This window comes from Micrasema longulum, unplaced genomic scaffold (assembly GCF_059751315.1).
Source record: "Micrasema longulum isolate JH-2025_06_02 unplaced genomic scaffold, ASM5975131v1 h1tg001299l, whole genome shotgun sequence".
Taxonomy (NCBI): domain Eukaryota; kingdom Metazoa; phylum Arthropoda; class Insecta; order Trichoptera; family Brachycentridae; genus Micrasema; species Micrasema longulum.
Genome location: NW_028278486.1, coordinates 966 through 145144, shown reverse-complemented (window position 1 = coordinate 145144; position 144179 = coordinate 966). Strand labels below are relative to the sequence as shown.

At 33.6% G+C, this 144179-nt stretch overlaps 4 protein-coding genes across 12 annotated transcripts; 1 reads left to right on the top strand and 3 right to left on the bottom strand.

Moving 5' to 3' along the window:
• Positions 1-33376: 33376 nt before the first annotated feature.
• On the bottom strand, positions 33377-42398 carry Yif1 (Yip1d-interacting factor 1). Its single transcript, XM_088234910.1, has 6 exons — positions 42284-42398; positions 41908-42105; positions 38173-38444; positions 37028-37151; positions 34442-34704; positions 33377-33819 (listed from the first exon to the last, which is right to left on the bottom strand). Exons 1-6 carry the CDS (start codon positions 42366-42368, stop codon positions 33619-33621), a joined length of 1143 nt encoding a protein of 380 aa, XP_088091036.1. The 5' UTR covers positions 42369-42398; the 3' UTR covers positions 33377-33618.
• Positions 42399-48971: 6573 nt separating this feature from the next.
• LOC148276004 (transmembrane protein 179) lies at positions 48972-55579 on the top strand. Its single transcript, XM_088234911.1, has 5 exons — positions 48972-49269; positions 50316-50459; positions 51558-51719; positions 52692-52776; positions 55066-55579. Exons 1-5 carry the CDS (start codon positions 49160-49162, stop codon positions 55243-55245), a joined length of 681 nt encoding a protein of 226 aa, XP_088091037.1. The 5' UTR covers positions 48972-49159; the 3' UTR covers positions 55246-55579.
• A 10060-nt stretch (positions 55580-65639) lies between these two features.
• On the bottom strand, positions 65640-70780 carry LOC148276003 (uncharacterized). The gene is made up of 2 exons (XM_088234922.1): positions 67993-70780; positions 65640-65698 (listed from the first exon to the last, which is right to left on the bottom strand). Exons 1-2 carry the CDS (start codon positions 70643-70645, stop codon positions 65682-65684), a joined length of 2670 nt encoding a protein of 889 aa, XP_088091048.1. The 5' UTR covers positions 70646-70780; the 3' UTR covers positions 65640-65681.
• A 1962-nt stretch (positions 70781-72742) lies between these two features.
• LOC148276002 (uncharacterized) lies at positions 72743-109260 on the bottom strand. 9 transcript variants are annotated; one of them, XM_088234914.1, is made up of 7 exons: positions 109025-109260; positions 108801-108944; positions 108516-108646; positions 106868-107020; positions 104968-105014; positions 83491-83628; positions 72743-75126 (listed from the first exon to the last, which is right to left on the bottom strand). In XM_088234914.1, the coding sequence occupies exons 2-7, from the start codon at positions 108877-108879 to the stop codon at positions 72849-72851; spliced, it is 2826 nt and encodes a 941-aa protein (XP_088091040.1). In that variant the 5' UTR covers positions 108880-108944; positions 109025-109260; the 3' UTR covers positions 72743-72848. The 9 variants fall into 9 exon arrangements, with proteins under 9 accessions (XP_088091040.1, XP_088091041.1, XP_088091039.1 ...); XM_088234915.1 differs by lacking the exon at positions 83491-83628 and having other exon boundaries at positions 72744-75126; XM_088234913.1 differs by lacking the exons at positions 72743-75126; positions 83491-83628 and adding an exon at positions 85807-88510.
• Between the last annotated feature and the right edge of the window lie 34919 nt (positions 109261-144179).

Below are 144179 nucleotides of genomic sequence, written 5' to 3'. Positions count from 1 at the left end.
ATCGCGAATACGATAAACAACCAAGGTAAGAAATTGTTATCACGTCGATAGTTATTTGTGATAAGGCTACAGACGACGGTAAAAATCCACGCGGCACGATAAAAATAACATAGGAATTGATATTTATTATTAATAATGATAATAAATCTTTACTAACCATAATATATAATGTAATAAATACAAAAATAAAATAAATGTATACATGCTTTATTCACATTTTATTTATTTAGTGGCAGGCTAACGCCCTAACAATATATAAGAAATAATGCTAATCCAACTTAATTTTACCGCGCCGTGTGGATTTGGAGGATAGGCGTGAAGCTATTTTATTTTCGTGATTTTTCCGGAATAACACGACAACTAAGGAAAGAGTAATAGTAACCGCTTTCTTTCATGTTTTATAATATTTCGAATATAATATGCTGAATTCTGTGTTATTTACAAGGGTAACAGGATGTGTCTACGTTTGGTTGGGGATTGCATAATTTACGAGCCAGAAATTATTTCAATATCATACACACTCAAAAAAGGAAATATTTTACCAATTGGGTAGATGTTGGGCTAAAACGCGCTGTTCCTTCTTTACTATCTTTATTTGTCTTTTACTTAATTGACTTTAGAGAAATAATATTTTTTAAATTTAAAGAAAAACGGGAAAATCTGAAAGTTCACAAAATAAATGAATAAGTTTATAGAAAAAAATGCCTTGTACTTCTCGAGTGCAATTAATCTTTAAATTCGTGAAAACAATGCAAATGAGCAGCAATGCGGGTCTAAATAAAAAAAACAGAGAGATTTCAACAGTAAAAAAATGGAAGCCCCAGCAGTTGCAGTTTGAAATAAATATTTAAGTTTTATTTTACGTTAGTGTTAAGGAACTAAATAAAAATAGTGTTACGTCAAATTTGACATTTAAAAACCTCTTTCATAATTAAAAGACGAATTTTTAACAACAACAAACAATCACGATGTTTCCCCGTAGGTATACGCAGAGAGGATGAACGCCACACCACTCTGACATTGCATACAGACCTCGCTTTTTCTACCTTCATACATCTTTACTATCCACACACGCCGATTATTCTGACAAATGACATGTCCATCTTCAAGTATTTGTTTGATTTGGTCAAGCCATATCTGTCTAAGTCTTCATGACGTTGAAATTTTCAATTTACAGGAAATAGTACAGTGCGTTTGAACGTTTAATAACCCTATGCTACCTGTAGTGACAGAGCGTTTTTAAATAAAATATTACGGTGAGTCTTACTAACACAAACGAAATTACTCGGTTCATCGACAGGCACTAACACATTAACGTGGGGTTATTTAACGTTCGAACGCACTGTACCCATTGGTTAACAGTAAAAATAAGATACGAATGAATTGAAATATGATTCGAATAGTCGCTAGTAGTAATAGTAGCTAGAGAAATCTTACACATTTCTAACACCTCGTTCCGTAGGAGCATTTTCTCAAGGAGAGATGTAATAAAATATATTCGGTGAAGTGAAAAGAAAAACGTGTTTTCGTATTGGCCAATAAGGCACGCACACGCGAAGCCACTGAAGGTATTTGAACAAGGAGTTAAATAAATAAATAAATATACGACTATACGGCTAGTTGAGACTTGAGACAGTTTTATTTCATTCACACGGTACTCTAGGGCTTCTAGGCACATTCGAGCGAGGAGAATAAGTTTTTAGAATTTCTGTAGAAGAATACAAAAAAACATTTTCCTTGAAGTCTAAAAGAATTGTTTCCACTATCTTCCATTTTAATTTGTCAAAAAAAAACACAGAATGGCTCGTTGTCTCCTACGATTCGAATGTCACGATAAAAAGCTCCAAACGAAGTATTTATTCAACTTGGTAATCTTCATTTAATGAGCCTGCCTTAAAATTTACTATATTTAGGCTTAAGTTTGCGGCCTTTATTTTATATTTAGCGTGATTCTTAAGAGCAAAGCCAAAGTGATTACCTATTTATGTTCGATGATTTATTGATGCCTCAGTGATTACACCAATAAATGTTTGTTTTGAATAAGATAATAAATCTGTAAAACGAGCAATAAAATTTTAAGCGTTTAACTAAAACTAAAATAGTTCGCTTAAATTGTAAATCAAACATTAGACTATCGCGATTATCAATTTTAAAAAAATAATAATGTAAAAGGAAAGATATTTTACACTTTCGATAGGCAAAACAAAATTATATAATGATAGTATTTGTGATTTGAATATGCGTTTGTTTTCAATCGAAATTGTTCAAACGGGAAGAAGTGCGAGGAATATGCAGCGAGAATGAGCACTTAAAATTCCGTTTTCACTGAAAAACATAATATCTGCAAGGCTATATGTAGTACTACGTGTCTCGATTCATCACCGGAGACTGGAATAGCATTAAAAAGTGAAATGAATCAAGATCGTGGATATAAAAACTCGCTTCGCCTTGAACCAGTGTACCCGGTTCACAGCTCACAGCACACATTGGGAATGCGGTATCAGATAGTCGAGTACGGAGAATGCGGTATGCGACTAGTAAGTTAGATGGCCGATTCACTAACGATTTTCGGATGCTGCTACGGGTAGGATTTGTCCGCAGTGCGCCCGTCGCGCCGCCCGCCACGACGTAGAATGAGATTTACATACCGTCCGACACAATCGTAAGTACGATCTGGATCGAGGTAACTTTTCTAAATTTATGCAATACGTTTACCACAAAACAATAAAAAAAAAACTAGTTCTTTCTTAACAATATAAATGTTTTTAACCTATGGCACATTTAAGTTAAATTTATTTTCCAATCTATCGAGTCTTTACCTAGTCGACAATCATTTTTAATTCACTTTAAAATATCACGGAAATATTATCCATAAATATCTTGGAATTCTTTGGGATAGATCATCCGGCTTTTCGAAGATTTCTTCGCGACTAAAACAGTAAATAAAGTTGGATTGGCACGGTTTAGCTCGAAGTTTTATGTATTTTGTTTTTATGAATATATTTATACCGTTATTGTATTGCCCTTGTTTGTATTTGCTACACAGTTTTATGTTATTTTTGTTCATTTTCTGGTATTCATGTTTCTTCATGTAACTGTTCTAATTGGCATGGGCCGTATATATAATAAATAAAATAAATAACGGGTGGATGTATTGCGACTGTTTGTTTTACAGTTTCTGTAATAATCATGTTTATGATCATGTCAGATTATTTGACCCATAAATAGTATCCACGTACAAAAGCGTCTGGGTCATTTTGACCCTTATATATTATGTAGTATGTACGTTGGTCAAATGGAAACTCGTCAAAGTAAACAAATTCAACAGTGGCTTGCTAAATGAAATAGTGATGAGTGATGAGAAATACGGAGTTCATTCGTTAAAACTTGAGAGTGCAGAGAAAATTTTTACGTTTTTCAATTACAAGCTATCTATTTCTATTGAATCTTTAAACTATGAATTCTTAATGAATACACTTGATTTGGAAAGTTTATCCAGAAGACGGAAACTGGGTGATTTAATGTTTCTCTTTAAGATAATAAACGGCATGTTGGACTCTCCTGACTTGCTAAATATGATTCAATTCCGAATACCTGTTAGGACTACTAGACATGATGTGCCATTTCATATAGATATTGCTGCTACAAATTATGCTATTGATTCACCTATTCCAAGATCACACAGTCTAGCGAACCAGATCAGTTGTATTGACATTTTTCACATTAGCCAAATGAAGTTTAAACTTGCTATTAAAGAAATAGTTTAGGATTCTAACTGCTGTTTAAGTATTTATGTTTATTTGTAAAAAGAGAAAAAGAAATGTATAAATAAATACACGTCAAAAATATTTATAAACGTAAGACCAGATATTTGTTTTTTATGGTTTTTTAATTTTAAATTGGTTCTTATTAATTTTTAATATTTATTTTTTTAAAAGGTTTATTATTTTGTTTCTTTTTATATTTTATTTTTAAAGCGGTTGAGAACCCCTAATCAGGAGACGGTTAGTATTATACCTAGGGCATTCAATATATGTACATTGCAACAATACCAACAAATCAATGATTTATGATTTTTGCTATTTCGAATATACCGCGTTATCTTTATTTTTATTATTTAAAAATTATTATTTTTTTACTTAAGTATGTTAAGTATTAAAATCGCAAAGTTATTATATAGAACAATGTATAAAACAACTGTGTAATATGTATAGATATATATTGTTATTATATTTAGATAAAATGAAAAAAATGTGTCGGTAGGAGTGGTTTTTTGCACTAATATATCGCATAATAAATGATCGTCGGTTTTTTTTTGTTTTATGTATATATTATTTAACGATTACTGTTTTTCCTGTTCATTAACTATTTTATTTCAGAATACAAGAAAATTTAAATTTAAAAAAATGTATGTAATCAGCAGTATGGTACGACCATGTCAGATTTAACGTCGTTCACAGTATTTTATAATGTTCTCATCTAATTGTACACTTTATTAGTATTCTTTCCTATCGTAAAATGAACAATATTTTAAATGAGGCTGGAATTTTGTGTATACTTCTACTTTACTAACAAATTGACCCATACATAGCGAAGACGTAATATTTTTGGATAGTAATTAAGGGATAAACATGTTTGATTCCAAATACATTAAGATATACAAAAAAACACACGTTGCTCTATCAAACGAATACGAAAAATAAAAACATAAAAATTGGCCAAATTTGGCTTGAGATTTGACTTGTTTAAGATTTAATCCATAAAAAATATATATTTTATTGCTGTCGTTCATTCTAAGTCTCGCAGCTTTAGGGTGTTGGATACTAAAATAATGTGATAAACTTCATATATTTAACGACTTCATCTAAATAACTTCAACAACGCCAGAACAAAAATAATTTCCAATTTCGTTGCCGTGATAATTTAACGTCTTTTAGATTCAGACGATACATCCTCTCCTTACAATATAATATACATGAAGATTTATTTTCGATCAAACGATATGCGAAGATAAAGAGTTGATTCTAGTAAACATACTCGGAAAGTGGGAAATAATTCGTGCCCATTATGTAGCATTGTAGCTTGGGAAGAGGTACTTTGGTAAATAGTGAAGCTGCCACGAATCCATATTTCCTTGCAATTGATACAATATGTCAAGTGGTTTTTTGTTAACTGCCTTCTTTATATAATAAGAATTTATATTTGTTTCATATTATTCTTTTGTATTGCAAGTACGACCACACCCAGACCAATTGTGAAAAAAATCTTACTTGGATTTTTTTCTTGCAACTGGCGGGAATCGAACCCGCGACGCCAGTTTCACAGTTAGCCGTCTAACCGACTGCGCCGCGGCGCCTGTTGAAATCCCAGATACCTAAGTTTAGTCTAAATTTGAAATTGCGTAATCTGCCGGTCTAAAAGTAATTCTATTTTAGTTACATAAAACTTTTAAGTATATTTTTTAAACAGAAATATCTTTAAAAAATATTGCTTTCATCCAATTGATGTGTTTTTATTTTTTTATTATTGCGCGATTAAAAAAAACATTCGTTTTAAAATGGTAAAATCGTATGATTTCCTCATTTTGCGTGCGTTTTACCAGACTACAGCCTTAAGTAACACGATCCTTTAATCTTTAAGGAGAATATTTTCACCTCCGCATTCTTCTCGAGTTGTTGAGCTTTTTGAATTTAGAATGAAAAATGTTTTGTTTTTTTACAAAAAAATCTCATTCATACGTATTATTTTGGCGTGATTCCTACATAATTTAAATAAATATTTAAAATACAAGATTCAGTATTAATTTAAAATAATAATAATTGGCTCTTCCGTAAAATTGCTACATGTCGCTTGGTAACTTTTTCCTTTCCAGCGTAGATATTTTATTTATTTCGAATACAAACAGATGTACAGGTTAAATTATTTTTTTTTTTAAAAACATATAAAATGTATACATAGTAGGGCCTGCCATCCAATTATATGTATTCACTAAATAATACTGTAATAAAGCGAAGACGGCTTAAAGTTTAAACTATAAAAATAATAAATATACTATGTATTAAAATAAGATAAATATGGACAAAACAAGGAGATAGTGGAAAGGAAAAGAAGGAAATTGATAAGGAGTGGTAAAGGATGATTGAAGGAAAGTAAGAGTGGAAAAATGCATTTGATTTAATGATTTAATGAATTGTGAATGAAGAGCATAAATCAAGCCCATTAATTCTCTTCGGTACATATTGTATGGAGTGTTAAATATATCAATATGTTTTTGATATTCATTTTAAGTTAGCGAGCTTTAATGGTTCATTAGGGGCCGAATTTAGATTCTTTCGGCCTTTTCAGTGAATTTCTATAAAGAAATTGTTTTAAAATTAGCAAGTACTTTAAACAGTTGAATAAAATAATAATTATGAACGAATTCGCAAAGGTAATTATTATGCCATCAGTGCCAGCAGTGGGAAGTGGGAAGGGAGGGTCCTAGTTCTCAGTTCCCAGTTCCCAGTGAGCCGGAGGAGGGCAACAACACAGAGCACTTTCGTGAGGACGGTCAGGTTTCTAGGAGGATATCTAGTAGCTGGTTAGAGTTATTTTAAGCTTAAACAATCAAGATATCGTTTTTCAATGCATTTATATTTTTTAAATTCAAACCCTAGAGTAGGTTTGCAAAACATAATTTAAATACCCGATTAAATTAATTTGATGAATTTTTGTTTCGAGTAAAAATAATAAATCCTTTCGTGTTTACAAAAACGCTTTTTAAAATTAATTATGATAAAAATATTGTCGACGTCTTTATTCCGGATAATAAACATAAAATCGCTTATTATTTGGATAAACAAAAGAAAAATAAAGATCTGCGTAAGTACAAAACGAGTATTTTTTGCTTTGATCATTTAGTTTTATTTTTGGTGCTCATTTTTAAATTTGGAAGAAACCGGACAGAACTTAGGTCAACTCGTAAAATTATGTTTAACCAGCCTCACTGCCGGTACAACTTGATGCACCTATACAAAAATTCATTATTTACGAATTTTACCTTTGAATATATAATTTGTTTTCTCAGGAGAAAACTGACAGTAGAAATTTTACGACAGCTTTGATGGTTCGGGCTATCCTTGCTCTCCAAACAGAACAACAATGTATCCGATGTACACTTTGAAGCTCGAGACAGCAATCGAGGCTAAAGGAATAAATATATCCCGCCACTCTAAATTGGGGAAAATGCTCGTTTTTTTTTAAACGAGTAATTTAAATTCTAGGACAAGTGTCCAGAACTGCAGCATTGTTTTCATATTTACAATATTTTCTCTAAAGCACCGAGGACTAATTAAAGAGATTCAAAGGGACATTTCGTCGTGTTCGTAGAACAACGACGTATGTGCGAAAAATACGACACTGACTTCCTTTTATATTTGATCTTGAAAAGTTTATATAGAAGCTTTTTATTCCAGGTTTGAAAAACAAATATGTATAACTAACCCAAGTATCATATGATATACTTTTGCACTTATCAAGTTGTTAAAGCTGAAGAAAATGACATGCGTCGTTGTTCGACGATCATGACGATTCAAAATAAAAGAACTAAGCGCAAAAAATTTTTTTTTATTTATTTTCCATCTTATAAATATTATTTAATATCAATCTCCCTTCCGCATCCATTAGAGCCTAGGGACTGCATTGGTAAACCAAATGCAGCGTATTTTGATTATTTGTTATATGAATTTTGTTTGTTATATGTTCTGGTTTCTGAGTTGGCCCTTAATGTACCTGACTACCGCACCCGTCACACGAATCTATCTCTTTTCCATGTATCTACAGTTCGCACCAACTATGCACAGAACACTCCTCTGATTCGCTTGACGCGTAATTATAATGTATTTTTCAATAACATAGACATATCTAACTGCAGTAAACTCACTTTTAAAACCAAAATTAAAAAACTATTATATGAAAAAAAAAAATATCAAACACTCATATCAAACACACACTCACCCTGTCCATAAACCTACCCTCACACCCATATACAATCACACACATATTCACATACCTACCAAAACCACATTCCACTTTTTTACACACGCATCCTCACACAAAAAAAACTCGCACACATGCACTATTATGAATAAATATCTAACTGAAGTAGATTTTTATAATTGTATTTATGTGGAAAACTGATTTGGCTTTATTTTATGTTTTTTTTACAATGTTGTGTATATTTTTTTGTATTGCTGTTGTTTTTCTGAATAAATAAAAAATAAAATTTAAAAAATGAAAGTAAGGCGATAAGTCTTAAGCTTTGGGAGCCAGTTCAGGAACAATGAATTTTGTATGTAAATACGCGAGATAAAAGTGTTTTCTACGGCCGCGAGAGCGGTTCAGAATAGCACCGCAGGATTGGATAAAAGTACCTAGCCTTTATGTAAAAATGATCGAGAAACGCGGCAGATTGTTTTTATCAAAGCAACAGTACTTTATTGACCGTAAGAAATTTACGGCATGCTAGTAAGCTTTTGTTTGAGCATCTCTGCACATCCCGGTAAATTTTATCACGAGAAAAAAGTTAATAAAGTATTAAGGTAACTTGGGTCCGTCAAAACGGTTTTCAGTTTATTCCGAATTCCCCAACAAGAAAAAAGCATTTGTGAGGTTTATTGGATGATTTTGTGAAATGGCTGATTTTTTTGGTACCAAAGAGACTAAGTTCCAAGTAAAAATAAATCAGTGTAAAAATAACTCAAAGAAAACAAGGCGAAGATTAGTAAATTTACTGAAATTCAAAACTTTACGGTTTGCACACATTCCTGAAACATCGCGATTAGAATATGTTGCACAAAATTATTTATTTACGGACTTTTTCAGCCCATTCAACAATGGTAAACATTTCCTTATAATACATACACGTACAACTGAAATAAAATACAACTAAAGAAAATTGAAGCTGGGACAAAAAATTAAAATTATTAGGAAGTTCAGTGTATTTTTTACATTTTTTAATTTGTAAAATATGTACTATTAAACTAAGCCAAAAAAATATTTTTAGTTTTATATTTCGTATTATCAGCGTTATGATTTTTTAAAGCTTTGTATTTCTGAAATAACTCCGCGCGTGACGTCAGAGGTTCGTATCTGTCAGTTCTCCCGATTGGTTCGTTTAAGGTTAGCAAACCGAATATCTTTCACAGCTCTCATATAATTGGTTGGTTTATATGAACCAGTGACGTCGTTCAAAGTAGTGTGATTTTACAAAAATGTTTTATGTTATTTTTTTCGTACATTTTCAAGTAACTTTACTATACAATTTAATGCTCTAATTTTTACCGCGCGCAAGAAAACATTTTTTGTATCCAATTTCCCGTAGGGCTGAAGTTCTTCATTACTACCCATTAAGACAAGATCTGGTCAATCGTTTTCGTATTTTCATATCCAGGTAACATAATTAAAGCTTAAAACTGCTTTAAAGAAAATATAAAATATGATATTTGATATGTGATGTTATTTTATTGAATTTTTATTTAAACTATTGTGTTATTATATATAATATCCCCTCATACCAGCACTTTTGCTAATTGGGAATATTTCGTACTAATAAAATATGTAATAAAATGTAATATGTAATATATGTAAAATAATCGGTTTCTCGGAAAAATTACATATCGTATAAAATACAAAAGGAAAGTGGTATTTTTCTTCTTCTTTTCCCTGGCAATGATTATTCCCACATGGTGACGGAGTCTGTCTTTTTAGATTTTCACTTTGCTCTGTCATGTGCGTCTTTCGGACAGTCTCTCATATTATTTATGGTCGTCTTTAAATGTATTTAAATAAATATATATATATATTAGAGTTCTTGCGATTTATCAAACTATTGACATTTTCAAACGGCCTTAAATAATCGTGCTAAAAATGGGAAACAGATTGTAGACCGGGATTCAAACCACAGACATCTGATTCGGATCGGGTCGAATTGCAGCGTCCATCATCGTCATCAACATCAACCCTGATGATGGATGCTAATGCGATCCGAACGTCCGAAAAGAGAACAAACGCCAAACGCCGGGCCGTGAAAATCTAAGAAAATTAATCGGATTCGGAACACGAGATGCCCGTCTTAAATATTCATTTTTTAACTTGTACAAAATACCTATAATCCCAGAACTACAGTTGTCATGAGGTCCTACTTTTGTATTAATGTGGCGATCAGTGAGGTATATTTCAATTCGTGGGTGAATGCTTTTCGTAAAGAATAAGGTAGCTGTAAAAAAGCGTACAGATTTGTCGTTTCATTCGTAAATACACCCCAATTTATGGAATAAGTACATAGATAGTTGTTTATATTTTTAAGTAGGTATATGAATAACGCTGAGTTTGTATCTTTCTAACGTGAATGATTGCACGCGTATCGAGATTTTCTGTATATATATATATTATATCTTACTACATATCTTAGATGTAGCTAGTACAGAAAATAGGCGACTATTTATAATACGCCAGTGGTGACAATATTGTTTGTCATTTTTCTTTTCGGTCAGCGCAAGTTTACTCATACAAGTATGTACATAATACATAAATCTACATTCGTAAACGCTGACTATGATTTCGACCTCATGGATGTAAGCATAATGTCAGCGTCTAAACCACTGCATTAGGGGCGGACCAGAAAATACCCGCATAATGTGGAAAGGCCGCAAAGTGAAAAGGTTCGCGATGTCTGCTCTAGGGTGAGGGGGGCAACCCGCAGTACGGGGCTGCGGGGACGGGAGTGCCATTGTCAGCTATTTGGGTCAGATACTCCGCGCTAGGGGTGGCCAAACTTGAACACAAATAAATACTAATCTACTGTTTGCTCAGGACTTGAGCGGGCCCGGAATTATATTAAGGTCTTCTGTAAAGCGAGGATTTACTCTATCGCACTACAGCTCGGTTCCCTTCGTTGTTGTAAAGGCGACAAAACGGGTACAGAAAAAAATCATGTTGATAAAAAACATCGTTATCACTTCTCACAATATTTAAGCAAGCAAGCATTAGCAGGTAAAGTACAGTATTATCAACTATATATTTTACCTAAAAAAAGTTGTTCAAGTTGTTTTTTTTAAAGCACAATTTACATAAAAAAAGGAGGTTACCATAAATGGGATCCCATATAGGTTAAACGGGCATAACTGCCCTTTCCTAGGATCTTTACTTTACACAATTTAATGTCAATTTTAGATCATTTTACCCTACCATATTGAATCGGGTTGTGGTCCCGTTTCTAGTGTTGCGAACTCAAGGATCAGAGGTCCGAGGTTCAAACCCACTCTACCCCAATTTGATTAGCATTTTCAAATATATTTACAACTGCTGAAAACGGACATTAAATTGATATATGTGGGTTAATGATAAGAACGCAAATATGTATTTAATAAAACAAATTATAACGCTTTTTATTAAAACGATTAACTACACAATTAATTAGATTTTGAATTCTGTATCAGCACATTAATAGCAGAATAGATCCAGCAACGATGATAATTTTATTGGTCAGTAAAAATCTATTTAAACTTAATTTGACGAACGATCTATTGAATAAACAAATACCCACATATTGGAGAACTCGACCCTTTGTTGACGAAAGTAGAAAAATCGTGGAACAATACCTATCTATTGTACCAATATAGTATTGTTGGCCTGCGAATCAGTTGCCAAGTATACTAACAAAATATTGGGACCTGTCCAAAATATTATTTACCAACCTCGCATTATCATTAATGCGAGGTGCAGATTTAACACAAGTAAAATATTTTTTACATTAACAACTCGAATAATGTAAAATACAATACATCAATGTTTTTCTTAGAAAATGTGAATATATTTATGTACTATGTCGTTTTCCTCACAATCACTTCAATGTTAAAGGTGATTTCCATAAGATTTAATCATTATGTTCTGTTGTTTACGAAGAGTTGAAGGCACAATCATTACAATGAACTTGAGTTGGTCGTTAAAGAACTTCTAAAACGGTTTCTACAACAATAAAATATTTTTTAAAAACAAACAGTAAACGTCATTATCGCGGTTTTTATTGCATATTTACAAAAGCAATTTAGTAAGCATAAAGAAAACATTAACGTTAGTAACGATATTTAAACGGTTAAATAATAATATTACTGTATGACTAGTAGCGTACTCGGTTGATAAGCACTGATATATCCGTACGAGAAAACGTAATGAAAAAAGCCTATCATGTTAAAATGTTTTATGAATGGAAATGTTCCCGTGCAAGCATTGCATCGAATCGTCCTGACCGAGTTTGCAGCTATTGTTGCGAGAGTAGAGTATTTGGTGTATTCATAGGCACTATCAACACATCGCGCATCGCATCGTGTCATGTCTCGTGTCAGAAGATGCAACGGAACCCAGAACTACAAAACCCGTTTAACTTTAACTGGGGGATTTAAAAAAAGGAAACACCGCTGCACCACCGCCGGCTGCGGTCCAATTTATTCGAATTCAACAAACGGCACTTCGCGTCAAGCCGCAGTTTTCCGAATTTGGGTTAGTTGTAACCGGCTGATAGACAGAAGGAAAATATCCTCCGTGACTGTAGTTTGGGGTTTAATTTATATCAACGAGCGAGGGCTTAGCGTGTCGGATTTTAATGTGTCATGCAGAAATGATAGCACTTTAGCAGTGACACGAGCAGGACATTGTACGCGTGCGCGAGGCGCAGAAGGCGGGAAAATGCAGTAAGAAATTAAGGGCAAGTCACTAACGACGAATTTCCGCAAAGCCGAAAGATAAAACGATCTTACATTGGCATTGGGGCGTTATATCGTTAATCATAAATACTCTCAAATGGAAATTTGCGAATTCGTTTGACGATGACATTAACGGATAGATTGATAATAATTAGATTTCTATTTGAATCTTAAAAACATATAAATAAAACAAATTGAATTACGCAATGAATGATAAAATGTTTTTCTGAAATCAAATGAAAAAAAAACTTTTTAAAACGTACTTACAAATTTACATTTAAATTAGCATGTAACGGTTTCCTACGAGTTTACTTTTAAATTATTTAAAAATCCCTACTTCGATAACGGAAATTTATAGTAACATTTTTTTGATTTGCAGTTTAGAAGAAAGGAAAAGGAAGATTTTCAAAACGAGGAAGTTCAGTGTTTTCTTTATATTTTAATATTTGTTAATATGCTATTAAACTAAGCCAAAAACTTTTATATATCGTATTATCAGCGCTACGATTTTTTAAAGTTTTGTATTTCTGAAATAACTCCGAAAATGACGTCAGAGATTCTCTTCCGCTTATTCTCGATCAGTTCTGCCCATCGGTCCATTCACGAAAAGCAAACCGGAAATCTTCTTTAACTCTCTCATCATTGGTTGATTAATATGAAACAGTGACGGCCTTTAAAGTAATTCGTTTTTTATTATTTTTTTCGTAAATTTTCAGGAAACTTTGCTGTACAGTTTAATGCTCCAATTTTTACCGCGCGCAACAAAACATTTATTGTATCATATTTCCTGTAGGGCTGAAGTCCCTCATTGGCCGCTGATCAGTAATATTATTAAATAAATAATTCGTTTTATAGAAAATAATATTTTACTACCTTGCATTATTTACTTTGATATATATTTTTTAATTTTTATTTATGTATTACACAGTTTTAAAATGTACAGAGTTTATTTGTTTCAGGTCCCGACGAGCTAGGAAATTCCTGTGTTTAGGAAGATTAGTGTGCAAATGTCACCGTACATAGTAATATGTATGTGGAGAAGAGTGTCTTATGTTTTCACAATATCAATGAACGTATGCGTATCGATTATCGATGTTCAAGTATTAGTACCGATGCCAGACTAAATATAAATAATAGGATTATACCGAGGCGAGGAGCGAGGGTAACATGGCCTACCCCAAACGAGTATTTTGAGACGGAATCTAAATAACGGTCATCGGAAAATTGGCGGCTTTCCTAGTTCTAGTCCTAAACAGCTCGACCGCTCCGAGAGCGACCAGGTAGGTGGATATAAAAAGCCGCGATACTATTAATAGAGTGGAGAGATATTACGGAATAAAGCGTTATTGGTTATTACGCGGGAGTTGTCGATGCGATGCATTCCTAGATCTAAATATAAATCGGAGCGGTGTTTTCTGTTCGGAGTTTGCACACAAGCGCGCATCGCGTCGCCGCTGCCGGAGGAATGGGAGTACGGAGTGCGGATTGTGACAGTGGGCTTATTGTGTTTGTTTGTCGATGAATTCATTAGAGCGCCGGCTATGGAGACTTTATAGAGGAGAGGAGAGGAGAGTAGAGTAGCTGGTTATTACATTACTGGAGAAGGAAGTCGTCGCGCGTCGTGACAGCGCGACTTCCCATACAATAGTAGTACCGAGTACCGAGAGGATAATGCAGGCAACGTAGCGGTCGCGAGCGCGGTATCTATTTTACTATCTCTACCTATTACCTATACAATACACTCGGAGGTAACATAATAATGCGCTTCCGACGAGATGCCACTCATATTTGCGGAATCGATTCATTCGAGCGACACTGGCTTATCACAATTTAGAGGGAAAATTTTAATTAAATGAAAACACTGGGGAACGGTTTCCTCGGTTTTTACTTTAATGAAATACTAAACAGCAAAAGGGAATTCGATTATCTTTTATAAATACGTAATGAATTAACGTTAGCAATAAAAACTGCTAAAAGTACTTATGTTAATGAAAATAGTAGGTTTCTGAACACTGACGAAATTCTGAAAGGATCAGAAATATCCTGAAAGAACCTCCCGAAAACAGAGTCCTCAAAAAAGCTCTCCTCGAAAAGAATCATTCCGCAAAATCCTGAAGGATCTCAAAACTTAGGAATACTATAAAATGTTATTTTTACATAAATAGTAAAAATAAAATGTACAGTATACCGTTAATGTTGTAGCAAAGTAGCGCATATCTATCATTTTGTGGATAATAAAAACTACACGCAAACCTTAAAATGGGAACGAATATATATATATTTCAATAAATAATACATGATTTTTTAATATTCGATGGCAATATATGAATTTATTTTATGCCAATATTGTTCCCAGAAACGAGACAACTAGTTTAATTGTATTTTTTTAATAACGAGCTTCGCCAAAATAAATAAATAAATACATAATAATGGGACGCGGTCGCCGAGCAATAATTACGAATGGATGTTATAATAGCGTGTGCCTACCGAGTACCGAGTACTGAGTGAGCCACAGTCGCAATGGTGTTTATCACTGTATGATATGTAACATAATAACGAAAACAAATGGACGATAAACAAATACAAGCTGTTAATAAAAAAGATTTTTTGATTTATTGGCCTAATCTCGGTCAAATTCAAAACCACTAAAAGACATCTTGCTGAAAATAACAAGATGGCCAATGAACTTGTTACTTCACTTGACACGGGCAACGAATGTTTTTGATTTGAGTGTGCTATTTTAATAACACGATGATAATATTATGACGCGTCCAACGAAAGAAATGTAAAATTCTCGTTTCGAAGTTGAAAACAGTTCACGAAATGCTGACGAAAGTATTCAATTGGGTACTGATAAACTGATTATGCAAATTTGACTCAACTTCACTTTATGTAGCATAGCTTGATTAGATAATCAGGTTTATATTATGAAATAGGAGGCATTGTGGAGTACTTTTAACCATCAGCAAATTGCTAAACCGAACGATATTAGTTACCAGTTTCTGTATATTTTCATTTATTTTAAATCTTCAAGTACAAAGAATGAGTACTTTAGCGAACTTATTGGTAAAAGCAACATCTTCCAATCAACCAAAAACAATAATTGATCAAAACTTGTGCTAAAAAAAACACATAAAAAAACCTAATAATTAAAAATATCGGCTGTTTTTTAGTGGGCAAATAAAGCTTGCACATCTAAACTTAATAAATACATTATGTTATACCTCTGTTTTATGCTTATTTATAACTGTGCACAAACAATAAACAATACATACGACATAAGACAAATATTTACAATTTGTTACGTTTCGATATTGTTTTTTTTTTTTTTTTAATAGTATTAAATCATACAAATTTTTTGTACTACCGGGCCTCTTTTACACTTTTTTATCGACAATTTTATTTTTCACAACATCTACAAATACGTTAAAAACGGACAAGCTTAATTTAATTCTCACAATATTATCTACTAATTACCATTAATATACCTTGAGGTTATTACAATTTTATTAATTCAGTTAGAGTTCTCCTATGTTTATCTAAATCTAAAGTATCGTTAAAGATATCAATAGACGTTCATATGGTAAAAAGTTTTTTTTTTAAATAAATATTAACAACTGATTTAACAACTTGCTGTAAATAAATCAGTTATTTATGTCAAAGTTAAAAACAATGTGCAAAAAAATATATAATAATTACGTATGCATTAGAAACCGACGTTTCCTCATATACATCTAATACATAGTTGTGTACGAAAATAAGCAAAGCAAAAAGCAGAAATTAAATTGTGTTTTTAGAATCAAGTACAAAGTACACAGAACACAGTAAGGACTGTATATTATTTATGTTTGAAAATAGGATTAGTATAATGTTAGTTAACATTAGGGTACCAACTTCATAACACTTTCAACTAGGCCAAAATATACCTACCGAATCATTTGCGTTCGGTCTAAAAGAAAATTTTTTCTTTCGAATAATGAAAAATAATATTATAAAGAAAGTGTGACAACACTTGATATTCATTTTCAATTGTATATAAAAATAAAGAAGTCTAAAATTAAGTGTTTGGTTTGCGATAGAGAAAATATTACAACAAGGTGGACTTATTTAATTTATAGACCATCAAAAATATTCACCCAACTAATTATAACTCTAAATATATTACAGTAGTTATTTAAAAAAATTCCTTCTTGCATTAGCGATTTGCGGTGACAAGAAAAAAAGAAAATTTTGTTTTACGATCCATTGTCGTGCATACTAACGCGGGAATTAAAATAATAATTATCATCGTATACCTACGTATTTGTTTATTTGCAGCCAGCAAAAATGCGATCTATCGCTGTAGTGAATTTTCCGTGATAAATTAGTACCTACACCAATATTAATACATAATTAGTAAACACGTAACACAGTGCTGTTGCCCTTGTACATTACGGTGAATATAATGATTATAGTAAAATATTGGACTTAGAACTTGTGTCTCGATAAATGTAAATCAAATCAAATTGTCAGTAAATTGTAATATTTGTTGTACATGTATCCAGATGCATTGTAGAAAACAGCTTTGTGCGTGAAATAGCTACTCTCAGGTTTAAAAAAATCGAGTGAAGATTAGTCGGCCAAGTAGTGTACTGGTAAGCGCATTTGTCAGTCGTGCCTGTGGTTACCCTACCGATATGACACCATACACATACAACTTGCATCTATTTTGGTACGGGTTTACCTACATCGATAGATGCAACAAAAAACTAACTTTGGAAAATATAGATAGTACATTGTAATGTACTATAAGAGATAATAGATAAATATTTTTCTAATATATATACATTGCATATTATATTATTTTGTGCTAAGTCAACGTTTTTTTTTAAAATGCTAAATAAAGATATTATTATGCCTAATCATATGTACAAATAGATGTGACATAATATACAGGATGTTCTTTAAACCCTGTCACATCCGAAACCACAATGATCAGTATGGGCAAGAAGACATATTAGCATATTCAAAAAAATATTTAGAACCAAGAATTTTGTTTTAAATAAAATATTTAAAAAAACAAATGGTTGCATACTTCTGCAGGGGAGAAGTGAGGGGAGCGCGGCGCAGTATCAGACTCCCCCCTCCTCGTTTCTACCCTGCAGAAGTAAGCAACCATTTGCTTTATTTGATAATTATTTTTTTTAAATTTTATTCGTTCTAAAAAAATAATTTTATGTGCCAATATGTCTTCTTGCTTATACTGATCATCGTGGTTTCGGATGTGGCAGGGTTTAATAAACACCCTGTATATATAAATACAACATGAAAAAGTGTGTACGAATAGATTAGCATGTATGAGCATACTGTATCAATTACAATAAAAAATATTTTAAATATTTAAAAAAACTAATTTTGTTGAACTTTTTAGCTGTTCCGCGTCTCTAAATGACTATTCATGCTTCCAACCGAATACCGGTTGTTTTTCAACTGAAGTTTTTCATGGTTTATGCTTCTCCTCCAATGTACCGCTTGTTTTTTATGGTAAAACAGCTCGAGAAATTAATTTTGTCGTTTAACAATAAAAATATTCCCGATAGAATTTTACATTTTCCGGGATAAAAAGTAGCTTGTGTTGATTGCACGTCCTCCAACTATCACTATTCAAAATTAATACAAAAGAATACTCGTTTTCAAAAGTCAAACATTATTTTTTCTTCAAAGTTAATTTTTTGTTCCCGTGAAAATAATGAGTTAGGTATTATGAAACTTTTGTGCCCTGCACGCAAAATGTGAATAAAAAACACATCAAATAATTCCTTTGTCGGGGGAGGGAAATATGTTTACGATGTTTCATCGTGGGACATCATTTACGGTGCATAGCATCGCTTTAGTTTTTTACATTTAATAATTTGGCTAACGTTTGATTATTTCCTATTGAAATATTTAAAAAAAAAAGAAAACACGGAAAAATAATTTTTAATGTTTCGCTTTCTTTAAATCTTTTTTGTTTTTATCTTGAACGTTCAAATTTATTTCTTTACATTTTTTGCATCTGTTAAATTTCAATACGAACTATGATGTGCTTTATCTTTTTTTCCGAATGATTTATATTTTGTATTGGTTATAAGGCTGGTTGGACGTTGCACTGCCCACCCAATGAAGCTGAAATAAAATTTATTATTATTACAACTCAACCAACAGGGGTAAAAAAAACTGGGGATGGCCCCATTTCGCACGTATAGCCACGGCAGAATTAGGGTGGATTGACATTTATTATATTATATTGCATATATTTAGCAACTACTCTCAGGTGAAAATTTTGCAAAGGGAAATCGAGTGTAGATTAGTCGGCCTCATAGTGTACTGGATATTGCGTTTGCCTGTCATTAAATAAATAAAAATAATTATAATACAATGAATGTAATTCCACCCTATGTTATTTTATCGTGTCGCATGTCGTGTGGATTTTCGTCATGGTGTGAAATGGGCCGATGGGTGTAGTGCAGGCGTGCTACCACAAAGAGGTAACCTTTTCTGTGATAATAAAACACTTAAAACAATTAGATTAAAATAACTTCTATATATAGATTTTGTTTAAAGATATTTTAAAAACATGTAGGTACTGGTGGTAAATTATTAATTACAGGTAGAAGAAAATTTTATTGTGTTTATCAAATACCTAACAAGTAGATATCTTATCTATGATAAATAAAATCAATGAGATTTTAATTGATGTTGATATGTAATTTTATAAAATATTTTTAAACATCACCAAAAAAACTATTATATAGTACAATAACTAAGCTCTGGTAAAAAAAAAAACAAGTTGGGTTTCAGGCTACAAGTAAACTAATTGACTCGATTACTCGCTGTACCAAGCATGAATTTTAATATATTTATTATAAATGAAATTATAAAAGTATGGTATATATTACAACAGAGATGGACAGGATCTTTGACAAGGGAATCTTTTTCCGTTCTCAAAGATCTTCTGTCTCTGTTGGAATATATTACAATCTCGATAATTCCCTAGGGGGTGGACTTCAGTGCCTGTCTACAAACATTTAGGCGTTTTTATTTGTAGTATTAGCTATAGGATAAACGTAGAAGTAAAATTTGGTTTACTATGTATTAAGGAGCATGTATCAAAACTATATTTAAATACTTATTCATCAGACCGCTCTTCGCAACATATCCTCTTAATAAGAAATGGTAGTGGTGATAATGCATATTTTTTATACTTATTGCATAATCAATAGATAAACAATGATCGTATAAATAATAAGGAACTTCAGCCCATGGGAAATTGGATACAAAAAAAAATATTTTTTACACGCGGTAAAAATTAGAGCATTAAATTATACGACAGTTTCTTGAAAATCCACGAAAATTATTTTTTGAAATATTTTAATAAAAAAATACTATTTTGAACGACGTCACTGGTTTTTATGAATCAACCAATGATAAGAGGGTTGTGAAAGATATCCGGTTTACGGTAAGACCGAGAAGAAACAGAAGAGATTTTGAGACGTCACACGCGGAGTAATTTCAGAAATACAAAACTTTAAAAAATCATGGGGGCTGATAATACGATACAAAAAAATATATAAAACAATTGGCTTAGTTTAATAGTCTATTAACAAATGAATATATTTTTTTTAAACCACTGAACTTCCTCAATCTTTATAAATCTACGATGACAGTGAAAAATTGTCGAACTGATAATATTATTTTGGACTAGCCAACAGAGCTCTCAATTGTCGAGAAGAAACGAAGTTTAAACCTTACAAGCCACTTGGCGTATTAATTCCACCTAAGTATGTTTTGTCAGAGAAAAATCGGCCTTCGGGAAATCGATATTCGCGAAGGACGGAACAAGTGTGTCAAGACATTGTGCATATATTATGTATAGGGAAACATGTAAGATCGGGATGACCTCTTTACCTCTCACGTCACGAGTTCCCAGACATAGGCATTTTCACGGGAAATAAATCGCTTATTCATACTTTCTTTTGCCGAAAAGCCGTTTATTCAACGGTGTTAGGAAACGCAGAGTTTTAATCCAAACGATAGACAGCGATAAATTGAACCTTTTACGAAAAGTTTTGCGCTTGCGGCCCCCAGATACGGGACCAAGAAAATTGCTCCAATTCCCAACATTCGCGAATTTATTAACAAGTGTCAATACACACAAAAGGGGTGAAATCAGTTTAAATTTTTAAAAAAACTAAACAGACCGAATAATTTATGAGAAAGGAACATAGAACTCAAGGCATAACCATGGCTAAAATTAATATTATTTTTATATTAAAGAAATAAAACTTCCGTAATACTGTATTTGCATTGAAATATCAAAGCACATAGACATGCCCTGAGCCCTGAAAAATTATGGCACTTAACTAATGCCCAACGCGTATTTAGTCGTTCTCCGACCGCAAGCCAGGCGTGACGTTTAAAATCGAAACCAAAATGCCCGTTAGTGTCATGAAAGCGTGTACAAACCTTTCGGATAAACACCGTAAAACGGATTGGGTAACTTTTAATTGGTAAATATTTGTTCATGATCAATTAAACAAAGCTTTAAACAATTAACATTCAAATATAAATATTATTTATTTATTTATTTTGCACTTTATATAAATATACAATATATATTTTTGCACCCTTTACATTATTTTTATTTAACTTTTTTCTTTTCTTATTCTTTAAATTTATCTTGTTTCTATTAACTTTATTTTTATAACTGTATATAAGTAAATGTATTTTTATTTTATTTGCAACTTCTAAGTGTCAAACAATTGTTAATTGATTTTATTTTGATACCGATAATGTACTTAATCAATATCTGACACCACTGTGGAAAATTTTTATTGACTGTTTTCACAATTTTCGTTCATATGTATTCTTATTTTCTGTATACAATATATGTAAAAACTGTTGTTTTTTTCCCAAATAAAAATAAATAAATATTGAATCTTACAATTTTATACAAAAATTAAAAACAAAGATTAACAAAATAAAAATATTTTTTAAAAATAACACTATACTATATATTATATTTTGTAAACGTCAAACTACGCCTAGCGGCCTAATTGAGAAGTTCTTCTTAGTTACAGGGGTGCACTGATACGTTTTTAAAATACAATAAGCGTGAGTTAATATTTTTTTTGCATTCCCCAAAATCCAGTGAAAAGAAATAAATGGGTAGAAATTGATGTACCAATGCGATGTCCTATGCGCCATTAGGTGCAGATAAGGGAATGATGATGGTCAATGAATTAAGAACATAGATATACCTGCAATGCTATTCTGAACCACTCTCGCAGCCGTAGAAAACGCTTTTATCTCGCGTATCTTGTATGTAAATACGCGAGACAAAAGTGTTTTCTATGGCCGCGAGAGCGTTTGGAATATCACCTCTAATCAACTAGTATTAGTTAATATATTGTTTTATAGGGCTCAACTTAAATCAGTAAGTAAGTAACACAGCTATGAAAAAAAACGCTGAATTCATATAACACAAATGTAATTTACAAAGAAATGTTAATTGCATTCCTCGGCGACTTATTCGATTTATGGGAATGATAAAGCTATAATTGTCATTGTTTCGTCTTTCCCTCGGAATATAAGAGAAGGGGTATAGAACTGGGAAAAGCAAACGTTGTTTTTAATTTTTTTTTTTATTGTGAAAAAAATAGCGATTGTTTTTTTTTAATAAGTAAAGATCTTCCCCGGGCTTTTTCGTACACCATTTTTAAAAAAAAACGAAAACCGATTTGGCGTTTTTGTTTCAAATACGTGGTGGCTTCAAGAGGTACATCCAAGGTCGTATTTGATGGGAAAATCAGAAAATGGATATATTGAGAGTGGAAAGGTGACGAAATATTTCACAACTTCAATGCGCACATACGTATGAACGTAAGTTTAGATAATAAAGAGTGCACGATCTTTACTTTCTGATGATGGTCATCACGATTACTAGGCATTACTAATTCCATTATATGATTACACATAAAGTCGCCCGTGATGGAAAGCAATTTCGTTCCCGAATGGATGTGTCTGTGACAGCGCCCGGCGTGCCAGATTTACGTCCTCCCGTCGAATTTGCGGCGCTTATTTATTTTTTCAAAAGTAACGCCGTCATATCGATCTAGAATTAACATTGGCTCAGGTCAGATGTGCCATTAAATACCCCATTATGTTCGGCCGCTCCGAAAGGGGGTTAGATTTCATGGAACGGTGTTAACGAATTTTCCTATCTTTCGCCAAATCTTGAAGTACGAGTATTGTAGATTGGTATTTGTACATAATACGGTAAGGTCGGCCGCTGACACAACTATTCGTGACCTCGTAATGTCGGGAATTTAATTTACTATATCGCTGTCCTAATTTTATAGCCTCCAGCGTAACTTCTCGCGAGTGCCATTCGACCACCACGTCCTGCCGGTAGTAACGGCTAATGAAAATTGAAGGACCGTCGTTGAACCTCCTCCTCCCCCCCGCGCCTGGTGTCGGGGGCGAGGGCGGCAGATACGCACTATTTTAAATTTTAATAAACCGGACGACGATTTTGGACTTTTCCTTTCTTTCCTGCGGGGTATCAGTTCGTCCCGGGAGGGGAGGCAGGGGGATGACGTCACTCGGCTCCTCCCCGCCCCCGCCGGGGGATCACGTGGCGCCGACACTGCCACAGTTCGGCGCCGGGCGCGGGCGGGGCCGGGGACCGTGTATCGCCGGCCGCCCATCCCCGGCTGCCGCCCTCCGCTACCCGGATCCCCGAACAATGGTTACTTATGTAATATGTAGGTATGCCTATATTCCTCAATGACTTATTTTCTGACGGATGCTACACTTTTATGGGATCCGCAATATCATTATTATCGGCCAGAAAAACTCAACTCAAAAACATCTTGAAATTGGGGACAAAAAATACATATTACATATTGGAATATTTCAACCAATTGTACGTGCCCAGAATCAGGTATTATCAAATAAATGCAATATGCATATAAATCGAGACGTTTTATAACGGACGGATAGATTATAATGACGAGAAAACTGCGATTTATCATTCAAAGGAACAATGAAAATAAAAGCATCAATTTCAAAAGTTTGGTTAATTTAATGGCCAAAAAATAGTAAAATAATAAATTAAATATAGTAAACATTATATTTTTATAAATAAACAATATATAAAATGCGGTTTATTTTGATAATTATATACATACCAGAAATACCCCGTTATCAAATAAGCACTAAAGGTCAACGTGTTATCAAATTTATTTAGAACATTTATTATGAAATTCGCATACGGTCCCAGTATAGTAGAAGCCCAGTAGTGCCCAGTAGTGCCCAGTAGTGTCCAGTAGTATCCAGTAAAACTTATCACACTAGCATCTGTATCGCAAATGTTGCATTATTTACGAACCTAATGATTGCAAAATTGTATTAAAATAACCGGTAAAATAAATAATGTGTAGGTAAACATAAATAATTGGTGTACATAATGATCCGATAACAGATGCGGACTGGATAGTAAATATAATTATGTTGTTGCCACGTATTTCATTATTCTCATGACAAAATAATCAGTTGATTTATCTTTGCCATGATAGATTAATGATTCATATGGATGAATTTTTTAATATCTAGTGACAAGGCTGCGTATAAAAATACATAGTTAATTAGGTATGCAATAAAACAATGGAGATAAAAAATAAACAAGGTTTAACGGATTTTAACAAAAAATTTACTCCTCGATGTCACCATTTCAAAAAATATATGAGTAAATAATATTTTAAAATATATATTTTTTAAAACATATATTTTTAGGTAGAAAATTATAACTCAATCACTTTATTTTAAAATGTTACGATACCAAGCTGAAATTCTAATGAAAATCAATAAAAAGTAACTAAATTGAACAAAAACAATAACAGTTGATATTTTTTAAATTTAATAGCTTTATAGCTACTTGAAAACTTTATTTCTTTATCATTATGATTCCATTATGAGAATATGATGGATTTTTTTTACGATTTAGCACTAGAAATATTTCAGTGCAAAATCACATTTTAAAATATAGACAATACTTAAATTAAAATTTAAGATTCTGTAATATATCTTTGTAAATATAAATAATAAATAAGATTCGTAGAAAGTATTTTTAAGTATTTTTAAGTTTATAACATTTAATTTGGTGAAAATACTAATTTTTCTTAGTAGTAGTTCTACTAATTCGTGGTAACAGTCAAAGCCACAATGTTTCTTAAAAATAAGTTTCATCGTTGGCATACATTGTATATTTCGAATCACAATTGACGCGGGTACAAAGAACATAGGTTTTTTTTGTTGATAAAACCTTATAATTTCTTAAATTATAATTAATACAAATAAGTTTGTTTTTATGTTTGAAAAATAAAATCAACATAATATCATAGCGATTGTGCTCCGACTCGACTCGGATTTCTCGAAAAAGTACAAAGGCATAAGTCGTTTTTGATTGTGATTCCATAAGTTGTCTACTATTATAATTTACGGTTCTTCTACGTGTAGTTATATATAATTTTAGGAATCGCATAAATATGCATATTTTTTAAATAATTAAAAAAATACTAAGTAATTAAGAAAGTCTGATCAAAAGCGGCTTTTTACATTTTAAACTTTTTAATCTTTATATTTGGTTTAAATCTTAATCATTTGTCATCTCAAAATGCTCCAACGTCAATCTCCATAGAGGCTATACTCATAGACTTGATATAATATAACGCCTAGGCATAATAGTAGAATGCGGATGGAAATACATCCCAAATTGTACCACTGTAATAAGGTTGATATTCCTATCCGTATTCTACTACTTCATAAGTAAGGCCTATAGATAAATAGCAACTTTTGAAGCATTCTGAAAATCGGGAATGGGTAAGATTTAAAAGATTCTAAACAAATTTTTAAAAACATAATTGTAAATAGCCACTTTTGAACACACTCCTCAAATATGGATTTCCTTTCTATTAAAATTTTTAGAATCGATTTCTGGTCAGGCCATTACGATAAATTAATGTTTACATTTTTACAATAAAACGTTCCGATTTAGTGGAGGCCTTTAATCCGACCTGCTCACCTCTGTATAGTAATTTAAGTACACTACGCATCATTTAGATCAGAAGAAGCTTACTTTACTAACTTGGGTTAGAAATTTTAAAGGTTCAAAGAAAAAACATCGTGATTATAAGAAAAATATGTTTACGAGTACGCTTTTTTGTAAAATAAAACAAGTGGAGATGAAATTTATTATACCAACAATTTTGGGTATAAATATCAAAATTTAGTAAATGAGGTCTAGAATTGCAAGCGTCCATGCGCTCAGTAGCTGCAAGACTTATTGTAATCTAACTTCTATTTTTATAAATTTGTTTTTTATTTATTTTTTTTAAATATCACTAAAACTCTAAACTTCATTGTCAAATAAAAAATGTAAATAGGGGCTAGATTTCTTATTGTCTATGCGCTCTGTAGCTGCAAGACGTGCTGTAATCTAGCTCCTATATATCATAATTGGAGACGAGGAACAAGAATCCCAACCGTCCATGTGCTCTGTAGCTGCAAGACGTGGTGGGATATTTATTTATTGTACAGCGCCCTTGAGGAAATTTTCACAAAAACGGCGCTTTATAAATTATCCAAATATATATATATATGTATATCCAAACTACCAAAACAGGATTTTATCAAGATTGAGACATCAAAAAAATAAAAATAAAATATGGAAGTCTAGGCATTTACAAAGCTTAAGACCTGTAATTTGCTGCCTCATAATTTTGCTTGCAAAGAACAAATTTGTGTATTCCTTATTTTTTTCCCTTTAGACGTTCAAGCAATGACAGAATGGTGAATATATATGTGCATAAAGTGATCACTTGGCTTGGATCAATGGCAGTTATAGGCCCCCCGTATTCTACGATTTTCAGAGTTCTAGGACTGGCATCTGAAGCGCGGAAACTTATCTCGCCTTCGAGTAAGAAATAGCCGAGAAACGCTGCAATTTGTGTACCAATTGCAGTACCCTATACACAATTGAACGCGAGTTAGAAGAATAACAATTTAATTTAATAATTTACGTCATTCCCTTTACGCATCTAATGGTGCATTGGGAACTGTACGGTACACCGGCCGCAGCGAATCTAGATATTTTTGCCAGTCCAGGGACTATGAAATATTCTAGTGTAAAAACGGACTTTTAAACTAATATTTCATGTCAACCATAGCAGGAATCGAACCCGAGACCTCTTGCAGGGTAGACAAACGAGCTGACCATTCGACCACATCAACAATTTCGAACATTGTAAGCGACGGTTGAATGGTTTGATAATTAAATTACACTTTATCGTATTGCTTATAATATCAAGCAGATGGATTTCGTAATTTTGCTGCAATCGTAGTTCGATTGCCAAGCGATGAATTTAATTAACTCCATAAAACATGAAGATTTGTTGGATATTGACGTCAACGTTATTGTTATTTTTAACTGTAGAACAATTTGTCCGCTCGTTTGCCCACCATGCAAGAGTCTCCTCGGGTTTGATTCCCGACATGGTTGACACGAAATATTTATTTGAAAATGTGTTTTTACACTGGAACATTTAACATTCCACGGGACTGGCACCTGAAGAGTAACACTAATCTCATCTCCGTATAATAAAAATCATCAAGATGCGCCGCGGTTGGTGCACCGATGCAGTGCCCTATGTACCATTCGATGTGGAAAGGCAAATATGAAGATGAGATATCACACTTAGAAAAGGTTGCCACTTTTTCGACTTTCATAAAACAGCTTGGAGTTGAACAATATTATAACATAATATAAAGTAGTTCTAGATTTTAAAAACATATTCTCAAATCATTCATGAATAAATTTAAACTAATTTTAAATTGTAAAAGCTAATAGGTACATAATAATTTAAACATAAGTAATAAAACTCAATGGTTTATTGTGTTGTTTTCTAAGTCTAGAGTGAAGTAAGAAATCTCGAGATAAGTTAGCTATCGCTATCGCGAACTACAAAAAGGTGTTACTAACAAAAAATAGGTATTGGAAAAACATTATTTATCACTTTTCTAATGTTTGAAAATATACCAAATATTGAGTAAATAATGTGAACTGTTTATTATTATTAACACCATAATGCAATAAAATAACAATTTAAAAAAAAAAACAATGAGAAACGGAAAAAACTATTTTACATATCTAACGCGAATCATATACGATTCTTATAGTGAAAGAATACTGTTTTTTTATGCTTAAAAAAATATTTACAGACAATTTTCAAATATAATTTATTAGACAAATAAATCAAGGCACTATAGATTTCATAAATAAATATTTGGAAAATGGACAAGTAAATTCCATTTTCAAGTTACTAAGACGAATCTTATAAGATATTATCAATGTTTTTACATTCGAAGATCAAACAAAAAAACATAAACGAAATAACTAATAAGATAGGTAAGTACTGTTTTATTATATCTTTTTTCAATAATAATTCAAATACACTATCAAAATAACAATAAACCATTAATGGAGAAAATAAATTTTAAATTGTAAGTTCAAGTTTATTGATAGACGCATAATATTATAAGCATACTAACTAACGTATGTCCGTATTTATGAAGGTCAGGTTGCTCATTTACTTAATTATTAATAATAATATTAACAGTACCAAATAATAACAGGTATGCAGTAACTCACAATAATCCGGAATATGCTTTCTGTAACCATTTTCCACGGGTAAGGCTGTCACCAAATCATTCACCATAAAATAATCACCTCTGTTGTTTAACATTTGAGAATATTTTACTCAACACTCATAAAATATTTAAAATTTAATCACTGTTCTAAAGTAAAATTTTCTAAAACACTGGTCAGAAATTCGGCTTTCTTTTGTCTGATGCACGCACTTAATTCCGAAATAAAGGTATTTCGTAGGCAAAAATTAAAATTGTATTTAAGATAATCAATATGATACTATAGCACTCACGAGCGCGAATTGGACTGAAGAAAATTTTCACGCAGCTTTTCGATTTATTTTGACAGCGACAATTGACAGAAATGATTTATGTATAACGAATAAAATAATCACGACTAAATTAATGTTATTTTATGGGAAAACACTCTTTCCGAAAGGAACCTGCCAGCGTACAAAAGGCTTCATTCGAAATGTATTCGTCACCAGCTGGGAGTAGTGACGTATGGAAATTTGTAAACAGAAATTTGCAATATAGTTTTAAGGAAATGATAATGATAAGAGATATTATATATAAAAATATCTGCCACTTAAAGACGAATAATTTCTATTCAAAACATCGCAATGACTCCGTTTTATATCGTGTATACACTGCGAAACATATAAATACAAAATATGCACGGTCAAATCTCATGGTGGTCGAAGACGTAATGACATAGAGACGGATTTTGTAATATCAAAACAACGCATTTTGTTAAACTTTTTGAATGACTTAATTATATAAATACCTGAACTGAAGTGTGACCGTTTGATATCCCCATTTTCTGTGTCTCCATCGAGGGGACGCTTTCGGGAATCGGCAATTTCTGGACTAGGGCACGTATCCATTCCTGAGTCAGCCGCCATGTTGGATCAGGGTACAAAATCTGCTAGTAAAACCGAAGCAACCTGAACATAGCTAGATATCGGAATTGCGCATGATCACGAATGTTACGCTTACTATTTCCTAGGTGTCTTTCCGTTTCAGGATTTGATTTATTTTGATATTTTAGCGCGACACACTATATTTAACTAATTATTTATTGGTATTTCATATTGCGTTGCTTTTTTATTGTATATATAATACAAAATTATTTTTATTGTGGACAACCAATAAAACATTTTTAGTTCGGCAATCTGATCCTTTATTCTATGTAATATCGTGCATTGAGTGATAAATCCAGATATAGGTCAGTATGTCATGCACTCTTTTGGCAAGAATGCATTCTAAATTTTGTTTGCCAACATTACATTTAATGTATTTATGCAATCTTTTGACATTATGACATGTGCCTTTGTGGTTAGAAGTTAAATTATGTTTTGTAATTACTTAAACAATAGTTTTTTTTGTTGATAATTAATGTTTATAATATTTAAATAAAATTAAATACTGTATCATTACAACTGCTGTCCATCTTTAATCCGACATAACCATTCAAATCAATATGAATAGGGATAACCTTATTCCAAAAAAAGTATTTTAAAAACGTATTCATTAAACTCATCGCTGGTCACAAAAATAATTTGTTATCCATGACTTGATTTCATGAAATTATATTCTTAGTAAATAGAGAGGATAGTAAATAAAAACTGATCAAAAAAATATTTTATTGAAAGGAAACACATAGGGGAGTCAGTTTTTAGGAGTGATAATTATTTATGTTTTATAAACAAATATTCCTAAGGTCGTCGGAAAAATAATATACACATAATATTCAACCAATAATCTGACATCTTTATGTCATATTTTTAACATCAAAAACATTTTTTACTTTGTGGTCAATACATTGTTTTTAAATTTTTACAAACCACATTTATGTCCGAAGTTACCTTGGATCCTATCTATGTATAACTAACAAATTTAGTGACAAGTGCCCATGTTGTATTTATCACACAGTAAACATATTGTTTAATGCACTTTCTATGTTAATAACACCACTGAACCCATGATAAATTTACTGTAAATAATTTCAACGTTAGTAATCTTGCTGGGAATATTTCACAATGATTTCTGAAATTGTTTATGATGGCCAACAGCTCAGTTCATACATAGTTATTTACATTTTAACTTCCTTGGATTAGTTTCTAACCAATCCATAATAATATAAACTATTGGATGAATTTTATGTGATGTCTTAATTTATATGAATTACTTTACCTGTTTATTTAATACGTAGGATTGTGATGTTGATGATTTTGCGATAAATATAAGAGACTGGGTTCGACTATTCATCAGAAAATCATTTATATTTGTTAAACTAAATGTTGCTTACCTCTGTGTATGATTAGTTTCTACCAAATGGCATATGGAGAGTAAGTTATTTAAGAAAAACTCTTACAGATTAAGGATGAAAGAAATGTGATAAAGTTTGATCTTTATTAATGAAATTATGTTTTGATGTGTAATTAACTGACAATCGAATACAAATTGTACAGAAAGTATTAAAGTTAAATAAATCTTGTTTTTTTGCGCTCAGTGAAAAAAAAGTTTGTGATTTTCTTTACATAATATTGATGTACAGGCCAAATATGAATTCATTAAAAAAAACAGCTAAATACATAAAAAAAAACAGTGCCTAATAACCTACAATAGGTTCAGCTGGCTCAAAGAACCAGACGCTTGCAAGGGAGCCTGTAATTATTTAGAAACATTTATATTCCGTGACGGGACGCTAAACCCTGTAAGCACCAGCAATTATTATAAAGTTAGCATAAATACAGTATTTATGACAAAGCGTAGATTGGCTCGCAGACTGACAAAGTGACAGAGGGTTTTAGTACAACAAACACAATCATACACATTTAGAGAACTATGAACTTATGTGCGCTGGTTAAACCGGATTGTGGTCCTGCATTAGTGTCACAAAGTCAGTTTAGAGTCTAAGGTTCTAACCCCGCTCGCCCGTCAGATGGGAAAATGATGAAGCTATAGATGCATTGTTTTGCTGCAATACGGCTCAAAATATTCTACTCTCCGAGATCTATCATATGGTATTTTAGCTTTTTTTTACAAGGCTTCCTAAGCCCATTGGCAACTTGGAGTAACTATAGAAAAGTTCTGATTTAAATTCCAGAAAACATATTAAAGGCTTTTATATTAGTTCGCGCTTTTTTGAGGTGCATCGTTTTGCCATCAGACTGGCGCGCTCTACGACAACTTGATTGGCATTTTTTAGCCTGGATATTTGACTTTTGGAAAATACCCACAAAACTTAAATACTTTGATATTTTTTATATTTAGGTAGATAATAAGAACACAATTTTTTATTGAATACATTTTAAAACTCAAAGTCACAAAAATTTTGCAATACAAATAGTTTATTTAAAAATATTACAATTCAATTATAGTACAACAATGTAATGCAAAAATAATAATCTATTTCCTCAACTCTTATTTCACAGAGTAATGCTTTATATATAAAAACACTAAAATACACAAATGACACGTTAGTTTGTTATAAAATGAGGGTAAATTGAATGTAATTATAGGTTATATGTAATATGGGAAATAATTCTACGCAGATCATGGTTTGACTTTATATTAGTAACATTTCTTTTTTATTGAAAAATTAAAATAGTAAACTCCCTAACTGTTAAGTTAAAATCGCGTTCCACGAGTATTAACCATATTCTTTAAGCCGTTATTTTTGCCGCCATTTGTTAGAATATAATGGAAACATTCCTGCATTAATACACAAAACTTATCTTCTTCGATAAGACATCTGTCATTCTAAAAGAAAATAGTAAGTATTAAATGCAGAAAAATGCAATGGAGTGCGGCTTTAATGCAAAAACAATCAGCAAAATAATTGGCAATAATAATTATGTACACTTAAATATAAGTTAAATGGACTTGATAATGATACTACATTTCATAGGGATTGTAAAACAACCGGATGTGCGAAAAATGCAACATTGACTTTCTTTTATATTTGATTGTGAAAAAGTTATATAAAGGCTTTTTTCCAGGTTTGAAAAAAAATCAATATATATAACAAATCCAAGTATCAAATTGCATAATTTTGTACTTATCAAGTTGTGTAAAGAGTAAAAAAAATATTTAAAATCGCTTTCATGTATAATTGAAGAAAATCACATGGGTCATTGTTCTACAATCATGACGATATGTGTTTAACTATCTGATTTTTCACTTCAGATCATTACTAGTAAAACTGCATTTTAAAATATGTTACTGTGGACCAGTACCTTAAGCATAAAGTGTATTATTTTATCTCAACAAAGTCAAAGGTGAGGAAAACCAGGGCCCCGATTACAATGGTAAGTAAAGAGAGTTACCGTCGATTGTCTATAAAGTAAAATCTATTTTTTTTAAACAAAAATGTAAATGTTTATATAAAAACATGTATCTTTGTCAGTAACATATAATTGAGAATGTTTTAAATAAATAAAAAATACACACATTTTATGATGGAAAATCAGATTTCACTTTATAGATAATTGAAGATAACTCTTAACTTCCAATTGTAATCGGTGCCCCGCACCTTATGCACCAATAGAAGCGGATAAGGAAAAGGAATGATAATATTAGTAGAAAGTATATCGACTGTGTTTAGGTCAAAGGAATAAATTAAACCACAACTCTGGAAAAAGCGATTTCACTATTTGAAATGTGTTTTAAACCAATTATATATGTCTCATACACATTTGAAATAATGAAACTGATTTTTCAGAATCGTGGTTTGCCTTTGCCTTTGACCTAATCATGGCCGATATATTCCATGAGAAACACTGATATTCTAGTATGTTTTACGTTTACGTTTCTAAGATTTTATTTTAAAAATACAAATAAAAACACTTTTCAATGTTGACTAATAACAGTGTAGAGAAGAGCATCGCTAAATATTAAAATAAATGTTTTAGAATATGCAATGAAGTATTTATTATAAAAAGTCAAATTATATATAACAAGTACTACAGTAAACATCTCATGGCAGATTAAATTTAGTATACTTGGAGTCAAATTTAAAGTGGTAATTCATCAAAATTAATTCTTCCACATGCTTGATAAGGTAATAATAATGACTTACAGTTGAAGTTCAACTTACAAATGTTATTTTGGTAGACCTTTATTTAAAAATAATTATAGATATTATGTATTATAATGTCGAGGGAACAATGTTAAGTGGCAGCAGATGGTAGGTTAGCCACCACGAGAGAAGGGGTTGCATGGTCGCCACAAATAATAGGAAATAAACTCTTCTTTTTGACCCGCTGCTACTTCTAGAATGTGTGTACGCATCCTGCGGATAGCCCTGGTTGGTAGGCTCTATCAGAACTTGAACTTTTAATGTTCTCACCTAAAACAAAATTAAGGAAGGTAAAAAATAATATAAGAAATTAATTTACATTTCATTCAAAGGTAGATTTAATTAGGATCGTAATTTTAAAACTCTCAAAATCAGTGACTGAACATCAGTTAATATTTGTTTATTTACTGTTTGCTTTAACAGGTGCCTAGATATTTGTAAAAAAAGTTAATGAAATTACATGAGGAATTTGGAAAAATTATATTCTTAAGATACACAAAAAGGGTTAGATTGCTATTTGAGAATTATAAAAAAATTGGTTGATATTCTAAAATTAATTAAGCACTTGAATTTTAAAAATCCATTATTATCCGTGCCCAGGCAGATGAAGAATACTGTTCTGTGTGTAAAGTAAAAGTCCTGTATTGAATTCCTGGCAGGGTGGACGTCAAATATTGATTTTAAAGGTTGATTAAACTTCAATATTTCATTGTTCTCAGACTGGCACCTGAAGCGTAGGACTGATCACCTCACCTTCATGTAACAGATTATTGAAATATGCTGCATTTGGCTCACCAATGCAATGCCCTATGCACCACTGGGTGCGGAAAGGGAAATGATGATTTTTAAAACAATATAATATTATTGCATTTCCTAATCCAAAATTACTTACCAAGAAAAATGCAAGTGATATGCTGCAGTAAATAAGGCACGAGTAATATCCGACTTTCTGGAACACTATACTAGTAAGAATGGCTGCTATTATAATGGTGTATTTGTATCCAGAAAATGAAAGTAGATCCAGTGTACTGAGATTTGTCTGGATATTGGTAATATATAGTGTTGCTAAGTACAAAAATATTTCAAATATACTGTAAGCCAGAGCACTTGATGCCTGAATGCCTATCTGTTCGGGGGAGAATCGGTGCTGCATACCTGAAATAAATGCAGTTAGTTTACTTTCATTTATATAACATAAGAATAATTTTACCTTAAAACAATTAGTATTCAAATATAAATATATATTTTTTTAATTGTCAAACTATGCCTAGCAGCACGATTGCGAACCTTAGTAACTATGAGTACGTTTTCGTGTCACTGCTTTTTTAAACTATTTTACTCTATAGAGGCGCATCTGTGTATCAATATGTTTTATTTATTTATTTATTGACACTTTATATACATACACAATAAATATACATATAAGGGCGGGCATATTGCCTTAAGGCAATTTCTTCCTACCTACCCAAACCGTTCAGTTTGAGAAAATTATAAATACATGGACATATTGAATCTTACAATTTTATACAAAAATTAAAAGCAAAGATTAACAAAAATAAATATATGTATAAAAAAAAAAAATAACACTTTACTATGAAGAGAGGAGAGGGGATGGGAAGGAAAGAAGAAGGATAAAGGAACAATTGTCAATGATGAAAACTCAAAGTTTCAATCTTAAAGGCACATAGATAAATTTTACAGTGACACGAAAACGTACTCATAGTTCTAAGTATATTTATATGTTTATTTATACCAGGGCTGCATTCAACGATCATGCATATGCTACCAGAAATTGGAGGATACTCATTTTTGATACATAAAAAAGCTTGTATTTTAATGTTAACAATCAACATTCGTTTTTGGTGGATCCCAATCAGATTCTTACCTTAAATTCACTATAATTTCAAATAATTGATTTCTTTTCATTGGATTTAAAGGAATGGAAAAATAATATGAACTCATGTTTATTATATTTTTAAAATGTATTCCTATCAGTGCCTCACTGTAACTAAGAAGAGCTTCGCAATTGCGCTGCTAGGCACAGTTTGACGTTTACAAAAAATAATATTTATATTTGAATACTAATAGTTTTAAGCTTTTTTAACCCAATCCCAACGGGTACTATCTTTAGACAGTCTGAAAAATCGAGCCCCGTGTACATGGCAACTGTCTTTATACATTTTCGACATTACATGCTGATACTTCGATAAGTGCACGATAGATGGCCAAAAAGTTTGTATAGAAATATTCCCTGAACATTGGCTGATGAGTGACATCTCTGAATAACTCCTAGTATTATATTTGTTTACATTATAAAAGATTTTAATTGAAGCGGGAGAAAAAATGACTGAAAAGTTTTTAAATTCCCGCTTGGCAGTGACCTCGTGCCGTATCTCGAGTGTCATATAACCTTATATCTATGGAACTGTGTGTTGATCAAGTTGGTACCTTCTGTTATTTTTGTACTCATAAGACATAACAATTTTATTTATAATAATGACTTTAAATAATAACTACTATATTAATTACGAGTACATTAAAAGTTTCATTTTGATTAGTTCATGTTTTGTTTTTTTTCTTTTAAATATACTTACATAATTTAAAAAGTAATAATCATAATATCTCAATATGTCAAACCGATGTTAAAGTAATGAGTAGATTTGAGAGAGACAGATTTTTAAGTAAGTGAGAAAAAATCCTTTTGTGTTAAAGGCGATATTTAAAATATTGTTGTTTCTATATGTACCACAAAAAAATCAGTTATAACCCGACGATAAACTTACTTTTATTATTTTATATGTAAGAGCTTAAAATCATAAGGATAAGTATTTTTATTTTAATAATAAAAATAACATGAATATGAATCTCTTTATGATTTCACTCCCCCCACATCTTGAAATTTGAATGGATGTTAAAAAAATACATGTATAAAATTTTAGGACATAATATTGGACAAATTTTGAACAAATAATAAGTTTGTTCGTTGAGTTGTGTTATAAACAAATGCATTGAAGACTTTAAGAACGTAAACATTAGTAATTGTGCTTAAGTGTATCGCGCAGTGTTTCATCAACACATTCATAAACACGAGTGAGTACCTATAGCATGATGATAGCGCTTTGTTCACAAATCTGTTGGAACACTTTTATATTAATGTTTATTGATGTAATTCCTTAGTGGACCCATAAAAACTTATTTGATTATTGAAGTTCAAGTACTTGGGGAGATAATTAAACGATAAATTATACGTCCATTTGTATAATTATACGTCTATACGTCTGTATGAATGTCTAGACGATTTTTAAATCTTGTTGATATTTTTCTAACAAATCCATTGAATTTTTTTTTCCAATCCATAATTTATTACATTTTCAAATAAAACATAAATATTTCGAAATCATATATTTATTAGATTGTTTTTCCTTTATAGTGAAACAGTTAAGAAAGAAAAAATACCATGGGTGTGAATTTAACTTACCTAATACAAATCCAGCTAAGACAACATAAGTAACATAAGCCATTGTAGGTATATATAAATCAGGAGCATTTGGTTCTAGTCTCGGTTGTAATGGAGTTTCCCGGTCATATTTAATGCTCCAATCCTGAATAACATAAAACAATAGTTTAAAAATAAAAAACAAAATAAAACAATGAAAATTAATTTTCTCCTACAAAATAACATTCGATTTAGTGCAGTGTCTTATCGGAAGTTCATTGTAATTTTCTGAAATATTTTTTTCAATTTAAGAAAAGGTGACACTTTAATCCACTCAGTTTGTTTGACCAATAACCAGTTTTGTGACTCTCACAACATTGACAGACTGGTGTAGTTTTTAAGAAGTTTTAACTAAATATAGGTTGTAAAATTTAAAGTAATGAAAGTAAGGAAAAATGTCATGTGGGACCGTTTTACAATAGATAGATGTTGTCTGTGGAATGCAGTATCTTGTGAAAAGTGAGAGATACATTAGCAACTAAAACTTGTGCTTCTGTTGCATGTATGTAAGGTAGGCTCTTATTTTATATTTATTTATTTATAAATTTATTGGATATATGAATATGAATTGTCCTCTGGTTGGGTTAGTCTCTGTCTAACATGGCTCAACCTGTTTTAAGGTGGAGATTTTTGTGAAAGACCATTATTAAGAAAACTAAAACTATTTATTAATAATTATTATTTTAGAACAGCATTTTGAGCGTGTCTAAATGTTTATAGACAAGTACAAGTAAAGATTGATAGATTTGGAAGGGTTCAATGTCTTGTAGGACACCTGCTGGAACAACGCAAATTTAAGCCATGCAGCTTGATTAAGCTTATACCAAATCCCAATTATATACAAGTGTGAAGGCCCTACAAGTAATGATATGAATATTTAACATATATTTCAACAGAGATAGAGAGTTTATTGAGAGGTTATACAGCGTGTCAAGTTTATTTATTTATAAATACATAATTATTTCTTGTAACATATAGATAAGTCACGTTTGGCAAAAATGTAAACAAAAAGAATCAGAAATTTTGAGCAAGAATGTTGCATCTCATCAAATAAAACGAGACTTTCACACTCCCCTCTCGAAGAGTTCCCTATCTTTGTTGAAATATTTATCTTATTTTGCACTTACTTTATTTGTGTATGGGAAGAATATGAGGAGCAGCTTATTCAGAACATACTTTGTGTCCACGGCGAAATAGTATTTGAGTCGCGAAACCGTGACGTACTTCTCCAACTCGCGGTGGACCATGTCCTTGCCCTGGGTGGCCAACTGCTGGCCATACTGCATGGCCATGTCTTGCACCACAGGCTGCTGAAGCATACTGCCTAAGTGAGCGGCTGCCGGTGGGAATCCACCCATGAGAGGGGGGGAGAAGCTCTCAGGAGGGTAGCCCTGGAAGTCTAAATCCAGGTATTAGTATTGATAATAAGTAATAGGTAAAAAAATTTAAAAAAAATTTTTTGTTTGTTTGGCATGATTTATACATAACTAATAAGAAATATAAAAAAATGTGTTTTTTATTATTTATATTCATAGTCGGAAAAAACTATGTTATAAAGATCTTTTTCTTATATCTTACTATTGATTTGTACTGAAAAAATCCGGCCTTTTATGCGCTATGCCATTCAAAGCCTCCTCAATTTATCTTCTTCAGCCTAGGTAGGTTTGAACAAAATTTGAACTTGCGTAAAAAGATCTAAATGTTCAATAAGTGTGCTTTTTAAAACTTTAAATTGATTTAAAACTGTTGATCAAGCCCCGTGGCTAGCATTTGTTATAAAAATAATATTTGAAATGCTCATTATATACACAATATTTTATAACATATAAATATTGTTCAAACCTTCCACCCAATTGTTTCGAAAGCATTAAACCTGTGCGTCATATCTACACTTAGTTATTGTTATTTCATAAAAAATATTGTTTTCGGGATTGAAATTTTTTTTAGGGCTCATTGCTATACAGGATGGCCAGAGAAGTGACGTCCAAAGGTAAAATGTAGGTGCCTTATATTGAGGGGTATCCATGAATGTTCCACGATTTTCCGTGGAAGGTTTTTTGGGGATTTTTTTTACGCACTTTCTTTCATAAATTCCTAAGGATAATTATGAAAGAAAGCGCGAAAAACTAACAAAGAATAACTGAGATAAAATGGTGACACGAGAAGCAGTAAACACAAGGTGAGAACGACTGAGGAATTGTCCACCTCAGTATCTTTGAAGGCTAATTTCAGCGAATGATAGCCTACTAAGTACTACTGCCTTTTTGCTTACGACGGCAGTAAACATCATTGTTCTTATAACACCCTCTTTTTATTCAATTTTTTTTACATAGTATTGCGCGGAACATATCCACGGTGCAAAACGGGAGTCAGGTGTAACAACTGTTTAAATATCATATTTTCTGAAAAAAAAAATCCTTATCTATTACTAAGGATCAAACAACCATATTATATAAGAAGAGATATACAGTCGAACTTCGTTATTAAGAGGAGGGTGGAACCGACTGAATTTGCGCGTTATAAGCATTACTTGTTAAACCCGAGAAAGGTTTTTTTTTAATCCAATCACCATTGCATATTGTCACTAAGTAAACAAATAAATATATGTATAGTTCATACAGATAATAATAAAAAATAGCCTATAAGGGAAAATTATAATAAATGCTTACAAACATACTACTTTCTAAATTTAAAACGCAGATAAATGAACATTCTTATTTTTCCACAATATTTACACTATGGATTAGAAGATTTTTTTACACACCTCAAGATTTATTGCGCTACATCATATTTCAAAATAATTGTCACTTTTTCACGAATTGAAAGACACTTCCTCTTGTTTGTAGACATGTTTATAATTCAAGGGTTAGCTTTTAACTGTTCTGACATCACCCACTCATATTGTTTTAAAACATTTTAAAAACTAAAAAGTGTTGGGAAAACCCCCGAAATAAGGTCATTCGTAAACTACAAGAGAAGTTGTAAATTGCAATATGGTGCCGAGCCGGTACTTACAGGGTTCAGGCCTCCGTGGTGTAGTGGTCAAAACGCTTGACTCACGCACGGAAGGTTTCGGGTTCGATTCCCGATGAGAACACAAAATTTTTTTATGTATTTTTTCTCAAGCCTGGGTGTTCTGTGATGTAATTCACCACTGTAATTGGGCCTCCTGGCCTGTTGTGGTGCAAAATAAATATTTTTAAAAAAGGCTTGGATTTTTTCACGCAATTTCCATCATGTATGTGATATTTTTTCAATTTTGACGGTGAAACACTAATTAGGTACTTAGACACTTACATAGCGCCGTAAACGTTATCCGATCCCAATGCCCAGCGGCATCGGTCCTAAGTTAGCCGCTTGTTTTTATTTCTCAGGTTTAAAGAGTTTTTGCTCAACTGTTAACAATATTTTTGTTCGGTATGTCCAAGAAGTAGCTCGTTATAAAAGGGAATAAATGTATGGAGAAAACCATAAACTAAAATGTCGATGAATGTTTCCTCGTTACATCTGAGATCTCGCTATTTACGTAATCCTTATAACCAAGTTCGACTATATTTCAATATTATTTACATTTAGTAAGAAGAAAAAAATGTACACAAGTTCCTATGTACACTACTGCATATATATAAATTAAACGAGTTTACAATGACATGAATTTTGTAAATTCAACAAACAAAAACTGACTTCAATAAGAGGTAGTTTAAAATCTAGTTAATTATTATCAATTACCAATTACATACTTAAATATTTTGCACGACTATTTGCTACCAGCAAATAAACAATCTAACTCATATACACTAGTAAATCACAATCTAACTACACCATCGTTTTCTCCTCAGAAGTATTATTTATATATATATACGCCCAATAGGCATTTTTGAGGACATATTTATACATAGAAAACTATTAATTAAGAACGTAGAAAGACACAATGGTATATAATAATAGACTTGGTGGGAGTGGAAGTGGGAGAGAGGTGTTTATAATTGAATTTGATTCAGTGATCGTATGAAAGAATACAACTGGTTATAAAAGAAATCAAGACTGGTATGTTTGTCGGCAGACCTAAGAATTCTGGGCATAGGGGAATGAAAACCATAGATAGTTCTATGGTTATCAGTATGAAAGAGTAAGTTTTGTCTGAGGTTTCTAGTTGGGATATTTAATTTTATTGAGCTCAGTAGTTCAGGCGCATCAAAGAGTGAGTTGAGAATTTTGAATAGAACTAGAAGGTCGGATTTATTTTGACAGTCTTATTATACGTATATTGGTCTCTGGATAAGCCCAACCTCCAGCCTATCTTTCTTAAAAATTTATGTTGAACTGATTCAATACTTTTGATGTGAACATCATATAGATAACAGAGGAATACTCTGGGTGCGGGCGAACTATGGAACAGAAGAGTTTGAAGGGTATTGATATTTTTGAAGTCAGTTGTGCTTCTGTTTATAAATCCAAGGAGTTTTGAGGATTTATTAATAACATGTTCAATATGAATTGTAAAAGAATGTTTAGTGTCAAGTATAATACCTAAATCTCGTATACTAGACACAGATGATAATATTTCATCGTTTAGTGAGTAGTCGTAAATGATTGGATTTTCCAGACAAAAAATTTCATAACCTTGCACATACTTAAGTTGAAATGTAGATTATTGGATGAGCACCGAGTGCTAAAAGACAATTTATCAGATTGTAATAGTGAACAAACGGAAAGGTTTTCAATCTGTTTGAGAATCTAAGTGTCGTCAGCAAATAGCCACAAAGGCACAAAGGACAATAATATTTTTTTAACATTTGAATACAACAGAAAGTCAACAAAATTCCAATGCACTCTAATGATGGTGAGGGTGTTACGCTTACTAGAATTCGGCATCGGTGAGTTGAACCCATAGCTTGGCTGCTCAAAACCACTGCCGTCAAAACCCTGCGGTGTACTTTGACTCATCGGAGCGGCAAAAGACGAATCGAAAGATGAAGCCTGCGGATAAGGTCCCGCTGTAGGCGCCATACCCATAGCTGCCACATCGCTTACTCGCTTTACTTTACGTCCGATCCCAGCTAAAAACAATAAATGACAATAAAACCGCACTTACGCTATATAAACGACATATTTAAGTTAGGACACCACACTCAACAATATTTTTTTTATAGCATTAGGATTATAAAACAAAATAATAAATTATTTAGTATTTCAAGTGTCTCAAATATTTTATTTAATTACGATTATTTAACTTACACATCACCAGCGAATTATTTAATTTGACTTTGACATTAATCGAAGTTTTTGTTTTTAAATACAATGGCAATACCAGTAATACCATACATCATGCGCCATAAGGAAATAAAAAAAGAGACCAAAATGTAACTTTAAGTAGGTACCCTTAAATTCGGAAGTTGTATAAATAGCTTTTAAATTTTATTTAATAAATCTGATTTCCTGTTTAGCGTTTTAGAGTATTATTTATAATAAAATCAAAAAATAATACTATTTTATTGTTTTAGGTAACATGTAAAAACTCTCCAGACTTTATTTTTTCTATATACTATTCGTCGGATATAGCCTCCCATAAGTTTTAGCTTTTAGTCCAAAACTCGTTTCGACTTGGTGGAAGCCATATGAATCGTTTAAAAAGCTTAACCCCTATCAACATTTGCGCAATTGTTTTAAATTTTGCGTATTTAAAAAAAACACAAAGTATCATTCTGGTTGGTTATGAATAGGAGTTATTAAGGGTTAGCTGGGATGAAGTTATCTGGGTTTGGATTTAAAGATGACAGAGGTTTCTTTCCTTATTCAAATATTAGCACTTTTTCATATTTGTAATTTTTTTTTTAACAAGTTTATGTTTATTCAGTTGGTCAGGTGTCAATTTATATATTTATACATTACGTCAAGAAAACTGTATGTTCTATTAGAATTTTTATTCGAATCAAAAATATTTTAAATCACGAAAAATCGGGTAAATTCTACCAATTTTTTTTTTTTTAACAATCGGCATTTTTTATAACACAACAGCAGCCCACCCTCTCTCCCCGCCATTCCGCACCGCATTTTAACTGTTTCTGATATCACCCCCCACGGAAACAAAAAAACTGACCTGCAATATGACACTGTTTATAAGGAGCTGTTTCTCAAATAACAGTTTTTGGCAGTGTAACTCATCACAATTACTGTTTTATAAACATCATCATTCGATTTCTGCCCCTAATGGAGCATAGGGAACTGTGTTGATATACCAACCGGGTATCTTGATCATTTTTGTTGCACAAGGGAAATATGAACAGTCTTACACTCTAGGTGCCAGTCCAAGGACTATGAAATCAATACTGTAGTGTAAAAACATCCCTTTAAATAAATATTTCATGTCAACCACATGGAGTCGAACCCGAGACCTCATGCATACGGGGCAAACACACTGGCTATTTGTACATACCTACGCTTTTCAAATCCCAGAAAATTGATGTAAACTTATTTTCAGAGAACCATTCACCAACAAATCGTTTTGTTTATGGTAAAATGATACATATATTTATTTTTAACATTTTACGAAAATGAATTAAATAATAAGTAAAAATAACCATTCACTTTTTCAGGAAAGGCAAAAGAAATTGGGCTTTCAATATGTTAGCTAGTAATATCAAGCAGTGCGGGTGTAATGGGGGGGCGCTCCGCTGGTATTCCGAACGCAATTATAGCGCATTTTTATGTACTAAATACGCGTTATAGCGCACTGTAAACACGTTCGAAATACTGGCCCAGGTGCCCACACCAAGGGGTGACACCGTCCATAGTGCAGCTCAGAAAAAATAAATACTCGCACAACCACGAGCACGCGCGACAAGCGGGGTGAACTCGGGGGGCGAGCGAATTCTTCATTCACTTTTCCAATATAAGACAAAAATATGTTTATTTTTAAAGCGCGATCGTACGTTATTGTCGTATGTTTACACGCAGGAAATTGTAAATATAGCTAATAATGTAAACATGTTCTTCGTTTACGTTTTTGAAACCATTAAATATATCAAGATCTACTTAAACTTTTACATTAAAAAACTTAAACTGTCAGGTCAGCCAAACGTCGCGCCGACCATTTAATATTCCATACAGTTTTCACTTCATACGGGACAGTTTGCAAACTGCACAAGAAACTGTACAGTTTTCTTCCCGTATAAAAAGCGCATTAGACTTGTAGATGTGTCACAATCTCTATGTTTGTGTATATATATTTTGATTATTTTTTTCATACATTTTCAAGAATCTTTGCCATACAATTTAATGCTCTAATTTTTACTGCACGCAAGAAAATATTTTTTGTATCCAATTCCCGTAGGGCTGAAGTTCCTCATTGAGTGGCTGATTTAACTATTCGGCAGCTACAAATATAGATTAGATTTCTGTTTCAGATTTAAAAAGTGGTAGATTTATGAAACCCATTATGGACAAATTTTGAAAAAAAGGAATTCAGGGTATTATTTATTAATATTTAGAAAAACCTACTAAATAGTATATAAAAAAACAATTGAAAAGAAGTAACAAAACCCGTTCAGGAAGAACTTTGAAAATAATAATGTTTTGTGATTTTCTAAAAAAGTAGAAAAAGTATCCAGCTTAGTTAGCACAAGAGTTGCAAAATGATTGTCCCTATGTAGCGGAAATAAGAGAAAAATACATTTTTGATTGTGTTGGTGTGAGATTGATATATGGGATACGAACAAGCTTACGAAACAAAGGCATGATATGGTAAGCGGTTTTGGCGGGTTTTGTAACTCAAAGATTGCATTAAATTATTGTGTCTTTTTAGCAGGATAGTTTGTTACATAAAAGACTTGGTCAAACATTAATAGATTAACTTCTTTAGCCCTTTTGAGGTCAATATTTATTTTAGAATGAAACACAAGAAAACATAAATGTTATTATAAATTAGTATCAAAAGCCTGATCATCATTTCTTCCTAGTATTAAAGATGGCACTGCACTCTCTAGTAATTCTTCTCGGTATTCATTAGTGAAATCCTCTGGTGTAAAATGGTCTTCACAAACTCTGTACATTTGCATCTCATTAAGGGTCTTATTGAGATATTTTAAACGCCCGAGGCTTTCGATCCATTCCTTACACTTCTCTTGATTTGGAGGAAATCCAAAGAAATTCTTTTTCTGCTCGATGGCTTCCCAATCACTCCCATCTCGGTAGTAGGCGTTAGAACATTCCATAGCGGAACACAATATTCCATACTTGGTCTGGGGTAACAGTTGATTAGGGCGTTCATCGTGCGATAAAACAAATGTAGGATTCTGTTGAGGTATTCTTTGGACAAAAAGCTGTACCAATGTACTGAAGCTGAGATCGGCTGAGCATTTCTTAAAAAAATCTTTCATTTGTTGCTTCATTTCAGCAGCATACACTAGATCTTCGCTCGTCATCTTTCTGCCCAAAATGTTAACAAGCACATCAGGATTTCTTATGTTGGTCGAGGTGTCGAACTCTTCGTCACTTTCTTCGTCAGACTCGTCAAAAAATTCCTCTTGCAAGTTGATTACTGTTTGGTTTTCACCAGTATTTTCCTCGTCGTCTTTGCTGTAGGCCTCGAGATGGAACTCATTTTCTACGGCGGTCATGTCACTTATATCCTCCTTCGCCGGGCCGTCGACAGATTCTATACGAATTTCAGAATTCTCATCCTCTGCATTGGTCATCTCATGATCCCAGTTCCCATCTTCTATTATAATATGAGTTTCAGCTTCTTCACCCACAGCCAAATCAGCATTAGAGGTATTAGAGGTGTCGGTCATGTTTTATTATTCAATTTTTAGTAACGTTCTCAATTAAAGTAGTAACATTCGCCCGTAACAACCTACAAAACCTCAATTGCGCATCCTCAAATTGAATGATCGAACAATTGAAATGACATATTGTTATTTAACCGCCTAACACAAATTAATGCGCTTTTATTTTTACAAATTTGACATTTGACGCGATTGGACGTTCGACAGCGGATTCGGAGGTTTGTTTATTCCATAGATTATTTCACAATTACTTGTTGCCGCCACAGATTATTACATTCAAATTTGTATTTCATAGACAACGTCCTGTTCATTTATAAAGGTAAAGCCTTCTTTACACGAGGACAATACAATGGATATGACAATATTGTCATGTCCCGGCTCCGTGGACAGCCTCAACCGCGCAGAACATAAACGCTGAGACAATACGAAAATTCAGCCGCAGTTTACACGTCACCGCTACGAAAATGAATACACGACGGTGCGGGGCGGCGTTTTTTGCGAGCGAGTTTGCGAAAAATATGATTTCTTTTATACTAAGATGTATTTGGAATTGTTGAAAGATGAACTGCGCGCAGATATCTAAAAATGATTAACTCATTTTTACATAAAATTAGAATAAAACTTGTATTTTTATACTCCATTGAATCTTAAAAATGGTGATCGAAAGCAGTTGAATTTTCCGACAAATAATGCTTGACGATTGCGAGTCGCCCAATTTATAAATAAATCTAGATGTTTAGAATCATCAAAATGGCAAAAACTTTGTTTTATTTATTCTTTTCTTTATTGTCTTTTTAATCGATGTTTTATATTTATGATATCATATTTTAAATGCGTCCAACAAAATAATTAACTAATTATTTACCATTAGCACGGAGATTAAACTAAAATTGCTACCGCAGCATAACCGTTCGCTATTAAAATATATTTTTTCATCTCATATTGTATCTCAGTAAATGAAACAAAGAAAATAAATATGTATTCAATAATAAATTTAAACATCATCCTATACCTGCGTTAAGAATATTTCAATCTAGTCATAAATCCTACTTGAAAATACGACACATTTCAAACAGCTGTAAAAATCCACACGGCACATTTAAAGCTCCATTTTTTTTATTTCTTTAAATGTATTTATTTAATGCCAGGCTAACGCAATAAGGTGACTAATCCGCACTTGATTTACTTTTGCTAGATTTTCCCCTAAGAGTAGCCCCTGAATAAATTTTAAATAAATACAGAATACACAATAAGTTTTTCTGGGTTATTATGCCGTGTGTCGTTCGTACTCTCTACCGACGTTTCGGATTGCGTTACAGCGTCCATCATCAGGGTTGATGTTATTTGTGTATGAATGTATACTCCTGCCCAGAAAAACTTATTGTGCATCTTAACGGCCGTGAAAATCTAAGAAGTTTAATCAAATACAGAATAATATAATAAATGTCAATCCACCTTAATTTTACCGTGCCGTGTGAATTAAGACGATTCGTGCAAATTGGGCCTACGTGTTAGTAACACGGTGTTACACACGTCCTTCGGAAGCCTTTGAATGTATTGGTTTGCCTCAACTAGAATTGAGTAACCTACACCTATTTATTAATTATGTCATAATAAAGATGTACGTGCCATATTATTTATTGTTTTTTACGTAATTAATTAATGAATTTATTAAACCACAGTATTTTTGCATCTGAACTGGCCCCTGACCTAGCAGAGGCATGGATCTTTTTAACTTCAGTCAAGTAAGTTGCCCGCAGACTTTTGATTTTCAATTTTAATTCTTTAACAGAGAAACCTAGGATTCCAATTATGGCTATAATTTCCCCCAGTTGCCATTTACGCGGAATTTTCGGCAAAAAAAATAAAAACATGAAAAAAATAATTAAAAAAAAATAATTAAAAAACTTCCAAGCGACTCAAGCTCATGTCGAGAAAATCACTGTCGTCACAAGGTTCTGTCTCCTGCCCGTGCGTGTTCATACGAGGACAATACGATGCGGCCGTTGGCCAGTGTTATTCATAATTTCTCGTGACGGTAACGTGAGACAAGGACGACCAAGGAAGACAAGGCATGATCAGATACGCCAAAATCTTAAGTCTGGTCATGTCAAAATCAGGCAGAACCGAAAGGCATGTATGACAAGATGTATGAATGTGGAAGAAGCTAGGAATGTTTGCCAGGATAGACGTGTGTGATGGTCCATTCTCTATGCCTACCGCTACGAGGAAATGTGTGATGGTGGTCGTAGTAGTAGTAGTAGCATAATTTCTCGTGATACATAAAGTTTGAGGTATACGGGTATTAAGACTTTTTTTATTTATCTTGCTGTATATGTATCCCAGTGACTTATAATTCATGACTTTCGGAACTCGGTTCAACAAAAAAATACATTTTTATTAAATAGCATGTATACTTAATATTGATAAAACGACAAAGGTATACACTGTATTAAAGGAAAACAAAATATAGAAGTATGAATTAAAGTAGAAGTAAGAGTAAACAAAAAAAAATTGCTAGGATCATCTTTCGAATACTTACAAAAACTGACATTTTATAAATTTGCATTTGCATTGATTTAAGTAAGTATAATAGTAATAATAAAAAGAAATTAAGTTTCTTCAAAATTTAACATCAGTTAATAAAATAAACAAAACTATGCGAATGAAAATTCAAAATAAAATCATATCACTAATTTTATGTTAAAACCACAAAATATATTATTTGTTTTCATAAATTATACTCTGATTATGCTTATTTACTAAACCTTAACCTATTTTATATTCATAGTAAGTACTGCTAAATATTACATTTTTTGTGTGTAAAATTCCTGCTAATGTCTTCATTGATAAACGAAAATGTATAATTCCGTTGCTCGAAATTTCACAGATTTCTAACCTTTTTCGCACGCGCGCGGTGGGGGGGTAATAATTGTTCCGCCGAAATAGCTTGTCTGTCTATCTCGGTGGCGATGTAATCATTGTTCCGCGGAGGATAATTTGCTCCCGGCCTGCCCGTCTATCTCGGAGACGATATCCAGAGACAAAGTCTTGTCTTTACACGTGGACAATGGTCGAGTCTTAGGACAAAACAATATTGTATTGTCCACGTGTAAACAAGGCTTAAAGATGTCTGTGGCGACTTGTGGCAAACGTATGAAAAAAAAAGTGATTAACTTTTTGTTATCTTAATATTTACAAATCGTCTGTGGATTATGCACAGTTCTTTTCTATGGCATGTGTCATCGATTAATGACAGTTCTGCAGTGTTGTTTTTGTTCGGGTTCGTACTTCGCATCAATTTGATTTATAAGAATTTTCATAAAAAATGGCTTTAACAAATGTGTTATTGCTGAGCCAAATAGCTGGTTACGTCATTGGTCTCATTTTATCACTCTGCATTGTTGTGCCAATGAGTTTACACCAAGATGAATTTAGGTACGCATATTTCTATCCAGTCAGATGCTATAATTTTTTCTATATTATATCATTTCATTATGTACTCGCATTCTATGTAGTGTCAGTTATTTGTATTGGTAAAATATTTTATTGATGCTGTAGCAATATTTCTTACTACTCATTAAGTAATTTGTTTTATCCAATAATGAAATATGAAGCGCACTTGGTTTGACAAAGCTCGGCTCGGCAGTAGAATAAGTGTTCACATTTATGATTAAAGGTAAATCAGCATGTAAAAGTAGTAATTCTTGAATGCTGTGAGAAATAATGCAATATTTGCGGCTCCCAACAGTGAGTGTAAAATGATCATGATTCTTCATGGAAAAAATTTCAAAAGATGTTGTATCTTAGTTTTTATAAGCTCTCGTATCCCGCCTGGTCCAATTAGTATATCCAGAAAATAGGTTCCGTTTGTATTTCTGGTGGTACTTACCCTGACTTATTGAGTAATAGTCGACACCATTATATTGTTACAAAAATGGCGCTATATAAGTTATCCATTATAATAATGAGTTAGCCGACTGTTGTGAATGCTTCATGGTGCTTGTTTGAAATTCCAAGTAAAATTGAAAATCCTGTCATTTGGATAAGGTTTGTAATTCGTTTCCTTAATGTGAAGCACATTAAACCAGTCCACTAGTGAGGTAGACGGAAAACATGTGAAAAGTGATTCAATGGTATGGATATAGGTTTGACAGTTCAATGAAGGTTGTGACAATGTGCACGAAGACCAAGGAAGCGTCATGACAATGCCCACCCTCACTGCACATGTGACATGACAAATTTTACAGAACTCTGTGCAGCCCGAACCTCGCTTCCAGTGAATATGTATATAAACTTGAAAATGTACCTGTTTTCTTTAACCTGTCAAACGGGACTTATTTTCACAGTGTAAATTCCTCCTTTTTTTAAATAAGAAGAATGAAATGAAATAAAATTAAATATTTGTGTTCCACGTAAATGACCCATGGGTGTTCATAAATAAATACTTAATTTGATTTTCATACTATGCCTTATATTATTAGGGGTCACTGCCTGCTATTCTCTACCGGGGAGTGGCAGGAAGCCGATGGGCAGTTCAACGTATCCTGGGCGTCACAAGCTTACTGTAACTACTCCATCTTTGTTGGCTTGATGCTGTTTATAGTGTCCGCTGTCCAAATATACAGGTAAACCAGTTCTTCAACAGTATTTCGACCCTTTAAGGTACTCGTAGCAGTGGTCAACCTGTCAATCGCGATTAAATTTTTCTTAGATTTTCCCGGCTGTTCAGATGCACAATGTGTTTTTATGGGTTATTTCACTAGGTGTTGTGCCAGAAACCCGATGATATGTAACATTATCTACATATAAATCTTGTAAAAAAATATGTTTTTTAAATAATAAATTTCAAAGGTATGTCCTATATTTTGCCTCTAAAAACGAACCATATATTCTTATTTTTCAATTTGTTATCTAAATTGACCAAAGATTTAACTACTTAACAGTACTGAAAAGTTTTTTTTATGAATTCACTTTTATTAAAAAAAACAAAAGAACATACTGATATTGTTTTGACTTCGCAGTGTTTCGATTAATTTTTGTTAATTGATTTTTTTAGTTTTTATAATGTAGCGTTGCTTGTGGCACCTAAAGAGTTAATAGGATAAAAAATAAATATTTTTAAATATCTATCGATGTAAATTTCGTATTTTACTCAGTGTTATAACATATACCTGTAAGTTACATCTAATGAAGAACTTCAGCCCTACAGGAAATTGGATTCAAAAAAATATTTCTTGCGCGCGGTAAAAATTAGAGCATTCAATTGTACCTCAAAGTTTCTTGAGAATGTATAAAAAAGATGATAAGAAATATTTTAATAAAAACAAACTACTTCAAACAATGTCATTCGTTCATATGAATCGACTAATGATAAGAGAGCTGTGAAAGATATCCAGTTTACTTACCGTGAACGGACCAATCGGCAGAACTGAGCAAAAAAGCAGAAGAGAACCTCTGACGTAACATGTGAAGTAATTTCAGAAATACAAAACTTAAAATTCATAGCGCTGATAATACGATACATTAAAAAAAAAAAAAATAGCTTAGTTTAATAGCTTATTAACAAATATTTTTTTTTTTAAACCACTGAACTTCCTCATTAGCTTTGAACTAATAAAATAAGAAAGTAGGTAATTGTGGCACTTAATTGTATATTTTTAAATCACTCGGACAATAATCACACTGCACACTGCAAATGAAATGTCTCTTATTGTTGTTTTTAGATTATCCATGTACGTGTACAAGAATAGTGACAGCACCTTCCTATCGGCATTCATAGATGTGCTCAGTTCCATTCTCCTGTGTGGATTTATTGTAATAGCCGCTATTATGATCACTCTGGGCTTCATGACATGGTGTCAGGATATGACTCAGAGATTCCCATCGTAAGTGTTGTTCTTACTGTTCATCATCATACCTAGGGTTGCCAACTCGATCGACCGAAAATCCGGGAGTTAAAAAAAAACTTAATCGAAGTATGAGTTTATTTTTAAAAAAATCTTTAGTTTTCACTAAAAATATTGTCACACTAGTGGGTATCTTTTCTCAAAATTGTACTTTTTTGCATTGCATGCAGAATCCGAACGACTTTGGCAAAAGCCGGCATGCTAAGGGATTGATAAATAAATGCAACTTTTTTTTATTTATGAACTCTTTTCCCATATTGTCTTTACAAATAAAAAGAACTCTACCTCCTTTGTTTCGCTCGCCACAACTTCCAAACTTTATGCAACAAACAGTAATCATCATATAGTGATCGATTCCGGGAGATTTTAGCTGCATTCCAAGAGTTGGAAGATTAAAAAAAAGCGTATTTCCAGGAGATCCCGGAATTCTGGGAGGGTTGGCAACCTTAATTTTACCCCACATTATATCCTCACCTGAAGAGCACTGCTCATTGGTAAACCGAAAAGAGCCTATCACAATAATCTGTTACGGGAAGGTTAGGTGCTTAGGCGCCAGGGACAATTATTGCAGTGTAAAATTGTCCACCTTGACAGAAATTGAACCCGGGATCTCAAGTAAGGTAGGCAAATGTGCTGATATTAATACGCGTGTGCAGAGACAAAACTTAAGGTGAGGAAAGTACATTCTATTGTCTTCACCTTCGGGTTATTCTCCGCATTTGGGATTAGAATGCACTTTCCTCACCTTAAGTTTTGTCTCTGCATACGGGTATAAGAGGCAGACTTATCTCCACTCGATTTTCTCTTCTCGAGTTATGTGTATAAACTTTTTGTTACGCACACATAAGCAAAGATTAAGAGTTGAATAGACTGCATATTTGATGTAAGTTGGCTTATTTACTAGATGTCAAAAACACTTAAATATTTGTGACATTCACCTTGTGTTTGCAGATGTGAAATAGCTGCAGGTCAGGATATTGACAAACATGATGGAATAGACACTGCGGGCTTCTATATCGAACTGGGAACTGCTCAGGTTTGTGAACTTTAAGAGTGGTATTTTCCCTTTACCATTTTCAAAACTACACTCCATTTTTGTATCTCAAAACTACTTAAAAATAATTGCGTTATTTTCCTTATATCAAATATTTCACATACCTTACTGATTGAATTCTATTTATTTTATTATTGTACTACATATCGACGGTCGAAAGGAGAAAGTTACCAAGCGACCTGTAGCAACTTTACAGAAGAGCCATTTTTTTTTAATGATAAAAAATCTCATCTCATACATATTATTTTGGCATGATTCCTACATAGTTTAAATAAAAATCTAAAATACGAGATTCTTTATTAATAAAAAAAAACTTTAATTGGCCCTTCTATAATGTTGCTACATGTTTTTTTTTTCATAGTATATATATATATATATTTATTTTATACAGGATGCGCCATATTTTATGTCAGTGTGTGAGTATTGAATAACTTTTTAAAAAAACAACAGATTTCTATATTGTCTTTTTATTTAATTTAGCCCTATACAATTTGTTTGAACTAGTTTTTGAATACAACATCAATCAAGTGGCCGCCTTTATTGGCCAAAGCAAAATGTGCCCTTTTTGCTGCGTTTTCCATCACCTTTTCGAGCATCTCAGGCGGCATAGCGATGATTTCAGCACGAATGTTTGGCTTGAGCTCGTCAATGGTCCAAGACTTGCTGGCGTACACTTTGTTTTTCAAATAACCCCACAAAAAGAGGTCCGGAGGGGTCAAATCTGGAGATTTGGGTGGCCAGTCAATGTCGCCTTTTTTTGACAGTCACATGTCCAGGGAATTTTATAGCAGAAACTGCATTGTTTTCATAATATTTTCGACAATTGAGTTGATGAAACTAAACAGCTATTTTAAATGTACAGCGTCACTATTTTGGCGCGTTGTTTCGGTGTTCACGTGAAGCGATTCATGGTTAAAATTATGCTGAATTGGTGTTTCAAAAACATGTTTACTCAATTCAATCGGTTGATAAATGTCAAAGATATTGAATGTTTACATACTGACATAAAAGATGGCGCATTCTGTCTTGGTAACTTTTTCCTTTCCAGCGATCAATATGTAATACATTAATTTTAGATAGGTAGTTGTTCAAATAAAATTTAAACACTTAGTTATACCTTAACTAATAAACAATATTTTTCTTCTTCTTATCAGCCCGTTTCTCTCCACTGCTGGATATAGGACTCTTCCAAATTTTTCCATGTTTTCTGTTCTGGGCACTCTGTTTCAATCCATGGCCCACAAGTTTAGACGACGTCGTCAGTCCATCTCCTCTGTGGTCTCCCTACTTTCCTTTTGTTTTCGTAGGGTGTCCAGTTTAGTATTCTGGGGGTCCACCTATCGACTTCTTGTCTCGCCACATGACCCGCCCACTGCCATTTTTGTCTTTCCACTCTTTCTGCGATATTGGTTACCTTTGTACGGCGTCTTATCTCCTCATTCCTTATTCGGTCTCTTAAGGAGACGCCCAACATTTGTCTTCCCATAGACCCGTGAGTATACTAATAAACAATATATATACAAAAAAATCAAAAACAAAACATTGTTATAAAATCCAGACACTTTATGTACCTATATGGATGTTTGTTTTTCACAAAAATCATTGTCATCCCACGAAATGATGTGATAAACCCAGCATCACTAATCTCTTTTAGCAACTCATTAAACATCTTCCTTTATGATATAGATTGTTTTGAGTTGCCTGGGTTGGATATGTAGTATAATAATAAAATAAATTGAATTCTAGGTAAAAAGGTAAGTGAAATATTTTATGTAAGGAAAATATTACACAAATGTATCTGTGTACATTGCTTGAATTATTTTGTATACAGTCCCAGCTATATACAAAATCAAGTCAGGACATGAAAATAATGATTAATTGTGTCATGTGCAATTTTTATATATATATATATAAATATATGAGGTGTGTTAAAACAAAGGTGGCATTCTCCTATGCAATAAATGATTATTTTAGTTAAAATTTGTGCAAATTTAATCGGTAAATTATTGACTTATTTTTAATTCATAGATGGTTTTGGTTTTTGTTCTGTAACGGAGAGGAGTCTGCCGTTGTTGTTGCGGAACTAAAAACATTGTGTCAAAAATATATGAGATACTGCTATTTATGCTCTGAAATCTTTGCAGTATTTAACAGTATTTTTGTTTCTCTATCCATCGCCATATCTAACTCATTTCAGACCAACGGGGAGATTGCCATCTTTGTTTTAACATGTCTCATATGATAATTAAGTAAATAAATCAATGTTTTCAGTTTGGGGCGTGGGGGTCATTTGCCACCTGGGTGGGGTTGTCAGTGTTCGCCATGCTGAAGCTGTGCCGGTACCACCAGATGGAAAATGTGCGCGTGTCAATGTACAGGGAGAGGCAGCGACTCATCAACGAGGGCGGCTCCCCGAGCGGATCCCTGCAGAGAGATGAGCAGGCCGCATAGCTGCAACACACTCCGCTGAATACGTCGCCCTCCTTATTGTTATTCTCGGAGCATATCTAAAACAGCCGCAGTTGTTTTGTATCGGATCATTGATAATGAAAGTTATTGGTTTGTAAAAATAAAGCCTCCAAAACAAATTGACAGGAGGGATCAAAACACTACAAATTTATAAATAACTCATATTGTAATACACGTCTTTTGGACTTTTAGCGATAATACATTTTTCAAATAAATCAATAGGTAGTAAATTTGTTGTACTCAATATCGACAGTGAAAAGGCGCCATAAAGTGAATTTGTCGGGAGAGTCAATAAAGGATTTTTAAAAAGAAAAAATGAGCGTAATTTTTTTAAATTTTGAATCAATTTCAAAACAATGTAGGTAAGACAGGTGTTATGTAAAATATTAGGACTATGTAGGATAAATACCAAAAACATAATATTCATGTAAATCCAAATAACGATTCTTAAAAATATGTTCAATTTTGCTATATATAAATTCATTGACTTTATGAATGTCGTACTATAGGGTGGTGGTGATCAACTAGATCAGACCTAAGGTCTACTCTTTGTTGTCCAGTGTCTGTGCGATCTACCAGCCATCATTTCTCTATCCGCACTCAGTGGTGCATAGGGCATTGAATGGAACTTCAATTGCGGAGTATGTAGATAACTTTTGTTACATAGAAATATTGCTTTGTAAAAACAAATGTTTCACATTGTTTCTCTTGGACCTCGAGGAGTCAAAAATACTCTTCCAGGGTACTGGTTATATTTCACTCGGTACTGTATTTTTTAATTTTACCATACATTTGATTAAATAAAAAAAACAATTTTGTTACGCATGCAATATAACTACTAGACAGGTGAACAAATCTTGGAAATCTTTCCGTAACCTTATTATTTTCTTCTTTGCGTTGTTGCGATTGGCAGTCTTAATACCTACATCAAGCAGTTGGCCACCTCTGCTATTGGTTTTTTTTTATGTAAACGCCAAAATTTTCATCCAATATTCACGGGTGGCTCATGAAATGTATCTTAAAATTATGTGAAATGTGGTACATATATATATAGCTCAGTTTCTTCTATTTGCCTTATTACCCTACCCTGTACATTGTATATAAAATAAAACACACAGGTTTCATAGTTCTACTTAAATGTTTATTTCAAATCACTGCATAATGACTGTTTTGCCTTACAACAAACAAGTGATTAATAATGTACAAGTGGATTTTAAAAAAACCTGCACATTCTGATTTTATAAATGAAAAAAATGCAGTTACGCCTCGCATATTCTTTATTGATTGAATTTTTACTACATATACACATTTTTTTTATTTATCACATCTTTTACTATGTCTTTTTTTATGGTTTTTCTTTTTATGTATTTTACTATGTTCACTGTGTCCATTACCTTTATTTATTTTTCTATGCATTGATTACTGTTTCTTATATATATATTTTTGACTGGCTTAGAACGGGGTAAATAACCCTAGTTAGATAGTCAGAGCCACGTTGTATAATTTTATGTATATAATATGATAATGAATAACTAAACCGTATTATACAACAATCTGCCATCTCTGTTATGTAACTGGCCGTTCACACAAAGAGTAATATTTTTCTCTGTAAAGAATAGTTACATGCGCCATTCTGTGCAGAAGACATTTTGTGGAGTTTTTACAGGCTACCTATATCATAATTTACAGCGACTTTTATCAAATTATATTGTTGATTATAAATTATTGCAGAATTAAACAAATTATTAATTAAGTCACCATATTTATATTTTTTTATTTATTATTGAAATTGGATTTATTAATAATTATTCACAACTCATTTCTATTGTTCAGTTTATAAAGAATTTATGTGAATTTAGACTAATTTTATTTGTCTGAAAATATTTTTCACCACATAATATGACAAACTGAAGTATCTGTTTATTTTAGGTCATATGAATTTGTAATAAATAATACAATAGGTACTTTAAAAAACCTTGTTAGCCTGATAAGGTAAATTTAAAAGAATCTAAAAATTTACAGAAAATATCTCGACAAACTTTATTCTAAAAAAACTATAAATTATTGCATCGGCAGAAGAATCAATTCTTGAAATATTTGCAGATATAAAACATTTCTGTAAATTTTATATAGGTATGTATTATATTAGATGACATTTAAAATGTATAATTAATATAAAATCTTGATAACGTCTTACCTTATAACGAAAAAATGAAATAAAGTGTTGTAATATGTCTGCGCAAATTATAGATGCCAACTTTGTACATAAAAAAATCTCTACAAAATACCTATCTTCATCAGGTGAACTGAATCATTAAACTTAAATTATATGTAATAAGTAAATAAATTGTAAGAACTCAAGTTTATTTAATATCAAAATATTTGATTCTTCTTTTACGCAAATTATAGAATTGCATAGTATAATCAAATGACTAGTAAGTTCAGTGTGGTAAATTAATTTGTCAAAAAAAAAATTATTTTTTTTATAAATGTATAATGATTCTTTCAGCTTATTCAGCTGTTTGAAATAAATAAGAATTTTGATATGTTGTACCAGTGTTATAAATGATACATAATATGTATAATAATTATTGGTTTACAAAATATTGTAAATCCCACATCTTTTCCGTTCCTTCTGATATTTGGCCACCTGGCTAAAAGTGCTATCTGGCTTCAGGTTTGTCAATAAATTATAACTTAAAAATTGGTGAAACTTTATGCGATCCACATTTTTTTAAACTGATTTTTTTTCCATATAATCCAATGTGAGAATGTATGCATATTTATTACTATCTTTGTAGTGGTCAAAATGAATTAAAGTTTTAAGAAAGGATGCTAAAAGTAGAAACTATTAACAAACACGTATGCTGTGATTTTTCGGTAAAATGGAATATAAAAGAAATACTTCTTCTTTACCAGGGGTTTTTTTAATTTTAAATTTAATATGAACTATTATTTTGTATCTACATAGTATAATTATTAGGGTTATTGTGCATGATGCATTGGTTGATAAATACTTAGTCCGTAAGATTATATATAATACTAACATTTATCACTAATTAAGGGCCAGTTTTATTTGTTTAAAAATAAATGCAATATTTGTTGATTGTAAAACCATTAAATATATCATCTGTTAAGGGCATTACAAACCCATTATCTATTCCTTCTAAGGCTAACCCTTTAAAATATAACTGCGGTGCATTCACACGGAGCAGGTCCTTTTCATTAATCGCAACACAATTATTATTTAAGAAAGCATCGTTGACATTCTGAAGTACATTCCCAAATATAAATAAACAAATCATCAACTTGATAAAATGTCAAAATTAGTTTACCATATAAATCACACCATAGCCGCCATATTTGTCATTAAGTAGATACGTTTTATATTTATATCTCATCTGTAGAGCCTCACTATGGTACTGCACTTGGTCCGCCCGCTCTGCAACTACGCTCTTTGCAACACTTAAAAATGTTATCAATGCTTAGACCGGTACTCAACATTTTACATTTTTAGTAATAAAATTATTCTTATTTTAATAAAAATATGATGATTTTTCAAAACCATAAACACTGTATTTTAAAAACTGAGACAGATTTAGACAGTAAAAGAAAAAAAAATACCAACAAACTTTTGAACGACCATTAGTTTGTAAAATACTTTTTCTTTTTAAAGGTAAACCAAAGGCTCGGTTCCCTAATAGACTGGCATTAATGATAAATAATACAATGGATTAACTTAACCTAAACAATCTTAGAATCTATTTAATTGTACAATGGATATAGTCATGGCATGATCTAGGCAGACATAGAAAGTGTGTCATCTCAAGTCAGGAGTTAGAACACCTCTTGCTTCTTGAAGGCATGCCTTTGCTGTAGGAACACATTGACAAATTTGTTTATAGAACACCAGATTGTTATTATATTTTTTTTATATCTACAAATACTCCTTACCTAATTATTTGTAGAGCATGTTATGAACGTTTTATATGATAGTAAAACTGGCCTTTATTAAGTGAAATTACCAATCAGGAACATTACTATAATTAGTATATTCAAATCTAGTTGTTCATAGTGCCCGTCATTATTTTCCTGTGTAATTAATTTTTGAAATTCTATATTTATTTATTCAAAAACATTGTTTTGTTTAATATTACACTTAAATAGGTTGCCCAGTCTAGAATGATTTTTGGGACATGATACTCGTATATTTATTATATATCGTCGGTGATACTGCAATACAGTGTAACCCTCAGAGTAATAATGCGTAACCTAGAAAGGAGCCCAAACGTAGGAAAACCATTATATGACTATTGGGTATTAAGTTAGCTACAGTTCGCAGCAAAACAATGGGCCGTACTCAGGTCGAGAATTGCCAAATGGATATTAATTTGCATTGTAATTACTTTTAAATATGTACCTATGTATTTATCATTGCAGGGTTATTCCAATCTATTTTTCATTAATTTGCCTACATTTATTTTATAAATCTGAAAATACGTGTTTGTGTTTATTTTTTTATTTATTTATTCACAATATATTTGTTATAATTATTGATACATAAATCCCAACTCCATTGAACCAAAGTCCTGTGTTGAGTTTGTTTGTCCGTCACATCTTCGAAATGGTGAGTCGTAGCGGCCTGAAATATGGACACGTCATTTTAGATGCGATTTCAAGGTTAACGTTGCTATTTTCGAGTAAAATTTTAATCGACCTCTACTCGATAAAAACTCAAACTTTATATGGATGCCTAGTGCGGCCCTGACATATTGCCCATAATCAACTGTCATTATCAACAGTAAACATACTTTAATTCACAAATTTATCCCCTAAATTGAGAAAAAATAGTATCTGAAGTAAATATGTTGATATAAAGAAAGTTTTTAAGCAACATAATACACGTGTCGGGACAATAAATGCCAAAAATCAATGTAAATCATGGGGAAATATTCGGAATCAATTACCTGTGAAAACTGACTCCTTTAACACCTTTGACACTCCTACTGCTGCAACCAAACATAACGCAATTCATGATTTTTATTTATTATAACGTAAATATCCAAGTTATTTACAAACAAAGCAAAGCACAGCTACAAAAGCATCCGATCGAACCGTTATGCGCATGTCCTCAAATAAAACAAAACGGCCACTAATTGGTGGCTAGCCAACAAACCAACATCGCTTGAGTTCTATGAAACATAGTGTTAGGGCTTCTTTCTAGGTTATGCATTATTACTCTTGAGGTGTAACCTGTTCTTTTTATGAAAATGTATTACTGCAGTAAATTCGTTATAGGGATTAAGAGCCGTTACTTTTATATTATTGCTATTTTTACTCTAAATAATGATAGTTTTTCTGATACTCCAGTTATTTTCGGTTTATTAAAATCCTAAGTAATATACGTACATATTAACAGAACGGTTTTTAGGTTCACGTCAAAACAAAAATATAGTTATGCGGTATCACCGACGATATGTCAGTACACCGTGTTGACCCATTATTTACTGCAAGGGTATCATTTTATGTTTTTTGTATATTCTGTCTGTAATTATTGTGATAAATTTATTATTTTTATTTAAATTATGCTTAAACACCTATTTCATATAATATATAACATGTATTTTTATAAATTATTTAGATTAATCAAGGTGTTAATGATTATACCTATCGTATTACTATGCAATTTAATATTATGTATTTGTTAAAATGTTATTAAATTTTGATAAAACATCGCAGGAATTTTATTTAATGGTTTTCTTAATGTGCATTTTGTGAACGTTGTAAAATAATAAAAATATTCCTCATAACAATCTAATATTGGCACTATTTGGAAAACACTTTTTGATGTTATGTTGATTTTTTATTGCATTAAGGCAAGCCAGGTAAATAAATCATTTGAAATATTAATTATAACTAGCAGGCAACATTATTTTTAGTCTGCCAGCGCCACCTATGTTTTATTATATACTAATTATTTATTTGGGTTCGATCGGGTTGTGGTCCTGTGGCTAGTGTCTCGGACTCAGGGACCAAAGGTATGTGGTTCGAATCCCACTCTACCCCAACTTGATTCTCATTTTCTAATAGTGAGTTATTTACAACTCGTTGGAAATGGCCCTCAAAATGAAATATTTGGGTAAATAATAAGAACGCAAATATTCCTTTAAAAAAAAAAAATTTTTTTAATTTTAATTTTTTTTTTTTTATAGATGTTGAATCTTTTTTTTTTAGTTTGCCAGCGTCTATGTTTTATTTAGTTTCTTCTTTTTTTTTTAAACATAGGTGGTGCTAATGAGAGACGGTCTAAAATTAAAACTAAAATAATATATACAGAAGTTAAACCGCAAATCGAACTCACTCAGGTCAATTTCAAAACTGGACGTGCTATCCACTCGGCTACGACCGACTTCGAGAGTAGTGTCATAAATAGCTTTAATAGATTTACTGGATGGCGGCAAGACATATTTTTAAATGTCAATAATAAATTATTTGTCGCTTTCTAACTACTTATTAAAACATTTTTTTCAGTAAAATGATAATGCTTTCTTGATTAAGCACCCACAAATTTCACGATATTAATTTTAAGCCTTCTTTTTTATTTAAAGGACAGTATTTATTGTAAAAAAACATCAAATTGTTTATAGTATAACGACCATGCACTTTTGAAAAAACACTTATCTTCCAGGTAATTTATAATTTCACAAAAAAAAAACTTTCAGTAACTTATAAATGTTCAATTGAAGGTCTATAAATAAACTTTAAACATATTCTAAAATAAAAACTATTTATTAACAGCTGATCAACAGCTGTCAGTCAGCGACAAAAGTATCAAAAAGTAATGAAAAAAAATATGCACTTGTAAGGATTTGATTGCTATACACCCTATATATACAAAGTTTTTGGCGATCTCGTCGACTGGAAGCGTGGCGTCTTTTGAAATCCAGTTACTCCGTGGTCGGGTGAGGACGTGGATGGTCTGAGGTGGGGGTCTGCGGCTGTTTGCTCACGTTGAACGGACGTCCAGCGGGGCCCGTTCAGAGAGAGAGGACAGACGCAATCAATAATTTCTAGAGTAATAATATATAGATTTAAGATAGTGCAGTCTTGTTTATCCACATGCGTCAACTAGTGCGATGGTGTATACGGGGTCTTGTTTATTATAAGAATAAACTTAGGTTTACTTTCATTCGACTTTTCTTGGATTCTGAAATGTGTAAAGGGAAACGTGAAATTAAAACCAAAAAAAATTGAAAATGTTTTATTTTTAAGATTACACACAAACTATTCTACAAACATTTTAAATCATAGTTTTATCAATAAAGATGCCTAACACATATTATATTATTTTTCAAAATATACATATCAGGGTGTAGGAATGAAAGAAATACCTGAATGAATAAGGGATTATCCCTGATACACAAATGAAGAATAGATGGTAGGTAGCACAAGAGCATCGGTTTATATGCAGCGGAAACGAGAGCGAAATACGATTTTGATAGAGTTAATGTGAGATAGATGCATGTGATAAGAAAGAACTTACGAAACCAAAGTGATGAAATTTGCTAATAAGTCCGAACCCCATTTTTGAAATATTATAACTAAAATCAAACATTAGGTCTTAAAGATTTAATGGTTGATATATTTTTAAAAACATAATACATCTATTATACTATTCATCCAATGCACAAACATTTTGCCAATAAAATATAATACATAGCCTTATTTTTATGAAAAAAGAGTGTACTATAAACATTAATTTTCTCTTTGTCATATTTGGAGTCAAAAATATAAGGAGTATTAATAATTTTTGGTAATTCAGAAATTGGTAGGCAATAATAAAAAAAAGTTTACATTGTAAATGAATTAAACAAGATAATAACATGTTTTACAACAATATTTACAATAACCAAAGTAGAACAATGTTTTCCTAAAATAATTGCATATCTACTAAATCTAAATTTCAAAAACTTACAATAGTTTTGACAAACTTAAACATTAGCACAAATAGTTTATAAAATAGATTATAGTCCTTAAAATATAGCTTGATTAGAGTGACATTTGTCAGAAAAAAAATAGTTCATTTGATGTTGTTCATGAAAAAAGTATAAATGTCTTATTTTTTGGTGAATAATTGTGTTAAACACTCTATAATAGGCTTGTTTTTGCATTTTTTATATCAATTTTCGGAAACAGAGTTTCATGATTGCATGAAAAAACGGATAAAATCGATTTGATCTGTGATCAGTAATTTCCCATCACTAATGAAATTAGTTTGACAGCTGTCATTCTAATCAAGCTATATTTTAAGGACTATAGTCATGGAAAAGGTAGATAAGCCTAGGATTTACAGGGCCTATGTATGACCTGCTAACTAGCTTATCACATTTCATAATAAGCTGTATCTATGCAACCATATTACTTGTGATAAAACCATTTATATTTAGAAGTTAAGAAATTATGGTAATGTAAAAGCTTAGTTTTGGTCAAATTTAATAGCACAATGTCTTATTTTGATACATAACTCAATATAGGTGTCAAATTTGATGTTAACTTCATGTTAAATCCGGTCTGTTACACGTCACTTTTATCGTTAGTGTGATAGCGCTTCTCGTGGCGATTGAGGCTGTAAGGTTTTCTGAAGCGTAAACCACATATCTTACAATCGTAAGGCCGTTCTCCCGTATGTATTCTCTCGTGAGCTATTTTAGTGGCTTTTATCTTGAACCTGTTGGGACAATATTGGCACTTGTGTTTCCTCGCCACTTCATCGTGCACTAGATCCCGATGACGTTCGAGTTCCACCTCCGATGGAAAGCGCTTACTGCACTCGTCACATTGGAATTTTAAGGATTCCACTTGACAAATGGAGGAGTGTTTTTCCAGCAAAGACACGGAAGAGAATTTCTTGGAACATGTATTACATTTTGTTTTGTTTTTCAATGTAATATTTTCTTTTTGGCAATTTTTCTGGTGAAGTATGAGGCCTTGATGATGTTTATAAATCTTGCCACAGAGGTGGCATTGTTTCTGCAAAGTTGAATGGAAAGTTTTCCTATGCAGGTTATAGTTGTCAATACGCATGAGTTTTCCACAGTCTTGACAGAGTACATTTCTCTTTTTCACCATATTATGTTTTTTACTAACATGGCAGTAAAATTCTGTTGCAGATTTAAAAACCTCACCACATTTAGGACAAAGGGCAGAATAAGCTTTATTTTTATGTTTAAACTCATGCTTTCTTAATCTGGTTCTACCTATAGATATATTATTACATATTTTACACTTCAACGGCTCTTTCAAGAAATGCCATTGTTTGTGTTCAATGTTTTCTTCTGGAGTGTGAACAATTTGTGGACAATACCTACATTCGATAACCTTTCGTATTGTTAAGTTAGATGGGCTAAGACTCGATGTGCCATTTTCTGTGTTTAATGTTTTGTTTTGCAGTGTTAAAAATTTCTGAACAATATCACTAGTCAAAAACTTACTGTATTGTTGAGTTCTGTGGGTTTTGTTATCCTTGCATGTACATGAATATTTGCAATCACCTTTATATTCAATATTAATTTTTGGAATGTGCTCTTCATAGGTATGATCAGAGACAGACTTTAAAGTGGGCCCATAAAATCTACAGGAAGCGCATAAAAAACGAGGTTTTAAAAACAATTTATAATACTTGTGATATTTTCTCATGTGTCTTCTCCAAGACTTGTGGTTTTTATATTCAAATTTACAAATGAAACAAGATTTTTGCAAATGTAATGTTCGACGAGGTTTTGTAATAAACATTCTGTCAATTTTTTCTTCATACAATTTTAAAGCATTATTGCATACATCAGTAGTTTTGTTGCAGTTAATATTTTCTTCAAAATTTGTATTTGAAATTTGAGAAGTTGTTTCTTTTATAGAGGACTGTTTTATATTACAATTAGTGCAAATAATTATTTTATATTGCCGGTAGGTCATATCAATATATTTTAAGTTTTCTATAAATACCGCAGAGCATATTTCACACGTGAAATTGTGTTTGTTTTGTTGAAATTGCATGTCTTCTGAGCAGTGCTTCTTCAAAATATGAACTTTTAGAGCACTCTCCGTTGTAAATTGTTTCTCACAAAACAGACAATTAAACACAGTTATATTGCTGGTTCCCTCATGATAAGAACGTATTACAGAGTTAGATTTACCAATGTCACCAGTTGTGTCGTGATCAGCTTGAATAGGAGTTGTGGATGTAGAGGAATTCAATCCACATAGCATTTTATGATTCTTATAAAGCAAAAGGTTGTCATACAATTGAAGACACTTGTAACATTTCAAAATACATTTTTTATCAGCTGGTAACATAACCCATGTAGACTTAGTATGTTCAGTTTTATTTTCATTTATGGAAATAACATTCTTGTTTGATTCATCTACCGATCTCCAGAATCTGAAATGTTGAAGAAGGGATTGATAAAATTTAATAATAATTTTGATATAAAATATCAATCAAACTTTCTGGTTTAGATTTACTAAGTGGATCAAAAATTTTGGAATAATCCTAAGAGATTGCACTAATGTGAACCAAGCATAAAAAGCTTCATCCTATATTAGATGTCTGTCAAAATTTCAGCCATTTTTGTTAAAGCATTTACAAGTTACAGCAGTGAGAAGCAACAAACCTCTAAGTTTTTTTTTTAACAGAAAAATCTGAGTTTCACGTTATGAATAAATATTATTATTTACGCAAGAAAATGATAACTGAGACCAAAGCCAAGCTAGATAAGTATTAACCGGACTCTGCATTGTCGATGAAAAAGTGGTTTTCTGACTTTCGTTGTGGCCGTACCAAGCACCAACGACGCTGAACTATCTGGACGCCCAAGACCGTCAGTACACCAGAAAAAGTTTAAAAAATCTATGACATTATCTTGAATGACCCCAAAGTGAAATTGAAGGAGCTAGCGGTGTATTCAATATCATACATGACATTTAGGATACAGGCCGCGTTTGCCAACAGTGGACCAAAAACGAATTCGTGTTACAACTTCCCAGCAGTATTTGGCAATTTATACGCGAAATCCAGCGGTCATGCCGATTCATAACCGTGGATGACATATGGATACATTTCTGCATACCAGAGTCCATGCAACAGCCGGGTAAAAGTTCTCCGAAGCATTAAAAAATGCAAAAATGGACGGGAAAGGTTATGGCCTCCGTATTTTGGAATGCGAATGGAGTAATATTCATTGGCTATCTTGAAAAAGGTTAATCCATAACTGGCGCTACTATTCATCATTATTCTCTCTCATCACGAAAATGCACCTGCTCATTCATCGTTAGTTGCGCAAGCATAATTGTACAAAATCGGGTTTGAACAGGTTCCTCAGCCACACCGTATTCACCAGACCTGGCCCCCAGCAACTTCTACCTGTTTCCAAATCTTAAAAGATGGCTCATCGGTAAGCGATTTTACTCAAATGAGTAATTCATAGCTGAGACTTATGCCCGTATGCAGAGACAAACCTTAAGGTGAGGAAAGTACATTCTATTGTCTTCATCTTCGGGTTATTCTCTGCATTTGAAATTAGAATGTACTTTCCTTACCTTAAGTTTTGTCTCTGCATACGGGTATTAGGCTTATTTTGGAAAACTTCTGAAAGACTACTTTTTGGACAGGACAAAAAAGTTAGGAAATTGTTGGACTCGCTTTATCGGTTTAAAAGGAATATATTATGTTGAAAAATAAAATCGAATTTGGCCAAAATAATGTTTTCTTGTTTCACTTCCTCCGTTTCAAACATTTTTAGCATATTCAATACTGGTTATATTGATAAATCTAATTCTGCAACCCATTTAAATGCTTTAGATTTAGATCATACTTCAGACAGTAAAAATAATTTGAAACTTTAACATGTTGATTTGATAATAATGTGAAAAATTCGGACAAACTAGAAGCTGTAGAAATAAATAGAATCGTCTAAGTCAGGCAGTCCTAACCAACCAACAATTAGAATGAACATATTTTCCTTCACACTTTTAATTTAATCTTCAAATGTTACAAGTTTCCTTAATACAATACTTTTAGATTTTTATAACTTTGATAAACCTTTTATAAATGTAATAGAGTTAACACATAATTTTTGTTTTATGTTTAACCCACCACCCCTGCCGTCAAGGGTGCCATACGTAAAATGGTTGTTGGATGGCTTTGCTCTTATGTTAACACTTTAAAATCAGCAGTAATGAAACAGAATATAATGACTTTTTGTCAGAACGATACTTTTACCTTTTCAATTAGAAAAAATATTTTCTGGATAAATTTTGATATTAAATATAATGTTATTAAAAGTTTACATTAGTCCATAAGATGTTAAAAACTATTTATTTATTTTTGCACCACAATAGGCCAGGAGGCCCAATGTGTGAATTATTAATTTGCCCATTTTGTGTTGAATTACGTCACCTTTTTTGTCCTCACTGGGAATCGAACCCAGAACTTTTCGTGTGACAAAGGCCTTGAATAACTTAATAAAGCATAAATAAATAACTACTTAGAAAATAAGAGCATACATTTTGTTGTTAACAGCATAAATTTTAGGCTTTGATTACTTCTATTTCAAAAGAAAATGTAATGGGGACAAGTAAAAATCCATAGACAAAATGGTTTTTCTGCTTGGTTGAACATAACTGATTCAAAATAAAGATATATGGATGACACTCCCGATATATTATTTTAATCACCTAAATGGGGCATATCAAACAAACAAAAAGGTTGGGAAAATTTTCCACCACTTTTCTTCCTACTAGTGCGATTCTCAATTTCTTTTTCACCTACAAATTTCTGTTTCTTTGTGAAAAGTCTATCGCTTTCTCTTTTGTGTACAAATTCTGAGTCGTAAATGTGATGCCGTGAAGACCGTTGGGAAACTTTTCCACTACTGTGTTTCTTTCTACTAAAATGCATCTCTTCCACTTGTGCATTTTCCATATAAGGGACGTCAAACTGGGAAGTTTGTGGGTGAATTTCATCATCAGCCAGACCTTCTCTGCCGGGTATTTCTTGCACAGTAGCAGTTTTCTTCCTGTACACACGTTGCTCGCTCGGCAAGGGGACCCCGTGTCTTTTGTGTACAATTTCTGGGTCATGAACGTGCTGCTGTAAATATCGTTGGGAAACTTTTCCACCACTATGTTTCTTTCTACTAAAATGCATCTCTTCCACTTGTGCATTTTCCATATCATGGGCATCGAACTGGAAAGTTTGTGGAAGAATTTCATCATCAGCTAGCCCGTCTTTAGCAAACGTTGGTTGCACAGTAGCAGTTTTCTTCCTGTACGCACGTTGCTCCCTCGGCAAGGAGATCCCGTGTCTGGCCTGGTGGCGTCGGCAACCTCCCACCTGCCGGAAGCGCTGGCCGCACACTTGACAAGAGTATGGAAGCTCTCCCGTGTGGATGCGCAAATGAGCCTCCAGGGTATCTTTCCGTATGAATACCCTGGAACAATACTGACACTCGTATTTCTTTTCCACAATTCCGTGATGAATTCGTAAATGATTGGCAAGCTGTATTTGAGTTTTGAATAGCTCGGTACATTCGTAGCATGAAAAAGTAGGACATACTTTTGGGGGTGGTGGTTTTGTAGTAGTATTTTTCTTAGTGATTGTTCGCGGGGATTGTGGTTGTGTAGTAATTTCTTTCATGGTGATTGTTTGCGGGCGTAGTCCAGATGCGAATTCCGGATGGAATTTTTTAACATGTCTGTTTACTTCATAACGGAAAGGAAATTTTCTCAAACAATAATGACATGGCAAATAGAGGTGCTTTTCATGAACAATTCTACGATGCTCAAATTCACGCTTAGAATCACTAAATATTTTGTCACAATACGAGCACTGCTTCGGCTTGGCAGGGTTGCGAGAGGCAGGACGACACTGTTTAGTATTCATGTGGCTTCGATATTTTTTTCGAGTTAGTAATTTTCCACATGTCAGACAAAGCCTCATTTTTTCTTTGGACTGGTTGGCATGAGAATGTAAAAATCTATCAAATTGTCCACAGTGAGTACAAAGCAGTGGTTCTTTTAACTGACGTCTGTGAATATGTAGATGGCCTAGAAGCCTATCTCTTCCTATGACCACTTTATTGCATGTCTCACATGCCAATGGTTCTTTTAGTCGATGCCAGCTGGTATGATTTTTTTTTTCTTGAGCAGAAATGTTGGATAACAGAAATGGACAATAAAGGCAGAGTTTTCCAAGCTGAGGATGTACCTTTTTCATATGAAATGATTTTACATTTAAGGAAGGAAACAATACATCACAATGGTCACATTTCAGATATGGAACATGACTTTTGTAAATGTGATTACTCATTTCAATCGGTGAATTTATTTTTATAATACAAAATGCACAGACATATTTAGCATCATCAAATATTTTAACCAGACCATGCACTTTTTTCCTATGCAACTTTAGACAATAATAAGATTTAAAATCTTTTGGATCTTCACAAATACTACAAAGAGTTTTTGGGATGAAAGTTTTTCTCCATTCCAAATGAAATAATTCATCTATTTTGGCTTCATATTTTGTTAAAGCATTACAGTCTTCGGTAACATTCTTATCGATGAGATGAAAGTCAACCTTGTGTTTGTAAGTTTTGTTACCGAGTAGATTCACAGTATTTAATTCTACGGAGGAAATACCTGGTGTTGGACTCAGAAGGTTATCATCTATTACGATATTATCATTTGGCTGAGACAACATAGGTTTAATAACCATAACCGTCTCTGATTCGGAAAACTCTAATGTGACATTTAATGCGCAATTCTTTATTTGTTCACAAGCGTTACAGACAATATTTTTATATTTTGAGTAACATTCGCTGACATTAGTCACGGAATCGTAAAACACCTCAAGGCACAATTCACACCTAAAGTCATGTTTACTGTGTACAAATAGATCACTATCCAGAAAATGTTTACTCAAGAAGTGAATCTTCAGTGAAGCCTGACTGACAAATTGTTTCTTGCAATGCCAACAGTAGAACTCGAGGCAAGACATGTAGTGTGTCAGAAGCGAGTCTTTAGAAGAGAATTCATCTTTACATTTACGGCACTTGTGTTTTTTATCCTTGCAATGCCGGAAATGACTCACAAACAAAACAGAGTGACAAAATATTTTGTTGCATCTGTAACAAGTGTGAAAACTTCTCTTGTTTTCGAGGGAGAGTAGTTTTGAAGACATAAATGAAGAAACTTTTAAATCCAATCCGTCTCCGTCTACTAAAGTTAATTTTTTATTTTTATCTTCGAGTGCCTTTACCGATCCTTGGAATCTGAAATACCCAAAAAATAGTTTATGAAGCAAAAAAACAATGATAGAGAGACGCATAAATGTGATTCTAATAATAGAGAATCCAATCCGCTAACTATACAATTGGAGGTGGGTTCGAGAGAGTTATGATTCTCCATCAACATTTATTTTGTTAGAGTGAGTGATGGTAATTATCATCTATGCGTACGGTATCCAATGGACCTATACAAGGGCATGCAACAATGCTTTTGAAACTAGCATATTTAAAATTATAAATTATTATATATTATAAATTTGCAGGTCTGTCTTTTAACCTTGTCTTTAATATTTAATTTAATCATTGCTGACTTTTTTTCTGACTTTGTTTCTATAAAATAAATAAAACTAAAATATAGTTTAAGGTAAAACACCTAAGAGCTGGTGACACCGACAATTCTCGTCTACCTATAGGGTAGATAAATTAACAAAATACGTATGCAATAAAAATATAAATTTGGCGGTTTTGTTTTTTTGGGGCACTTTAATTTAGCTATACAATTTTTTATATGTATTTAGTTTGCAGCTTTATCGGTGCTTGAGTTAGTGTTGCTTAAACTTAGGATTTTTTTTCATCTAACTACATACTCGGATTAAATTGGTGTCAGATGTTGAGAATGGAGGAATGTGTTTGCGCATGTGTTGAAAGGTACCCATATTTTTTTTTGCCGTTTTGGACGCGTAGTTTTTTTTTGACAGTCGTTAGAGTTTCTATAAGTGTTTTCGTGAAAATTGAAAAAATTAAGTATCGAGCTGTTATTAAATATTTATTTTTGAAAGGCAATAAGCCTACACAAATTAAAGACGATTTGGACACTGTGTACGGGGACTTTGATCCATCATATACCACAGTAAAATTTTGGGCAGCTGAATTTAAACGAGAACATACCAGCTTGGATGACAATGAACGTTTGGGACGGCCAAAATCTGCAACCACTGAAAATAACATCGCCCAAGATCACCAAATGGTGCTGCACAACCATCGGATTAAGATTAGAGAGATAGCAGAGTCTATTAACATGTAGCCATGAGAAAGCAGACCGCGCGCCGGGAGCCGCGTTTGCTCACTGCGGAAAAAACGTCTGGATTTGTGGCAAAACAATTCATGGCTTTGGCACTATGATAATGCACCTGCTAACACTTCATTGCTAGTTTCTGAATTTTTGACCAAAAACAAAACTGTAACGATGTCCCAGCCTCCATATTCGCCAGACATGGCTCAGTGTGACTTTTTCCTATTAAAGGCCCGTCATTTTACAAGTATAAATGACATTAAAAGCGCATCGCTGATAGAGCTACAGGCTATCCCAAAGATTGAGTTTAAGAAGTGTTGGGAGGATTTGAAGAAGCGCTGGCACAAGTGCATAATATCTAATGGGGACTATTTTGAAGGCGACAACATTAATGTAGAATAATAAATAAACATATTTTTTCAAAAAATTAAAATTCCCGTTATTTTCTGAACACACCTCGTATTTATATATGCATGTTTTTTATTCTTATTTATTTTAACTCTTCCCTTTTAATTACTTTTACTGGTTTTTTTTCTTCATTTTAAATACTATTTCCATTTATGTAAATGCTCACTAAAAGCTTTTGAAATAACTTTTTTACTTAGATTTTAATTTTTAAAGAACTTTCATTTATGTTTTTTTTTCCCTTCTTTGTTGTACTTGAAAAAATAAAAATATTTAATTGATAACATTAAATATAATGATAATATAATATGGAAACTTCACTGGTCCATTAGAGTTGAGTCTAACATTGTATATTATAAAACTATGTAATTGCACTGTACGTTTCCCGAATAAAAGAAAAAAATAAACAACTGAATTATGTTCAGCACACTTTGAGATTAAGTATAAAAAAGGTGCAAAATTTAAGGTTTTGGAGCAGAAATTGACCGTAATTTGAATAAATAATTAAAATATATTCAAAATTATATAAACTCTTATAAATAAACAACCACGACAGTGTAAGTCACTCTCCAAGCACATGAGTAAGTCTTTTTTTTGGAGAGTTACAGGTGATAACATTTACTAGATGTATAAAAGTAGATCTGTATAGAATTTTTAAAAAACATGTACCTTTTATGAAATTTATGAATAAAATAATAAAAATATAGACCCCCCTAATAAAATCCTTAATATTTTAATTTACTATTAATAAGAAGTGACGAGTGATTGCATACATATTACAAATGAAATTCAAACCTAATGCGTTTATTAACAAATATCTAACAAGATTACTTGTCCAAATCAGGCATATCCCAATGGAATTTTTTTCTAGCACTTTTTTTCCTACTTATACAATTTTCTCTCCCCCTTTCCGGTACAGCTTCCTGTTTTATCCGAATCGAATGTGTATCGCTACCCATTTTGTGCGCACTTTCCAGGCCACGAACATGATGTTGGAAAACCCGCTGGGAAACTTTCCCACCACGGTGTCTCCTTTTACTAAAATGTATTTCTTTTGATTGTGCATTTTCCATAATAGGAACATCAAACTGGAAAGTCTGTGCGTGAATTTCATCATCAGCCGGTCCTTCTCTGCCGGGTATTTCTTCCACAGTAACAGGTTTCTTCCTGTACACACGTTGCTCCCTCGGCAAGGGGACACCGTGTCTGGCCTGGTGGCGCCGACAATCTCCCACCTGCCGGAAGCGCTGACCGCACACTCGGCACGAGTATGGACGCTCTCCGGTGTGGATTCGCAAATGAGCCTCCAGTGCATCTTTCCGTATGAATGCCTTGGAGCAATACTGACATTCATATTTCCTTTCCACAATTCCGTGATGGATTCGTAAATGATTGGCAAGCTGTATTTGAGTTTTGAATAGTTCGGTACATTGGTGGCACGAAAAAGTAGAACATATTATTGGGGGTAGCGGTTGCGCAGTGATTGTTTGCGGGGGTAGTTCAGATGCGAATTCTGGATGGAACTTTCTAATATGTCGGTTTACTCCAGAAGGGAAAGGAAATCTTCGCAAACAATAACTACACGGCAAGTAGAGGTGTTTTTCGTGAACAGTTCTACGATGCTGAAATTCAGCCTTCCCATTTTGAAATATTTTGTCACAGTATGAGCACTGTCTCGGTTTTTGATGGCGGTAGGGAGGACAGCATTGTTTATTTTTCAAGTGACGGTAATAAGCCTTTTTTTGCATCAATTTGCCACAAGTCAGACAAAGTCTCGTGCCTTCTTTGTGTGTGCTGAGATGAGAATGCAATTGTTTAACAAATTTTCCACAGAGAGTACAAAGCTGCGGTTCTTCCATTTGACGTCTGTGATGCACTTCATGAGTTTTCAACCTTCCTCTTCCGATAATAACTTTATTGCATTTCTCACATGACAATTGCTCTTTCAGTCGATGCCAGCCCATGTGCTCATTTTTTTCTTGAGTAGAAATGTTGGAAAACACAAACGGACAGTAATAGCAGAGATTTCCAAATTGAGGATGTACCTTTTTCACATGAGCTGTTTTTCTACTTACAGAAGACAACAATATATCACAATGTTCACATTTGAGATATGGAATATGATTTTTGTAAAAGTGATTACCCATTTCAATTAGTGAATTCCTTTTTACAATACAATATGCACATGCTTTAACCTCAGGATAGTATAATATTGCAGAAATACTATGTATATTATTAAGATGAAATTTAAGAGCATTAGTGACTATATAATCTTTTAGCTCTTCGCATATACAACAAACTGTTTTTTTGGCATAGAATTTCTTCTCCTGTAAATGAAATAATTCATCTATTTTAGCTTCATATTTTGTTAAACCATTACGGTCTTCAGTAGCATTCTTATTGATGAGATCGAAATCCAACTTGGGTTTATTAGTTTTTTCAGTGGATACATGTTTAGTATCTAATTCTATCGGGGAATCATCTGGAGTCGGGCTCGGAGGTTTATCATCCATATTTGGCTGAGACAATATAGGTTCTATAACCATAACCGGCTGTGATTTAGAACCTTCTATGGTGACACGTAATACGCAATTATTCTTTTTTTGTTTACAAGCATTGCAGATAATATTTTTGTATTTTGAGTAAACTTCGCTGATGTTAGCCACAGAATCAAAAAACACCTCTAGGCATAATTCACACTTAAAGTCATGTTTATTATGTACAAATATATCATTATCCAGAAAATGTTTACTCAAGAAGTGAATCTTCAGTGAAGCCTGACTGACAAATTGTTTCTTGCAATGCCAACAGTAGAACTCGAGGCAAGACATGTAGTGTGTCAGAAGCGAGTCTTTAGAAGAGAATTCATCTTTACATTTACGGCACTTGTGTTTTTTATCCTTGCAATGCCGGAAATGACTCACAAACAAAACAGAGTGACAAAATATTTTGTTGCATCTGTAACAAGTGTGAAAACTTCTCTTGTTTTCGAGGGAGAGTAGTTTTGAAGACATAAATGAAGAAACTTTTAAATCCAATCCGTCTCCGTCTACTAAAGTTAATTTTTTATTTTTATCTTCGAGTGCTTTTACCGATCCTTGGAATCTGAAATATCCAAAAAATAGTTTATGAAGCAAAAAAACAATGATAGAGAGACGCATAAATGTGATTCTAATAATAGAGAATCCAATCCGCTAACTATACAATTGGAGGTGGGTTCGAGAGAGTTATGATTCTCCATCAACATTTATTTTGTTAGAGTGAGTGATGGTAATTATCATCTATGCGTACGGTATCCAATGGACCTATACAAGGGCATGCAACAATGCTTTTGAAACTAGCATATTTAAAATTATAAATTATTATATATTATAAATTTGCAGGTCTGTCTTTTAACCTTGTCTTTAATATTTAATTTAATCATTGCTGACTGTATGTTTCTATAAAATAAATAAAACTAAAATATGATTTAAGGTAAAACACCTAAGAGCTGGTGACACCGACAATTCTCGTCTACCTATAGGGTAGATAAATTAACAAAATACACATGCAATAAAAATACAAATTTGCCGTTTTTTTTCTGACATATGTTTTTTTAGGGACACTTTAATTTAGCTTAACAGAACTTTTGCGTGTTTTGTTTTTATTTAGTTTGCAGCTTTATCGGCGCCACTTTTATTGAATTATTTATCATGGAAATCATACATTCTTTTTAATAAACACAAGGTATAAGTAAACAAGTTAAAGAAGTTAGACCGATTCAGATTTCACATTCGCAACACAATTTAGCAACGAACAACTCAGTCCTTACCAAAAATCAATAGAAGGAAAACTTCCGATACTTTTATGGTTGAGAAAGATACAGGGCTAAAGAGAATTTCAACTTGTGAGGAAAAAATTCAACTAATATTTAAAAAATATATATGTACTTAAGAAGGCCGAAAAAAATTTATAAAACATTTTCAACCACTAGTTTATAATTTTGCTGAAGCAAAGAAGAAAACTGTGCATTCTAATTAGTCCAATTGGACTGTGACTAAAATGTCCGCTCAACAGAGGCTTTGCAAATTGCGAAAGAGAATTCCCTCACTGTCCCTTCAAAAAACAGAAGCAAGGAGCATTGTCAGAGAAACGAGTCTTAATCAATCAAATGTAAGGATTATTTTTTAATTTGACAGCTGTTTGTACCACTACAAGTAGTCCCCGAAAAACACTTATAATCTGAAAACACAACTGTTCATAAATCGGAAAAGATTCTTGCTCCAAATCCAACATGTCAGTTGGGTAAAATGGCATCTGGTGAAAGAAGACCCAAACATCACAATGATTGTGTGTAAATGGCATTGGAAACAGCATTTCATCGATGTTAATATTTCCTAGTGCAATCGGAGGTACCAATCCTTCAGGTTGGACGACAGAGCCATTATTCCAAAAATATTCAGCCCACATTGTCAAGCATGCAAAACCGTCTATTGAGCATCCGGTTTTGCTGATCATTGACAATCATGAATCTCACATCTCAACCTCTATCATTGTTCGGTTTTGCTGATTTTGCTCATCATTGATAACCATGAATCTCACATCTCAACCTCTATCATTGTTCGGTTTTGCTGATTTTGCTGATCATTAATAACCATGAATCTCACATCTCAACCTCTATCATTGTTCGGTTTTGCTGATTTTGCTGATCATTGATAACCATGAATCTCACATCTCAACTGTAAGCTGTTTTTTTTTTTAAGCCAATCAACAGGCTTTGAAAGCCCTAACAGATTGGCACTATTGAGTATATATTATATAATAAAACTTAATCTAAACAATCTTAAAATCTATTTAAATTTACAAAGGTATAATTATGGCATAAGCTAGGCGGACATGGTAAGTGTGTCATCGCTTGCTTCTTGAATGCTTGCCATTGCTGTGGGGATCCTTGGCAGAGGGGAAAAGAATCCGATGTTGGTTTTATGATTTCCCACAGCAAAGACAGCATTGGTAAGTTAAGGTTAATCTAAGCAAGAATATCATGGGCATCTACGAGGGCGGATTGAAAATGAAGCTACCTAAGTAGGAAAAAAACATTTTTTTCTTTCAAAAACCATTTATTTCTCAACATAGTCTCCTTTTACTTCGACACACTTAGTAAGATGATATTCCAACTTTCAACTTGTCAACTGGGGATATGATTTTAAATGTATTCAGTATTTAAATAATATTTTTACGATTGCGAGCATTTTACTATAAAAATCTGAAACAAATGTTTTCATTCATAATTTCCAATTTAAAGTTTGATAGAAATAAAACGGTTGATGATGTCACGTGTGACTTGTGGATCCTACGTTCACTCAAATCCTATACTGAGATTGTCCGACGCCGGCGGCTTGTGGCTTTTTATAGTTAAATTTCATCTTTTCCTTTGCTTTTTTTTGTTTTCATTTATAAACATCCATAGCATTATGACTGACATTGGTTTTTTACAAAGAAAATCCGATAACTTGCCCAAAATAGATATAATCATGATGGGTATTTTTTTCTCATCCAATACAAACTTTTTAAGTTCCGAGTATAGAAATGTAAAGGCCACAAGGTAAGGGAAATATATAATGTTTGCTTCCAGAATGTATTCATTTAAATGGTTGTATTATTTGCATGTACTAGAAATATATTGTTTCGTGTACATTTAATGCAAAAGAGAAGTAACGCGACTTTTACACAACATAACCCATAAAATACCATTGCTTGTAAACATCTCTGTTGCTCGAGTGCGTGTTAATGCCTTTTTTTATTAAATGTGATTTACTTATTAATATATCAGCTAGGGAAAATTACGGAGACAATGCCATAGGTTACATTTAAGTAAAACGGACGGGTTATATTTGAATGGTAAAAGGTCGAGTCACCCCAGAACAACATAAAGTTAGAACCAAAGCGTACTCGGTTGATTTGCGATGAAGTCTAGGAAATAATAGATTCCTGCAAGTGTGAAGACTGTCCAGCATCTCAAGGTCAGTTGCCATTTTGTAAATGCAATAAATTTCACAAATAAATAAGGTAGGTTTTCATACAGCAATTTTATTTTTTATTTATTTAGAAAACCAACAGTTTTACAAATTAAACTTAGTAACATAAGTACAGAAATATAATACAAATATAAACAATAACGTTAAAAGATTAAAACTATTTTAGTATTGTAGTACCTGTCAAGCTTTATAAGTGGTAATTCCAGTACCTACTGATAATAAATTTTTATAATCTACATCATTAAATGTAGTATTTTGTACTGAACAAGACCTACGGAAAAAGTATAGTGGTTTGTTTTTTTTTAACATCTCGTTTCATAACGTTCAAATGCGTTCAACCATTTTTCCCATATTTTTTCATTAGGTACTAGGAATGGCCAAAAAAGCTTTATTTGGTGTCTTCACCGTAGTGTTTGTGCACATCGGAACTTAACAGTACTTGTATCTTATAACTAAAGACATTTTATGCGCGTTAATTAGTTAAAACAGTGTAAAATAACCGATTAGAACAAAAACAACACGTAGGCTATACAAATTGGTATGAATTTGTTTGAATGGTCAGTCGGATTCGTAACGCGTGACGTCACAAGCCCATTCGGCATCCAAATGGTCGTTTTGGCGCCAATTCAAAGTATACGTTTTAAAACCGCTCTGAAAAATTAACGCATGGACATAAAAAAAAAAACTGTACGGTTACCATCGTAATTTTTTTCTCTATTTTTTTTCAAATAAAAAAAAAAGTGATAATACCCTATTGCTGTAAAACTCTTATATTGAGTATGCCCAAAGAGATGAAAATGTCAATAAATAATAAATGGATGCATACAAGTACTGTTGAGATGTTGAGAACACACACTGATTTGTGCCTTTTTTTCTATCAATAAATTCTTAAAAACAGAAAATTCGTGTTTTAGTCTAATAATATGAACACGTTTGTACATAATCAGTTCTATAATTTAACATAAAAAAAAACATGTTTCAATAATTTTTATTTAAGTAGATAAAGCCGGATAACATGCATTTGATTTATTAATCTAGGGCAGTAGTGTCCGACCGGTAGTTTGCGGGCGCCTGGTAGCTCGCGACCTATATTTTAGGCGCCCGCAAACAAAAAGATGGACAGAAGAATACTTAATATCGAATCGCAAAGTTTATGTTGTAATTTTTGACATGTGAAAATACATGCCTTTATTAATTTATGGCTAAAGAGTGTAAGTATAGCCATGTAAATTTTCAGGTTAGAACATTTTTATCTATAGTATCACAAACACGAACATGGCAATAATGCGTGCGTCGATCGTTTATCCTAAGTGTTTGTATTGCAAGTTGTGTAATTAGTAATTTTTTACGTTGATCGTTTTGTCTGCTAACATGGGCGATGTATCAGGGCCGTCAAAGAAGAAGAAAACCTATCATATCAATAGCAAATGGGAGGATGAATTTATATTTACGAGTGTAAATGACAAAGCTGTTTGCCTACTGAGAAAAAGCTTCTATTTTACCTAACTGTATAAATTTATTTTATTTATAATATCGACACATCCTACATACAACTGTGTAACTGCCTCATCTACAGTTATATGACTGTTGCATTTTTGAAATCTACACCTTTGAAACTTTAATACCAAATATTAAAAAAATATAAAAAAATCATTGGAACATTTTTTTTTTTGAACGTATAAATGTTTAAATGCATATATCTAAAACAAAATCCGAGGAATAATTAAGTACGTGCCAGCGACAGACTATTACGCGGGGGTAATCCTGCGCAACGAGGGCGACGGAGATCTGCCCGTCGCTCAGTTCTACCTCGGACAGCTAAAGAATGCGAACAGGCTCTGTCAAAAAATTTAAAAAAAATAAAAACACAGGTATACTAATAAAAATAATGAAAATGATCTAATATTAATGTTCTGACAGCGATACATAAGACCATATTTAATTAGGATTTTTTTTTTTTTGGTTTGGCTGTGTACGTGAACATTTTAGGGGAAGATATCAAATGAAGTACAGAGTAAAACTAAGTAACTGGTCAGATACTCGTGAAACATTTCAATGATCCCCATTGAATGAGCCTGTATCAGGGATATGTATACAGTATTGATGACAGGTTACGTAGCAAAGTATAAGTGTGTATGTGTGATAAAACAAAAACTAGTGATCTCAGAAAGAACATTTAATTTTTATCTTATTAAATAACTCAATTAAGAGCGTTATGCCAACTTTCACAGCTTTACTACGTAAGAACAGCGAAATATCACGAGTTGATTTTTTTAAAGTCTTTAAAACGGTCTCCTGTAAAATGTACTTTTTTCAGTTACACAGTTGCACGTAGGATGTGTCGATATTAAGTATATTCATAAATATCAGTAGTTAGTAGGAAGAGTAAAACGAGCCTTGAGCAGTTAAGATTGAAGTTAAACTAGGCGGTGCCCGTGAAAATGGCAATGGTTTCAAAGTAGCTCTTGGTGCAAATTCGGTTGGACACCACTGATCTAGGGCATGCCAATAATAGGGAATATCACATACTACGAATACCGAGAAAAATAAATGAAATGGATATAGTAATAATTAATTACTTTTTAAAAATCAATATGAATATCGTAGAGAAATGTTTTCATTTTTAAATGTAAAAAAGAAATTCAATATAAATACGTTAGTAGAAAAACGCGACATGTTTGGCCTTCATTGTTGTGAATCGTGAAGAATTAGGAGCGTGGCCGATGGAATCCCCGTTTTTGCGGGAATTCAAAATTACAAATTTAAAACTATTTTTTATGTTACTAATAATTGGCAAAAAAATTTTTTTTACAGTATTTCATAGACCTTTATTACTTTAAAAATGTAAAAACAAAAACGTGATATTTCCCTATTATGCCAGCCACATGCATGTATGTATTCAAATTTATTGCAACTGAGAAGGAAAACATTACTCATATTTAAAGCATTAACTTAGTGGTTAAACATTTGTCTAAATGTTAGTAAATACTGTATATATCTTTGAAATATTTAATATATTATTTGTCTACCGGTTTCGAGACGTGCCTGTCTCTTCGCCGGGACATAGAAAAGTCGGTAAGTGGTTTAATACAAATATTTAATAAGATTCAGTAGAGAAGGAAAGCATTCATAAATCATATTGATCTCAGTTTCAATTATTCTTTACGGTAAATTAATAGACTAAATACTTTTACGACATGAATATAATCATAATTTAGATTTATCACACGAAGTTCGAAGGGAGCGCATAACTTTCTATTTCTAAGATGGATTGTCCAAATCGGGCATGTCATACAAAAAATATGGTTGAAAAACTTTTCCACCGCTTTTCTTACTAACAGGATTCTCAATTTCCATTTCACGTACAAATTTATGTTTCTTAGTGAAATGTCGTTCTCTCTGTCTCTCTCTTTTGCGTACAATTTCTGGGTCACGAATGTGACGCTGTAAAGACCGTTCGGAAACTTTACCACCACTGTGTTTCTCTCTACTAAAATGCATCTCTTTCGCTCGTGCATTTTCCATATCAGGGACATCAATCTGGAGAGTTCGCGAGTGAATTTCATCATCAGCCGGCTCTTCTCTAGCGAGTTGCGCAATAGCAGATTTCTTCCTGTTCACACGTTGCTCGGGGGGCGAGGAGACTCCGTGTCTGGCCTGGTGGCGCTGGCGATCTCCCGCCTGCCGGAAGCGCTGGCCACACACTTGGCATGAGTATGGACGCTCTCCCGTGTGGATGCGCAAATGAGCCTCCAGGGCATCTTTCCGTATGAATGCTTTGGAGCAATACTGACACTTATATTTCCTTTCCACAATTCCGTGACGAATTCGTAAATGATTGGCAAGCTGTATTTGAGTTTTGAATAGCTCTGTACATTGGTGGCATGAAAAAGTAGTGGGTGGTGGTTTTGCAGTGATTTTTCGCGGGGACCGTGATTGTGCAGTTGTTTCATTCATGATTGTTGGCGGGGGCTCATCATATATGAATTTCCGATGGAACTTTTTAACATGTCTGGTTAATTCAAAACCGAAAGGAAACGTTTTAATACAATAATTACAAGGCAAGTAGAGGTGCTTTTCATGAACCAATCTACGATGCTGAAATTCACGTTTATAATCACTAAATATTTTGCCACAGTATGAACACTGCTTCGGTTTGGGAGGGTTGCGGAAGGCAGAACGACAATATTTAGTATTCAAATGGCCAGAATACTTATTTTTTGGTATTAATTTTCCACAAGTTAGACAAAGTATCATGCCTTCTTGGTGTTTGTAGAGATGAGAATATAAATGTCTAACGAATTTTCCACAGATTGGACAAAGCCGTGGCTCTTCCATCTGAAGTGTGTGATTATTCAGATGAGATCTCAACTTTTCTCTTCCTTTTAACACTTTACTGCATGTGTCACATGTCAATGGCTCTTTAAACCGATGCCAGAAGGTATGATCTTTTTTTTCTTGAGCAGAAATGTTGGATACCACAAATGGACAATGAATGCAGAGTCTTCCAAGCTGAGGATGTACCTTTTTCATGTGAAGCGATTTTTCAATAAAGGAAGACAATAATATATCGCAATGGTCACATTTGAGATATGGAATATGACTTTTATAAAAGTGATTACCCATAGTAATTAGTGAATTCACTCTTAAAACACAAAATTCACATACTTTGTCCTTTGGAGTATATAATATTTTAATCAAACCATGGTCTTTTATAAAATGCCTGTTTAGATGCTGATAAGTTTTAAATTCTTTTGGGTTTTCGCAAATAATACAGAAAGTTTTATTAGTGTGAAACTTTCTACTTTCGAAATGAAATAATTCATCTATTTTGGATTCATATTTTGTTAAAGCATTATAGTCTTCGGTAACATTCTTAGTGATAAGATGAGGGTCAACCTTGCGTTTGTAAGCTTTGTTACTGGGTAGATTCACATTATTTAATTTTACTGGGGAAACACCAGGAGTTGGACTCTGAAGGTTATCATCTATTACTATATTATCATTTGGCCGAGACAACATAAGTTTATTATCCATAACCGGCTCTGATTCGTAAAAATCTAATGTGACATTTAATGTGCAACTCTTCTTTATCTCTTCACATGAGTTGCAGATAATATTTTTATATTTTGAGTAACATTTACTGACATTAGTCACGGAATCATAAAACACATCTGAGCAAAATTCACACTCAAAGTCATGTTTACTATGTACAAATATATCATTACCTAGAAAATGTTTACTCAAGAAGTGAATCTTCAGTGAAGCCCGACTAATAAACTGTTTCTTGCAATGCCAACAGTAGAACTCGAGGCAAGATTTGAGGTGTGTCAGTAGCGAGTCTTTGGAAGAGAACTTATCTTCACATTTACGGCACTTAAAGTATGTCTTGCTCTCGCAATGCCTCAAATGCCTCGCAAATAAAATAGGATTACAAAATATTTTATTACACCTGCAACAAGTGTGAAAACTTTTCTTGTTTGTGATCCCCTGTATTTTTAAAGAATGTTTGAAATTCAATCCGTCTCCGTCTACTAAAGTGATATTTTTAACATTTTTATCTTCAAGTGCCTTTACCAATCCTTGGAATCTGAAATATTAAAAAAAATTGTTTATGTAGTAAAAAAATATAATAATAGGAAGACGTATAAATCTGACTAACAATCCTATAGCTAACTATACATTTTAAGGGAACTTGGTGAGATCATTTTACATCGTGTATTATTTTTCTTCTACCTTTATTTATTTATATATACGCCCAATGGGCATTTTTAAGGACATACTTATACATAGAAAATTATTATAAAGGAAAGTAAAAAGACACAATGGTATATAGTAGACTTGGTGGGAGTGGAAGCGGAAGAGAAGTGTTTATAAATGAATTTGATTCAGTGATTGTTTGAAAGAAGACAACTTGTTATCAAAGAAATCAAGACTGGTACGTTTGTTGGCAGACCTAAGAATTCTGGGCATAGGGGAATGAAAACCATAGTTAGTGCTATGGTTATCGGTATGAAAGAGTCAGTTTTGTCTGAGGTTTCTAGTTGGGATATTTAATTAAAGAGCTCAGTAGTTCAGGCGCATCAAAGAGTGAGTTGAGAATTTTGAATAGGACTAGAAGGTCGGATTTATTTCGACGGTCTTGAAGAGATTTATTTAAGCTAGTTTCTAACTCATTATACGTATATTGGTCTCTAGATAAGCCCAACCTCCAGCCCATCTTTCTTAAAAATGGATGTTGAATCTTTTTTTGAATTTGTAATTTTATAACAATCTAGACTATTAATATTACTCGACCCAATCTTCTCCATGCGCGCAAACGATATAAGCTCTTTACTTTCAAACACAAGTTTCACTTTGCACTGTAATTTCAATATTGATTAAACCACCTGGGCTGAAAACAGTTGAAACCGAAAACAGTAATTTTAGGCTTTTCCTAGTAGGTGAAACGGTTTGATATCTCAGCTGTGTCAATAGTTGTTAATGTTTTAGTTATTTGTTAGAGTAAAATTTATAAATTAAATTCAAAGTCATTGAGATTACTGTGAAAAGTTCTTGAGGCAGTTTCAATGATTAGATATGCTTTGTTTTTAAATATAAAAAAAAAAATTACTGTGTGGTATGACATTTTACACTAATTGTTTATAAATTTGTATAAACCACTTCAACCTTTCAGTTATACGTCGACCGGTTTCGAGGTTACGTTTAAGCTATCGTAAGAAAGAGAAAGAAGATCATTGAATCATAATAGGAATATTTTTAAAGAGGATTCGAAGTTAAATTCTATTTATTATGGGATGTTTTTGGTTAATGGCTTTACTCATTTCTAATCTTTCTAGATTGTCTAAACGAATACTTGTTTTATTAATAAGTAATATTTGTACGTCGGTTTTTTGATTAAAATTGTGTTTTTTGGATATAAGATGATTTGCAAATTTTGAGAAGTTATTCTTGTTGAGACATCTTACATGTAAAGTTTTACCAATATAGAAATTCGGGCAGTTTATTTGGATTGAATATACCCTATTGCTCCTGGTTTAGTGCCATGTAGCAGACTCACGGATCAGAAGTCTGTGGTTTGAATCCAATCTACCACTACGTTTCCATTCTCTGACAGCGAATCTTTAACAACCTATTTAAAATAGCCACAAAAATTGAAATATGTGGGTAAATCATAGGAACACAAATATTTCTAAATAAATAAAAAACATGTAAAGTCTTGTTAAGTTTGTTTAATAATTACTCTCTTTAGTATATGAACGTATGGTGATACGTGGAACATTATTTGATGTCACCCCTTTCTTGAATTTGAATTGACTACATAAAACGTGAAACATTCACACATGTACGATGTTTTGGGTTTTCCACAAATATTCATTCCAGCTAGAATAAAATTCCTTATAATTTTAGTGGTAAAAAATAGCATATTTTTTACTCCATTGAATTTAATGCTTCCTCATATACCATATATTTTTAACATCCCAACAGAGCTGAATTACGAAAGAACCCCTTATTAAGTTCTGAAACAGTGGTATTCAAATAAAAGATCTTATTTCATAAACTGAAGTTTATTATTTTATATCTACAAACAATGTCAATAAAAAGCATGAAATCTGAGTCTATACAATTTAGGACAAAAATGTATCCAAAGAAATGCATTTGAGATAATGATACATATAAGTTTTATAGATAAACTCCACCTAAAAATGCAAGAAACCAAAGCAGCGAGAGATTGAGAGTTGAATCATTCAAAGAAAGCAAACTAACACTAAAAATATTTCTTCATTCATATTTATAATTGATAATATTATTATTACCTAGTTAAAAATAGTATATAAAGATATATTGTAAATAATATACAAATTGAATACAGAATATTAATTCGAACCTAGAAAACAAACCGGTGAATGAAATGTTAGTTCTGCACAATGTAACTGAGGAAGGCGGCCGCCTGCGTATCTTCCGGACACAGCAGCTCCTCCACCACCTCCTCGATGACCACCTCGGGTGGCTGGCGCGGGTGCGGGTGAGGGCGCATGCGGTGCGGCTTGTTGTAGCGGAAGCCCGGCATGCTGTGCTTGGCCTCGTGGCGCTTGCAGTCCGTGCGCTGGCGGAAGCGGCGCTGGCACACGCCGCATGCGTACGGCCGCTCGTCCGTGTGCGTGCGCTCGTGCACGATCTGCGCGTCCTTGCGCTTGAACTTGGCCGGGCAGTAGGAGCACGGGAAGTTGCGCTCGCCGACGTGCACCCACTTGATGTGGCTGTTGAGCGAGCCCAGCGTGGTGAAGGAGCGGTGGCAGAACCCGCAGCTCAGGTCGGGCTTGGGCTCCGTGTGGCTGGTCATGTGGCTCTGCAGCTGGCGGATGAAGGGGAACTCCAGACTGCACAGGTCGCACTTGACGTGCAGGTGCTTCTCGTGCGCCACTCGCCGGTGGGTGGCCACAGCGCGGCTGGACTTGAGTACCTTGGGGCACAGCGGACACTGGAAGCCCTCCTCCGCATCCAACTTGATGGGCCGCGGGGTGCGCTTGTGGTAAGTGAGACGATGCGCCGAATATTCTTCGGGAGTTTCAAATTCCATATTGCAAATTTTACAACTAGTGTTGTTGTCAGAGTGATAGTTTCGCTTGTGCATGCGAAGATTACGCACCTGCTTGAACGCGGCCGGACACTGGTCGCACTCGTGCGGCCTCCCGTCGATGTGCGTATCCATATGCTGACGGAGGAGCTCTTTGGCGAAGAAAGCGCGCGAGCAAATATGGCAGCGGAACAGATTCCCCTGGCTGTGCATGCGCTCGTGGTGACGGTTGAAGCGTCTCACCTTGACGAGGATTCCACAATCCCCGCAGAGAACGGTCTCCTCGTTCCCTCCCCGGTGGACGTAACGCAGATGGGCCTGGAGGCTGGACTTGGATGACAAGTGCTTGCCGCACTCGGGACAGGCGATCTCCTTCTCTCCCTGATTTCTAATTTTATGATAATTAGTATGAATTTTGAATTTCTTCTTCCCTTTGATTTTCTTGTTGCAATCTCCGCAGTCGATGATCTCGTGATACCAATGCCAGGAGCAATGTTGTTTTAACTCATTATGAGAACTAAACTTCATGGTGCAATCCAAGCAGCCGAAAGCAGGCTGGTCGGGATGTTCGCTCAGAATGTGAATCTTCTTTTCTCGCTTCGTAGAGAAGAACTGATCGCAATGGTCGCAGTTAATATTGGACTCGTGTCTGCAGTACAGATGCTTATTCAGTTCGCGAAGAGAGTTGCGATCTACTCTGCAATGTTGGCAATGAAATTTGTTATCTGAGCCAAACAATAGATTCAGTTTGTGAGTACGATACGTGTGTTTCCGATAAGTAACGGATGACTTGAAAACTTTATCACAAACTGCACATAAATATTGATGTTGATTTTCAAAATCTATAAGCGATATTGCAGTATCAAATAACTCGTCAATTTTGTTTTCGTATTTTTCTAGTCCATCGGCGCAATTTTCTTTTTCTACATGTGAATCTGTTGAAAGTTCCTGCAGTTGAAGGTTATGTGAGTCGATCAAGTGGTTGTTAAGATCATTGAAAGAATTATACATTCCTTTACAATAACAGCACTGATATTGCATGTTGCTTTCATCGCCATCTTCAAAAGAACCACCGTCTGGCAGAATGGCGTAGAATGCGTCCTCCGGCGTCATGTTATCTCCTACTGGTTTGTTAAAAGGTTGGCTGATTTCCAGTTTTATTGGAAACGGGTCGCCATCCGCTTCCACCTTAATTTTAGATATGCCATCTTTAGAGAGATCTTCAAATGTATCCTGTTCAGCATCAGAATTTGATTTGAAAGCTTTCTTCATATCGCACAAGTCACAGATGATTTTTCCTTTAGAATGAGAGAGCTTGACTTTCATTTTATCGATGGTATGTAAGAAGACTTTAAAACATACTTCACAGTTGAAATTATGATAGTCCAATTTATGCGTATAGCACTCGGCATCCGAAGTAAAGCACGAGGAGCAATATTCGCAGTGGGAAATGGAGTGTTTGCTCAGTTGGTGAGACGTGAGAGTGTCGGCGCTTATGAAGCGCTTGGGACAATGTTGGCAAGCGAATATGGCGCACGTCTCTTGGTGGGTGTCGAGTAAGACCTTGTTGGAGAACTTCACTTTACACTTGGCGCACACGACTTGAGAGCACTTCTGCACATGATTGCTCAGCTGCACGCCGCTGATGAAACTCTTGGAGCATAAGTGGCAAGTGACCACGCTATCCTTTCGGCTGAAGAGGTCTCGAAGCTCGGGACCTGATAAGCAACAATGATTCCGTAGATTACTAACGGGCTTCTTTTTGTTTCGGAAACTGTGCAAGTTGGACTTGGTTTCCTTTTTGACTGCCGATTCTAAATCTATCTTTATGGAATCTTGTTTGCGCTCATTCTCCAGCTTCCTCTTTACAGTCTGTCTCCCACACTCTTGATATCTGCAAAGTGGGCAACATATTGATGTTGAATAATTCATAGTGATAGGTATTTATTTAGCCACGCTAAAGTATTACTATTGATCATTTTATAGGTTCATAGGTGGTCACTTGTCAGATTTACATAAAGAACAATTATTTTAGACTAAATTGTATTTAAGCGGGTTTACCGAAAACCCCATACATGCATGGACATATACAAAGGAGGGGTTAATATTATTTTCATAGCTTAAAATGTGCTCGAGCAGAATCTCTACATGTATTTATTTTAAGCTGCATTATGTTCTAATAAATTCACGAGACAATGACTTTTTACAAGAAAAATAAGGGTAATATAAACATCAAGAATAATTCACGCACATGTAAAAATACTATGTATCGTTGTGAATTTAAACAATGAATAGCCCGATATGCATATTTTATTATTAAACAAACAAACCATCGCGCCATTTCCCACGGGGGTAGAGAGGATAGGACTTCTACAGACATCGCTTCCTCTACATTCATACATCTGCATGCACGCCCGCATTTGCCATACGCAAGTATTTGTTGAATTTTTCAGTCTTTCTTGTTTTGTTAGGTGTTATTTATCATTTATAAAAATTGATATTTTTTATCTGTTACTTTGCTTCTTTTGTATTTATTTATTGTTAAAGAACATTTTTCATTCATATTATTGTTATTATTTTATTTTTAATGAAAAGTTTTTTATGTGGTGAATAGGCTCTGCAACATTCAACATATTATTGTAATATATATTATACATAAATTCCCATCACAATAGATCTACTCAGGTCACAGTGACATGGCTGGTATTCCAAACGCATTTACAGCGCGCTATAACGCGTATTTAGTACATAAAAATGTGCTATACCGTGCTATACTCGGGTTCGGAATACCAGCCCAGGAGTTAATTTAGCACTTACTCCCACCTACAAAAATATTTACAAGTTTTATCTAATCTTATAATTGTATGAAATACAAACCGTACTTCAGGGGGGTATTGATTCTATATATATTATAATAATTCTATTCAATGCGGGCCCTGTTGTCCACAATAAACGGCGACAAGTATTCAAAGGGTCGATTCTTTAAATGATTTCTTTCATTTGCTTACGTCACTGTTTATTACTGCTCCAGGATTTGACGCCGCTAAGATCGGGGATATAGTAATATAAAAATTCCAAGACAAAAAGTTCTAAAGTTGTTAAGAAGAAACGCGGTCAGACTTTTCTCTATGCAAACATATTTCCATATTTTCTCCTTGGGTTATGGCACTAGAGCGGTGATTTTTTTTACACACTATAGATATTTATCATTGGCGTGTCCCTATTGTTTTGTTTTATTGTTAAATTGTTTCTTACGGGAGCTAGCCTTGTGGGAATGAACCGATGATAAGAGAGTTGTGGAAGATTTCCGGTTTACTTGTCGTCAACGGACCAAACGCAGAACTAACCGAGCAGAAGCAGAAGAGAACTTGAGACGTCACACGCGGATTAATTTCAGAAATACAAAACATTAAAAAATCATAACTCTGATAATACAATATATAAAAATTAAATTATTTTCTTTTGTTTAGTTTAACAGTCTATTAACAAATTAATAAATAAAAACCACTGAACTTCCTCATTGGACTAATATCTCAAGTGCTGCCAAAAAAAAAAATATTTTTCTTACATTTAGTTGGTATTAGATATAGGTTACGTATGTAGATAAACTTATATCATAAAATTTACACTTTCAATCAGTTTTGAATTTTAATTTAATTGAAAGTTTAGCGGGTCATTATTTTAAAAAAAAAGAAAGAAAAAAAGTGAAACAATTTTTTTTGTCATATAAGCAAGAACTTGCAATACTATCGGCCCAAACTTCTCATTTTGATAAGGTCATTTGAATAAATCCTTAGCATGTGATAACAATTCAAATAATTTTACTCAAAAATTTTAAGTCAGATTAACTACAGTATCACAGTGAAACACGCTTGAGGTTTATTATATTACGAAATTGGAAGGAAGGATGCCGAGTGCTATACACATAAATTGGACTATCGAAATTTCAACTGTGAAGTGTGTTTTAAAGTGTTCTTCCATACCATCGATAAAATGAAAGTAAAAAAAATTCAGTTAGATTAACTTCAGTATCACTTTGGTAAAGCACGCTTGAGGTATATTATATTACGAAACGACGCCACACGAGTTACACATTACAATAATAATTTTGATACTCGACTAACTTTTTGTGTGGTTGTAGTAGCATTACTTTGAGCGACATATTGTTTTTTACTACCGAATTTTCAAACGCTCCTTACGACAATAATGGATTATGGGGCCCAAAGGGCTGCGACTTCCGAGTGTCTGAGATGCCAATCAACCGAGGCTAAAGGGGCAGATAAAATAAGGCCCCGAGCACAATAAAAGTTTAATGGGTTTCCTTGCGAGTCGTTTTTTAAATACATATAGGTAAAACTTAACAGAGGTATAACCATAAATTAAAATGAAGTCACTGACATATTTTAGGTCATAGATATATACATGTTGGACATACCTAAACATTTCATAGACTAGTATAGATGTCCTTCTCTATTTCGTAATATATTTCATAATACTTAAGTGAACTTTGGTGACGTAGATGGAGGATGTAAAAATAAAAATATTTGTAAAAATTTTTAATAAAAAAATTGTTACATAAATAAAACATGATTACAGAAATACATTCGTCTTTAAAATTGTCAATTGATGCACACTACTTAATATTATGCTACACGATTGAATGTTTTTTTTTGGTGTGGGTCTTCAGGTACCTACTTTGAGAAAACGCAACACCGCATTGGTTGCAAACGTGTGGCTTAGTTTCATTATGCACTTTTGCGTGTCTAGTGAGATCATACTTTACGGCAAAGCCTTTATTACATTTGGAACAGAAGAATTTCTTTTCTTTCGTGTGACTAGCTATATGGCGTAATAACTTTTGCTTCCACCGAAATGAACGGTTGCACGTGTTACACTGAAACGTTTTGGTTTCACAATGAATGTTCTTGTAGTGGATGTATACACTGGCTTTGGAGCGAAACTGTTTGGAACACTGTGGACAAGAATACGGCTTGTCCCCCGTATGCAGCGTCAGGTGAGCCTTTAACGCGCTCTTCACAGCAAAGTTACGTCCGCATACGTTGCATGTGTGTTCCTTCACTCCTTCGTGGAAATGCTTTTTATGGTAGTAGTAGCTAGAAGACAATCTGAAATTCTTGGAGCAAATAGGACATACGATGCGACTTGGTGCGGTTTTTAAAGACTTTTCAGAGTTCACATCCATCGTTGAAAACTTGACGGTATCTTGAGTGGATGACTCTAGGGAATGAACACCGAGCGGGTTAGAGAACTCCAGTGCTGTGGGTATGTTAACGCAGGCATCGCTCATATCATCAACATCTTTGATAGCTTCGAAAACCGAATCTGGAATTGGATCAAATCTGTCTTTTGAATGACTGGATATTGAAAATGCATCTTCGTTTTCTTCTAGCCGGCTTGTAGATGCGATTTCTGTATCACTTACGGCGCCGGTGTTTTCTTCTAACCTACTTGTCGATGCGATTTCCGTATTACCTAAGAGTGTGCTTTCTTCGAGATGAGATTTGTCAGAATTATGATTAGGATATCGAGTTTGTTCATTTTTTAGTTTAGAAGCTTCCGCAAACTGTTCTGCGTGTTTAGACATATGAGGAATTAGTTCTTTTCGATCTAAATATGTTCGGCACACATCACATTCAAAAAGCAAATCAGAGTGACAATCTAGTAAGTGTTTGGTGAGCAAATCCGAAAATTTGAAGGAGAGATAACAGAAGGAGCATTTATGTGGAGTGGGTGGGTCAACTTTCTTTGGGGGTACAAGTTTTGGGGGTTTACTGGTCATTTTTTTCGGTTTGCGCAATGTTAATGAACGTTTCTTGCGTTTTGTAGACTGTTCGGTGGAGTCTGGACGCACGTGTCTTCCGAGCAGTAATCTGGAAGAAAGGATGCCAATCACACTATGCTGATTTCTGAAGTACAATTATCTACATCAACTTGATCTACAATAATTTATCAGCGATTTTCCAACAATCAACAGAAAAATATCTTATACACATATTTTGGAAATCACAGTGAAATTTCAATATTACTGATACAATTCGCATGCAGTGAGTGTAACTCAAAAAAGGAAAACATCATTTAGGAATCTGCCGAGAAGATAGTAAAGTTTTATTTATGTTCAAATCTTTATAGTTAAAATGAAGGAATAAATTGCGTGTTAAATAAACAATTTCTATCATAGGGGATTAAATCCACTCCGATCAGAATAGAAAAAACATATTTTCTTCCAAACTACGCTGGATAATCTTGCTTACAAATAAAAATACGTATATGGAGGTAATCCAGATGTTTATTCATTTACTTAAAAAGTATTTATGTAGTAGACCATTATAAAATAATATAAAAATATTCTGCAGTCATATTTTATGACAGTTTTTCAAATGAACTTTCAAATTTTTCTTGTGACGAAAAGTTTTATCGCACTGAATACAGCAATAAGGCCTGCTATCCGAGTGAATCCTCATGTGTTGGTTTAGTATGGACTTGAAAGCGAAGGACTTGTCACATTGGTGGCAGGGGAAGGGAGTCTCTCCAGTGTGCTTCACCATGTGATAGTTGAGAAGCGACTGGATTTTAAATTTGCTGTCGCAGTGCGTGCACGAGAAGGGGAAGTGATCCGAGTGAGTGCGGCTGTGGACAAAGAGAGCCGAGCGCTGCTTGAAGCGCTTGCCGCACAGCGAGCACGCGTAGGGCCGCTCTCCCGTGTGCGTGCGCCGGTGCTCCAGCAGGTTGGTGCTGGTGCCGAACTTCTGGTGGCACACGTCACACGCGTGACTCTTGATGCGCTGATGCGTCAACTTCAGGTGCACTTGCAACATGGATGCGAGGCGGAACCGCTTCCCACACAGGTGGCAAATAAACTTCTTTTCGCCAGTATGTATACTCCTATGACTCACATAATAGTTGAGCCTAGTCAATTTCTTACCACATAACTCGCATTGATAATACGTAACTCCATCTATAGTTACTTTAGCTTTTTCGATAGCTCTGTAATCTAAATAATTGCGCTCATTTTTTCTTACAACGCAAAATGAATCAAAATTTTGGATGGATGGATTTTTCAACTCTGCCAAGTCCTGTTTATTCCTAACAGAGTGTATGTGTCTCATATGGTTCTTTAAAAATCCAAGTAACCTAAATTTCCGGCCACAAATTTCGCAAGGAAATAACTTTTGTCCTGAATGTATTGTCTTGTGAGTTACATAACTGTATGCGCTTGTTAAATACCGATCGCACACCTCACACTGATATAAAACCTTTCCATCCACTTTGACTCTAGCATTATTTAGCTCTAATTTGGTTTGTGTATCATAGAGACGTCTACTGCTTCTCTTGAAGAGGTGAGGCAAATCACCATGCGCCTTTTGTGTGTGACTTTCCAGATCAGCTTTATCACGTCCCACAAATCTGCATCGAGTACACGGGAAACTGGAAGTGTCCCAGCTTTGGGAGCCGAATTCATTATTATCCTCGGCGTCACGAGCACCTGAGACAAATAATGACAAAGGTTTATTGTCTTCATCATCTTCACTACTGCTCGCAGTCCCTTGATTGGGAAATTTGTGAAACTTTGTCACGTGAACTTGTAATTTGTCTATGATGGATTGCAATATCAAGTATTGGTTTTTCTCATCACATTTGGTTTTGTTGTCGATTTCAAAAGGAACAATTTCATTATTATCGTCGCCGTCGTCTGAATGACAGTCTTCTAAAGGAAATAAGTCATCATTCATAAATTTAGTTTCTACTTCAGACACAAGTTGGAACTTAACTCCGTCGATGGGGGGATTAGGGGGCGCCCGGAGAGGGACCCTTTGAGTTTGGCGGTAAGAGCGAAATGGCAGGACGTACCTGCAACAAATGCCTCAGTTACACGGTATCTCCAGAGCTTTATTCTGTTATCAAATATTTCAAAACCCGCTATCTCAATTCAAATTATTTTCTCAATACTTTTCCTACTTTTACCATAAAAAAACATTCAAATGGCACAGGTACATCATATTAACATATGCTAGTAAAAAAGTAGTTTGTAACTAAATAATACTCTTCAGCATCTATAACTTCTGTATTTTTATGTACATATCCAGATAAAGCTGGGGTAGATAAACTATTTTCATATTCCCTTTTATTACATTTCAGATACACAGAAATAAAAAAAAAACAATGTTAAAAGAATATTTGTTTATTTTTATTAAAAGTATAATAATATAATATATTTTATTTTTATATTTACATCAATGAAGTGCCGTATCTTCAATTGCACAAAATCAAGAGTTAATACAGCTATTTCCTAATAAATATAATATATCGTACTTATATTTGTATTATTTCTTAAATATACAACTTGAAATGTCAATAATACTGTTGTTTTCTAACAGTATTATTGATATTTGTGAATTTAGATAGCAGTTACGTTAACAAGAAATGATGTGTAAATCAACAGTAAGGAGTTGTTATAGTTAACATATTCGAGGAGAATTGTCTGGCTAAAAGCTGGTTATTCTCTGTTTACCCCTCATTCAAATATTGGATTTATCCATAGTACTTTTTAAAATTTTATATGGATTCCATTTTGAAAAAACAACTAAATAATCAAATGCATAAAACAATTGTGATAATAATTAAAATAGGTGGACATAAATATAAAGGCCTTATTTATTAAAATCTATTTTGTTCATGTTCAAATACAGCCGTGGTAACAGTGTGCCATAGTGCATAAGTTACTCAGTTTGATTTCCGGGTATGCCAACAAAACAAAAACAAAGTTTAAGCTTACTCATAATATTAAAAGGGAAAGAGCAACACTAGGCGTAGTAAGTAACAAAATATTAGTCGTAAAGGAAAGATTAGTAATAATCTCAATGGAATATATCATAGAAATGAGCATTCTACATTTTATGGCAATTCTTCAAGTGAACATTTAAATTGTTACGATAACGAAAAGCTTTATCACATATTCTACACGGGAAGGGTCTAATTTCTAGATGACATTTTCTGTGCTGATTCAAGTGACAACGAGCGGGGAAAGCTTTCCCACAGAAGTCGCAGGAGAAGGGAGTTTCTCCCGTGTGCTTGATCATGTGATAATTGAGCTGAGACTGTATGCGGAATTTGGCCACACACTGCGGGCACTTGAAGGGGAAGTAATCGGTGTGGCTCCGGTTGTGGATGTACAAAGCAGACTTCTGCTTGAATCTCTTGCCGCACTCGGAACACACGTAAGGCCTCTCCCCCGTGTGGATGTGCCGGTGCTCCAGGAGATTGTTCTTGGTGCCGAACTTGCGAGGACACACGTCGCAACTGAAGTCCTTGATGTTTTCGTGAGTGACTCGCATGTGCACCCTTAGCATGGTTACCAGACGAAAACTCCTCCCGCAATGATGGCAGATAAATTTCTTTTCTCCCGTATGAACAGTTATGTGGTTAAGGTAATACCTGACTCTGGACAACTTCTTGCCGCAATATTCGCATTGGTAAAACACTTCCCCGTTAATTGTCACTTTGACCCTTTCGATGGCGTTATAATCGAAAAATTTACGTCCTTCAGTTCTGACCGGGTCCGTTTTATCTTCAGTCGATTCAGATTTGGGGTTCGATTCGTGATAATCCAGCAAATCTTGCTTACTTTCGATAGAATGAATTTTTTTCAAGTGATTTTTCAAATAACCCTGTATTCTAAACTTACGGCCGCAAATTTCACAAGGAAAAAGCTTTTCCGAATGAATTATCTTATGTCTTAGGAAGTTGTTTGCTCTGGGAAAGGCTTTATTGCAAATAGAACATTGATACTGAATTTTACCGGCTACATAAATTTTAACATTTTCAAGTTCAGCGAGGGTTTGGGCGTCGTGTATGCGTAGGGACTTACGTTTCACGCTATTATGCTTGTAGCTAGATTTATGACACTTAGAAACATGTTTCTTGAGCTTACTGACGATTTCTTGCAACAATTGGAATTGTTTTTCTAGCTCATTGTCTCGGGGCTGATCTTCTATTTCCAGAGGATTAGACTTAGCCTTGGTGATGAAAGACAGTTTTATATTGTCATCATCATCATATTCACCGTCATCATCGTCATCATCGTCGTTATCCTCATTGTCACCTCGATTAGAATAATCGAAAGTTTGTGTAGGAAATAAAGTTTGGTCAATATATGCATTTTGGTCATTTTGAAATGTAGAGGTATTGCGACTTTGGGTAATAGATTGAGGTTCAAGCTTAACATCAGCGCCGAGGGGAGAGGCGGCCACCCGGGGAGGGCCCCTTTGAGCTCGGTGGAATGAGCGAAATGACAGGCAGTACCTGCAACAAATTGCTCTATTACACCCCATCGCCTTATACAACATCATCATCATCATTCTAGTCACTGTGCTCCTTGGTGGGATACAATTACTTCCCACATTTACAATTACCAGCCCATATCACTAGAAGTTCAATACTTCCCTCAGTCTAACTTTATTTTCAGGGCATTAAGGCTGAATCTTTTTGCTCAAATCCCAATAAAGTACAGACCAAATTCCAGAAGAGTTCAACGTTTATTGAATATGAATTCGTGTTTCTAAATAACATAGTGAAATCGCCAACCGTAAGTGTCTTCTAACAGTCTTCATCAATGAGAATATTGACATAATATCGACATGTCGCAGCTGTTTAGGACTACATAGTTGAATAAAGGCCAAAATCTAGGATACTTGTGTATAAGAATGCAAATATTTATTTTTAATTGTATATTTAATAATATTTAAAATTTCGTTGTAATGGCTATGGATACAAAATTGGATTAGATAAAAAAAATACATTTGTTAAGTTTTGTGATTATACAGGTATCTTTTTAAAATAAATTTGATGCAAACAAAAAAAAAACTAAATGGTGTTCGTTGATTTCAACAGTAGCTAAGTATTGCTATAAGGAAATTTCTTATACAAAACCAAAATTAACTAATAATTGAATCTGGTTAATAGTCCATTTTATGACAGTTTTTTAAATGAACTTTCAAATTGCTGGAATGCCGAAATGCTTTCCCACACAAGGAACAAGGGTACGGTCTGATCTCCGTGTGTATTCTCATGTGATGGTTGAGGTGGCACTTCAGGGGGAAGGCCTTACCGCACACCTCGCAGGAGAAAGGTTTCTCCCCCGTATGCTTGATCATGTGGTAGTTCAGTTGAGACTGTATCCTGAATTTGGCCTCACACTGCACACACTCGAAGGGGAAATAGTCGGTGTGCGTGCGGTTATGAATGTACAGGGCCGACTTCTGTTTGAACCTTTTGCCGCACTTGGCACAAACGTGCGGCCGCTCGCCAGAATGAATGCGGCGGTGCTCAATGAGGTTGTTCTTAGTCCCGAACTTCTGAGCGCAGACGTTGCAACTGAAGTTCTTTATGTTCTCATGGGTCACCCGCAAGTGTACCCGAAGCATGGTGTTGAGACGAAACCGCCTTCCGCAGAGGTGACAGACAAATCTCTTTTCTCCCGTATGCACAGAGATATGGTTGAGATAGTAGCTAACTCTGGAAAGTTTCATGTTGCATATTTTACACTGGTAGAATACTTCGCCGTTGATTATCACTTTAACCTCGTCTATAGCTTTATAATCGAAGAACTTGCGCCCGGATTTGCCATGTTCCATATTTTTGATGGCCAGATCTGATTTGGGGTGCAAACGTTGATATTCTGCCAATTCTTGGTTATTCCTCAATGAATGTATTTTTCTCATATGATTTTTCAAATAGCCATGCACCCTAAATTTACGCCCGCATATTTCACAAGGGTATAGTTGCGAAGAATGCACCGTTTTATGAATTAAATATCGGTTAGTTCTAGGGAAATGTCTATTGCAAATAAGACACTGGTATTGAACCTTTCCGTCTATCATAACCTTTACATTCTCGAGTTCCTGTGTAGTGGGAGCGTCGTAGATATGAGGAGTCCGCTTTTTTATTTTACTAAACTTGTTGAACTTGTGACACATGGTGACATGTTCCTGCAATTTAGTGACTATATTCTGCAGAGACAAATATTCCTTCTTGAATTGCTCACATTCAGACGCCGCGTCGCTCACGGCGGGAATTAAATTGGATACAACTTCATCGGCATTGTGATAGAATGCTTGCGAAGGAAACAAACTTTCATCCATAAAGTAATTATGGGTTAGAAAAGGCAATGTGGCATGCCTTTGAATGGGGTGGGATTCAACTTTAACATCTGTGTAATGCCGTTCAGCGGCCAGGGGAGTTGCGGGCACCTCGGGAGGTCGGTGGAATGAGCGAAATGACAGGCTGTACCTGCAACAAATTGCTCTATTACACCGCATCCCCTTCAAATACCAATATTTATATTTCTAGTTCAAATTTTCCCTCATCAATTACTATCTATATCTTAAACATCCAGACCTGAATGAGACAAGCTGGTATAACAATAGGTTCTTTGACATATTCATACAATAGGTACAAGAAAATTAGAACATTAGAAAATTAGAAAATCAGTCAAGGATTGAAGAGAAGCTTCGACATTTGCCTAGTACTTGATAACTCCAAAATCGGAAGGTTTAATTCAATTCACCGTACCTTACAATAAAAACTTTACTTCGTAAGAGTTATCAAAATACATATGGACATTTGAAATGTAAGGACAACTAAAACACGTGGATTTTTTGACAGTTTTTAGAGTGAACTTTTAAGTTTTTTGCATGACGATAGGATTTATTACATTTAACACAAGCGTGGGGTCTCTCGTCGGAATGACTATACATATGGCGCTTCAGGTAACTCTTGAGGGGAAAGGAAGCCTTGCACACGTCACAGGAAAAGGCATCGATGTTGTTGTGTATCATCATGTGGTATCTGAAGCGACTCGAGGTTCGGAACTTGGAGCTGCAGATGCCGCACGGGTAGGGGAAGTAGTCGCTGTGCACCTTCAGGTGGTGGTAGAGGGCGTGTCGCTGCTTGAAGGCCTTGCCGCACTTGGGACACACCAAGGGCTTCTCCCCCGTGTGCAAGCGCTGGTGCTCTTCCATGGTTTTCTTAGCGGCAAACTTTCGGTGGCACACGTCGCAAGAGAATCTCTTCAGTTTTGTGTGCGTAGTGAGAATGTGGTTTCTTAGAATGGAAGAAAGACGGAAATTGAGTCCGCAAAAATCACAAACGTATCTCTTTTCTCCGGTATGAACGGTTATGTGGTTATAATAATAACTTACTCTAGATACTTTGAGATTACACACTTTACACTGGTAATATGTATCGCCGTTGATTACAATTTTCACATCCTCTATAGCTTTAAAGTCAAAATATTTCCGGGGTTTCTTCGTAAGAGGACCGATTACACTTTGAAGGTTATCTTCCGGAGGGTGCATATTTTCCAAGTGCCTTTCCAAATATTTTTGAAGCCTAAATTTACGACCGCACACATCGCATGAAAATTGCTTCTCCGCGTGTATAACTCGATGCCGCAGAAATCTGTTAGGCACTTTAAATGACTTATCACAAAACTTACATTGATATTGTTTTCTGCCGCTCATTATAACTTTTACAGATTCGAGTTCAGCTAATATTTGGGGATCGGTAATACGAGGCGCTCGAAACTTAGCATTTATAGTACGTTTATCGTGACACTTTGTCACATGATCTTGCAATTTACCAACTACGCTATGCAACAAGGAATACTGCTTTTTAAAATATTCGTCGTCCGATTTATCACTTTCGTCGGGAATAGAATTAGAAATCCAGTCGTCTTCATTTTCAAATTTAATGGAATCAAATGCTTGAGCGGGAAATAAATTGTCATCGGATAAAAATATGTCACCGCGCAAATTTGAAGAGTTGTTCGCTTTGATAATAGAATCAGGTACAAATTTAACGTCATCGGTGAGAGGAAGGCTCCCTTGAGCTCGGTGGAATGAGCGAAATGAGAGGCGGAACCTGCAACAAATTGCTCAATTACACTGTATCGCCTAATTAATAGCTAGTATTAAGTGTTTATGTTTCAGCCAGTCTAATCGAATAAATAAGAAACACAATTATAGGAAAACTACAAAATGCTATTTCAGTTATGACGTACTAACAAGAGAAAGAAACCATATTGATCATGTATACCTAGAATGCAACACCATTAACAAAACTCACGTAACCAACAATAATTACAGATGATCTAATTACTACTGTTCATTCAATATAGAATCAGTGAAATAATCGTTTTTGTTTTGAACGCTTTTAATTTATAATTGTCCACTGCTCTGACAAAACCCGGTCATCGGTAAAAAAAATATATATATGTATTTTTAAAGTTGTCAAAATTAAAACTATTTAAACAAAGATTATTATAAAGTTTCTGCAAACAGAATGGAATTTGTGAGATGAAAGTATACTTCTTAAGGATAACTTAAAGAAAACAGGATTCTAAGTTATTTTGCCTTAGGATATTGAATATACAAATATTGATGAAGAGTAAAACATAACGGTATTTAGTCTCTGACGAAATCTAGGTTAGGTAGTGTGCAACTAAAACAAATAACTTTTGTAATGTTTAATTTCATGATGTTAAAAAGATTTTAAAAGCATTGTTCATAGTACATATTATGTAAATGATTAGACTAGGCAAGTAAAAAATATATTTATATATCATTTAATAATAATTTTGTTCCATTTTACCAATAATATTAAAAAAACATTGTTTTAAAAGACTGATTTATTTACAGACAGTTTGACTAATATAAACATTATTTAGTCCAGATCAGGCAGACAAATGAGCAAAACAAGTAAGTAAGGCAAGACATAGTTTAAGTATTGAATAAAACTAGGTAGTTTAGGTAGAACAGGAATGAGTACGTTTTCTGTGGTTACGGAGATATCTACGTTGGCGAAATGAAAGTCCGCAGTCTGCGCAAGAATAAGGTTTGTCATCAGTGTGTATGAGTTTGTGCGTGTTCAATTCGTGCTTGACACGAAATGCACGCCCGCATTGCTCGCACACATTAGGTCGCTCGCCCGTATGTTTGTATGTGTGGTGTGTGAGCTGCGCGCGTGAGCGGAACTTGGCATCGCAGCTAGTGCACTGGAAGGGGAAGTTGTCCGTGTGCGTGCGGCTGTGTATGTGCAAGGAGCCGCTCTGTTTGAACCTTTTACCACAACGCGCACATACGTATGGTCGCTCTCCCGTATGGATGCGCAAGTGCTGTAGCAGGTTCTGGCGATTAGCAAACAGTCCACCGCACAATTGGCAAGAATGATTCTTGATCTTTAGATGGGTCTCTCGCAGGTGGCGTTGGAGTCCGGCATTGATACGGAACTGTTTACCACACAAGTGACAAACACACGGCTTCTCACCAGAGTGAATTCTCATATGAAAAATGTAAGTATGTGGGGAACGCAAATTTCTCCCACATTCATCGCACCTATACAACGTATTACCATCGACTATAACTTTAGCTTTTTCTAAACATTCAAGGTCAAATAATTTTTTTTCTTCTTCTTTAACTGTTTTTAACTCAGCATTTTCGGGAATTTCAATTTCATATTTAACATCAACGTCCGATACAGATGGATCTAAATAATCTAAATTTTTATCACTACAGACTGATTCCGGAGAGTTTTCTCTTTTTATTTCAAATTGTGTTGTTTCTTCTTTGAGTAATTTACAATTGGAGACATCTTTCGGTACATTTGCATTCGAGTTGTGAGATATATCAATATTTTGCGATAATCTACATTTGCCTCTGACTGATCGCTCCCTTTTATGTTTCCTAGTCACTTCCCAAACAGCGGATGGCTTACTTAAGTTCATCGTACTGGCTAGGGTTACACTTTTATCGCAATTAGAAACCGGAGCTAAGCGTGTTTGGGATTCATTCACTTCTACCGATGGATCATCCGAGAAGAGAGGGATCGGTAATGCCTTCTGAGCTTGTAGAAATGCATTAAATGAAAGATGACAAAACGTGGACCTGGAACAGACAGGCCACTATTACACTAATATTCTTTATTTGTAATTTTCCTTCTCTAAATACATCTCGGTATTAAGAGAAGTTTGCTTATATGAAAATAGCAGAATTATGACATAACTTTCGTATCAATTAAACTCTTTTATGTTTTCTGTTATGAGATTTGACATGTTCATCAAGATGGCATTTCTTTCTGAACCTTTTTACGCAAACGCCACACTGATACTTGCGTCGGTCAGAATGGACTGCAGTATGATACAAGAGGGAATTACTGGATCTAAAGGCTTTGGGACACGAGTTACACTTGTAAGGAAGGATTCCAGAGTGGATACGTTGGTGCACATCACGAGAAACGCGAGCAGCAAAGGCGATGCCGCAGTGACAACACACAAATTGTTTTCCACCACATTTACCATGCTGCACACGCTCATGGTACAGAAGAGCGGTACGACTTTTATATACTTTTAAACAAGTCTTACAATCATACACCGGTTTATCTTTATTGTTTAATCTGGATATTTCGACCTCGTCTTTCTCAACAGGAGCTATACTGATCTTATCGTTTTCATCTCTCATTCGGGGTGGCGAATATTTGTTTTCTTCAGCATTTAAAAAATTCAGTTCATTTGCACAATGCGAACATACGCACCAGGCGGACTCATATTTATGGTCAGAATTAGTTGTGTGTAAAAGAAAAAGAAGGTTGGTAGTTTCATACTCCAAAATACATTTGAAAATCTCAAATTCCGAGACAACCAAAGATTTACAGAACATACAGGAATATAATCCTGCACGTTCGAGCGAACTATTACTATTCTTAGAACTCGGTTCAACGATAATATTTCGCAAAATAGGTCGTTGAAAAACATGCGACGTAAATATTAAAGAATGAATCGAATATAGATCATCGTGGTCTACGACGGTGCCAAGTGGTAGCTCATCTGAATGAGTGATTTGGATATGACTGATAATATCTTTTTGTATAAAAGTACGACAGAATTTACAGTAATATATATTAGCGGCTGAATTATTCCCATCTGATAACTTGTCGCGAGGAACAACACTGTTTGATCTGTCGGGGTCAGCGAGTGTTGCACCAACATCGTCTGGATGGGAATACCTGCAACCACAATACCAAACCCTATAGTGGGTCTCGCATTTCATTTATCTTCCGCATATATTCATTAGGAAGCATTCTTCCAAAGATAAATAAAGGGAAATGGTAATCTAGACAAGCCCATGTCACAATATTGACCGAGACACGTGACAAAGCTATCGAGAAGAGAGAAATATAACGAGTGAAACGTAAGAGCTCTCAATTAAAAATAATGGTGTGAACGTTCAAATACTCAAATTTACCAATTTAAACATGGGACATATTGTTTTAATATAACTTAAGACATACAAAACATTAAGCAGTTCAGTAAAAGATTTTTCATTTGGTGAAAAAATATGGAACAAACCAGTTTAAATTATACATAAATGATAAGCTGTAAATAGACTAGAACACATTTTGGAAGAAACTTGACCGCGGCGTTGGTGTTGAAATGGGTGATATGAGTAAAGTAAGATTTTTTCTGACTTTCGATGATATTATTCGATTCACTCAGTTGTACTCTTAGAAGTACAGGCAGTCTTAATTTTTTGCTGAGATTAGATTATTTAAAAAAAAACAGGAATTAATTTAATAGAATATCGCTTTATTTCCCCATAACATTTTTTGGCGGATTAGTTGTCAATATTTTACAAAAATATACAACAAAGTAGACATATCAATATGATTCAAGAGTATACTTCTATAAGAAGAATAGTCACCATTATATCGTGTTAAACAAAGATAAAAAAAACATAAAATTTTACAATGAAAAATGTTGCAAAATATAAACAATTTTTTCCCTCAAGTCTATTAAAACCTCCAAAAAAATGTACCTCTCAAAGTGGCAACTCTTGTTTCAAGATTATCTAAAAGTTATTTGAAAGCTTTTTTAACTATTTCTTATTCACACGTGTGAAAATCTTAACTTTTTTTCCATAATAAGAATACAGATTTCAAAACGCGACAATCGGGATTAGCAAATGTCAATTTTCAGTTTGTTGAATTTTAGTCCTCCGTGATTCTTCCTAAACGTGTCAGTCTCTAGTGTGCATCGAGGAGCACCGAAGTTTACTTCTAGTCACAAATCAGAATTAACCAAATAAAAAATCATCTACAGTCAAAAACACAACAAAAAAAAGCAAACAAGAAATCCACATTTCTGAATTAAGTATTTCAAAGCGATAAGTATGACTTATGTTGCTATTTTAAATATTGATAAAAATTAATAATTTTTATTTATAAATTTCAGCAATAATGTGCAGTTCTTATTTGTATAATATTAGAAAAATGCTGACAAACCTTTCTTTGTTGGACTGGGTGACATCTTGTTTTGATTGGTTCAGTTCCTGCAGGAGAGGAAGATAATATATTGTTTATGTTATGAATACAATACTACCTCGCGCTACAAATAAATTGAAGCTAAATTTGTGTACAGAATGATAAATGTTAGTTGCTCATAAAAACAACTTAGGCCATTTTAATATTAATATTGCAGATTGAAGGGTTTTCAAAGACGCGATTTTATTTCATATTAAATTCTGATAAATTGGTGTCTTTTAACTAATCAAAAAATATAATAACTAAAGATAAATTGTGAAAAAGTTGCTTTTTTATTTATTTCGATAACATGCTAATGAGAATAGTATAGCGTGCGATGTATTGCTAAATCCAAATTTGCCAAATTGATATTTTATTTCTACTCAGTGACCATATTCCTACCTGCTAAATAAATGCTAAGGGCCATTTCTATTAAAATCCTAACAGCTGAATTCACCAACTACCATTATAATGTAAGGTAAAGTAGTTTGTTATGTAAAGTAATAAAACTGTAAAATTGTTTTCAAAAAGCCAAAAAATAAAAATACAAAAAGTCCATTTAATATTTACTAATGTAAATGGAGCCTACAGTATATTAATGTGACACATAGAGAGTGGTGTAAACCATAATAAAATTTGTGTTTGGGGCCCATTTCTAAAAGCACTTTAAAAAAAACAGTTCAGTACAAGTCCTAACCGTGAAACCAGTCTATGTTTATCTCTAAATTGAAGTGGTTTATTGACATATAAACAAATAAAAAAAAGGTGTAAAATGTCATTATATGGCACCTTATGAGGTGAAAAATGTTTTTTTATACAAAAATTTCATAAAGTGCCTGCACTGAAATTTAAATTACAGTTTATAATAAATTTTTATTGATATGTATTTTCTAGTACATTTTTTTCAAACATAATTATAAAATATATTTATCGAGGCATAAACATTTTCATAAAATACTGCTATCTTAAAATTATTCCGGTAGCAAACTAGAGTTCAGCCGAGTTAGTGACTTCAAACTACTTTTTGAAGAACATTTAAAATGCGTCAAATGTTTTAATTTCGGAATACTTCGTAAAAACTTATTCATAAATAAGAATATACTGATGATACTGCACAAAAACATAGTAACTTATATGATGTGTGATTTTGAATAATAATAATAATAATAAGTTGTTATTTTTGTTTGTTTTTGTTTCATTTGTGAAACACATATTTTTCAATCATACACAAAGTACTAATTAGTTATTTATATTAATATTTTAATTTATGGGGTTAGCAAAAGTAAAAAAAAATCATAGCCAAAAACAGAAAATTTACACATAGGTGTATGGAGATAATGATGGCTCTATCTGTTAAGGAATTGAAAAATAAATTTAGCATATATCGAGCCGTAATCGCCAAAATAACAGAACGCTCCTTCCTCTCAATTACCAAGGATTGCACTTTGAGAATCAAACTCTGTTTTGACTATTTATTTGTTTGATATCAATGAAATAAATATTTAAAACAAAACTTGATTCCTTAAGTATATTCTTTAATAACTAAGAAGAAAAACTATTCTCAAGTAAAATATTGCTTTTGTCCGTTGTTGATGATGATGTTTTGTCGATCACGGCTCACTATGATTAGTAAACATCCAAACAAATAAGACATATCACAGATAATCAGCTAATAATAGCTATCAGCCCTTCAAATAATAAGATAATCTAATTTTTCAAAAATATTGCCGAACTTCATGGTTCGGTACTAATTATTTCTTAATTGAACAGCACCATCGATAGTCGATAAAGAAATTAGTAGGACTAAACCGAGAAGTTTGATCGGAATTTGTATCAAAATTATTCATAATATAATATATTCATTTATTATTTAGTCAATTACCTTAGTAAAAGTTTTCTTGGATTGACCAAGCTGCACGCGAGCCGAGAGTGTGATATCGGCCTGGGTACAGCAGTCTACGAGATCGTGAAATGCCAACAGCGTACTAGCGCACTGGTAGCACACGTGATCGGGATAGTCATCTAAATTGTTGACCTAAAAAATAATAAAATAAATCGTAAGCTCCATAAAGAGTCCAATTTTTATTTATTACCCGACCATACCAAAAGTGTACTGCTCTTGTTATAATTATTTAATTTCACAAAAAAGTATTTAAAAAACAACAATAGTATGTACTATCGTCCAGACCTTAATATTAAATCAAACACTATGTTGTCGAGAAACTTCACCATATAATTAAAAGCTCTCATTTTTACAGTGTGTAAAAAACTTTTTTTATATCCAATTTCCTGTAACACTGAACTTCTTCACTGTTTCGCCTATTATGGCATTTTCAAAGGACTAAGTCTCAAATAACCTAATAAGGCGAAACAAAATTAATTATTAAATGGTTAATTTTCAGTCCCAACATTTTGGAGCGCATAAAATTGTATGTACCTAGAAACTATTTAAGAGCTAAGCAACACAGACCATTTGTTCTTCCAGATTGCAGGACTGAGAGAGGTGGATCTTTTCCATGCTGGGATTACCAGTTTTAGACTCTTCCTCTCTAACTATGTATCATAATGTGTATTAGTGAATTATTTGTCTTCATTTACTATTGTTTTTATGGACCTTAATAATATATTGTGTTTTATTTTTAACATGTTTTTGTAATTACCTAATTATATGATTTATGTACATTGTAATTGAGAGAAGTGCTGTATTGTACATTTAAATAAATAAGATAAAATAAATTAGTTTGAAAATGCTGTAAGGCGAAACAATAAAGCCCTAATTAGGCAAAATAATTGTCCGATGAAAAAAAAAATTGACTCAAATCAGTATTTAATTTAATATTATGCACCTAACATGAAGTTTTACAAAACAGTGATTCAATAAACAAAAATAATTTTTGAAATGTATCATCCACCTTGAACCCAAGAAAACCTTCCGTAGCCACAAGCAGACCAGCAAAGACCTTTAATCCGACAATGTTCTATCGTTACTTACATCTTATTTCAGATCATTTAGGCACCTCAAGAAGATGGTACCTATATTGAAAACATCGAAATGCCTTGCAGCTACAGAGCAAATGGGCAAATATGATTCTAGAACTCTGATTTTTTAAAAGAATAACACACTGAGCCTCTATTTTAGAGGCTCGTCAGTAGGTTGGGAAGATACGGAAGGAAGTCATAAAAAATTGAAATGCCGCAACACCCAGACTAATTGAGATAAAAAAATCCTGGATTTTTATAGGAATCAAACCAACGAAGCCAGCTCCATAGTTGGCGGATTAACTAATTGAGCTAAGGAGTCTGCTATTATGTAATGTTCTAACTAACTGTGGGGATGTGTGTGATTTACAACAAATATTGCACAGCAAGCGAAACATTTTGAATTGTGATTCAGATGCTCAGATTTTAAAAGCTTTATTCAACAATAATTGTGAATGTCTATATTATTAATGTAAAACAGAGCTTCTTTTCAATGGTTAGTCAGGGATGCATCAACGAGGCAAAATAACTTGCAGATTCTGAGGACTTACCCTGATGGGGAGATGCGAATGTATTCTGTCGGCCAAATTATTCTCCTGACCTTCTCCCTCGAAGATGGGTATGAGATATTCATTGGGCAGAGCACATATCCGACACAGTTGTGACAGTGGAACGGTGGAATCTAAAATAACAAGTAATTGAGCAATTTTAATAAAATGTGAGAAAAATACACAGTAACATATTTGTCTTGGTACATAAGCATTTTGAATCAATTTTAACTGCCGTATTTAGATTATGGGAAATGAGCGTTATTAATTTAAACAAAATTCAAATACCGTCGGCTTTCTGCAGGTCTCCATCTGCGCCTCCGAGACTCGAGAGGACTTTGTAAAGAATTTGGCCGCTCTCGTCCATGATTACGTGGAATCTTCACCTCCGTTCGTTAATCCATCTCCACAATCCGGTTAAATAACTGGAAACTACAAAAAAAGTATTTGAATCGAGAGAAATTCTATCGGAAAAGGCGACGCGTGAATTTAGCAGTCTCCAGCACACTTACCAATCCATTGTGCTATGGCGTCGGTTGAAAAATCTCGCATCGGCTTCAAAAGTATGCCGAACCGCGAAATTATCAAAGTATTGACATTAATTCGATTTGCATAGAAGTATTTTTAAACAGATAAGTTGAAAAGACACCAAAATACGAAAAACGAACGTGAAGAGTTCCAAAGAAGAAGCGACAAAAATCGAAATGCAAAGATCGCAATTCAACATAAAATGGCGTAACCCATAGACAAGGGCGTCATCAAAATTGAAGCGCGGCAAATTAAAACCATAGAGAACGAATAGTTGCGATAACGATTAGAGGCACAACACTATTGATAAAAAGAATTTTTAACATAATAATTATTTACAACAGAGACGAAAAACTAATATTGATTACAAAATATTAAAATCTTGGATTACATAAGGCTAACAATATGTCATTAGTTGGTTTAACGTAACATTACTTATTTCTTTCTGACATCGAAGTAGAGTCAACAAAAATAGCCAAGTTATCGAACAAATTACGCAACATTATGTTATTGCTATTTCTGGAGCCTACCGTTTACCAAATCTGAAAATAAAATAACAGGACTGTTGGGAAAACCATAAATCGAAACTTTAGATTCTAAATGCTCAAACACAAATATTTTACTAGCGAACACTATTTTATTGATTTATTAAAAATAATTTAAAAAGTGCCATTTTGTGAAAATCTACCCCAAGAGCGCTGTACAATAAACATCCCAACGCGATTTGCAGCTACAAAGCATATGATGGCTGGAATCCTAGTTCCTCATTTCTGTATATGAATTTTAAATGCATGTAGTACATCCACATAATATTTGTAATTAAACTTGGTTTTCTTTTGCATTTAAACTTATACATTCCTAATGTATTCATGGTTAGCGAGGATCCGACGATTTCTTAGGGCAGTTGGTTGGTAAAGAATTAGATAATTTTAGTTTGAAATTCCAGCTGCGTGAAAATTTTCGACTGGCTCTCATGATTGCTGCTAGCTGTCAAGATGAAGACGCTTGATGAATAGCAAATCTCATGGAGATGGACTCACTCTTTTTTCCCGAGCATTTATAGCAGAATGGAGTTTAAGTCCCTTAACATGAATCACTACGTATCCAGCTAGTAACGGGTCATGGCAAATTTAGGGGCAAACTTTATGAAATCGCCTTTGCTAAAAATCCGTACTGCGTGTGCGGGTTGGGCATGGAAACAATTAGACATACCCTTGAAGATGTCCTATTCTTGACGTGGAAAGAGAGACGATGCTCGATAGCTTGACGGAGGTTATGAGACCGACATGGAATTCAGATTTCTTCCGCAATTCGAAAAATGTTGGTAAATTTGCAAAATTTGCCAGGGCATGTGTAAAAAAATTAAATGTCCTTCAAGGAATCTAAACGTGCTTTGTTTTTTGGCTCTAACGGGATTTAAATGGGTGATCTTCATGGTGGCAATGCAGAACCGAACTCAAGTCATGTGTTGTCTATTTCCGTAAAAGGAAAGAGAGTTTATCTACTAATACACTAACGAGTAGGGTTGGGAGGCGTGTATAGGTCAAGGGTCGGGCTTTAGTTTTAGTACGAAGGATTTGGTTTTCATATTGCTTTTGCGGTTGGTTGATGGGTAGGTTGATAGATTAGTTGACAGGTCTTGACTAGGATGGTGCCAGATTGTAAATAGGTTTATGCTAGGTTTTCGTCTTGAATATGGCGGTGCTAGGAATATGGTGAATTTATGAATAATGATTTTCTTTTGGGCTAAACAGGTTTGAATTATTTATTTATTTTACATAAAACTACATATTTTTCATTTTCTATTTGGCCAGTGGAGGGGTGGTAACAGTTCTGTTTCTCCAATCAAACTTGTTTCTTCCAGTTTGCTAATTAGCTAATGAACTAACATACTCTATTACCGTCAGAATTGGGAAAATTAGATTGAGGGTGATAGACAAATTTACTGTATATACTTAGTTTGCTCTGATGGCGATAGGGGCATTAAAAGCAGTAAATGCAAATTCTCAAATGGCGTCAAGAATGGTGAAAAAAGAGTGACCTGATAGAGACATACAAGATACTCGACAGTCACTATAGTTTCCCAAATTTGGATCCCATGTTCAAGCTTAAACAAGATGCTCGTCTTCGAGGCCATAGTCTCAGGCTGGAGAAAACGAAATTCAGTCTAAATCTATGGAAACGTTTCCTGAGCAAAAGGGTTGTTGATGGTTGGAATAAGCTACTACAAGAGCTGATCTCAATGTGTAGTCTCAATGGGTTAAACAATGGATTAGATTTTTCTCGGAAAAATTGAAGTGCGCCAACAACTAACTTTCATTAAAATGGATTTAAGCATATCAGCTTTAAGCTGCTCGCTTAAAAATTAATATGATAAAATAATAATAATAAAAAAACGCTAACCTTTTGTAAACAAAGGAGTTTTTGAAAAAAATAAAAATTTACCGTTCATGACAGCCGAATTTTAAAAATGGTTTTTGTAATGTGTGAAACTGAAAAAAGGCCACAAGACCTTTATTACAGATTCGAGTAAATGGGTGGGGCTTTCAAAGGGCAGTTGGTAGACTGCTAAAATACCAAGTCCTAAATTTCAAATTTGATAGATATGTAAAGATAGTCTACCGTTTCAAAATTACGTTCTACTCTCTGCCTAAAGCTAGGGTTTCCTAAGACAGTGGTGCCCGTATTTTAACGGCCGTAGTGAACGGTGATGCAGTGGACAGCCGTCGTAACGGTGACTAGAGTGTGGTTTCCTAGGAAAACGGTGTTATCAACACCATTTAACACTGTTTCCCTAGGAAACCACTCTCTAGTCGACGTTACGACGGCTGTCCACTGCATCACCGTTCACTACGGCCGTTAAAATACGGGCACCGCTCTCCTAGGAAACCCTAGCTTAAGAGGACAAACAATATAATGGAGAAAATTTTAATCATCATACAGATTTGTCTGTGAATAGTATTATTTTCTAGCATTATTTGTTGTTTCTTTCCAGTTTTCAATAATGCGCGAAAAGAGTGATGCCGTCAATTCAGCTCCTAAAATGACTGGATCCGCTCATTAGTTTTTTCTCGCTCATAAAATAAATTTAATGAAACAACAAAACAAAAGTTAATGCATTGATCCGCTTTGTTAATGTGCGCATTGTTTTCTTAAATGATTATTTATTCTCATATCAAATTTATAAAATATGTAATATAATATTTAAATAACCTTAGGAAATGAAAATGATAATTTAAATAAAAATATACGGTATTACCCGTTCACAATTGAGACATGCGGTGGTATTCTGAATCTTCTCTACCCCCTGGAGAGTGGTTAATTTTGAGATTTTTATTTTTTTAGTGCGATGATACTTTGCTGCATATAATGGCCATGTTGCTTTATTTAATTTCTTAAAAAATATTTGTATATATCAATATTTTGTTCAATATTGATATTATTAATGTACCAACAATATTGATTTTCTCGAATTGAACGGTTTGGGTAGGTAGGAAGAAATTTCCTAAGCCCACCCTTATGCATATGTAAACTGTACACGTTGAATATAGTGTTTTAATAAATAAATAAATTTATGATCAACTGTCAAATGATGTATAAAATTGTTTGAAAACCGGAAAAAATAAACTGTTCAGTCAATTCAAGCTAATTAAGTGTTTTGGGTAATGCTTAAGGTCACAATTATGTTCTAAATGAATATCAACATGTTTGATTTCACGTGTTTATATTTATTTGGCGTATAATCATAAGCTGGCCAGATATGAAGCAAAGTGTAAACGCATGCAATAAATTAAAACCTTCGAATTCATCACTCTCTAGGGGATAGAGAAGATTCAGAATAGCTGCAGAATAGCTGCGGTGCTGACCAGCTTATCCTTATGTATGGATGCGAAGTATGAAATTGGTAAACCAAGGATTAAAATAGTCTGATTGTTGTCGAAATGCGATCTCTCACAGGTGAACGTGTTGTCGAACTATGTAAGATAGGTGTACAAATGTCGAGACCTGTGCATTATGTAAGGCTGAAATAAGCATTATCGATAAAAACATGAAAGGGCTTCCGTGTTGGTTTGCACTTGTATAGTGAATGGACGGCACGAAAATGGCTAAAGAGATTGACAATATGAATTTGAATAAATGCAGAAAGCAAAAGAGGCCGAAAAAGACACGGCGTGATCAAATCCAACAAACATTTGAAGATGAACATGTCATAAGTCGAAATAATCGGCAAGCGTACATGAGAAGATGTCTGAATGCAAAGACCGAGTGATATGGTGGTCTATTCTCTCTATCTATTCTCACGGGAAAACGGCGAGATGGTTTGTTTTTCAAATATGGTTCCGTTTTTCCATATAAACTTCTGGAACTTTACACGAAGTAATGTAGAAATTTCACAGTTTCTTTAAGCTTACGGTAAAAAAAGTTTATATGACGCAGTCCTCCTAGCTGACAGCGAAGAGGAACTGCAATCCTTGGTTACAAAGGTTTACGAAGTGTGCAAGGAGAGTGATTTGCTAATGAATGTGCAAAAGTCGAACGTCATGGTCTTTGAAAGAAATGTAACTATGACTGAATGTAAGATTGTAGTAAATGGAGATAGTTTGAAACAGGTCGAAGAATTTGTATATCTGGGTAGTATGTTTACTAGAGATGGAAATATGGACAAGGATATTGAAAGGAGGGTTAGTGCCGGTAACAGAGTTAATGGTGCCTTAAAGTCTGTCGTAGCAAATAAGTGTCTATCGCAAGAGGCTAAATTAGCAGTTCATAATGGACTTCTGGTACCAACCCTAATGTATGGAAGCGAAGCACGGAGTTGGAAAAAAAGGGACGAAAGTAGACTGAATGCTGTTGAAATGCGATCCCTCAGGCGAATGTGCGGAAAAACAATGTATGATAGGTGCCCTAATGTCGAAATTAGAGCAGAATGCAAGGCTGAGAGGCAAGGCAATTATCGACAAAATTAAGAAAGGTCTTTTGCGATGGTTCGGTCATGTGGAGCGAATGAATGATGAAAGAACGGCTAAAAAGATTTATGATGCGAATGTGTCTGGTTGTAGAAGTCGAGGAAGGCCGAGAAAGACATGGCATGATCAAGTACAACAAATTCTTGAAAGTGGTCATGTGAAAAGTCGGAATAATCGACGTGCGTGCATGAGAAGATGTATGAATGTGAAGGAAGCAAAGGAAGTGTGCCAGGACAGAGTGGTGTGGCGTTCTATCCTCTCTGCCTACCCTTCTGGGGAAATGCCGTGATGGTTAGTTAGTTAGTTAATATAACTAAGTTTACTATGTTACTAAGGTTTTATTGTATCGTTTGTTTACTTGTTACTTTACAGTGGCGGATTACAGTACAGTCTCCCGGTGAGAAAACAAACATTTATTTGAGATTTTAATTTTGAAATCGAACTCGAAACCTTCCATGCGTAGCTCAAGCATCTTAACTACTACATCATGGAGGGTACCAACCAACAATTTAATTATGTCCACGTAGAAGGGTGTACGTGAGTTTGTTTTTTTTAAAAAGTAATTCAACAAAAACATTTTGGTTAATCTCTATTAGTCAATTTAATTGTTTAAAAAAAAATAATGGTTGTTTCACAAAATTAAATGATTGTCAATAGTAACTCGTTGCTTTATATACCATTTTACGTTGAAATATTTTTTTTTTCGCTAGTATGGTATATGCCCTTCCACGTGGACACATGTATAAATAATTAATATTTTGAAAAAGTGTCCCTTTTTTCGCACAAAGAGCTTCTGTTTTTTAAAATAACGTGTTACTATTACTTTCGAATTTTAAATATTATTAATGATCGAAAAACCGGACCTTGATTGCTCAAATTATGGTTATTAGAAAAAAGTTTTTTGTATTAGTGATAGTTTTTAATTTTTTATAATGTATTATGCAATTGTTTTTCAAGTAAAATTATTGTTAATGTAGGTTAAGTGTAAATAATTTATGTAATTTATAAGAACCTTCTGACGAGTTGTATGTATGCAACTCAGCAGGACTTTAATTTAAGACCATTTTGTAAATATTTTTGAAAAATAAATAAAAAAAAATAAAAAAAATATAACTACCAAAATATCCAAAATATTGTTTTACAAATAGAAATCGAAGAAATAGCGATTAAATTCTGCGCAACCCAACATTTATTTTGTTGCCATTAGTAACAATTATTGCTATTGTTGCCAAAAGCCAAAACATTAGATTGTCTTGTGCTGCCATCTCGTTTATTGTGTTAGTATTGCATAATATAACCTAGTTTCCTTTGAAAGTGATAAATACGATAATATTGAGTTTTTTTGTGGAAAAGTATTCGTTAATGCAGAAATTCTTCATTTAAGGTAGGAGAAACATAGCTTTTATACCATATCACATCATTAAATCTGAGCTAGAGTCCAAGGCAAACGCTTTAAAGTGGTCGGATTATTTCCAGAGAACTGTCATTTTTGTAGGAAAACAAGATTTATTTATCAGCTTAAATTGAGAAAGTATAAACCAATATGTAAATAACTCAAAATTTGGAGTGTTTGTTTTGATTCAGAGTATCTTCTTTTTATGATTTTACTTGCCATTCTACATTTTGAAGTTAACTAATTATTGCACAATAAGAGGGGATATTATTTTCAAGTCTTTAGATTTTAATTTTATCTATACATAAGTTTTCAATTGTTTTAAAGATAATTTCGTTAAATACAGCTTTAGCGAATGAATCGGACGCGGTATTCGTTTGATAAATAACAGTTTTCTTAAAATTTTATTGCGATTACATGTTGACAAAATATTGCACTTGTTAATGACATTTAGTCAGTTTGCTCAATTGCTTCCAATGTAAATGTTTGTTTCATTGATTATAATTTGTCGCCGATTACGTTTTTTCTATTAATGCATTTAAACAATGAAAACAATTGCCGAACACAATATAACAAAGGTATAACTTATTTACAACATATTGTAATCAATACAATATTTAAAATAAAAAATACGTTAACACAGTATTTAAACACCCATTAGTTGACTACACTCAAGTCAACAGATGGAAGAATTAAAGAAATATGGATGATAAAACATAGGCAAAATGGTGAATGTTGCACTGTATGTAAAGTGGCCACTTAAACCAGCCAATGTCAGGTCATAAGCCCTGCAAATGCATAGACTTCCATATTCCCTTCTCTGTTGTAATTTGTTACCGTTTGTTGATTTTAATAGCAAAATACTATGGTACCAGTCAACTGAAATGAACTTATAAATATAATTTTTAATAAAATAGAATCATTTGACCGGCGCTTTTTGTTGATTTTGTTATTTTTGCTTGTAAAAGAATTGTTGATTTTATGCTTTTTTGTTGGATTGCAAGTGAATATATTGGCCATGATCTAGCAGGGACTGTTTTAGGTCAGGCAGTACTGTAAAACATAAAATAATGAAATAGACACGTTACAAGCACCAAGATGGCATTTAAACGTATTTATTTATACAAAGGTACATATCACTAAAACATAATGACATATCTCTAACTTCACGAGGCCAAGAGCCCTGTGTTGAGTTGTAATACAACATAATGGATAGTGGAAGCATATGTATTATTCAAGAATACAAAAATAACAATAATTACATAACCATCAATTTTAATCAACATCTGAACATCACAATTAATAGTAGGTATATGCTATGCTATGCAATGTCTCGCAGCAGTCGCCTGCAGTGGTTTCTTCCCTTAGACAAAATCCTTGCACACTTTTACAATTATTCTTCCTCTTCTTCTTCAGCCTTATTCTCTCCACTGCTAGATAAAGGCCTCTTCCAAACGTCTCCATTCCTTCCTATCACCCGCTTTCATCATCCATGTTTTACCGGCAATAGAGGCGATGTCGTCGACCCATCTTTTCTGTGGCCTTCCAACACTTCTTTTGTTTGCCTGGGTGTCCGCCTGCGATCATTTTGTGCCTTTGTGCGAATCAATTAATTGCCTTTCTTGCCTTCGTTCTCTAATGGACTTTCATGATCAGACGTGTGTGATGAAAAAATGCTTTATTAAAAATAGAATCGATACATTGTTTGATTTGTAAACTCAATCCGATTTATGAAATAAGTAGATAGTAGTAGCATAAAAATTTGAACTCTATCCTTGGAACATGTTACCCTTAGTGAGAAGGACTCTTAAATCAAGTAAAAGTAATTTTAAAAATAAAAATTCATTAGTAATATTTTTAAGTACACTTACAAAATTTTGACAGCTGCCGCCGGCTTGTCTGTGGTAACTAAGGAAACATGTACAGTACCCGGCAGTAAATAGCTCAAGAATGAGACTGCTGACTTTGTAGAGCGCCGTCTCTGTCCCAGGAGTTCGGTATTTGTATGCATGTATGTATGACAACGCTCTACAAAGCCGCAGTTTGCTGATTACGCCGGCAGTCTTTTTCTTAAGCCCGATATACTTTATTTAATGCCGTCCACTGTATATCTCTTTCTTACATTAATGATTGCATATGTATCGCTATTTTAAAAAATATTGTTTTTTATTTGGTCTTAAAATAGTACAAATATTAAAATATACGAGTGTCTTAATATTAACTAAAATCTAATTATCATTAAACTACATATTAATTATCAGTATTTCTAAAAAAAGATTTCAGAGATCAAAACATTTTCAATTTTGGGAAGAACCAAACGATTTGTTCATGCAAAACCACCTACAACACAATCACTGAACTACACACTGACCACCGCAGCAACACATTATCCTATCAAACCACGACAAATTCACCATTTTACAAAACAAATCTCCGAGAATTATCTTAAGAAAAAAACAGATACACAAGGTTGAAGTCAATGTTAAATAAATCAAAAGTACTTATTGATTTACCATCTCTTTTTTTCAAAATTGTTGAGGGGAACACAATATTTCCTGTATGTATCTAGTATAGAAATATCTTGTCCATTTATTATACATCAGTGTGAAAAATTAAACTCATCGTAATTCTTGAAATGAAAATATATTGTTGATTACATGTTACCGCAAAGGAAAGTGAAAAGCAGAATAGAAGTAAAATCTTATTATCTTTTTGCGGTTTCTTAAAAAAATATAAATAACTACTCATTAATGTTGAATCTATAATACCAATGTTTGTTAAATCACAAAATTAAATGCAATTTTGGAATCAATATTTCGTTCATATTGACTTATTTCTGGCATTGATCAGCGAATTCGCTCGCACGGTATAAGGTAGAATTTCTTATTCTTATTCTTAGAGGTGGGGGTCAATGCTATGCAAGCTCCTGACGTCACTGCGACCTTTGTAGATCTATTGTGACGGGTCCCCGTGAATAGTTCTCACTCTCCGAGCCCAGGCCTATAAAGAGCCTGGCTACTGTGTGGAAGGCGAGATATTAGTTGCTTGATTAATTTTGTCATTTAACCCTATCCCAGCGGGAACTATCTTAGGACAGTCTTATAAATCGAGGTCCGTACGAGGCAACTGTTTTTTGACATTTTCGCTTTGATAAGTGCACGATAGATGGCCAAAAAGTTTGTATTGAAATATTCCCTGAACTTTTGTTGATGAGTGACATCTCTGAATAACTCCTAGTATTATATTTGTTTATATTATAAATGATTTTAACCTGAGCAGGCGAAAAAATTACCCAACAGTTTTAAAATTCCAGCTTGGCAATGACCTCGTGCCGTATCTCAAGTGTCATATTACCTTATCACTATGGAACTGTGCGTTGCTCTTGTTATGAAGTGCCTTGTGTTATTTTTGTACTGATAAAACATAACAATTTTATTTATAATAATAATGACTTTAAATAATAACTACTATATTAATTACTTTAAAAAGTTCATTTCGTTTAGGTCATGTTTTGTTTTTTTTATTGAAAATGCATAAAATAATAATCATATAATCTCAATACGTTAAACTAATGTTTGAGCATTGAGATTTGTGGGAGACAGATTTTAAAGTAAGTGAGAATGAATCCTTTCATGTTGAAGATGATTTAAGAAATATTGTCGTTTCTATACATGCCAAGGAAAATTCAGATAGTAACAGATGATAAATTCACTTTTATTATTTCATATGTAGGAACATAAAATCATAAGGATAAGTATTTTTATTTTAACAATTAAAATAACATAAATATGAGTTCCTTTTTGATTTCACTTCTCACACATATTGAAATTTGAACCCATGATAAAACCCCATCCTCTTTCAATAAGCGACGAGGCGCTAGATCCTGTTAGATCTTGCCTTGTGTATATTGTGGCGTACTTACTACCAGTACTGATCTAGTGAGTTATCACATTAACTTGAATCATCACAACCTGATTCTATTGGCAATTGCTTCAGAAATATAAGTTTTCATTCCATGTCAACCATTATCATTCTATGTTTTTACGAAAAATGTGTTTGTATAATAGCCGATTATCACCTGCTAGTAAGAATAATTACTGGCAATGTGATAAAGAGAAATCACTGATAATTGATAATAAAGCCTTAAATTCTTTTGAATGAGACATCTGGTATCGGTTTCTGTAATACAAAACAAATCAGGATAGCTTCTGTATTATGCGTATAGATGTCGGTAATAGCACCTGACAACGAACAATATTTTATTTTATTTTTTATTCGCTTCTAGACCTACGATAATAATAAAAAAAATAGAGCCAGGGGTCATTAAGATCGAAATAAGTAGGTAATGGAATACTATAGGTACTCCGCATGCGTGGGTTTAAAAATCAATATATATTTTTTTAAATATTTAATTTTACAATACGCCCAAGGGGCATTTACAAAAAATAAACAGGTAAGTACAGACATACTAAGTAATAATTTAAAAGATAAACAACGCTTTTTTGTATACACGTAGAAACAATAAAAAGCATACTGCCCTGCAAAATAAAAAGTGAAACTTTACATAGTAAAAAAGAAAAAAAATGGATATAAGAAAAGTAATTGAATCAAAAAGCAAATTGTAAATAAATTGTAAAGAATTTAAACAAAAAAAATATATGTATACACACATACTTATACGTAAAAAAAAATGGTATTAACAAATTATTGTTGCAAACAAATAATAAAAATTAGTTTACAGTAAGTATATATAAGATAATAACATAATATCTGGTACACAAACATATTTGATACATTAATTTCAGAAAAATATAATAATAATACACATCAAAAACAGAGAAAAAATTGTATTAAAAAGAAAGTTTTATTACGACAATAATAATTAATTTTAAACAGTGCATTTAAGAACGTTTTAAAATGGATAATTGTCGTATCAAAAATGTCTATATCACAAGTAAATTTATTATAAAAAATATTGTAAAAACCTTAGAGTAATAATCTAATAGAGTCGCCCACACGGAGAAAAACCATTCTATGATTATTGTCCACGATCTTAGATATAGATTACAGCAATACAACGAGCCGTAGGTACTTGCTGAGAATTGCGAGCGCAAACTGAAACCGTCCGTTATACGTTTGTTGTTAAATAAAAAAACAAATAAAAATTTTGGAACGCTTTTGTTCTATGCAATAGAGCTTAAGGGCTTCTCTAGAGAATTATTACTCTGAGGCAAAAACCTATGTACTGAGTAACACTTCGTGCCTTGATGCTCAAAATCCCCGACTTAAAAAATAACTGGGAGTGCGGCTAGGAGTAGCAGGCGCCACATTCAACAGTATGAAGGCTGTCTGGAGATCGGATATTTACTCAGTAAAAAACAAATGCCGTCTATATAACGCCTGCATAATACCTATTCTCTATAGATGCGAATCGTAACGCCTCACTAGGGCCCAAAATAGTAAAATGCTAAGTGTTGAGAATGGGTGTCTCGAAAGAATCTTGGGTGTGCGGTGGTTTGAGGAATGAAGCAATAAGAGAACGGACGCAGAAAACTCCGGTGACAACTACTGTCATCAAGCGGAGTCGATATGTTTGGCTGGGCACAGATACAGCGGATGCCTCCTGAGAGCCTTAACCACGCTTGTCTATTTCACACGGCATCAGGTTCTTGACGTCCTGGACGTTCACTGCCGACTGTTCGTCGGCAGTTGTTGTCAGAACTACGGGACGTAAACCTTACTTGGAAGGACAAACGGGAGCTGGCTGGAGATGCATCGAGGCTCTTTGTGGACATTATATGACGTGAAAAGATGATGACTATGATTATGTACATATACATGTCAAAAACATATAAGGTCGGGCATATTGCCTTAAGGCAATTTCTTCCTACCGTTCAGTTTGAGAAAATAAAACAAAATAAAACAAAAATAAACTAAAAATCTACACTATACTGTGATGAGAGGAAGGGAAATGGAAAGGAAAAACTTAAATATTTAGATAGTGACATTCCAATCTTGATTTAAATATAAATCAAGACATTCTTTCATTTTATTGTCTCTGACATTAGTGGGTAGATTATTCCACAATCGAGCAGATACTACTGTGAAAGAGGAGGGAAAAAAATAGTGCGTTTAATGGGTATTGGAAGGGTTCTCTCGTTACTATAACGAAGAGATAGTCCATGTTGTGATAAAGGTTGGAAGATCTCTCTCGGATAAACAGGTGAAGTGGGATTATTAAAAATATTGTGAAGAAGTGATAGAATGTGAATGTTTCTTCTGTGGCCAATATTAAGCTAGTGTAGTTGCGTGCGGTATTCGGTTATGTGGTCAAATTTGCTAAGATAAAATATATAACGTATACAGACATTCTGCAAACATTTGAACTTATCAAGCGGTTCAGAATAAACATCTGGGTAACATACATCTGCATAATCAAGTAGTGGGAGAAGTAAGCTCTGGACTAATGTTTGCCATACATTGCCATTAATTATTACAACAGTACTAATATATCGCGAACAGTGTTATTTAAAGTGAACATACGTTTATTCATAAATGTATAATAAACAAAATTGATAAAATTGTCAAACCTTCTTCAAACGTTCTTTTAATTATTTTTATATATATATTTGGACCCCTGTATTTAGTAGCCTTACGTGTCATGTACAAGGCTAATGTACTAGGAAAAAATCGTTATTGTTTGTCTTGGAAATGGGATGTTCGATCACTAATTTTGGTTTATTACCTGTATGAGTCCAATCGCCATTGTTGCAAAGTTCAAGAACAATGGCGCGTGATAACTACTTTTAACCACAGTGTGGATATCTGTTAAGGATATTCCATCTTTCCTGCATTCTGCTTCAAGATTATGGCGTTGTAAACTGAAAAATGGGCACTGAAATAACAGATGTTCGATACTTTGTGAAGAAATATCATCGCATGGACAATAGTCACCATTCCTTCATTTAAACCTATATAGATAACTTCTCATAGCTCCGTGTCCGGTAAAAATTTGGGTCGTTTCGAAAGTACTTCGGTGATGACGACGGAAGTTTGCTGCATCAGCCAGCGTTGGGAAAAACATTTTAGTGATTTCAGTGTAGAAGAATCGCGGTAATGATCCTGCTAACGCTGCTGCGTATTTTGTTTTATACAGCGTTTAGCAAAGCTAAGGGGAAATTCTGAGAAGAAAGGTGCCGTTCTTTTACAAGTTGCGGCTCTTGCTCGTTCATCCGCTCTCTCATTTCCTACGATACCAGCATGTCTTCTTATCTAGCATATTTGAATGGTCATCCCTCTTATTTTTAGATGCTTAATTTTACCCTGAATATCTACAATTAATGGATTTACCGACCGAATATCAGTTATAGCTTGATCGCCCGAACGACAATCTGATAATATTTTTGTTTTATTATTATTCAAACGTTCGGCAAAAGCGCAAAAAATACATTCAGAAATATTGAGCGGGAATGTTGCGTCCTCTGTTATATACATTCTACTCTAAAGTTGCACCTCAAAATGGACACGAAGCCAATGGAACGAAAAGGCATACGTATTTGCCAGGAATTGCCCGAAAATATGTGGCTAACATGTTTTCGGTTACCAGGACCCCTCGGACATCGGTAGTCGCTTTCATCTCGTAAACAATAATACACTATGTGAAAACAGTGCTTTATTTATTTAGTTCTTTATTGTTTACTTTTTATCATGAACACTTGACTAACTTACTACTCTGCTAATGTATATTTTTTATGCAAATCTTTGTTACAAACTTTCAAATTATTTCAAACTTAAAATTCATAAATAGGGTTACAAAAAAAATATATTTTACAACGTATGTTACAAATGAATTTCATTCCCAGGAGTACAACGACTCAATTCGGGACTTAAATATATATGTATAAATATTTTTTTTAAAGCCAAAATTAATTTATTTATCAACGCCCAAAGGGCTTTTACATATACAGAGGTTATAAACAATTAACAAATTAAAAATTACAATTTAAAATGAAAAAAATATACATATATGTATATATAAACAAATTAAAATACTAGAAACTCTATTATTATTTTTTTACGAATAATTGGTTCTTGAAGTTTGATAAAGTTACAGCAAATACATATATTTTTTGGTTATCAGAACAATTTATTCAACAAGTTATTCAGAACAACAAAGAAACGATGCAAGTTTAGACATAGAATTAAGAATAGTCCAGAAACCGCATACGCACATCAAACAGAAGGCGACTCAACTACTCATAAATGAGTAGGTTTACGTTTTGACCAATTAGTTTCATTGTAGACGTCGCTCAATACGCAACTCCTGATTTGAATTCAACTATGCCGTGTCGTGTCCTTTTAAAGTTTAGAAATACTGCCAGGATCTTAAAGAAACAGGATGCAATCACATTTCATCTGTAATTTGCAAATTAATGTGTATATAACAAATGCATTACTTAAAAATTGAATTATTTTTCAATCTGTCAGATTGTCGAAGAAACAAAATGGAAATTTCGTTAGTGTTGCCAGGGTAGATTTTTTTTTTACCCTCATTTGCTCATCTAATAAAATAACTTATGAAAATTAGACCTTGGATTAAACAACGCCGTGGGGGACATTTGAACGACATTAACTTTAAAACATCAAATATTATTTAACATGATATAAAAATATCCGTTTTATGTCAAATAAAATTTATTTTATATTTTAAGTTCAAAGCTCATTCATTCTATTACTCTTATTAAATGACCCTTTACTTATCTACTCTGTTGTGTCAATCAATGTTTCCGCGTGCACAATACAATTTTAGAGAAATTAACAGATTACTTTTTTTTACCTTACATTTGTGTTATAATTTTTTTTTCCCATCAAGCAACACTTCCCGGCGACTTCACGAATGCACGCGGCTAAAGTAAGGCGGAGTGGGGGAATTATTGGACACAGTCCGATGTATTCAAATATGATTCTACGCTCCTTCTGGATTATTCTTAATTCTATGGGTTTAGAATTCCAACCGTCTATGCGCTCTGTAGCTGCAGGTGTTTCAATCCAAATCTTATTTGTTAATTTAAAAATAAATAGAAAAATCAAATGTCGTTTTTTAAATCATGTAAACGGGGGCTAAGCTTCACTTCGCCCATGCGCTCTGTAGCTGCAAGACATGATGTAATCTAGCCCCTATTATTATCTGTTATTAAATTTAATTATAATTGGAAACGAGGGACTTGAATCCCAACCGTCAATGCGCTATGTAGCTGCAAAACGTGTCGGTATATTTATTGTACAGCGCCCTTGAGGTGATTTTCACAAAAATGGCGCTATATAAATTATCCACAATAATTATAATAATACATTGATTGGCGAGATATTCTGCGGTCTTTTAAGCGAGTGCTAATTGCCATATAGTTTAGTTGCTAGAAATATTTAGATACCTATGATGTTTTGTGTAAAACTAAACGTTTGTATTATTTAGGACGATTTTGTGAAGTTTAGGAGCGTGACCATTATTGTTCACGTACTAGGTAAAGCCTAAAAGTATTTAAAAATTTTCATGCTTTTTCTTGGACCAGTTTATTTAATTAACCTTTTTTTGAGTTTGTCCAAATGTTTATAGGCAAGGACTGGAGTATTTAAATTTATTTCAACAGAGAGGGAAATCATTGTTGATAAGGGAATATGGAAGTCTAGGCATTTACAGGGCTTATGACATGTCATTGGCTGGTTTAAGTGGCCACTTTTACACACACACTGAACCATTCACCATTCTGCCCATGTTTAAACATCCGCATTTCCTCAACTCTTCCATCTGTTGACTTTTGCAACCAGAGTTCCAAATTTGGTGATAGAGCTTTTGCAATAGCCGGACCTTTGGCGTGGAATGCATTACCTCCAGAACTACGAAATTGTGCAACAGAATAGCCTTTTAGAAAAAAAATGAAAACTCATCTATTTGTGAAGCCAATGACAGGTCATAAGCCCTGTAAATGCCTAGGCTTCCATATTCCCTTATCAACAATATTTTCCTTCTCTGTTGAAATAAATTCAAATATGAATAACTCCCTAGGGAGGAAATCCAGCCAGTCTGCAAGCATTTGGACATACTCAAACATACTACATGTCTACGGCGAGAGGAAAAGTTATTATACCTCTACGCAAACAGCGCACTAAATTTAGTGAACGCGCATTTGCGGTCGCAGGCCCTATGGCATGGAATGCTCTCCCAGCAGAGGTGCGAGGCTGTGAAAGTGAAGTGATGTTTCGGAAAAAACTTAAAACCCACTTGTTCTCTAAATCATTTGAATAAATCCGTAGCACGTGACAACAAAATAAATTATTTTAATTAAATTACAAATTTAAAAGCTTCAATTAAATTAATTTAACAATAGAATCACCATGTAAAGCGCCCTTGAGGTATTTTATTACGAAAATGGCGCTGTATAAGTTATCCATAATAAATAAATTCAAAAACCAGCCACGTGGCTGGGGTCTCGGACTCACGGCCCAAAGGTCCGTGGTTCGTATCCCACACAACCCCAACTTGATTCCCATTTTCTAATAGTAAGTTATTTACAACTCGTTTTTAAAAAATAAAAAATATATATTGGAGTTGCTTTATTATTTACGTTGCTTATAATATACAAGGTTTATATTTCAAAAGTGGATTTTTCTGCAATTAAATTTCTTTAAATTTATCTAAACTGTTGGGACCAGGAGGGATATACTAATGTGGGCCAATCAGGAACTTCTTAGCATTTGCTCACGTGGAGAGGAAACCACTTCAAACTCTTCAGGAGAAGCCGGCCTGTTGGCAGTAGTCAACAGGCCTTCCGTTCCACTAGAGGAGTGTTCGGCATTTTGTTCCCTACTTCGGTTTATTTTACTAATTGCCTGCACTATATTGACCATGTGTGACATGATACAACTCGTTTAAAATGGCCCTCAAAATTAAATATTTGGGTAAATCATAAGAACGTAAATATTTATTATTATTATTTTTTTAAATAAGGGCTTTGGCTGACGCCAGCGTTCGATTATTGTTATTCGCTCGTTGAAGGAAATATAAACTCTTCCCAAGGACTTCCGTTTTCCCTCCCATCGCCACCCGACCACTACACACGAGCGTCGCATTTGCGAGCGTATGCATTTGTACATTTTAATATTGCACCGTGTGCATGTGCTTCTGGGTGTGCATTGTGCACGCGCATGTATTAGTGCTCACCTCCTCTGGGCCGAGGGAGACAGAAATCCAGTCAAGTTCAAGGCCAGCCCAATCTTTATACGTTCAGATCTATATAAAATGGATTTGCGGTGGTACTTATTATAGAGCCGTTATTACTGTATTGAAATTATTAATATGCAATCCGTCCATTTTTAAAATTATTATTTTATTTATTTTAATATAAAATATACAGGGAGTTCTTTAAACCTCGTCACATCCGAAACCACGATGATCAGTATGAGCAAGAAGACATATTGACACATTAAAATATTTTTTAGAACGAATAAAAATTTAAAATATAAAATATCAAAAAAAGCGAGTGGTTGCTTACTTCTGCAGGGGTGAAACGAGGTGAAGGAAGGGGGGAGTCTGACACTGCGCCGCGCTCCCCTCACGTCTCCCCTGCAGAAGTAAGCAACTATTTATTTTTTTAAATATTTTATTTAAAAAAAATCTTTGTTTTAAATATTTTAAAAAATATGCTAATATGTCTTCTTGCCAATACTGATCATTGTGGTTTCGAATGTGACAGGGTTTAAAGAACACCTGTATATGTTAGGAGTTTTTATTATTCGATCTCAAATTTCAATTGAAGACCTCTTGTATGACAAGATGGCGCAGATGAGCAACGAAAAAACTTTTTATTGTATCGAGTTATTATATTATCATTAAAAAAACTGTTTATAAAAATACACATATAATAAAACATATTTATTGTTATCAAAAACGTTTTTCACATTTTAGTATGACATTTTACACGTATATGTTTATAAATTTGTAAAAACCACTTTAATTTTGAGTTGCACTTCGACCGGTTTCGAGGTTAATAGCTCATCGTCAAGGAATTTATAAATTAAATTGTTTAAATTGCCCAAATTTCTATATTCGAAAAAATTCTCGTAAATTTAAAGTTAGAATCAAAGAACATATAAGATGTCTCAGTAATAATAATTTTTCATAATTCGCCAATCATCTTATATCCGAAAACCATGATTTTAATCAAGAAACGGGTGTAGAAATTTTGCATGTCAATTAAAATGGTTTTCGTTTAGACAATTTAGAACGATTAGAAATTAGTAAAGCCATTAATCAAAAACTTCAAATACGTAATAAACAATTAATTAAATTTAACTTCGAGTCCTCTTTTTAAAATATTCCCGTTTTGATTCATTTTATCTTCTTTCTCTCTCTTTCTTTCATTTTTCTGTCTCTTTCATACAATATTTTATAATATAAATAGCAACGCGTGTAATTATATGTTAGTTTAATTCCTGACGATGAGGTAGTAACCTCGAAACCGGTCGAAGTGAAACTCAAAATTAAAGTGGTTTATACAAATTTACAAACGAATACGTGTAAAACATATTTCACTAAAAACCCTTTATTACAATGTGCACTTATGAGCGCTATATAAATGAATTACTAAGTAAACTACTGTTTCCTTTTTATACATTTTTTTTCATCGATCCCACATTCCTCATAATTTAATTGGCTATCTGCGAGAGGCGCTTTGACACGAAATAGAGCCCACGAATATAAAGTGCCAGGAGCTCAATCACAGATGGCTATCGACATGCTAAAAAACGTGCTAAGTATTTGAGCAATCACCACGAACAATCATGAACACGCTGAAGTTAAAGCGGTCGCGTTGCAAAACGCCATAGATAAGTTCCTGTGCGAGATTCAACCAATCCTCTTGAACTGACCGAAGTTGAATTTCGTTTTGCAACGCGACCGCTTTAACTTCAGCGTGTTCATGATTGTTCGTGGTGATCGCTCAAATACTTAGCACGTTTTTTAGCATGTCGATAGCCATCTGTGATTGAGCTCCAGGCCCCGATTACAATACGACGTTAAGAGAGTATAGAGTAAAATCGAATTTTCTGTACGAAAATGTGTTTATAAAATTTAAGTATCTTTGTCGGTAACCTGTAATTGAATCATTATCTTCTCTTTTCTCCTCTTTTGTTTTTTTTTTTTTTTTCTTCAATATTGTTTTTTATTTATAGGAAAAATATTCGTAAACCATATTTGCCGCAACAAATCGGTTTCTTAGAACAGGCATTTGCCCATATAGGAACCGATTGCAACATTAGGCGTATTAATATTTCTGGCTTGCCGACCCTTCATATACTGAGCCTACTCCTAGTACTAGCAGAATTTGCCAGAGTGTTTTTTGTGCCATTTTATAACATTGTATGTATAAACTAATAAATAAATAAAAATAAATAAATTAGGTGAAGATGGTTTTTACTTATTCTTATTCTGGAATATGGAGGTCAGTGCTATATAAGCTCCTGACGTCACTGCGACCTGTGTAGATGTATTGTGACGGGTCCCCGTAAATTAATTCTCGCCCTCCAAGCCCAGGTCTAAAAAAGCCGAGCTACCGAGTAGAACTCGCCTCATATTGCTTAATGTCTTCCTCGAAACCCAGGTTCTCAAAGTATCGGACTATTAGGTCGGAGACAAGCGCTTACATCCTCGGGCTTAGCAGCGGTCCCTCGAGGATGAAGCATCATATCTAATGTGACGCGTTTCACCGTGTGCACTGCAGAACATACACCTAGACGTTTCAGAGAGGTTCATCCTAGCAAGGTATTTATTCAATCTGGAGTAATAAACCTCACTTGGTTTTGGCTAAGTTTCGTTTGGTCGAAAGCAAACCTTTGCAAGTAACCCGCCAGTAGTTCCTTTGCCCGGTGCTGACCGGAAGCCTTATGCTGGACTCATTCGTCTTTCGAATCTTATGCGACTTCCGTAAATTGACGAGTGATTATTCTCAAACCATCTATTTATTTATTTAAGTTTTTGTACATAATGTTATTTGTACATTGGCGGGCTTATTGCCAAATGGCAATTTCTTCCAACCATCCAATAAAATAATAGTTTTATTTTTAATTCAAGTTACAGAACATATTTAATAGAAAATAAAGATTAAAAAGCTAAAGATATAAAAAAATAGAAATAAACGTATTTGTTTATAAATTACCATAAATCAAAACTATTACTCAACAGGAGAAAGAGGAAAGAAGAAAGGAGTAGATATTAAGGAAGAGAAAGGAGATGTTTCTTCAGACGTGAATTAAACAGAGATAATGTAGTAACATATTTAATGATGGATGGGAGATGATTTCACAGTCGAGCCGCATGGACACTATATGAGTTAGAGAAGAAAGAGGAATTGTGGATGGGTATTAAGAAAGTGCCTTGAGAATTAGAACGAAGAGGTAAACCATGAACTCGTAAGCGTTGAATTTTTTCACGTAGGTATATAGGAGCGTTAGGACTATGAAGTACATTGAACAGAAGTGAGAGGGAGTGATAGTCTTTTCGCTGTCTAATTTTAAGACATTTCAGTTGCCTACGATAATCAGAAATGTGGTCATATTTCCCAAGACCAAAAATGTACCTGATGCATGTATTCTGAAGTCGTTCAAGTTTATCGAGTTGCTCACAGCTTAAATCAGTCATGGAAACATCAGCGTAATCTAGAATGGATAGTAGTAATGCTCGTAGTTGTGCATTTAGTATTAATGGGTAAGAAATTTTGCAACCTTCTAAGTGAGTGTAGACTGAAAAATATTTTGCGGCTTAATTCATTAGTATGAGCTCGCCAGCAGAGATGTTCATCCATTAGTACTCCTAGATTTTTTACGGATTTCCTGTATTGAATATTGGTACCATTGACATTAAGAGGATTATTGAATATACGTCCAGCTTATCAAGCAATCTTTGACTACCCGCAAACATAATTTGTGTTTTAGATCTATGCGAATGAAGTCGATTGAAAACTCGACGACTTGTATCGCGAGTGCCTCAAAGCAGTCGGAAATGACAATCGAATGCGACATAATAACTTCTGCTGTCAAACTTTCTTCGTATAAAACTTCGTCTAGTTTGAATGACGAGTACTTTTATTGTATTTTAACTTCTTTTAAAACTTCATCATCATCATACCGTTTCTGCACCTAATGCACAATCAAGGCGTATCTTGATCACTTTTGTAACATGAAGGTAAGATGATCAGTCTTACGCCTCAGGTACCAGTCCGGGGACTATGAAATATACTAGTGTGAAAACACCCTTTGAAATCAATATTTCATATCAATCATGTCGGGAATCGAACCCGAGATCTCTTCTACGGTAGTCAAACGCGCTGACCATTACACCACGAGGCCGACAACTTATTATTTATAACACTAACAAATATTATGATGTTGGTGTATCAACAAAAATCTAAATAATATAACTGTACTTATATTCAATCGCTTGTCTAATTAAATTTTACTAGAAACTGATTTTAAAAACCATTACAGGTATATAGTATAACACTTAGATGAGTGTTATGTCATAGGCAAATAATGATGAATTTTGCAGTGCTCAGTAAAACATTTTCTATAGTTAATATATTATATTCCATGCACAAAATATCCAAAGGAAGAAGTTTGAGTAGAAACTAGAAACAATAAAAGCCTAAATGTGGCTGGAGAGCCATGGATAAATACGTATTTGTTAGTGTTGTCGCTTTTAAATTTGTTTTTGTAATTAAATTGTCGCAGATGTTTCAAGAATGCCAATTTGACAAAGTAATCGAGATGGCAGCCGACAACAGTCGAGTGGGTGACAAAGTTTCATATCTTTCCAGCATAAGGTCCCCGGTTTTTTTTCCAGAGCATGATGTCCATTCATTACCAAAATAATAATGATTCATTTAAGTGTAATACTTCCTCCTTCACATCCAAACCCAGCAGTGCGTTCAGAATCGCGCTGCAGGAAAACTTCTAGAAATTATGGATAAATCGAAAAGCGTTCTTGAGAACGAGCATTTTTTCCGTGTATGTGGGCGCCGCCTATGAGACTTATGTCCTCAGATGCGGTGTGCGGTACGTGGTGGGCAAGCTGTCCGCACCCGACGGTGCACTGGGCACTGGGCACTACATTGGTACACCGAATGCAGTGATCTCGATCATCCGCTACGCTTCAGGTGCCAATCACGCACACAACTGTATTCTCCCCGTCATTGCGAACGCAACACATCTATAAACAAAAAGTTTCTTATTTTGATTGTGTATTTAAATTGTTTTTTTATCGAGAATTATTTTGCGTTCGTGTTATTTACGAAAATATTTCAATTTCAGTGCTATTTTCTTAAAATCCTAAATACTATAAAATGGGAATTACGTTGTTGTAGAGCGGGGTTTGAACCTCGGACCCCAGGGCCGGTATCCTGAACGGAATTGCGGGCGAAGAGATCGCTCTGTTAGCGTGTATTTAGTAGGTAAATAAGCGTTAAAAACGCGTTTTGTACGTGCGCTTTGGCGTTCAGAATACCACCCCCGCGGAGCTATTCTGAACCGCTCTCGCGGCCGTAGACACAACTTTATCTCGTGTATTCTGTATGTAAATACGCGAGATAAACGGTTTTTCTACGGCCGCGAGATCGTTTGGAATACCAGCCTCGTGAGTCTGCTACACTAGTACAGTACCACAGCCAGGCTCTAATTTAAATGCACCAGATTTATAATATGTGCATTTGCTTTAAATGCATTAGCTTAAAGCTGCTACTGTACAAACTGCACATCATAGAATAGAAAAAAATAAAATATAATTACTTAAAATCGATTTCACTTTCCTTCTTATCAATTAAATGTATTATTTTAAATCGTTCCTTGGTCATTATAGTAAATGTTGCACTTAATGAGATCTTTCGTTACCATTCTAGTAAATTATGTACTAAATTTACTACTAGATACCTTTTAACTTTCAAAGTGTATATTAGGTGTACCCATAAGTAATCAATTATTTTTAGGGTTTGATAATGGCAATGGAGTATCCAGGAAATAGCATACACTCTTCAGGCTACTTGGTCAACCGTTCAAAGACATCTTCACGAAATTGGAAAGGTTTGCAGACAGGGTATATGGGTCCCATATCTATTGTCGGAGATGAATGAAGATCAACGGTGTACAATTTGCACATCTCTTTTGTGCAGAGAAAGCAGTGATCCATTTTTACGAAAGATTGTTACTTGAGACGAGAAATGGGTCTTGTACAAAATAACAAGCGCACTAAACAATGGCTTTCTTCAAATCAACTAGCCGTACCTACTCCTAAACCACCCCTCATTTTAAATAAGGTGTTATTGTGCGATTAGTGGGACTGTGGTGGCATAATTCATTTTGAACTATTGAAGCCGGGAGTAACAGTTACGGCTGGATTGTATTTCCAACAATTGGATAGATTGCACAGCCGACTGTTGGCAAAACGACCAGGTCTGGTCAACAGAAAAGGGGTAATATTACAACATGATAATGCCCGGCCGCATGCAGCAAGATTAACCCAAGAAAAAAAATAAGGCAGCTAAACTTGGAGGTTTTACCACATCCCCCAGACAGCACCATCCGATTTTTATTTATTCTGGTCCATGGAACACTACCTGAAGAATAAAAAAAAATAAAACGTCGATGATGTTCGAACTCACCTAGACGCATATTTTTCTATAAAGGATACTGAATTTTATAAAAAGAAAATTAAAAGTCTACCAACAAGATGACAAAAGGTCCTAGATAACGATGGAGATTATACTATAATCGATTAAAAATAAAATTAAATGTAGTTAAATTATTTTTTTTTGTTGCCATCTAAATAATTGATTACTTATGGGTACACCTAATATAAATTCGATTTAATATAATTTTTTATTATCCTTCTTCTCGGTAAATAACACTCTTTGGTGGAAACTCTGCGTTGAAACGATCGATGACCCCTGTATTAAAATTGTGTTAATGCATAATTCTATCATTATATTTGCGTTGTAATGATTTACCCAAATATTTAATTTTGAGGGCCATTTTCAACGAGTTGTAAATAACTCACTATTAGAAAATGTGAATAAAGTTGGGGTAGAGTGGGATTCATACCACGGGCCTTTGAGCCGTGAGTCCGAGACACTAGCCATGGGACTACAACCCGATTCAACTTTTGATTATGTCCAAATGTTTGTAGACAGGGTGGATTTCACTCCATAGGGATCTTAATTCATTGTAACAGATAATGAAAACAATTCTCAGAAGGGAAATATGTCAATGTAAATGCCTGGACTTTCATATGAACGTAGTTATGCAGAAAGCAGCCAGCCATAGAAAAGTGAAACTGAGATAATAGCACCTTTGTGAAAATAGTGAATAATCAAATCTACACAGCAGTTGGAATGTTATTGACTTTGAAAAATGATAAACAATGAATACATTAGTTTTTTTTGTATTACAAACAAGAATCTAATTATGTATTTGACCAATTTTAATGATTTTTAAAGTACCGTAAGATTTTTCTAGTGCTGTGGGTGTTTTTTGCGGATTGAGAAATACCGTTTTGTGATCGACACTATTTTCAGAAGGCGATTATTACAGTTTTTTTTGTATGAAAGCGGCCTGGCTGTTTTTAGCAGAACATAGAATTGACCTTACTGCACCCGATAACTCCAATATCTAATTTTTTCAAAATTGTCGACTGGCTGGTTTCTGCATAACTACGTTTATATGCCCTTCTCATTTCCTCTCTGTTGCAATGAATTTAGATAATTATATTACCTAAAGATACCCTTTTAACTCGTCTGTAGCAGATCTCCATCACGTTTTTTTTCTTTAGATTTTTTATATTGCAAATTGCTTCCACCCGTTAAATTCCCTTGTAGTCATATTTGATAGTATTTAGTGTTTAATCACGTTAATGAGGTTCAAGTTTATTTCTGACGCTAAAAGTATCAACAACGCTACTGAAATAATGAGGAAGTTTGGTGGGGGTTTTATTTGTTAATATATTATAAAACTAAGCCATTTTTTTTAGTTTTTATGATTTTTTAAAGTTGCGTATTTCTGAAGATACTCCACGTGTGACGTCTCAATTTCTATTCCGCTTCCTTGCGGTCAGTTCTGCCGAATGGTCCATTGACGGTAAGTAAACCGGAAATCTTCCACAACTCTCTTATCATTGGTTGATTCACATGAACTAGTGACATCGTTCAAAGTAATTAGTTTTTATTGAAATATTTTTTTTCGTACATCTTCAAGAAACTTTTTTTGAATCCAATAACCCGTAGGGCTGATATTCCTCATTATACAGGGTGTTCTTTAAACCCTGACACATCCGAATCCACGAAGATCCATTCGGCAAGAAGACATATTAGCATATTAAAAAAAAAATAGAACAAATATTAAAAAAAATAAGATTCTTTAAAAAAACAAATGGTTGCTTCCTTCTGCAGAGGAGAAGCGAGGGAGCGTGGAATTTAAATTTATGCATAAAAAAAATTCTCCACAATATCCATATTGATTTTGAAAATACTATTACTTGCCTTGCAAAGTAGGCAAGCCCGGTTAATTTGTTACGTTGTAGAATATAGGTATGTTGTGTGTAAAAAAATGAACCTGCATACATTTATATATATTTAGACCTAGATGCAGAACTAAGCACCCGTCTTGTGTTCCATACAACCTAAGTTACGGAATCTAACTTGTAAAGTCTGTTCATTATTACAAGAATTTCCAAATAAACAAACCAGCCGCGTGATACTCGACGGAGAATAGCCTATTTCACATATATTATCCTAATCTAAACGGCATGGTAAAATTATAGTGGATTGACATTTATTAGATACGTTAGTACCTACTTAAATTTGATAATATTTATATTTTTCGTTTTTTTTTATGAAACTCCGTAGTTAATGACCTTAATTAAAATATCAATAAAATCGCTTCAGTTAGGTAATATGTTATTTAAAAAAAAAATATATTAGCGTTCTTATAATCTACCCATGTATTTAAATTTTGGTGACCAGTTTCAACGAGTTGTAAATAACTCACTTTTAGAAAATGGAAATCAAGTTGGGTTAGAGTGGGGTTCGAACCTAGGACCTCTGATCCGTGAGTCCGCAACACTAACCACGGGACCACAACCCGATTCAAATATTCAATATTGTTTCTTATACGGCTGATTCTGTGTAATTATCGGGGATCTATTTTTTTTCTTACTACATATTTTACAAAATTTTTAAGGCGAATGATTTATATAATAAAACATAGCAAAATATATTTTAATGATAATTTTATCAAAATCATTATTTAAATTTAGCGAGTAATCTCGGGTGAAACTCCTGCAAAAGGAAATCGACTGGAGATTAGTCGGTCTCATGGTGTACTGGTTATTGCGTTCGCCAGGTAAATAATTGTAAAACAATAAATATCGATTCACTGTATTGTATTTTATCATGCCGTGTAGATTTTTGCCGTGGCGTGAAATTGGCCAATCATGCGATATCACGCAGTGGGCTCGTGGTTTGCACGTGCTCAACGTGAATGTACGGTAGTCTGTAAACGAAAAGCAACGTTAAAAGACACGACATAGACAGAAGTTTTGCAAGGCAATTTTCACGCGACAACGCTCATTTTTCTTAATATACTTTCCTAATTTCGTTATATGAAGCATCATCTCTATTTAATTATACCTCATTGCTTGTATATTTAAAAATAAACTTCCTGCAATATTATGTACGTACTTCATGTTGATCCTATAAAATAAATCAATAAATATCTGGTGTGATTGCAGTATCGTTTTTCTAAAACTCTCGCACGCAAAAATAAAACAAAACTTTTATTATTATTACTAAAATGATCGGGTTGTGGTCCTGTGGCTAGTGTCTCGGACTCACAGACCAAAGGTCTGTGGTTCGAATCCCACTCTACCCCAACTTGATTCCATTTTCTAATAGTGAGTTATTTACAACTCGTTGAAAATGGCCCTCAAAATTAAATATTTGGGTAAATCATAAGAACGCAAATATTTATTTTTCCTTTAAAAAAAAAAAAAATACAGATCAACCAAGAAATCGACGATCCCTACTTATGTGCACATATTATCGAAGCTGCATTTTGCGAGATTTCCAGGGGAGCAAAAACAAAGCTCGATATTTTTTTAAGAAGCTATTAGATACTATAGAATTGCTAAACACGTGTATATTGTATTTTAATAGCCACATGCAAATTCGATAGTTTACGAGTACGTGAGACCGTCGAAATGTTAGTAGAAAAAGTCAATCTATTCTAAATAAATCAAATGAAATATGTGCCAAAAATAACAATGTTAAGAAAAAATACCTTTTGGTTTGAATTTTCTAAAATCAGCATAATAACTTATTTGCCAACATTTATTTATATGCCTAGACTCCCATATTCCCTTCTCAAAAATGTTTTCCCTCTCTGTTGTAACAAATTAAAATTTATTTATGTGTTTATTTACGGACTTATTTAGTCCATTTAAAAAATAAAGGGTTAAAAATGTGGAAAAAAAATTGAATTCGTAGAAAAAAAATGAGGACAAAAATTGATTAATCGAAATATATTTTTAAAATTCAATGAAATTTTAAAGGTCTAAGGTTTGATTTTTATGTTTTAGGTTAGTTACAGTTTAAAACAACAACAAAAAAGCGATGACTGACATAAAATATGTATCAATCGATATCATTTAGATAAATATCATTACAGGATCTCATTATTCTCGATAAGGAGTTAAAGTGGGCAGTATTTTTATTAAAAACTAAAAATTTGTGTACTTTCTATTTATTTTTTAAATTAAGAGATATTCGTGGATAAAGTGCATTGCAAAAATGCATTCTGCACAGTAACAAAGACCTCACCAGTGTTTGAAGGGGTGTGTGTATGTGTGAGTGCGTGGCTTTGTATGTGCGCTGTGGGGGGGAGGGGGTATCCAGACGGCCCCCTCCCCCGAGGCGCGCCAAAAGGAAAACATACACCGGCCGGCCGGCAGATAACGCACCATTTCGGCGTAACACTCTAATTTTGATACAACTCGCGAAATTTTGCATAACCTGCGCAATAAATAAAAATAAATAAACATTCAATGCGCCCGAGCATTCCAAAATTGAATTGCGGCATTTACAATTTTCCTGAAAAAAATCGGCCGGCCATTTTCACTTTCTGCGAGTTTCCCGCGACGGCGCGGCTGCAGCGTTCCTCAGTCAGTCGCCCTCCGACTTCCGCCGGAGTCGTTCGTCGCCCGCCTCATGCTGCTCGACCTCGTCTCCAGTCAGTTTTCCTCCGATCGTAACGTAATTTTCGCGCCGCCGGATCCCTCGGAACGATGCTCTCGCGTCCGCGGTCCGCAATTATTGCCGCTGCTCGTGAAAAAAATTGTATTTAAAAACGTTCAGTCGAATTTACGCGAAGTTCAAAACTTACGGAAAACTTAAAAAAAGTGGATCCGTGCCGTACATACTGTTGCGTCTTTTAATAATCAAGTGAAACTGTACGTAGATCTTGGGAATCGTCATTCTCGACCGGAAGTTGCACCAGCGTCCCGAGTTCGGAAGTGGCGTTTTGCGGCTTCCTTCCCTTCTAGTCGGCGCCGTGGAGCGGTTCGCCGGAAGCCTGGCGTGGGACGCGGGGGCGCCCCCGCCGGGCCCCGCCGCGCCCCCCGCGCCGCCTGCGCCCCCCGCGCAGGAGCCCCACGCCGCGGACGCCTTCTTCGCCACCATGGACTTCGACCTGGCCAAGGCGCAGCCTATGGACCACTGGATGGACGATGTGGTAGGTCCATTTCATATTTAACGAGTACAAGCGGGGCCTATGGCGTTCACAAATTGCCACCGGAATTGTCAACTCCCGCGCGACCTTCCGAGACGGATTAGCGTTCCGCAGTTCATACATAATATCATCATCACCATGCCGAACTTTACCGCGAAGTGAGTTAAAATATTAATGTCTGTACATTATTTGTCACCTGTAGTTATTTCCCTGAATGTCGAATAACGCATGTTTATTTATTTATACATATGTATTTAAGAAACAAAATGGCACTCTGACAAAATTAGTGTATTCTTGAAATGGGCGCAATATACGAAGGATTTGGCAATACAGAATGATTGTCAAGCCTAAAGTTGCAGTCCTGTTCTAAGGAACCGATTTGTTGCGGCAAAATACCTTTAATTAATTTTCTAATATGTTTATTTTATTTATTTAAACACTTTGTATACATATACAGATTACATACATATGCATAAAGGCGGGCATATTGCCTTAAGGCAATTTCTTCCTACTTACCCAAACCGTTCAATTTACGAAATCATTGGTATATGAACATATTGTTGGTAAATTTCCTTATTTTATATGAGAATTCCGTCAGTTAGGTACGCTTTTTATTCTAATGAATTCCCCACAATCGTTGTTTTATTTGAAGTATTTGGCATGTATTTGCATATGCCATTTCCGAAACCCGCCTGTTTCACGCCGAATAGATGTCCGAAATGTGCCGCAAATTCGATTATCTTCCGCGTGTATCACGTGATTGTATGGCTAAATAAAATGGCGGACTGGAAGCGTTAGATTATTCGGGGACAGTAGTAAAAAAATATCGCCATAAGCCCATATCTCTGCCCGCAGCGCCGTCTGCGTACTAGACCGGGGACGGAATAGCGCGGGCCGCAAGGCGTTCAGCCTTGAGGTAGGTCCTTTGTACGTAATATTCGCGAGCCGTATCGCGCTTTCAAATCGGGTTATTTTTGTTATTATACATCAATTGTACATTGGATTTGCAATATTTGCATGCATTGTGATGCGACACATGCGTGTTATGCAAACAGTCAACGAAAATATTATGTCATAATGATTTAATTGGACGGAACAGCGTTTTTGACAATTACAATATTTTGAGTTTGTCTAAATGTTTGTAGACAAAAGGCTGGAGTCATTAAGATAAACGAATACCACCAGGGATGGAGAACATTTTAGTGTAGGGAATATGGAAGTCTAGGCATTCACAGGGCTTATGACCGCCATTGACTGGTTTGAGTGGCCACTTTACACACTGTAACATTCACCATTTTGCCTATGTATGTTACAATTTTCCGATTTTTAAACTTCTTCTGGGACCAGTTGGTTTTTTTACAATATTTTGAGTTTCTTCAAATGTTTGTAGGCAAAATACTGGATTTCACCCCTAGGGAGTAATATTTTTTTCAGGGGTTGCCTAGTATGTGAAATATTTCAGTCAAATGAATCTCTTCACACTAATAAAGGTTTCAGCCCTTTAACTTCACTAAAATCAACAGTTGGCGGAATGGATGAAATATGGATGTTTAAACATAGGCAAAATGGTGAATATTACGCAGTGTCTGTAAAAAATCTTATCGGATTTACACGGAGCAACCACAGATTAGTTTATATTAAAACCAAAGACAGTAAATATTATGTGTATCAAAGTACCTTGAAGTAGGGCACACGTAGGGCATTTATTATTTTTAATCTGGAATTGGGGCGCACATGAACATATTCTTATATGTGCTCTGGTAATAATACTGTATATAGGTAGACATTTTAATAATCAATATGTACATCTCCCTTCCCCTCCTTATCCTCTCTTCAAGCATCCTTGTCCTAATCCCGCCCAATTTACAATAACTTACTGTTTTTTTAAAATAAATAAAAAAAATAAAAAAAATAAAATAAATAAAAAAAAAAAAAAATAAATAAAAAAAAAAATAAATAAAATAAATAAAATAAATAAAATAAAGAAAATAAATAAAATAAATAAAATAAATAAAATAAATAAAACAAATAAAATAAATAAAATAAATAAAATAAATAAAATAAATAAAATAAATAAAATAAATAAAATAAATAAAATAAATAAAATAAATAAAATAAATAAAATAAATAAAATAAATAAAATAAATAAAATAAATAAAATAAATAAAATAAATAAAATAAATAAAATAAATAAAATAAATAAAATAAATAAAATAAAGAAAATAAATAAAATAAATAAAATAAATAAAATAAATAAAACAAATAAAACAAATAAAATAAATAAAATAAATAAAATAAATAAAATAAATAAAATAAATAAAATAAATAAAATAAATAAAATAAATAAAATAAATAAAATAAATAAAATAAATAAAATAAATAAAATAAATAAAATAAATAAAATAAATAAAATAAATAAAATAAATAAAATAAATAAAATAAATAAAATAAATAAAATAAATAAAATAAATAAAATAAATAAAATAAATAAAATAAATAAAATAAATAAAATAAATAAAATAAATAAAATAAATAAAATTAATAAAATTAATAAAATTAATAAAATTAATAAAATTAATAAAATTAATAAAATTAATAAAATTAATAAGATTCTTCTTTATCACATTTAGATTGCTCTAAAGAGCAAAAAATACATTGTGAGGCTCGAAGTAGCGATATTTCAAGGTGCTAGAGATACTAACCAACCGAGGCCGATCAATTGAGGCCCGAGGGGCCGATCAACTGAGGCTCGTAGGGCCGATAAAACGAGGCCGTATATAATAGAGATCGGCGTTTCCGTTATTTCGTAAATTCATAAATCTATGGGCGGGGGGTGGCCATGGAGTTCTAGAATTGCTACTTCCCCAGGATTATAGATAATGAATTGTGGCTACCCCCCGGGATGCCACACAGATATTTCAAATTTTCGAATAATAATTCATTAATTCGTTTAATCATTCAATTACTAATTAATTCGAATGAGTTAAAGAGAATTTATTAATCGAATGCATTAGATTATTTTCATTTGAATGAATCATCTCTTCGTGTAACTAACTATTGGTTTGTCTATTATTGTCAAATTAGCGAATGAAAATTTTTGTACTTTTGACTTGTTAATTGTGACAGATGTCAGCGAAACCAAATTGTAAACTTGATATGTAAATTGTAACCAGAACTAATTATTAGCGAACCATAAATGAATATTTCTCTGAGGAATAGAGTGGCGTATAAATTACTCTAAGGAATATTTTAACGTTTATTAGGACGTGCACGCGCACCGAAGAAAACTAATATTGTTTATTTTTATTCGATAATTTATAGCGTTGGCATTTAAATTCACTTGTTTATTCACTAAATTTATGTTGACCGCATGTTCCGGCTTTGTTGGATTCGAGATATTTTCAAACATAAGAATTTATGTTTTAACAGTATTTGTAAAATCAATATGACAAATATTATATTATTGGGCATATTATTTCGGTTCTTTAGTTATGATAGTAAAAGAAAGAATAACAATAGATAGCCGATAAAAAAACCCGTGTCCAGTAAATAGTAAACATGTGTCACAGAAATTATTAATATATAGGTACCGAATATATTAATTAAAAGGAGTAGAATCAAATCATAGTAATACATGAGAATTATATGGCCAAAAATCTAAATAAATGTCATAATCTATTAATCATATTTATTAGTTATTAAAATAGAATGATTTATTTTTAATATGCATTTTTTTGCTACGGAAAAACAACTTTTTCAAAAAAATCCGTCTCGTGTATAAAAACTACTTTTAAAAATAAATTATTAGATGCTAAGTATTCTGAATATAATTGTTTTGGGACCTAATACATAATTCATAAGTATTCTAAAATAACGTTTATGAAATACATTTCAATGTTTTCATTATTTTTATTTTAACCGTTAATAGTACCTACCTTACTTACGCATAGTTTGCGGTAAAAAAACAACAAAAAAACATTTTTTTATTATTTAATTTTACACGCAATCATTTATTTTCATTGCTTTGAAGTAATATAAATTATAATAATTATAGTAGTTAAAATGTCATTTTTTTTGTATTATTTCTTCCAGTTTTAGCTTTCGTCTGCTTACTAAGCCGCGGCTTATTACCACTTCCGGATTTGACTCAAATAAGACCCAGGATAGTAATATAAAACTTCGAAGTCGAAAAGTTTAAAAGGTCTTTGATCAAGATTTTTTAAAAACCTTTTTACTGATTAGTCATTTCAGGCGCATGCGTGACTATAAATTGGTATCTGTAATTAGACTCATTTAACTGTAGCGAATCATTTAAAAATAAAAATGTTTTTCTTACTTTTAGTTGGTATTAGGTAGGTATAGGCATATTACATACATGTCCATACACTTTTATCATAAAATTAAAACTTTCAATCAGTTATGTGTTCCGATTTTTCTATCATTGTATTCCGTCGTAATCAGTACGCTCTAGAAAAATGGCTGTATGTGACATTTGAACAAGATTTCCCTTTGCACTCCGTTGGCGAAAACATATCGCTATAGTAAGTTAATTGTCAGAAAAATGGTAATAAAAACGTTTTTTTTAAAACATATTACAACAGAGATGAAGAACATTTAGGAGAAGGTAATATAGAAGTCTAGGCATCTACAGGGCCTATGACCTGTCAATGGCCGGTTTAAGTGGCCACTTTACACACTGTGTAACATTCACCATTCTGCCCATATTTATCCCCTGGGAGTTGAATCCAATCCTTGTCTACAAAAATTAGGACAAACTCAAGATATTGTTGATAAATTCACCTGGTCCATGAAGAAGTATAGAAATTGAAAAAATAACATTTTCAGACGTTGCCTAGTATGTAGGTGAAATAATTAAATTAGATGAATCTCACCCGCATAAATAAAGGTTTCAGCTTTTTAACTTCACAAACATCAACAGATAAAAGAATTGAAGGAATATAGATGTTCAAATATGGGCAGAATGGTGAATGTTACACATTGTGTAAAGTGGCCACTTAAACCAGCCATTGACAGGTCATAGTGTCATAGTCATGTAGATGCCTAGACTTCTATATTACCTTCTCCTTAATGTTCTTCATCTCTGTTGTAATATGTTAGTATAAACAGCTCCCCAGCGAGTTGAATCCAGTCCTTGTCTACAAAAATTTGGACAAACTCAAAATATTTTTTTTTAAAGTAATTAAAACTCATTATTTTTAGATTTTTTTTAGTATTATAAATACGCTAACATTTTTGTTTACATTAGCATTAAACGCTTTCGAGTTGCTGGTATATCGTACTGAAAATTGTCTGGAGCGCAAAGGGTTTATTTTTGACCTGTTCTAAAATTGAGTTCTTTGGCTTCTGGGAATATTATTATTTTAAAAAATTAGTCATTTTCGTTCTTGTCATATTTCAATTTTTAAGCCACTTTCAACTAGACGTAAATAACTACGCTAGAAACTTTTCGTTTGATTATTATCGATTAATGTTTAAAACTAGTTTGTGCTTTGAAAAAAGCTGTAAAAAAACTAGCATTTCCAATATGCGCACTCGAACAAATACATACGTACTTTTTTTATAATGTTGAGATTTCTAACCGGTATTTAAGTCACTCTGATTATTAATGCGCTACATGACGGTATAAATTTATATAAATATACTGTTTTACCATAAACTGACTTCCAGTTATGTGGACAGAGTGTCACGCTACCATTTTTGAAGTCCCAGGTTCGATTCTCTTAGTTGACTTAGGAAAATACTGTATTTATTTTATAAAAGGATAGCCCTAACAATAACACCGATTTATGTATAATTGTGTTTTAGTAATTTCAACAATATTTTGAGTTCGTCCAAACTTTTGTAGACAAGGACTGGATTCAACTCCCTGGGGAGCTGTTTATATTAACATATTACAACAGAGATGAAGAACATTTAAGAAAAGGTAATATAGAAGTCTAG

What these genes read in the sequence shown, in the direction of transcription:
- LOC148276002 (XM_088234913.1), bottom strand. Translation starts at nt 108,879, where the DNA reads ATGGACGAGAGCGGCCAAATTCTTTACAAAGTCCTCTCGAGTCTCGGA. An exon ending in AGACCTGCAGAAAGCCGACG is followed by an intron (nt 108,647 to 108,800) that starts GTATTTGAATTT and finishes TTGTTATTTTAG; the next exon opens with ATTCCACCGTTCCACTGTCA. An exon ending in CCAAGAAAACTTTTACTAAG is followed by an intron (nt 105,015 to 106,867) that starts GTAATTGACTAA and finishes CCTCTCCTGCAG; the next exon opens with GAACTGAACCAATCAAAACA.
- Yif1 (XM_088234910.1), bottom strand. Translation starts at nt 42,368, where the DNA reads ATGGTATTACTGGTATTGCCATTGTATTTAAAAACAAAAACTTCGATT. An exon ending in TCTTCCCATACACAAATAAA is followed by an intron (nt 37,152 to 38,172) that starts GTAAGTGCAAAA and finishes TATGTTATTCAG; the next exon opens with GATTGGAGCATTAAATATGA. An exon ending in CTTAGCTGGATTTGTATTAG is followed by an intron (nt 34,705 to 37,027) that starts GTAAGTTAAATT and finishes CATTTATTTCAG; the next exon opens with GTATGCAGCACCGATTCTCC.
- LOC148276004 (XM_088234911.1), top strand. Translation starts at nt 49,160, where the DNA reads ATGGCTTTAACAAATGTGTTATTGCTGAGCCAAATAGCTGGTTACGTC. An exon ending in TTACACCAAGATGAATTTAG is followed by an intron (nt 49,270 to 50,315) that starts GTACGCATATTT and finishes TTATATTATTAG; the next exon opens with GGGTCACTGCCTGCTATTCT. An exon ending in TCGAACTGGGAACTGCTCAG is followed by an intron (nt 52,777 to 55,065) that starts GTTTGTGAACTT and finishes CAATGTTTTCAG; the next exon opens with TTTGGGGCGTGGGGGTCATT.
- LOC148276003 (XM_088234922.1), bottom strand. Translation starts at nt 70,645, where the DNA reads ATGCGTCTCTCTATCATTGTTTTTTTGCTTCATAAACTATTTTTTGGG.